Source organism: Saccopteryx bilineata, chromosome 11, assembly GCF_036850765.1.
Source record: "Saccopteryx bilineata isolate mSacBil1 chromosome 11, mSacBil1_pri_phased_curated, whole genome shotgun sequence".
Lineage (NCBI taxonomy): Eukaryota > Metazoa > Chordata > Mammalia > Chiroptera > Emballonuridae > Saccopteryx > Saccopteryx bilineata.
The window spans coordinates 62,935,252-63,075,026 of NC_089500.1; the positions used below are offsets into that span (position 1 = coordinate 62,935,252).

The 139,775-nt window shown below is 40.4% G+C and overlaps 1 protein-coding gene across 3 annotated transcripts; it reads right to left on the reverse strand.

Moving 5' to 3' along the window:
• Nucleotides 1-1,879: 1,879 nt before the first annotated feature.
• On the reverse strand, nucleotides 1,880-108,372 carry KBTBD12 (kelch repeat and BTB domain containing 12). Of its 3 annotated transcripts, XM_066247270.1 has the most exons (8): nucleotides 108,308-108,372; nucleotides 80,999-82,176; nucleotides 76,890-77,160; nucleotides 74,723-74,873; nucleotides 33,575-33,772; nucleotides 17,468-17,503; nucleotides 7,579-7,761; nucleotides 1,880-2,739 (listed from the first exon to the last, which is right to left on the reverse strand). In XM_066247270.1, the coding sequence occupies exons 2-7, from the start codon at nucleotides 82,066-82,068 to the stop codon at nucleotides 7,580-7,582; spliced, it is 1,908 nt and encodes a 635-aa protein (XP_066103367.1). In that variant the 5' UTR covers nucleotides 82,069-82,176; nucleotides 108,308-108,372; the 3' UTR covers nucleotides 1,880-2,739; nucleotide 7,579. The 3 variants fall into 3 exon arrangements, with proteins under 3 accessions (XP_066103367.1, XP_066103369.1, XP_066103370.1); XM_066247272.1 differs by lacking the exon at nucleotides 17,468-17,503; XM_066247273.1 differs by lacking the exons at nucleotides 1,880-2,739; nucleotides 7,579-7,761; nucleotides 17,468-17,503 and adding an exon at nucleotides 26,562-26,684.
• Nucleotides 108,373-139,775: the final 31,403 nt, after the last annotated feature.

A 139,775-nucleotide genomic window follows, 5' to 3' on the forward strand; every position in this document is an offset into this window, starting at 1 on the left:
TAAGTACAGGCAGCCTGAGCACTAGGGATATTTATTGAAACAATTAGCATCTAGCAAGAAGTCCCAGGGCTGGTTCATTCCATGGCTCAACCACATATCTAGTACCCGGGTCTTCTCCATATGTGGGTCAACTGCAGCAGTCTCCATCCAGGCTATCATTACTGCAGGGCAGTTACTACCATTCCAGGGGGTAGGCAGGCTTGAAAAGACTCAGCAGCAAAAGAGTCCATCTCTTCCTCTACACCTTTTTAAAAGAGAAAACCTTGGCCCTGGCCGGTTGGCTCAGTGGTAGAGTGTTGGCCTGGCATGCAGGAGTCCCGGGTTCGATTCCTGGCCAGGGCACACAGGAGAAGCACCCATCTGCTTCTTCACCCCTCCCCCTCTCCTTCCTCTCTGTCTCTCTCTTTCCCTCCTGCAGCCAAGGCTCCACTGGAGCAAAGTTGGCCCGGGTGCTGAGGATGGCTCTATGGCCTCTGCCTCAGGCACTAGAATGGCCCTGGTTGCAACAGAGCAACGCCCCAGATGGGCAGAGCATCGCCCCCTGGTAGGCATGCCAGGTGGATCCTGGTCGGGCGCATGCGGGAGTCTATCTGACTGCCTCCCGTTTCCTACTTCAGAAAATACAAAAAAAAAAAAAAAAAAAGAAAGAAAAAAAAAAAAAGAAAACCTTTTCCAAAGCCTCTCTGTAGATATCCCTCTATGTCTCCTTGGCCACGGTTGTGCCATATGACTATTACTCTAACCATGGGAAAGAAAAATGGGATTGCTACAATGGTTTATTTAAGGCAGTATCTACCAATGAGTTGGGGCAGGGCCCTAGTCACTGTGTATAAGAATAGGAGAATGTCTATAGGGACCCAGGGTCTGCTTCTCTGTTTCTGGCTGCAGTGGACTCTCGTGGTTCCTGCTACAACCGGGCTAAGTCGGCTTCTGTGACGAGGGCTTCTACGATGCCTCCTGCCTGTCTGCCCGTGTCAGCTCTCACCCTACTCATCTGCACGGGGGGGTAGAAGGGTGTTGCTAAAGGGCTCTTTCCTGAAGCCATGTGGCTGAGGTATAAAGACCAGCTCCTTGGTGTGGCATCTAAGGGCTTCTGTGATTGGCCTCATCTCCTCTTGTCATCACCCTGTGCTTCAACCAGCCTGCAGATGGGACCACTTCCTGTGCCCCCACTTGCCTCCTACAGCCTGGCCTCTGGGCCTTGCTCCTGATGATCTGTCTGGTCATCTCCCCACTCTGGTGATGCTCGCTCAGCACTTCCTGGGCCGTTCTTCAAATGAAATTGACATCGAATTGCAATGTGACAATCAAGATAAAAGTGATCTTTTATTAGTAAGTTTTTATTTTATAAATTCAAATTTAAAGCATTTGCTTGTTAGAAAGTCAGTGAGAATGATGATGCACTCTTGAAGAACATAAACTGAACCGGGGTCCGTCTGACAGCTGCACTGTTCTATCAGCCGCAGCATCCAAATCACTTCCCTTCTGTGTTCCGGTGCCCAGTGTCAAACTGTCCTGATTCACAAAGAGAGGAATTAGCCAACAGAGTTTTATGAGTCCTCCATGGGATATTGGCACAGCAATTAATTAAAGTGAGAAAAGACTCGATAGGAAAATATCCTCTCAAAACTGAGTCTCTAACAATATGTATCAGTAAGAGGGCAAAAGTATGTAGTTTTGAATTAAAAATGTGAAAGTCAGTCAAGAGGCACCAGGGCTTAAAAAACACTAAAGCAAATTATTGCTTATTTCAGCACATCAGCTGGAGGAGCCAAGAGGCTGGTTTGGGAAATTAAGAGCTATCTGGAACTATATACACATCTCTCCCCAGAATCCCAAGATACTGCACTCAAGCAGTGGGTTGTTTTGGACAGTATGCTTTGGGAATGCTGAGTGCAATAGCAATACTAATAATGGCAGCTAATAAATGTTTACTGTTTTAGGGTCTTACAGATACTTCAGTCAACATTTTCTTAGTCCTCATACCAATTCTATAAAGCATTTTTCTTCCCATTCTGTGTATGAAGAAAATAAAGATTGGCCCTGGCTGGTTGGCTTAGTGGTAGAGCGTCGGCCTGATGTGTGGATGTCCTGGGTTTGATTCCTGGCCAGGGCACACAGAGAAGTACCCATCTGCTTCTCCACCCTTCCCCCTCTCCTTTTCTCTCTCTCTCTCTCTCTCTCTCTCTCTCTCTTTCTCTCTTTCTCTTCCTCTCCTGCAGCCAAGGCTCCATTGGAGCAAAGTTGGCCCGGGTGCTGAGGATGGCTCCATGGCCTCTGCCTCAGGCGCTAGAATGACTTTGGTTGCAATGGAGCAATGCCCCAGATGGGCAGAGAATCGCCCCCTAGTGGGTATGCCAGGTGTATCTCGGTCAGGCACATGTGGGAGTCTGTCTCTCTGCCTCCCTGCTCCTCACTTCAGAAAAATACAAAAAAAAAAAAAAAGAAACAAAAAGAAAGAAAATAAAGCTTTAGAAAGGTTATCTTGCCCAAGACCACAAAGCTACCTAAGTAGCAGAGCTGGCACTAAAGCCTAGATATGAAACCCAGTGCATTTAGAAATGTGTCATGACACAACAGCAAGGCCTTCTTGATCCAGGGAAATGTGACAGCTTCTTTGTTCAAGTAGGTGGAGCAGGTGCAGGAGTTCCATTAAAAGGAAATCAGGCAAGCGGAGACCTGTGGTGGCTCTTAACTGTGGACACTGCTCACCAGTACAGGCCTCTGGGAGGAAGTGCTCTGCAGCAAGGGAAAGAATCCACAGATTAGGACCCTCTACCAAGGAGAAGAATTAACTCATTTTAACTCAGATTCCTGTACATGCTCAGAGAGCAAGCCCTCAGACTGAGAAATGATACTCTGTGCTGGCCACCCAAAGACCCATATGTGCTAGGTACTGCAGGGGGCACTTGGGTACAGCTGTAGACAGACAGCTATGGCCCCTGCCCTGTCTAGCCTTCTAGGGGACAACTTACCTTGGGTCTAACTGGATCCCCCTTCATAGTGACTGAAAGCAGGTTTCCAGTTGGCTTGTTTCCATGGACATGTCTCTACTGCCTGGGTTAGTAGCTGGAACCTCAGGGCATGGAGTAGTGGTCACACAGTCACACAACTCTATACCAAGGAACAGCTGTCTCAATCTAGGAATGTCTCCCTCTGGTAAAATTCAAGGGAACTAAGCACTACAGGCACACTTTAAGAAGCTAGAAAAAGCTCAAATAAACAACTTAACCCTGCATCTAAAAGAACTGAAAAAGAACAGCAAGTAAAGCCTAAATGTAGTAGAAGGAAGGAAATAATAAAGATCAGAGCAGAAATAAATGACATAGAGACTAAAGAAACAATACAGAGGATCAATGAAACTAGGAGCTGGTTTTTTGAAAAGGTAAACAAGATTGATGAACCTTTAACTAGACTCACCAAGAAAAAGAGAGAGAGGACTCAAATAAATAAAATTAAAAATGAGAGGGGAGAAATAACAACTGATACAACAGAAATACAAAGGATTGTAAGAAAATACTATGAAGAACTGTATGCCAAAAAACTAGACAACCTAGATGAAATGGACAAATTCCTTGAAACATACAATCTTCCAAAAATCAGTCTGGAAGAATCAGAAAACCTAAACAGACCGATTACACCAAATGAGATAAAAACAGTTATCAAAAAACTCTCAACAAAGAAAAGTCCTGGGCCAGATGGCTTCACAAGTGAATTCTACCAACTATTCAAAGAAGAACTAACTCCTATCCTTCTTAAGCTATTTCAAAAAATTCAAGAGGAAGGAAGACTTCCAAGCTCCTTTTATGAGGCGAGCATAATTCTGATTCCAAAACCAGGCAAAGACAACACAAAGAAAGAAAATTATAGGCCAATATCCCTGATGAATATAGATGCTAAAATCCTCAACAAAATATTAGCAAACCGGATCCAACAATATATGGAAAATATCATACACCATGATCAAGTGGGATTTATTCTGGGGAGGCAAGGCTGGTACAATATTTGCAAATCTATCAATGTTATTCATCACATAAATGAAAGGAAGGAGAAAAACCACATGATAATTTCAATAGATGCAGAAAAGCATTTGATAAAATCCAGCACCCATTCATGATCAAAACTCTCAGCAAAGTGGGAATACAGGGAACATATCTCAACATGATAAAAGCCATCTATGAGAAACCCACAGCCAACATCATACTCAATGGGCAAAAATTAAAAGCAATCCCCTTAAGATCAGGAACAAGGCAGGGGTGCCCCCTTTCACCACTCTTATTCAACATAGTCCTGGAAGTCCTAGCCACAGCAATCAGACAAGAAGAAGAAATACAAGGCATTCAAGTTGGAAAAGAAGAAGTAAAGCTATCATTATTTGCAGATGATATGATATTGTATATAGAAAATCCTAAAGTCTCAGTCAAAAAACTACTGGACCTGATAAATGAATTCAGCAAGGTGGCAGGATATAAAATTAATACTCAGAAATCAGAGGCATTTTTATACACCAACAATGAACAATCAGAAAGAGAAATTAAGGAAACAATCCCCTTTACTATTGCAACCAAAAAAATAAAGTACCTAGGAGTACATTTAACCAAGGAGACTAAAGACGTACTTGTACTCGGAAAATTATAAAACATTGATAAAAGAAATCAAGGAAGATACAAACAAGTGGAAGCATATACCATGCTCATGGTTAGGAAGAATAAACATCATTAAAATGTCTATATTACCCAAAGTAATTTATAAATTCAATGCAATACCAATTAAAATACCAGTGACATACTTTAAAGATATAGATAACATATTCCAAAAATTTCTATGGAACCAAAAGAGAACACGAATAGCCTCAGCAATCTTAAAAAAGAAGAATAAAGGGGGAGGTATCACACTTCCTGATATCAAGCTATACTACTAGGCCGTTGTACTCAAAACAGCCTGGTACTGGCATAAGAACAGGCACATAGATCAATGGAACAAAACAGAGAACCCAGAAATAAACCCACAGTGCTATGGGCAATTGATATTTGACAAAGGAAGCAAGGAAATACAATGGAGTAAAGACAGCCTCTTCAACAAATGGTGTTGGGAAAATTGGACAACAACCTGCAAAAAAATGAAACTAGACCACCAACTTACACCACTCACAAAAATAAACTCAAAATGGATAAAAGACTTAAATGTAAGGCGTGAAACCATAAGCATCTTAGAAGAAAACATAGGCAGTAAGCTCTCTGACATCTCTCGCAGCGATATATTTGCTGATTTATCTCCACGGGGAAGTGAAATAAAAGACAGAATAAACAAATGGGACTATATCAAATTAAAAAGCTTTTGCATGGCCAAAGACAATAAGAACAGAATAAAAAGACAAACTACACAATGGGAGAACATATTTGACAGTATGTCTGATAAGGGGTTAATAACCAAAATTTATAAAGAACTTGTAAATCTCAACACCAGAAAGACAAACAATCCAATCAAAAAATGGGCAAAAGAAATGAATAGACACTTCTCCAAAGAGGATATACAGATGGCCAATAGGCATATGAAAAAATGCTCAACATCATTAATCATTAGAGAAATGCAAATTAAAACCACGAGATATCACCTCACACTGGTTAGAATGGCGCTCATCAACAAAACAACACAGAATAAGTGCTGGCGAGGATGTGGAGAAAAGGGAACCCTCCTGCATTGCTGGTGGGAATGCAGACTGGTGCAGCCTCTGTGGAAAATAGTATGGAGATTCCTCAAAAAATTGAAAATCGAACTGCCTTTTGACCCAGCCATCCCACTTTTAGGAATATACCCCAAGGACACCATAGAATGGTTCCAGAAGGAGAAATGCACCCCCATGTTTATAGCAGCATTGTTCACAATAGCAAAGATCTAGAAACAGCCCAAGTGTCCGTCAGAGGACGAGTGGATTAAAAAGCTTTGGTACATATATACTATGGAATACTACTCAGCCATAAGAAATGATGACATCGGATCATTTACAATAACATGGATAGACCTTGATAACATTATATGGAGCGAAATAAGTAAATTAGAAAAAAACTAAGAACTATATGAACCAATGCATAGATGGGACATAAAAATGAGACTTAGAGACATGGACAAGAATGTGATGGTAACAGGGCATGGGGTGGAGGGGTGGGGAAGGGGCGAGGAAGGAGAGGGAGGGAGTGGGGGGAGGGTAGGGGCACAAAGAAAACCAGATAGAAGGTGACGGAGGACGATTTGACTTTGAGTGAGGGGTATGCAGCATAATCAAAGGTCAAAATAATCTGGAGATGTTTTCTCGGAACATATGTACCCTGATTTATCAATGTCACTGCATTAAAATGAATAAAAACAAGATTTAAAAAAAATTCAAGGGAACTTACTGACCACTCCTGCTTCAAAGAGAGCCTTGTGTAAGGTGAAACTCTTGAGAAGTGGTTCAAGATCAGCTGTCAAAATGCATTCTTTGAATCCACTGTGCTTCCAGAAGTATAGATGGTAAATAAAAGTAAATAGATAGGTTTCCTAGGTGTTGTTTAAATGTCACCCCTAAAATATATTTTGGGAATGGCTGTTTTCTGTTCATGCTCAGCTGTGGGCTGGAGCAGGATTCCATCCTTCCCCTTCAACTTTGGAGAAGATCCTGCAAGGGCAGCCCACCACCCAAAGGGTGTGCTTCCTGTCTCCTTTATTCCAGGCTTGTTTGTGCCTGCGTTGGGTGGTGTAGGCCAGTTGTGCTCAGCTAGGGCCAGCCTATAGAAAGTTATGTGTGTCTGAGAGCTAGTCGAGGGCAGCTTGGGTAAATTTAATCCAAGACCCTCTGTACCAACCCAAGAGTGAACCCCACTTTTCCTTTACTGACACAGACCTGGGCCCGGGCAGAATTCCTCTGCTCACTGTGGTTGCGCTTGAGTGCCTCAGCTGTTATGAATTTGTAGTTCACTGCTAGCCCTGTTCTGGATAATGCTGCTGCAGCACAAAAGTATTCTGCATGAGGAGAGACAGTCTTTGTAAGACTGGAGCCAGAACAGAGCACAAAGATAAATCTTCCTTTGTACCTTTCTGGGATCATTCCCCTGCATATAGACTAGGTCTAAAGTCCTTGGTCTTCTAAATGTTGGTCATTTAGTTATAACCTACTTTTCTAACTTATAGAAAAGGCAATGGCCCAGGCAATCTGGCCCAGGCAATCTGGTCCACTTCTAGCCTTCATGCAGCCATTTTTGTGAGCTCACTGCTTCCTCCTCCTCCTAGAGGCTCTGATAGAAGGCCTGCTTCTTGGCATTGCTGTCCCCGAGTCCCAGCAGTGTGAGATTGCTCCATTCCCTGCACTCCTTTGGCACTCATCCTGTACTCTGTGCCATCAGCACAGTGGGCCTTGTAGTGTCTTGTCCACCCTAACTAAGTGAAGGTCCCTGAGGGCGGACTTTGCACACTCTTCCTTTTTATGCTGTTTTGCACATGGGCCGCCACACATGCAAAGCACATGTATGGATGCCCATGAGCTCTCTTCACTCTCAACACCTCCTTTGCAGACACAACAGGAGGTTCTATAGCAATGCAGACCTCAGTACGCCTTGTTGCCTTCCATCAGATCTGAAGGTGGGGGGATGAGGTCTCGAGGGTTCATCCTGGCCACCAGGCAGACATCATAGCTGTCATGCATGAGGACGTTAACGGCCACAACATTCCACTGATTTTCCCATGGGTCCAACTCCAATATTTCTTTAGAGATAATCTCATGGCGGTCTGGAAAACAGCAAAGTAGGAAGACAAAATATCATATGGTTATTAAATTCAAAGGTCATAATCACTGTATTAAATTTCTTTCTCTAAAAGACCAAAAATGATTAAAAAAAAACAAATTAAGGTTCTTTAAATGGAAGACAGAGTATTCCTGGCATTTAAGAAACTAACAAAGGCCACGATACAGCTCACATTAAAAATGTATTCACAATACTATTGGCTAAAATTCAAAGGATGTCCCAGTGTTAGGTTAATCATTTATTAATAATGTGGGCAAGAGAAGAAGCTGTTCTATTGCTATACCCGTGAGAAGAAGTCATGTGACTTGTGGGAGTCTTTGGCCTCCCTGAGCTTATGGTTTCTTAAATGTAGACAGAGATGCTAATACACACCCAATATTCTTGCAGGAAATATGGCACACTAACTGGGTAATTTGAAGAGTTTAGCAAATGGACTGTTGAAAAGATGTGGGCAAGGTATAGGAAGATCCACAAAGGATGGCACAGTACCTCAGGACTAAGAACAGCAAAGGCCATTACCACCTGAGAGGCAGCAGGGAATGAATGGATACTGGAATTTATCCATTCCAGCTGTCTAGAGCAGGGATGCCCAAACTTTTTACACAGGGGGCCAGTTCACTGTCCCTCAGACCGTTGGAGGGCCGGACTATAAAAAAAAACAACTATGAACAAGTCCCTATGCACACTGCACATATCTTATTTTAAAATAAAAAAACAAAACGGGATCAAATACAATATTTAAAATAAAGAACAAGTAAATTTAAATCAACAAACTGAACAGTATTTCAATGGGAACTATGCTCCTCTCACTGACCACCAATGAAAGAGGTGCCCCTGCCGGAAGTGCGGCAGGGGCCGGATAAATGGCCTCAGGGGGCCGCATGCAGCCTGCAAGCCGTAGTTTGGGGACCCCCGGTCTAGAGAGTGCTGTTTGGCAGAAGCAGACTTAGGCAGGGAAAGATGGCTACGGTCTTCCTCAGGAACCCTGCAGGGAGGGGGCAGGGAAAGTAAATAAAAAGAATCTACCTTCCTTTCACTCAACAATTTCTGCTCTTAACTCCAATTGGGTGAACCTAACTTGAAGCCAGAGGAGAAGGAAGCGGTGAATGCAAACTGTATATAGGTTAGCTTTGCAGGACACAGAGCATGATAGAGAATGGACAGGTAAGTCTGGAGGGGCAAATGAAATATTTTTAGCCCAGCTGTGTTTTTCACAATTGTGGAGTTTTGTTTTGTTATTTTTTTACATTTATATTTTTGGTATTTTACTGAAGTGAGAAACAGGGAGGCAGAGAGACAGACTCCTGCATGTGCCTGACCGGGATCCACCCGGAAAGCCCATTAGGGGGCAATGCTCTGTTCATCTGAGGCATTGCTCCATTGCAACTGGAGCCATTCTAATGCCTGAGGCGGAGGCCATGAGCCATTCTCAGTGCCCTGCCCAACTTTGCTCCAATGGAACCTTGGCTGCAGGAGGGGAAGAGAGAGACAGAGAGGAAGGAGAGGGGGAAGGGTGGAGAAGCAGATGGGCACTTCTCCTGTGTGCCCTGGCCAGGAATCACAATTATATTTTGAGAAGAGGAGATAATGTATGTAAAGTGCCCAGTACTGGCATATAAAAATCAATATTTGAAAATGGCTTATATATGCTTGTAAAGGATGTGTATTTTGTAATAGTTGAGTGCACTATTCTACATATATATGTTAATTAGGTCATGTTATCAAACCCTTCTACATATTCATTGATTTTTGTGGGCTGCTTTAGCCAGTTACTGAGAGAACTGTGTTAAAACATCCCACTAAGATTATGGATTTGTCTTTGTCTTCTTTAGTTCTGTCAATTTTTAGTGTATATACATTTTGAGTCTGTTATTAAGCAAATATGTTTTATTATTTATAAAGTGATCAGGGATTCAAGATGGCAGCAAAGTAGGTGGAAGTTACTCATCTCCTCCCAGTAACAAACAGAAATTACAATATTTCCCCATGTATAAGATGCTCCCATGTATAAGATGCACCTTAATTTTGGGACCCAAAATTTGAAAAAAAAAGTATTACATAATAGTTATTGAACTCAAGTTTTATTCATTATAAAATTCATACAACTCCTAATCACTGTCAAAACTCCCATCCATTAGCTTGTTCTCATCTGTGTCTGATGACAAATCACTGCCTTCATAGATTGCCTTGTCCTCAGTTCCATCTATGGCATTTGAAACTCCACAAACACTGTATAAGACACAACCAGTTTTTAGACCCGAAATTTTTCAAAAAAAGGTGCATCTTTTACATGGGGAAATAAGGTACAATTAAATTATAGAACAATCAACCTGAATAAGCAACTGAAGACTAGCTGAACAGAAGTCTCATCACCAAGGATTTATAGGAAAAACCACATTGAAACTGATAGGAAGGACAGAGATGTGAAAAGGGCTGGCCCTGCCCACGGGTGTGGTGGTTGAGAATCCAGAGGAATATCTCAGCTGCAAACATCACTAGAGAGCTCATACCAGGCTCCCAAGCCAGGAGCACCAGAGCCTGAAAGTGGAGGCCACGTAATATCTGGCTGGGCAAATCAGTGGGGGTTCTGTTGGCCAATGTGAGATCACAGTCCACTAGAAACCAAGGTGCCCACTTAAAAGGCCAGTACACAAAATCTTGTTTGCAGCCACTCATCCTGGGCTCCAATGGAGGGACAGTGGCTCAGAGTGGACTGGAGTCATGTGAGGAAAGACTGGGTTGTGTAGCTCTGGGAAGAGAGCTGAAGGGAAACCGCCAGGATCCCTGTGCTGGGTCTCTCCCACACTGCCTAAAGACACCGTCTTTCCTGGGTCAAGCATTTCCTTCCACAGGCATCAGTCTAAGAAAATGTACTAGCTCTACCCTCCTGACTCCCTGACGCCCTGCCTGCTGAGCTCACACCTTGCATAGGAGTCATGGCAGTGGGCAGCCTGGACTCACAATGCAGACATTTTTATTAAAAAAATTTTTTTATTTATAACAAATTTAATGGGGTGGCACTGATCAATAAGAGTACATAAGTTTCAGGTAAACATTTCTATAACATTTGAACTGTTGACTGTGGCGTATGCCCATCACTCAAAGTCAAATCTTTTTCTGTCACCAAGTATTTGTTCCCCTTTACTTCCCTCTCTACACCACTCTCCCACTGGTAAACTACTTCAGTTTTATCTATGTCCGTGAGTCTCAGTTTTATATTCCACCTATGTGTGAAATTATATAATTCTTAGCTTTTTCTGATTTACTTATTTCAGTTAGTATAATGTTCTCAAGATCCATCCATGTTGTCATAAATGGCAATATGTCATCATTTCTTATGGCTGGGTAGTATTCCATTGTAAATATGTGTAGCACATCCTCTTTATCCAATCCTCTATTGAGGGACACTTTGGTAGTTTCCATGTCTTGGCCACTGTGAACAATGCTGTGATGAACTTGGAGGTGCATGTGTCTTTGTGTAGTAATTTGTGTTGTCAAGTGTTTCAGGTCGATACCCAGTAGGGGGATTGCTGAGTCATACGGTAGCTCTATTAATTTTTGAGGAACTGCTATACTGCCTTCCATCATGGCTGAACCAGATTACATTCCCAGAGCAGTGAATGAGGTGTGAGGTGATATCTTATTGCAGTTTTGATTTGCATTTCTCTAATAGCTAGTGAAGATGAGCATCGTTTTGTATATCTATTTATTGTTTGTATGTCTTCATGAGAGAAGTGTCCGTTTAAATCCCATCCCCGTCGCCTGACCAGGCAGTGGCACAGTGGATAGAGCGTCGGACTGGGATGCAGAAGGACCCAGGTTTGAGACCCTGAGGTCGCCATCTTGAGTGTGGGCTCATCTGGTTTGAGCAAAAGCTCACCAGCTTGGACCGAAGGTCGCTGGCTTGAGCAAGGGGTTACTCAGTCTGCTGAAGGCCCGTGGTCAAGGCACATATGAGAAAGCAATCAATGAACAACTAAGGTGTCGCAACAAAAGACTGATGATTGATGCTTCTTATCTCTTTCCGTTCCTGTCTGTCTATCCCTATCTATCCCTCTCTCTGACTCTCTCCCTCTGTAAAAAAAAAAAAATATATATATATATATATATATATATATATATATATTTTTTTTTTTTTTTTTTTTTTTTTGGAATTTTTGTTCTAGATCTGTGAAGTATGCCATTGGTATTTTCATAGGAATTGTACTGAATTGAAAGATTGCTTTGGATAGTATAGACATTTTAGTGATGTTAATTTTTTCCTATTCATGAACATGGGATATGCTTTCACTTTTTTGTATCTTCCTTGATTTCTTTTTCAATGTCTTATAATTTTCTGAGCACAAGTCTTTTACATCTTTGGTTAAATTTAATCCTAAGTACTTCATTTTTTTGCTGCAATAGTAAATGGAATTGTTTCCTTAAATTCTCTCTGACAGTTTATGGGTTTATTAAAATGCAATTGATTTCTGAATATTAATTTTATAATCTTCTCATCTTGCTGACTTAATTTATCAGGTCTAGTAGATTTTTGGCTGAGACTTTAGGGGATTCTGTGTACAGTATCATGTCAGCATATAATGAGTTTAATTCTTTTCCAATTTAAATACCTTTTATTTTTTTCCTCTTGTCAAATTGCTGTGGCTAGGACTTCCAGTACTACGCTGAATGAAAATGGTAAAAGGGACACCCTCGTGTTGTTCCTGATCTTAAGCAGATTGCTTTTAACTTCTGAATATGGTGTTGGCTGTCATTTTCTCATATATGGCCTTTGCTATGTTGAGGTATGTTCCCTGTATTCCCACTTTGCTGAGAGTTTTGATCATAAATGGGTGCTGGATTTTATCAAATGCTTTTTCTGCATCTGTTGAGATAATTATGTGATTTTAATCCTTCATTTAGTTTATGTGCTGAATCACGTTTATTGATTTGCAAATATTGTACCCGCCTTGACTCTCCAGAATAAATCCCAGTTGATCATGATATATTATCTTTTTAATGTATTGCTGGATCTGGTTGGCTAACATTTTGTTTAGAATTTTAGAATCTATGTTCATCAGGGATATTGGCCTATAGTTTCTTTGTAGTGTCTTTACCTGCTTTTGGAATTAGGATAATGCTTGCCTCATAAAATGAGCTTGGAAGTCTTCCCTCCTCTTGAAATTCTTGGAATAGCTTGAGAAGGATAGAATTAGTTCTTCTTCGAATGTTTGGTAATATTCACCTGTGAAGCCTTCTCATCCAAGACTTTTGTTTGCTGAAAGTTGGTTGATATTCATTTGTTGTAATTGGTCTGCTCAGGTTTTCTGATTCTTCCAGATTGAGTTTTGGAAGATTGTATGTTTTTAGAAATTTATCCATTTCACCCAGCTTGTCTAATTTTTTGGCATATGGTTCTTCACATCAGTTGTTACTTCTCCTCTTTCATTTCTAATTTTATTTAATTGGATCCACTCTCTTTTTTACTTGATGAGTCTGGTTAAAGGTTTATCAATCTTGTTTACTTTTTCAAAGAACCAGCTCTTGGTTTTATTGATCTTTTGTATAATTTTTTTAGCTTATATGTCATTTATTTCTACTTTGATCTTGTTATTTCTTCCTTATACTTCTTCTGGACTTTATTTGTTGTTCTTTTCCTAGTTCTTTTAGGTGAAGGGTTAGATTGTTTATTTGAGATTTTCCTTGGCCCTTAAGGTATGCCTGCAATGCTATGAACTACCCTCTCAGGAGTGCTTGCACTGTAACCCATAGATTTAGGGTTGTTGTATGTTCATTTCTATTTGTTTCAAGGAAATGTTTGATTATTCCTTGATTTCATTGTTAACCCATTTTTTATTTAATAACTTGCTATTTAGCCTTCAAATAAATGTTTTTCAGATTTCCTATTGTAGTTGATTTCTAGTTTCATGGTCATTGTGGTCATAGAAGATGCTTGATATGATTTAAACCTTTTTAAATTTATTGAGACTTGTTTTATGTTCTAACATGTGGTCTACCCTAGAAAATGTACCATAAGCACTTGAAAAGAATGTGTATTCTGAGATGACATTAGCGTAATGGTGGTTTGAGAGATATCTTTTATTTCTCCCCTTAAAATTTTAAGAAACTGAACAGGTATAACTCAGTGAATAAACCCCTGCTGACCTCACAGATGTGCCTGAAAGATCTACCCATTGAATCGACCAAATGTGGGAAGGGTAAAAAGATGGGGGGTGGGGTGGGAGATAAGAAGTATTTGTGGTCAGGCTCCAGAGAGGGGAGAAACCCAAAGTGACTGGATCTCCTTCTGCCTGGAGGAGTGGAGAGATTGGGGGAAATTTGGTGTGATACTGAATCAAAGCAGCAGAGCATAGGGTCACTGCCAAAGTATGCCTGCAGCCTGCCCTAAAACAGAGACATAAAAATACAAAGTGTGCCCCCCCAAGCCTCCCAGATACCGTCTCCCTCTATTTGCAGGTGTAGAGAGTGGCAGTGACATAGGTGCACTATATCTGGTACCCTGCTCCATTGGGACACAGGGTGGAGCATTCAGAGGCCTGAGACTGCCATTGCTAAAGTGGTAAAGCCCTCACAAGTCCCACCCATCATCATGACTGCAGCCCCACCTCCACCTCCACCTTTGTGACAACAGCTTCTCAGCAGAGTTCATAGAGAGCTGAAAATTATAATTCATGTGCCACCTACCTGAAAAAAAAACCCAGAAAAATCTCTTGGAAAATTTTTCTTCTAATTTTCTGCTCTTTAGTTTTTGTTGTTCTATTGGTTTTTGATTATAGTTTTTTAGTATTTTTTTTGTCTTTTGTGCTTTTTCTCTTTAATTTAATTTTATTTTTAAATTCATTTTTATCTTTACTTGTTAGTTTTTTCTTGATTTATTAACAATACCACTCTCAAATGCCCTCAAGGCAGAATAAGAGGAATACCATGACTACCCAAGAAAGAGACACAGTTCAGAAAGAAAATGAAAAATCTCCAGAAAGCAGCCTCAATCACATGGATACCTTGGAAATAGATAGAATTTTGAAAATTGAAGTTCTGATAATACTCAGTGAGATGTGAGAGAACATCAATAGGACACTTAATGAGCTCAGAAAACAAAATGAATACCTCACCAAGGAGATTAAAACTTAAAACAGAGATGACGAACTCAATACGTGAATTAAAAATGAACTAGCAAGTTTAGCTAATAGAATAGGCCAGATAGAGGACAGAATTGTGACATCAAAAACAGACAACTAGAGATGATACACAAGGAAGGAGAGAGACTCAAGAAGAAAAAAAATGAGAGCTTTACAAGAATTGTCTGACTTCATCAGAAAGGGCAATATAAGAATAATGGGTATATCAGAAGAAGAAAAGGAAAAGAGACTAGAGAGCTTATTTAAACAAATAATTGATTAGAAATTTCTAAAGCTAAGGAAAGAGATAGACCTTCAAATCCAGGAAGAAAACAGAACACCTTGCTACCTCAACCCAAACAGGCCTTCTTCAAGTCACATTGTAATAAAACTATCAAAGATCAATGACAAAGAAAGAACCCCCAGAGAAATCAGGGAAAAGAAGAACTTCACATATAAAGGGAGGCCCATCAGGTTATCATCAAACTTCTCAGTAGAAACTCTAAAAAGACAGAAGGTAGTGAACATAAACTTTCAAAGAAATTAAAGAGAAAAAGTATAAGTGAAGAATACTAAATTCAGAAAAGTTGTCCTTTAAATATGGAGAAATAAAAATTTTTCTAGACATATAGAAGTTGAGAGAATTTACATCAGAAAGACCCACTGCAGGAAATACTCAAGGGGGTTATTCTACCAGATACAAAGAACAAAACTACAAGTAAAAACTTCAAAAAGTTTACAATATAAATAAGGATAATCCTTGACAAAAAAAACATAAAAGGGGAGGGGATAAAGGTATAAAATAGCAAAAGAGAATGAAATGAAGAAGCACTCATAAGACAAAGGACTTTTCTATATATGAATCTTTTTTCCCTTCAATAACTTAATGGTAACCAACCATGAGAAAAACAAAACTGAAATACATAGCTAAAAAAGAAGAAAATAGAGGAAAGAAGCATGGAATGCTTCACCAAAAAACAAAACAAAAACAAAAACAAAAAACAACAAACAAACAAACAAAAACAACTGACAGAAAATTAAAAGAAAAGAACTAAAGAAGGCACAGAGCTACCAGAAAAGAAAAAAAAAGGTTACAGGAAATCCTCAAGCATCAATAATTACCCTAAATATAAATGACTGATCTCACCAATAAAGAAGCACAGAGTAGTAGATTGGATCAAAATAAAAATCCAAGCATATGCTGCCTTGAAGAGGCACATTTAAGCTGCAAGGACAAAGGCAGACTCAAAGTGAAAGATTGGAAAATGATTCTCCAAGCAAATAATACCCAAAGAAAAGCACATGTAGCCATACTAATATCTGATAATGCTGACTCAAGACAACAAAAGTAACAAGAAGCAAAGATGGACATTTTATAATGATAGAGGGGACATTGTGTCAAGAAGACATAAAGCATTAATAAGCATGCACTGAATCAGGGAACACCAAAATATATATGGCATCTATTAATATCTAAAAATAGAAAGAGACAAAAATGCAATCATAGCTGGAGATCTCAACACACCATCAATGGCATTAGATAGATCATGCAAACAGAAAATCAATAAAGAAATATTGGCCTTAAGTGACACATTAAACAAGATGGACATATTATAGATATTTATAGAACATTTTATCCGAGAACATCAAAGTATACATTCTTTTCCAGTGTGTATGGACATTCTCAAGTACAGACCATATATTGGGCCACAAGTCTAACCACAACAGACTCAAGAAGGTTGAAATGATACCAAGCATATTCTCTGACATAAGGTTCTGAAATTAGAATTCAACTGCAGGAAAAAAGTAAAGATACCCAAAAAATGTGGAAATTAAACAACATACTTCTAAGAAATGACTGGGTCAAAGAATAACTAAAAGAAGACATTAAAAGATATATATAAATGAAATTGACAACATGACATATGAAAACTTCCAAGATGCACCTGAACAGTTGATGAAGCAGTGGGTAAAGCATCAGCCTGGGATGCTGAGGACCCAGGAACAAAAAACCCTGAGGTTGTCAGCTTGAATGTGGGCTCATGAGCTTGAGTGAAGGCTCACTATTTTGGGCATGGGATTATAGATATGAAGCCATGGTTACTGGCTTGAAGCCCAAGGTAGCTGGCTCGAGCAAAGGGTCACTGGCTTGGCTAGAGCCTTTTGGTCAAGGCACATATAAGAAAGCAATCAATTAACAAACAAGGTGCTGCAATTATGAGTTGATGCTTTTCCACTTTCTCTCTTCCTGTCTGTCTCTCTCTGGCATGCAAAAACCAACCAAACAAACAAACAGAAACTTTTGGGAGTTAGCAAAAGCAGTAATAAGAGGAAGTTCTATCATTACAGGCTTATATAAAGAAACGAGAGATCCCAAGTAAATGACCTACCATTGCATATGAAACTACTAGAAAAAAAAGAACAAAGGAAATCGAAAGTCAGCAGATCAAAGGAAATAATAAAAATTTGAGCAGAACTAAATTAAATAAACAAAAAAAATGATAAAAAATACAACAAAAAGCTGGTTCTTTGAAAAGGCCAATACAATTGAAAACTCCTGGCTAGACTTACCAAGGAAAAAAGAGAAACGACTCCTATAAACAAAATCTGAAATGAAAGAGGAGAAATACATTATAAATATACAAATGATCATAATAGAATATTATGAAAAATTATATGCCACCAAATTCAACAATCTAGAAGAAATGAATGTTTTGAGAACCAATCTTCCTAGCCTGAGTCACAAAAAAAGTGGAAAACCTAAACAGACTAATAAGCAGGGAGTAAATAGAAACAGCTATCAAAAACTTACCCAAAAATAAAAGTCCAGGATAAGATTGCTACACTAGTAATTTTTCCAAACTTTCAAAGATTTGGTACCTATCCTTCTCAAAATCTTCCAAAATATATAAGATGAAGCAATGCTCCCTGACACATTTGATGAGGCCAATATAACCTTGATACCAAAACCTGGCAAGGACAATACAAAAAAGAAAACTATAGATCAATATCTCTAATGAATACAGATTCAAACATCTTAAACAAAACATTAGCAAAATGAGTACAACAATACATTAAAAAATAATACATCATGATTAAGTGGAATTCATTCTAGGAGCACAAGGATGGTTCAACATATGCAAATTGATCAACATAATACACCATATCAACAAAACAAAGAAGGAAAATCATATGATTCTGTCAATAGATTCAGAAAAGGCATTTGATAAGATATACCATCCATTTATGTTAAAAATACTCAATAAAATGGGTATAGAAGGAAAGTACCTTAACATAATAAAGGCCATTTAAGATAAACCATCAGCCAATATAATACAAAATGGAGAAAACCTGAAAGCTTTTTCTTTACAATCAGGAACAAGACAAGGCTTCCCACACTCTCCATTCTTATTAAACATAGTTCTGGAAGTTTTAGCCAGAGAAATCAGGCAAGAGAAAGAAATAAAGGCATCCATATGGGAAAGAAGAGGTAAAGGTATCACTTTTTGCAGATGACAGGATCCTGTATATAGAAAACCCCAAAGATTCCACTGAAGAATTATTAGAAACAATAAACAAATACAGTAATGTCATGGGTTACAAAATTAATATACACAAGTCTAAGGCTATCTTATATACCAACAATGAAATTTCAGAAAATAAATTAAAAAAATACAATTTGTTTAAATATTGCAACAACAAAAAAATACCTGAGGACAAACTTAATAAGGATGTGAAAAGGACCTATATACTGAAGAGTAGAAAGCATTATTAAAGAAATTGAAAAAACCTGACCAGGCGGTGGCGCAGTGGATAGATCGTCGGACTGGGATGCAGAAGGACCCAGGTTCGAGACCCTGAGGTCACCAGCTTGTGCGCAGGCTCATCTGGTTTGAGCAAAGCTCACCAGCTTGGACCCAAGGTTGCTGGCTCAAGCAAGGGGTTACTCGGTCTGCTGAAGGCCCGCGGTCAAGGCACATATGAGAAAGCAATCAATGAACAACTAAGGTGTCACAACGAAAAACTGATGATTGATGCTTCTCATCTCTCTCCGTTCCTTTCTGTCTGTCCCTATCTATCCCTCTCTCAGACTCTCTGTCTCTGTGAAAAAAAAAAAAAAAGAAATTGAAAAAGATAATGAAATAGAATAATATTCCATGCTCATTGATTAGAGGAATAAACATAATTAAAATAGCCATATTACCCAAAGCAATATAAAATCTAATGCAATCACCATTAGATTTCCAATGTAATTTTTAAAAGAAATAGAGCAAAAGTTCATCAGATCTTATGAAGCCACAAAAGACTCTGAATACCCAAAGCAATTTTGAGAAAAAGAAATGGAGCTGGATGTATCACACAACCTGATTTCACATTATAGTTCAGAGTCATGATAATCAAAACAGCATCATATTGGAACAAAAACAGACAAATGAACCATTGGAACAGAATGAAGATCACAGAAATAAAACCACATGTATATGGATGAATGATCTTTGACGAAGGAGCCTAAGTCACACAATGAAGAAAATAATGCTTCTTCAATAAATGGTGCTTGGAAAATTGGAAAGCCACATGCAAAGGAATGAAACTTGACTACAGTTTGTTCTCATGCACAATAATTAATTCAAAATGGATCAAAGACCTGAACATAAGACCCGAAACAATAAATTACATAAAAGAAAACACCGGCACTAAATTTATGGACGTTGGCCATAGAAAACGTTTTATGAATAAGACTCAAAGGCAAGGGAAGTAAAGGCAACAATAAATGAATGGGACTAAATCAAATAAAAAGCTTCTTCACAGCAAAATAAACCTACAACAAAACAAAAAATCAGCCAAACAAATGGGAGTTGATATTCAGAATCAAAAGCTCCAATAAAGGGTTGATATCCAAAATATATAATAAACACAGAAAACAACAAACAAGTAAACAATCCAATTAAAAATGGTGAAAGGGCCTGACCAGGCAGTTGCACAGTGGATAGAGCGTCGGTCTGGGATGTGGAGGACCCAGGTTCGAGACACTGAGGTCGCCAGCTTGAGTGCGGGCTCATCTGGCTTAAGCAAAAAGCTCACCAGCTTGGACCCAAGGTCAATGGCTCGAGCAAGGGGTTACTCAGTCTGCTGAAGGCCCACAGTCAAGGCACATATGAGAAAGCAATCAATGAACAACTAAGTGTTGCAACGAAAAACTGATGATTGATGCTTCTCATCTCTTCGTTCCTGTCTGTCTGTCCCTATCTATCCCTCTCTCTGACTCTCTCTCTGTCCCTGAAAAAAAAAAAAAGAAGTAAAAATGGTGAAAGGAACTGAACAGACACTTCTCCCAAAAGGACATACAAATGACCAACAGGTATATGAAAAGATGCTCATCTTTGCCAGCCATTAGAGATATGCAAATCAAAACTACAATGAAATGTCACCTTACACCTGTTAGATGGGCTGTTATCAACAAGACAAGTAAAAACAAGTGTTGGGAAGACTATGGAGAAGAACTTTCATTCCTGCTGGTAGGAATGTAAACTGGTACAACCAGTTGACCCGGGTTCAATTCCCAGCCAGGGCACATAGGAGAAGCGCCCATTTGCTTCTCCACCCCTCCCCCTCTCCTTCCTCTCTGTCTCTCTCTTCCCCTCCTGCAGCCAAGGCTCCATTGGAGCAAAGATGGCCTGGGCGCTGGGGATGGCTCCTTGGCCTCTGCCCCAGGCACTAGAGTGGCTCTGGTCGCAACAGAACGACGCCCCGGAGGGGCAGAGCATCGCCCCCTGGTGGGCAGAGCGTCGCCCCCTGGTGGGCGTGCCGGGTGGATCCCGGTCGGGTGCATGCGGGAGCCTGTCTGACTGTCTCTCCCTGTTTCCAGCTTCAGAAAAATACAAAAATAAATAAATAAATAATAAAATTGAAGGACAGATGAAGAGTTTCCCAGACAAAAAATGGCTCAAGGGGTTTATAACCACCAAATCAGTACTGCAGGAAGTGTTAAACGGCCTGCTATAAAGAAAGCAAAGTTAAAAAAAAAAGAAATCTAGAGAATGAGGATTGTAGGTTTAAAGAATAAAATGGTGGCCTGACCTGTGGTGGCGCAGTGGATAAAGCGTCGACCTGGAAATGCTGAGGTTGCCGGTTCAAAACCCTGGGCTTGCCTGGTCAAGGCACATATGGGAGTTGATGCTTCCAGCTCCTCCCCCCTTCTCTCTCTCTGTCTCTCCTCTCTCTCTGTCTCTCCCTCTCCTCTCTAAAAATGAATAAATAAAATAAGAAATTAAAGAATAAAATGGCAATAAAGTATATATCAATAATTACCTTAACTGTAAGTGGATTAAGTGCTCCAATCAAAAGACATAGGGTAGCTGCATGGATAAGAAAGCAAGACCCATATATATGCTGTCTACAAGAGACCCACCTCAAAAGATACACATGAACTGAAAGTGAAGAGATGAAATTATATTTCATGCAAATGGATATGATATAAAAGCTGGGGTAGCAATACTTATATCTGACAAAATAGCCTTTAAAACAAAGGCTATAGTAAGAGACAAAGAAAGTCACTAAATAATGATAAAGTGAGCAATCCAACAAGAGGATATAACCATTGTAAATATTTATGCACCCAATATAGGAGCACCTAAATGTATAAAGCAGATTTTGATGAAGCGAGATTAACAGCAATATTATAATAGTAGAGGATTTTCATACCCCACTAACATCAATGAATAGATCCTGCAGTCAGAAAATTGACAAAGAAATAGTGGCCTTAAATGGCACACTAGATCAACTGGACTTAATTGATATCTTCAGAACATTTCACACCAAAGCAGCAGAATATACATTCTTTTCAAATGCTCATGGTACATTTTCTTTTCTTTTTTTTTAAAGCTTAATTTTTTTTAAAAATTATTTTTATTTATTTATTTTAGGGGGGGGAGAGAGAGAGAGAGAGAGAGAGAGAGAGAGAGAAGGGGGAGGAGCAGGAAACTTCAACTCCCATATGTGCCTTGACCAGGCAAGCCCAGGGTTTTGAACCGGCAACCTCAGTATTCCAGGTCGACGCTTTATCCACTGCGCCACCACAGGTCAGGCCTCATGGTACATTTTCTAGAAATTTTTAGACCACATGTTAGAACACAAAACAAATCTCAATAAATTTAAGAAGATTTAAAGAATATCAAGCATCTTCTCTCAACACAGTGGCATGTAACTAGAAATCAACTACAAAAGAAAAACTGAAAAACATTCAAACTCTTTGTAGGCTAAATAGCATGTTATTAAATAATGAATGGGTTAACAATGATATCAAGGAATAAATCAATCATTTTCTTGAAACAAATGGGAATGAACATACAACAACCTGATAGGATCAATCGGAGTCTGAAAGACCAGTGTAACAGGCTTTACTGAGAGAAAACCTGCCAGGCTGTCTCGTAAGGGAGAGCAGCCTGGTTTATGGTTGGTTCAGTAATTTTAAAGACATTTAGGGGAGCATGGAAGATATGGGGTGGCCTATCCTTGGTAGGAATAGTTAGGCAGTTATGCGGAAGTTTTACCTTAGTACAGATTATTGTCTTATATAGAAGTAGATGTCAAAAGGTGATTGAGTAGAACAAATTGGAATATACAAAATGGCGGGGAAAGATAAATCGAAACTTAAAGAAACGAAACTTATGTTTGTAGCCTGAAGAACTGAAACCTATTAAACCCCAAATCTATGGGGCACAGTGCAAGCAGTCTTGAGAGGGAAGCTTATAGCATTACAGGCATACCTTCAGAAGCAAGAATAAACTCAATGAAACAATCTAACTCTTCACCTAAAAGATCTAGAAAAGGAACAACAACAACAAAAATGTCCAGAGGAAGTAGAAGGAAGGAAATAAGAAAGATCTGTGGAAAAATAAATGACATAGAGAAAATGCAAAAGATCAATGAAACCAAGAACTGGATCTTTGAAATGCTAAACAAGACTGATGACCCTTTAACCAGACTCATCTAGAAAAAAAGAGAGAGGTCCCAAATAAAAGAAATTAGAAATGAAAGAGGAGAAGTAACTGTAGGGAATCACCCACCTAACTTTGAACCCTCTATGACAGGGGTCAGGAACCTTTTTGGTTGAGAGAGCCATGAATGCCATATATTTTAAAATGTAATTTTGCGAGAGCCATACAATATGTTTAACACTAAATACAAGTAAATGTGTGCATTTTAAGTAAGACCAACACTTTTAAAGTACAATAAGTCTCTGAATTCTTTTTAATAACATTGTTATGCTGTTGCTAACCACTGATAAAGTACTTCTTACCATTAATGCGACTTCTGGTGCTCCGTGGTTTTGCTGATGGCTTTGTAGTCTGGTTGATACGTGGTGAGGTTAAGCTTCATGCAGGCGTTGAGACTTCCATCTGTTAAACGTGATCATATGTTGGTCTTAATGTTCTTTAGATGTGAGAAAGACTGCTCATATGCATACGTAGAGCCAAACATTGTCAGTACAGCAATACTCACACGCTGCAGTGTGTGGTATGTGACGGGAAGCACATTCCAAGTTGTGACAATCAGCTGGTCCGCAGGTTGAAGTTTCTTCATTTCTCCCCACTTGTGTTTGCTTGCCAACTCTGCTTGCTGTCATGCAAGTCTTTCTAAATTTTCATTCAGGCCCTGGCCAGTTGGCTCAGTGGTAAAGCATCGACCTGGTGTGCAGGAGTCCCGAGTTCAATTCCTGGCCAGGGCACACAGGAGAGGCATCCATCTGCTTCTCCACCCCTCCCTCCTTCCTCTCTGTCTCTCTCTTCCCCTCCTGCAGCCAAGGCTCCATTGGAGCAAAGTTAGCCCGGGTGCTGAGGATGGCTCTATGGCCTCTGCCTCAGGTGCTAGAATGGCTCTGGTTGCAACAGAGCGGTGCCCCAGATGGGCGGAGCATCGCCCCCTGGTGGGCATGCCGGGTGGATCCCGGTCAGGCACATGCGGGAGTCTGTCTGACTGCCTACCTGTTCCCAACTTCAGAAAAATACCAAAAAAATAAAAAAATTAAAAAATAAAAATAAATAAATCTTCATTCAGTGACTTGAACTTATTCACCCACAAGTCTGAGGCCTTCAGATCAGCAGCTTGTAGCTCGAAATCTCTGACGGAGATACCGGGGATGTAACTCAGGTTGGCGCTGTCCACTGCACCTCGTGTGGATGGGTGATGAACTTAAAAAGATGAGTGCACTCACGAAATTCTCCAAAGTGTGCTTTGAATGACTGCAGGAGATTAGATGGGGAGCCCACTAGCTGCTGGAGATCAAGATGTTGAGCAGGGTCACTTGCTGTGCATGCATCTTTAAACTCTCCCAGTTTTTCAAAGTGTAGTAAATGGCCTGTTTCAATGTAGGTGATGAAGAGTTCCAGCTTGTTTTCAAATGCAAACACTGTTTGTTGAAAGGATAAGACTGTATTTCCAACACGTTGCATTTTCACATTGAGCTGGTTCAGATGTTCAGTCATGTCCACGAGATAGAACTTCAGGAGCCACTCAGTGTTAGCTAACTCAGGATGCTCGACATTTTTCATTTCAAGAAAAGTCTGGATTTTACTCAGACAAGCCGCAAAATGACTGAGCACCTTCCCTCTTGACAACCAACACACATTGCTGTGCAGAAGCAGACCAGGATAATTATTCCCAACTTCATCCAGCAGTGTTTTAAACTGGTGATCATTTAAAGCTCGGGCAACAATAAAGTTGACCACCTGAATGACCAGTGACATCACCTCACCAAGCTGCTCGCCTCACATCTGAGCACAAAGCGCTTCCTGATGTAGGATGCAGTGAAAACTTAGAATGGGTCTCTTTTCATGTTCACCAAGAAGCGCTATAAATCCTCTGTTTTTCCCCACCATGCATGGAGTACCATCAGTACACACCGAAATAAGTTTATCCATTGGTAGATTTTTTTTCTTTAGTGAACTCAGTGAAAGACTTGAATAAATCCTCCCTTCTCGTTGTCTCTTTCATAGGCAAAACAGCAAGACTTTCCTCACATAGTGTGTCACCGACAGCATACCTTGCAATCACGCTGAACTGGGATAAATGGCTTATGTCTGTTGAATATTCGAAGTGAGAGAAAAGAATGGTGCTGCATTTATGTCCTTCACTTGTGTTGCCTCAATTTGATTTGCCATCATGATGGTATGATCGTGAACAGTTCTTGCTGACAGAGGCCTGTCTTTTATTCATTTGATTATCTTGTCTTTATCTGAAAAGTCGGCAACATCAAGCATGAATGTTTTGGCATACTCCCCATCTGTGAATGGCTTTCCATTTCTCATAATTGCTAAAGCACCAGCAAAGCTAGCCGAATTCCAGTCACCTTGTTGGGTCCAAACACGGAGTTGCTGCTGACTAGCTTGCACTCTGCACAGTAGCTCTTGACATGCTTCTTCCTGCTGTCCCCTGCTGGATATTTCAATGCAAATGTAGTATGGCGTGTGTCGAAGTGCCGCTTTATATTTGACCGTTTCATCGATGCAATTTTATCATTGCATATTAGACACACTGCAGAACCTGCTCTCTCCACAAAGGCGAATTCCTCTGTCCATTCCTGCTGAAAAGTACGATACTCTTCATCTTTTTTTCTTTTAGCTATCTTCTTCGTCAAAAGGCTTTCTGCAATTAGCTAGCTGACTACTTGATTAAAAGGAAGGAAGTTTACTTCCTGACCTCACAACTACCCGTGTACATTACGCATTATCCAATAAAAATTTGGTGTTGTCCTGGAGGACAACTGTGATTGGCTTCAGCGACCTACAAGTATGAACATGAGCGGTAGGAAATGAATGGATTGTAATACATGAGAATGTTTTATATATATATTTTATATATATATTTATATATATATATTTTTACAGAGACAGAGAGAGAGTCAGAGAGAGGGATAGACAGGGACAGACAGACAGGAACGGAGAGATGAGAAGCATCAATCATTAGTTTTTCGTTGCGCACTGAGACACTTTAGTTGTTCATTGATTGCTTTCTCATATGTGCCTTGACTGCAGGCCTCCTGCAGACCAAGTAACCCCTTGCTCGAGTAAGCGACCTTGGGTCCAAGCTGGTGAGCTTTTGCTCAAACCAGATGAGCCCATGCTCAAGCTGGCAACCTCGGGGTCTCGAACCTGGGTCCTCGGCATCCCAGTCTGACGCTCTATCCACTGTGTCACTGCCTGGTCAGGCAAGAATGTTTTATATTTTTAACATTATTATTTTTTAATTAAAGATTTGTCTGCAAGCCAGATGCAGCTGTCAAAAGATTCACATCTGGCTTGCGAGCCATAGGTTCCTGAATCCAAGCTCTATGACTTGGATTGGGAAACTTTAGTTAAAGACCCTGAGTGAATGTCTCTTGAATGAAAACACCTAGAAGTTGTGTGAGTGAGTGACCTTTGTGCAAACACAAAGGAATGCATGTGAATGGGCTTTAGAAAATTAGCCTAGAGGTTCTAGAGATTGCCCCTCCATTTGTGATTGTTAATTAGCAAAAGAAAAAGAATGTACTAACCCAAATTAGCCCTTTCTCTAGGTAAGCAAAAAGTCTATTATTCTTTCCCCTTATCACAAGATCTCCCTCCTTTGTAATCCTGTTACCTTTGTTCTGCTTCTGATCAATAAAAGCTGTGGGAAAGGAACATTCAGGTCTTCTTTGCCTCTCTTAGCAGACCTCTGCCTCTTCCTCTTGACATCAGTTTGTGTCTTGAGTAGGTTTATTCCATGGGACACTGGTAGTTCCCAGCAGACTGGAGGACTACAGTAACAACTGATATCACAGAAATACAGAGGAGTGTAAGAAAATATTATAAAGATATAAATGCCAAAGAATTGGACAAACTAGGCAATATGCATAAATTCCTAGCAACATACTATCTTCCAAAACTGAATCTGGAAAAATCATAAAACCTAATCAGACTGATTACAACAAAGGCTATGATAATAGAGAAAGATATTTCATAATGATAAAGGGATAAATCCAATAAGAAGACATAACCCTTGTAAACATTTACGTAGCCACCATAGGATTACCTAAATATTATATATATATATGGTAAATATTAGCAGACATAAAAGGAGAGATTGACAATAATATAGTCATAGTAGGGGTTTTCAACACCCCATTGACAGCAATGGATACATCATCTAGACAGAAAATGCACAAAGAAACAGTGGCTTTAAGTCACACAGCAGACAAGATGAATTAATTGATATTTTTAGAATTTTTTATCCCAAAGCAGCAGAATATACATTCTTTTCAGGGGCACATAGAACATGTATCAGGCTACAAAACAAATCTCAATAAATTTATAGATTGGAACCATATGGAGAATAATCTAAGAACACAATAGTATGAAACTGGGTATCAATTACAAGAAAAAAACACAAAAAAAATGCACAAAAATGTAGAGGTTAAATAAAATGCTACTAAGCAATGAGTGTGTTATCGTTAAGATCAAGAAAGTAATGAAAAAAATACCTTGAGACAAATGAAAATGAAAACACAATATAATGGACACAGAGAAAGAAATCCTAAGAGGGAAATTTATAGCATTACAAGGCTACCTAAAAAAGAACAATCTCAAATAAACAACTAACTTTACACCTAAAGAAGCTAGAAGAACAAAAATAAAGATCAAAGTGAGTAGAAAAAACGAAATAATAAAACTCAGAGTGAGGGGGAGGTGGAGGGGCACAAAGAAAACTAGATAGAAGGTGACAGAGGACAATCTGACTTTGGGTGATGGGTATGCAACATAATTGATTGACAAGATAACCTGGACATGTTTTCTTTGAACATATGTACTCTGCTTTATTGATGTCACTCCATTAAAATTACTAAAAATTTATTTATAAAAAAACAAAACTTAGAATGAAAATAAATAAAATAATGTTAAAAAATCCAAAAGTCCAATGAAAGCTGAGCTGGGTCTTTGAAAACATAAACAAGTTTGATACAAACCTTTAGCCAGACTCATAAAGAGAAAAACAGAGGACCCAAATAAGTAAGATTGAAGTGAAGGAGGAGAAGTGAGAATGATGTCACAGAAACACAAAGAGTTATAAGAAGATACAGTGAAATGGATGACCTGGAAGAAATGGATAAATTCCTGTAAAGAAATGGATAAATTCAGTCTTCCAAGACTGAATCAAGAAAAATAGAAAACCTGAACAACAAAAATTGCTACCAGTGAAATATGATCAGTAATAATAATAATAAACCTCCTAATAAACAAAAGTCATGGACCAGATGGCTTTATAGGTGAACTTTACAAAACATTTAAAATTAACATGTATTCTTCTCAAACTATTCCAAATTTTCAAGAAGAGTGAAGACTCCCAAGCTCATTTTACAAGGCCATTATTATTCTGAATACAAAAGCAGAGAGACATTACAAAAAGGAAAATTATAGGCCAATATCCCAGATGAACATGATCAAGTAGGATTTATTTCTGGAATGCAAGGTTGGTTCAATATCCACAATCAATTGACATTATATACAACATAAACAAGATAAAGGATAAAAATTGCATGATCATATCAACTGATGCATAAAAACCATTTGACAAAATTCAGCATCCATTTATAGCAAAAAGTCTCAGCATGGGAATAGAAGAAACATACCTCAACATAATAAAGGCCATACCTGGCAAACTCACAGCTATCATTATAGTCAATAGGTAAAAGCTAAAAACATTTTCCTTAAGATAAAAAATGAGACAAGGATGTCCACTTTTACCACTTTTCATCAACGTAGTATTCAGACAAGAATAAATATAAAAGTTCTCCAAAATGGAAAAAGGTAAAACCATTATTACAGTGGTACCTTGAGATATGAGTTTAATTCATTCTGTAACCGAGCTCATAAGTCAGTCAACTCGTATATCAAACAAATTTTCCCATTTAAAATAACTGAAATAGATTTAATCCATTCCAGCCCTGTGAAACATCCCCAAACCATCCTAAATTATGAAAAAATACATGTTTTTAATTAAGAAACACACACGTATACTTTACCAATGCATAACAAAATATATGAAATAAAAGAAAAAATGTGTTATTTAGTACTGTATTCTTACCTTGGAAACAGACGAGTGTGGCTAATGGAGGAGAATGGTGGAGGAAGAGGGAGGGAAGAAGGGATGCAGGCACTGTAGACACGAAAACTAAAACTTCACTTTCTTAACACTAAATGTAAACTAAAACTGCATTTTCTTTAAACAAAATGAAAACTGCACATTCTTTACTTAAAATGAAACCACAAAAATTTAATTGTAAAAAATGCACTTTTTAAACTTTAAACTTAACCTAAGCTTAACATTACACATTTTTCATTTAATCATCACCTGTTTTTGCCTTTTTGGCTGCACTTTTGGCACTTTCACTTGCAGGACTTTTGAATAAAAATCTATCCAAAGAGGTTTGCTTTTGTCTGCTTTTTAAAATGTTATGGAAATGTGACAAACAAGTGTCATTAAAAAGTGCTGAAGCACAACCAGTTAAAACTTTTTCTGGGTGTTTCTTTTCAATAAAACTTGGAAGCTTCTCCCACATTGCCAGCATGTCTTTAATTTCACTTGTAGAAATCACTTCCTCCGATTCTACCTCCTCCTCACTACTAATCTCTTGTAGAAGCTCCATATGTTGCGTCATCTGTAGCTCCTTCAACTCCTCAGTTGAGAGTTCCTCCTCATGTTCCTTGACGAGCTTGTTTATGTCACCCTCATCTACCTCCAGACCCATCGACTTTCTGAGGGACACAGTCTCCTCCAACGCTTCTACCTTGGTCTCGGTCTCTGGTTCAAATCCTTCAAAGTCCCTGTCTGCAACAACTGCCACAACTTTTTCCATGCTGAGTTCAAGGTTCTTCTTGTAACTTCTTGCCATGCCAAGTCAATAATGCATAAACATATCACAATGTTATAGTGATCTTTCCAAAACTTTCGAAGGGTTAGAATTGTATTCTCAGTCACCTCAAAGCAGCGGAGGAACAAGTGCTTTGTGTAAAGCTTTTTAAAGTTGAAAATGACCTGCTGATCCATAGGTTGCAAGATTGAAGTTATGTTGGGTGGGAGGTAGAGGACTTTCACAAATTTGAACTCATCGAGAATATCATCTTTAAGATCAGGTGGGTGGGCTGGAGCATTATCAAGGATTAGTAATGCTTTCATCAGGAGTTTATTTTCTTGAAGATATTTCTTCACTGCAGTACCAAAGATGAGATTTACCCATTCAATAAAAAACTGCTGCGTAACCCATGCCCTAGCATTGGTGTGCCACATAACCTGCAGTTTTTCTCTAAGAATCTTGTGAGTCTTAAAGTCACAAGGATTTTCAGAATGATACACTAGCAGTGGCTTTACTTTATAGTCACTGCTAGCATTTGCACAAAATGCAGGGTCAGACGGTCCTTTATGGGTTTATGGCCTGGCAGTTTCTTCTCCTCTGCAGTGATGAAAGTCCACCGGGGCATTTTTTTCCAAAACCATCCTGTTTCATCACAGTTGAACACTTGGGGGATGTAGCCTGCCTTTGTGATAAGCGCAGCAAAATGTGTGATGTACTCCTCAGCTGCCTTAACATCAGCACTCGCAGCTTCACCATGCCTCACCACTGAGTGGATGCCAGATCTCTTCTTGAAATTTTCAAACCAGCTGTGACTTGCCTTAAACGTATCTTCTGCTGCCTCTTTTGAGGTTGATGGTTCTTTCTTCTTCAAGTTGCTGTAAATAATACATGCCTTTTCACGTATTTCAGTCTCCATCACTGTATCTCCTGCCAGCTCTTTCTCTTTTACCCACACTAGCAGAAGCTTCTCCCTTTCTTCATGGATATTTGTCCTTAACTGGGACAGAATTGTAGTTCCTTTTGCTGGATTTGCACTTTTGATGGCATCCTTTTGTTTAAGGATGGTACAAATTGTAGATGTATTGCGGTTGTACAGCTTTGCCAGTTCAATCACTTGTACACCATGCTCATGTTTTTTTTTATTATTTCTTGCTTTACTTCTATTGACATCATTCTCTTCTTCTTCTCACCAGTGTCCTTTACACTCACTTTCTTCAGCCCCATGACAGAACACAAAAAAAGTTAGTAAAAAATGCAAAAATGATGCAAGAATGAGTACAGCACACAAGTTTCAACTTGATTCTGTGGGTAACATGTGAGAAAGAATGAGATGCTGATGTTGTGCTGCCAATACTGGACCCATGCGCCAATGCATCAACTAGCGGCAGCTTCCTGAATCAAGATTTGTATCTTAAAATTTTGCTCGGATCTTGAACAAAAGTATGGACTGAGTCGTAGCTCATATCTTAAAAAATTTGTATGTTTGTCTGCTCATATCTCAAGGTACCACTGTATTTGCAGATGACATATACCACCAATAAAACTATCAGAACTGATAAATTCAGTAAAAATGTTGACACAAAATTAATATTGAGAAATCAATTGCATTTTTATGTAACAATAAAAAAACTATCAGAAATTAAGCAAACCATCTCATTTACAATTGCAAAGAATACCTAGGAATAATTTAATGAAATAGGTAAGAGGCCTATACTACAAAAATGAGAAAACATTAAAGAAAGAAATTGAAGAAGATACAAATAAATGGAAATGTATTTTATGCTCATGGATAGAAAAAGAAATTAACATTGTTAAAATGTCCATACTACCCAAGGCAAGAATAACCATAGATTCGATGCAATCCTTATGAAAATGACAATGACACATTTCACAGAACTGGAACAAATAATTTTAAAATTTATATGAAATCACAAATGATCCTAAATAGCCATAGGAATATTGAGAAAGAAGAACAAAGTTGGAGGTATTATGTTACCTAATATCAAGCTATATGAAGGTATAGTAATGAAAATACCATGATACTGGCATAAAAACAGACACATAGAATAATGAAACAGAATAGAGAGCCCAGAAAGAAACCCATATCTATATGGTCACAAAGAAGGCAAGAATGGACAATGAAGTAAAAACAGTCGATTCAATAAATGGTGTTGGAAAAGTTGGACAGATACACACAAAAATAAAATTAGACTTCTTATACAATACACAAGAATAAGCTAAAAATAGATTAATGACTTAAATGTAAGACTCAAAACCATAAAACTCCTAGAAGAAAACATAGGTAGTAAACTCTTTGACATTGCTCTTAGTAATATGTGTGTGTGTGTGTGTGTGTATTTGCAAGGGAAACAAAAGAAAAAATAAATAGGACTACATCAAACTAAAGAATTTTTGCATAGGAAAGGAAACCATCAACTAAACAAAAGAACAACCTATCAATTGGGTGAAGGTATTTGCCAATGATACATCAGATAAGAGGTTAATATCCAAAATTTATTAAGAAGTCATATAACTAAAACTTCCCAAAACAAACAATCCAATAAAAAAATGGGCAGAGGACCTGAATAGACATTTTCCCAAAAAAGAAAATACAAATGGCCAATAGACATAAATATATAGATGCTCAATATCACTAATTAAAGAAATGAGGTATCACCTCTCACCTGTCAGAATGGCTCTCATCAATAAATCTACCAACAACAAGTGTTGGTGAGGATGTGGAGAAAAGGGAACTTTTGTGCAAATTGGCACAACCACTATGAAAAACAGTATGGAGGTTTCTCAAAATGTTAACAATGGTACTACCTTATGACCAGCAATTCCACTTCTAGGTATTTATCCAAAGAAATACAAAATACTAATTAGAAAAGACATATGCACCCCCTATGTTTAATGCAGTGTTATTTACAATAGCCAAGATATGGAAGCCACTTAAGTAGCCATCAATAGATGATATGATAAATACAGTACATATATACAATGTACATATATACAATGGACTATTAATTGGCCATAAAAAGTGATCATTTGCAACAAAATAGATGGAGCTAGTATTAAATGTCAATTGTAATTAAAAATAAAAATATTTTTTTATTTAGTCCTACAAGCAGGCATTCGCATTCCCTTTCCCATTTTCCTTATATTTACATTATAAACTAGACTTTACTTTTTTCTTATGGTATAGTTTAGAGTAAGTAGCTCCATTTTGTACATGTGAAAACTGAAGTTCAAAGGTTCACTGAGTTGCTCAAGGTTATTGAACACTAAAATTGGTGCTTTTTTTTTTGTATTTTTCTGAAGCTGGAAATGGGGAGAGACAGTCAGACTCCCGCATGCGCCCGACCGGGATCCACCCGGCATGCCCACCAGGGGCGACGCTCTGCCCACCAGGGGGCGATGCTCTGCCCCTCTGGAGCGTCGCTCTATCCTGACCAGAGCAACTCTAGCGCCTGGGGCAGAGGCCAAGGAGCCATCCCCAGCGCCCGGGCCATCTTTGCTCCAATGGAGCCTTGGCTGCGGGAGGAGAAGAGAGAGATAGAGAGGAAGGAGGGGGGGCGGGGGTGGAGAAGCAAATGGGCGCTTCTCCTATGTGCCCTGGCCGGGAATTGAATCCGGGTCCCCCGCACGCCAGGCCAACGCTCTACCGCTGAGCCAACCGGTCAGGGCAAATTGGTGCTTTTGCCAGTGTTCATGCTGTTTTCAGGATTATTCTTTGGTGACTGGGTCAGTTAAGGGAAATGAAATCAACACCAAAGGAGGTTATAAAACATTTAAAAACAGATCAATACCTGCTCCATGGAATCCCCCGCAGACATATAGCTTCCCGTCCACTGCTCCTGCATTGGTAGAATTGGTTCGAAGAGAGAGCAGGGAACTTGGCATAACTGGACCCTCTCTCCAAAAGTCCCCATCAGCGTTATAGATCTCCACCACATCAAGGCACTTTCGGATCTGGCCTTTGTCTCGGCCTAAGCAGCCAATTCCACCTATAGAAAATGATACACAGAAATGAGATGACTAACAAACACTTCATTGTGAATAGCACCTTCTTCCTGCTCTGATTGTATAAGAGGTTTGTGGACCTTTGACCTTTCTCTTTCTTGCCTGGTACTAATTCTAAGCAATAGTGATGCCCACTAGTTAGTTACTCCACAGTCAAATTTAATGTCATCTTTATTCAGTGTTCCATTTGCTTGTTCTTATGTGAGAGGCTGATTCCATTGCGGGCTTTATATTCTACACCAGTGGTCCCCAACCTTTTTTGGGCCACAGATTGGTTTAATGTCAGAAAATATTTTCACGGACCGGCCTTTAGGGTGGGATGGATAAATGCACAAAATAAAATTATGCGACCGGCGTAAAAACTGTGGTTTTTTTTTTGTTGTTGTTGTTTTGTATTTTTCTGAAGCTGGAAACGGGGAGAGACAGTCAGACAGACTCCCGCATGTGCCCGACCGGGATCCACCCGGCACGCCCACCAGAGGGCGATGCTCTGCCCACCGGGGGGCGATGCTCTTTGCATTTGTGGAGTATTGATTGGTGTTTGGCTGTGTTGCTTAAAGCAATATCAAAACTAAAGGTGCCCTGGCTAGATGGCTCAATTGGTTAAAACACTGTCCCCATACACCAAGGTTGCATGTTGGATCTCAGTCAGGTCATATTCAAGAATCAACCAATGAATACAGAAATAAGTGAAACCACTTGTTCAAAAGTTACAAAAATATAAAGTGGAAAAAAAAATAAGTGAAACATCTCTCTCTCTCTCTCTCTCTCTCTCCTTTCCTTTCTCTAAAATAAAAAAATTAAAATAGGCCCTGGCTGGTTGGCTCAGCGGTAGAGCGTCGGCCTGGCGTGCGGGGGACCCGGGTTCGATTCCCAGCCAGGGCACACAGGAGAAGCGCCCATTTGCTTCTCCACCCCTCCCCCTCTCCTTCCTCTCTGTATCTCTCTTCCCCTCCCGCAGCCAAGGCTCCATTGGAGCAAAGATGGCCCGGGCGCTGGGGATGGCTCCTTGGCCTCTGCCCCAGGCGCTAGAGTGGCTCTGGTCGTGACAGAGCGACGCCCCGGAGGGGCAGAGCATCGCCCCCTGATGGGCAGAGCGTCTCCCCCTGGTGGGCAAAGCGTTGCCCCTGGTGGGCGTGCCGGGTGGATCCCGGTCGGGCGCATGCGGGAGTCTGTCTGACTGTCTCTCCCCGTTTCCAGCTTCAGAAAAATACAAAAAAAAAAAAAAAATTAAAATAAAAAAAAAGGAAAATGAACCCCAAACTAAACTGCGCTGATCTCATGTCATCACTGTGACTAAACACCTTTACCCATCATTGCACTAGTTAGATGGCATGTGCATCATCACCTGTTTTCTAATCTTTTCTCAGTACTGCATCCTCAGTACCTGCTACTGTGCCTGACACCTGTGTGCCTGGAATGAATGGAAGAATGAACCCAAGACTGATGGGAACAGCTATGTTCACCATGGTTGGGACTTATGCCAGGCATAAGGATGTGGAGCAAGAATTTTTTTTCTCTTTGCTGATGGAGTCTGTCCTGTTTCTATTTCAGTATGAATCTAGGTACAAGGCTATCAACTCAGGCAGTTTTAGCTACTTTTTCTCTTATGTGGCTGGATAAATAATTCAGCCCCTTAGAGTGCCAAGTCTGAGCTGCACTGTTTCCAAGGAGGGGACATGCTTGCCTCTGTTAACTGTAGAACTCTGCTGTTGATTGGGCCCGCTTTCTTTCTTTTCTTTCTTTTCTTTTTTTTTTTTTACAATTTTTATCTTAAAATTTTTTTTAAATAAGAAAATTAAATTTAACGGGGTGACATTGATCAAGGAGTACATAGGTTTCAGGTAAACATTTCTATAGCATTTGAAATATTGACTATGTTGTATACCCATCACCCAAAGTCAAATCATTTTCCATCACCTAATATTTTCCATCTTTACACTATTCCCCCCACACCCTTCCCCTATCCCCATCCCCTAGATCCCCCTCCCCCAGTAACCATTTCACTTTTATCTATGTCCATGAGTCTCATATTATATCATGGGCCCTCATTCAGTGTGGTACTCTGCTAGCTAGAAGTTCCTTAGTCAAAAAACAGTGGTGCATCATGGCCGTAAAGAAGATAATTTTTCTGTAGCAGTTAAACATGGCGACCACTAATCAGGTAAGAATGAGATGATTTAGTTACCTGTTCTGCAAGACCAAGGAGAGCTACTATTAGGCTTGTTTATATTATACCACTGTATAGAAGTATAAGCAAACAGGTTAAATGAAAGTTACTGGGAGTCAGGCCAGAAAACATCAAGCAACCAACATTCTGAATGTAATTCAGAAGTTTCACATAAAAGCCCATTAGAACAGCATTCCCAACGTAAAGCATATAAGAAATGGGTATTAATCTCTTGGTTTATGGATAATTAGAATGCTTGTCATTTTTGTTTCTCTGTTACTAAGTGTATTTAATTATAATGTCAGCCCTTACTCTACAGAACCAACCTTTTAAATATGTACCCTCTTTTTTGGTTGGCAGATGCTTCATATGTTTCGTTCAAGGGCTTCCTGGGATTGCAGGGCATTCTGTCTTTGTTCTGATTACTAACATCTGGACATGTTCTCTGTCTCAGTAGGATAAAATTCCACAATTAAGTACACTTTCAGCATGATTAATAACAGCAGACTTAATGAGCTTAAACTGGAGGTGAATCCTGGGTAGATAAATAATCAGATAAAAGCATGATCTTTACTAATAATTGTTAAAGGTGGAATTAAGCAAGACTTGTGGAGACAAAATATCTTGGCAAGGCAACTTTAATTTCTGCAGAAGGGCATGCTGCTGTTATTGAAAGCCAGCAAGCACATGGGTGGAAGGCAAATTCTGTTTTTATCTCTAACGCAGGCCCTAGGTTGCTGGGTCTTGCTTTACTGCAGGGGTCCTGTTGGGCAGATAAAACATATTATGCTCACTTTGTTAAAAATGGCGCTGCCCACATGTTTTCCATAATGGCTATACTGGTTTACATACCCACCAGCAGTAAATAAGGGTTCCTGTTTTTCCACAGCCTCTCCAACACTTGTTATTACCTGTCCTATTGATAATAGCTAATCTAACAGGTGTAAGATGGTATCTGATTGTAGTTTTGATTTGTATTTTTCTAATAGCTAGTGAAGAAGGGCATCTTTTCATGTATCTGTTGGCCATTTGTATGTCCTCTGGGGAGAAGTGTCTGTTCAGGTCCTCTCTCTATGTTTTAATTGGATTGTTTGCTTGTTTGTTGTTAAACTTTGTGAGTTCTTTATATATTCTGGACATTAACCCCTTATCAGAGCTGTTGTTTGTGAATATTATCTCCCATTTGGTTGGCTGCTTTTTTTGTTTCTTTGCCTGTGCAGAAGCTCTTTATAGTCTCATCAGTTATTTTTGTTTTTACTTCCCTTGCTTTTGGGGTTAAATTCGTAAATTGTTCTCTATAGCCAATGTCCATAAGTTTAGTACCTATGTTTCCTATGTAATTTATTGTTTCAGATCTTATATTTAGTCTTGGATCCATTTTGATAAATTTTTGTGCAAGGAGACAAACTGTAGTCAAGTTTTACTCTTTTGCATGTGGCTTTCCAATTTTCCCAGCACCATTTATTGAAGAAGCTTTCTTCTCTCCATTGTGTGGTTTTGGAACCTTTGACATAGATTATTTGTCTATATATATGAGTTGCTTTTTTTCCTGAGTGCTCGATTTTGTTCTATTGGTGTATATGTGTTTTCTTGCCAATACCCTGCTGTTTTGCTTATTGTGGCTCTATAGTAGAATTTGAAGTTATATAGTGTGATACATCTGGCTCCATTATTTATTCTCAGAATTGCTTTGCCTATTCAGGGTCTTTTATGGCTGCATACAAATATGGTAAATTTTTTGTTGTATTTCTTCAAAAAATGACATTGGGATTTTAATGGGGATTGCACTGAATTTGTTATGGCTTTGGGTTAATATGGCCATTTTAACTATGTGATTCTTCCAATCCATAAACATAAAATTTTTTTTCATTTCATTGTATCTTTTTCAATTTAGCAAAAAAACAAAAACCATATGATCCTATCAGTAGATGCAGAAAAGGCATTCAATATAATACAACATTATTTTATGTTCAAAACACTCAATAAAATGGGAATAGAAGAAAAATATCTCAACATAATAAAGGCCATATATGACAAAACATCAGCTAACATCATACAAAATGGTAAAAAACTAAAAAAAAATTTCTCTAAAATTAGGAACAATACAAGGCTGCCCACTCTTTCTCTCCACTCCTATTCAACATAGTCCTGGAAGTTCTAGCCAGAGCAATCAGACAAGAAATAAAAGGCATTCATATTGAAAAAAGAAAAAGTAAAGGTTTCACCTTTTGCAGATGACATGATCCTGTACAAAGAAAATCCAAGACTCCACAGAAAGACTCTTAGAAACAATCAACCAATACAATAAGGTTGCAGGATACAAAATTAATATACAGAAATTGATTACTTTCATATATGTCAACAATGAAACTTTGGATAATGAACTCAAAAAAATAATCCCTTTACAGTTGTAACACAAAAACCTAGGAATAAACATAGCAAAGAATGTAAAGGACCTATATACTGAGAACTACAAAGCATTATTAAATAAAATCAAAGAAGACAAAATGAAATGCAAAAATACCCCATGTTCTTGGATAGGAAGAATAAATATAGTTAAAATGGCCATATTACCCAAAGCAATATACAAATTTAATGCAATTCTCATCAAAATTCCAATGTTATTTTTTAAAGAAATGGAACAAAAAACCATCAGGTTTGTATGAAACCATATAAAATACCCTGAATAACCAAAGTAATCTTGAGGGAAAAACAAAAACAAAGAAACGAAGCTGGAGTATTACAATACCTGACTTCAACTTACACTACAGAGCCACAATAATCAAAATAGCGTGGAATTGGCAGAAAAATACACACAGACCAATGGAACAGAGAGCCCAGAAATAAAACCACATATATATGGGCAAATCATCTTTGATAAAGGAGCCAAAAACACACAATGGATAAATGAAAGCCTCTTCAATAAATGGTGCTGGGAAAACTGGAAAGCCACATGCAAAAGAGTAAAACTTGACTACAGTTTGTCACCTGGCACAAAAATAAATTCAAAATGGATCAAAGACCTAAATATAAGACCTCAAACAATAAATTACATAGAAGAAAACAGGTACTAAACTCATGGACCTTGGCTGTAGAGAACATTTTATGAATCTGGCCCCAAAGGCAAGGGAAGTGAAGGCAAAAATAAATGAATGAGACTACATCAAACTAGGAAGCTTCTGCACAGCAAAAGAAATGGACAACAAAACAGACAGCTAACTAAATGGGAGATGATATTTTCAAACAACAGCTCAGATAAGGGGTTAATATCCAAAATATATAAAGAACTCACAAAGCTCAGCAACAAACAAGCAAGCAAGCAAACAAACAAACAATCTAATAAAAAATGGGGAGAGGACATGAATAGACATTTCTCCCAGGAAGAAATACAAATGACCAATAGATATATGAAAAGATGCTCGTCTTCACTAGCTATTAGAGAAATGCAAATCAAAACTATGATTAGATACCACCTCATACCTGTTAGATTAGCCATCGTCAACAAGACAGGTAATAACAAGTGTTGGAGAAGCTGTGGAGAAAAAGAAACTCTCATTCACTGTTGGTGGGAATATAAATTAGTACAGCCATTATGGAATAAAGTATGGTGGTTCCTAAAAAAATTAGGAATAGAGCTACCATATGACCCAGCAATCCCTCTACTGGGTATATACCCCCAAAACTCAAAAACATGGGTATGTAAAGACACATGCACCCCTATGTTCATCACAGCATTATTCACAGTGGCCAATACATGGAAGCAACCGAAGTGCCCTTCAACAGAGAATTGGATAAAGAAGATGTGGTACATATATACTATGGAATACTGCTCAGTCGTAAGAAATGATGACATAGGATCATTTATGACAACATGGATGGACCTTGATAACATTATACTGAGTGAAATAAGTAAATCAGAAGTAAATCAGAAAAAGCTAAAAACTATGAATCCATACATAAGTGGGACACAAAATTAAGACTCATGGACAGAAATAGGAGTGCAGTGGTTACCAGGGGGAGGGGGAAGAAGGAGGAGGAGGGACATACACAGGGACAAATATAAATGTGACTGAGGATGATTCGATTTTGGGTGATGGGTACACAACATAATTGACTGTCCAAATGATATGGAGATGTTTGCCCAAAATCTATGTACTCTAGTTGACTAATGTCATCCTGTTAGATTTAATCGACTAAATAAAAAAAAAATGCTTTGTAGTTTTCAGTATATAGGTCTTTCCCATCCTTTGTTAAGTTTATTCCTCTATATTGTATATTTTTTGTTGTTGCAATTGTAAAAGGAATTGTTTTTTTCATTTTCTAAAGTTTCATTGTTGTCATATAGAAAAAGAGAAGACTTTTGTATATTGATTTTATATCTTGTGGATTTATTGTATTTGATTTTTGTTTCTAATAGTTTTTCAGTGGAGTCTTCCAAGTTTTCTATACACAGAATCATGTCATCTTCAAAAAGTGATATCATTACTTCTTTTTTTCCCAACATGGATGCCTTTTATTTCTTTCTCTTGCTTGATTATTCTGATTAAAACTTTCAGAACTATGTTGAATAAGAGAGAGTGGACATCTTTGTCTTGTTCCTGATTTTAAGGGAAAAGTTTCCAGTTTTCCACCATTTAGTGTAATATTGTCTGATGGTTTGTTAAACATGGCCTTTATTATGTTGAGGTCATTTCTTTCTATGCTCATTTAATTGAGTGTTTTAAACATAAATGGCTGTTGTATCTTATTAAATTCCTTTTCTGTAACTATTGATAGAATCATATAATTTTCCTTGTTGATGCGGTGCATTACATTGATTTGCATATGTTAAACCATTCTTGTGCTCATGTAATAAATCCCACTTGATCGTGATGTATTTTATTTTATTTTATTTTTTTCCTTTTCACAGAAACAGAGAGAGTCAGAGAGAGGGATAAACAGGGACAGATAGGAACGAAGAGAGATGAGAAGCATCAATCAGTCCTTCATTGCAACACCCTAGCCGTCCACTGACTGATCTCCCACATGTGTCCTGACCGTGGGCCCTCAGCAGACCGAGCAACCCCTTGCTCGAGCCAGTGACCCTGGGTCCAAGCTGGTAAGCTTTTTTTTTCTTTTTTTTTTTGCTCAAACCAGATGAGCCTGCGTTCAAGCTGGTGACCTCGGGGTCTTGAACCTGGGTCTTCCGCATCCCAGTCCTACGCTTTTTCCACTGCGCCACCACCTGGTCAGGCGACACCTTAGTTGTTCATTGATTGCTTTCTCACATGTGCCTTGACCGTGGGCCTTCAGCAGACCGAGTAACCCCTTGCTTGAGCCAGTGACCTTGGGTCCAAGCTGGTGAGCTTTTTGCTCAAACCAGATGAGCCCACGCTCAAGCTGGCGACCTCAGGGTCTCGAACCTGGGTACTCTGCATCCCAGTCCGATGCTCCATTTACTGCGCCACCGCCTGGTCAGGCTGATCGTGATGTATTTTAATGTATTGTTGTATTCGATTTGCTAGTATTTTGTTTAGGATTTTTGCATCTGTATTTACTAGAAATATTGGTCTGTAGTTTTCTTTTTTGTATTGTTCTTGCCAGGTTTTAGTATCAGGATTATGTTGGTCTCATAAGGTGTGTTAGGAAGTATTGCTTCTTCTACTACTTTTTGGAAGACTTTGAGAAGAATGGGTACCAAATCTTCTTTGAATATTTGGTAGAATTTACTAGTGTAGCAATCTGGTCCTGGACTTTTATTTTTGAAGAGGTTTTTGATAGTTGCTTCTTATTTCCTCCCTGCTTATAGGTCTATTTAGGTTTTCCACTTCTTCGTGATTTGGGCTAGAAAAATTGTATGGTTCTAGGAATTTATCCATTTCTTCTGGACTGTTAAATTTGGTGATAAATAATCTTTCATAGTATTCCAGTATGATCCTTTGTATATCTATGATATCTGTGGTAAGTTCTCCTCTTTCATTTCAGATTTTGTTTATATGAGTCTTTTCTCTTTTTTCCTTAGTAAGTTTAGCCAGGGTTTTGCCAATTTTATTGATCTTTTCCAAGAATCAGATTTTTTATTTTTGTTGTATTTTTTTGTATAGTTTTTGTTTTCTATTTCATTTAGTTCTGCTCTAATTTTTACTAATTTCCTTTTTTCTGTTGACTTTGTTTTTCTTCTAGTTCTTCAAGGTGCAATGCTAGGTTGTTTATTTGGTATTGCTCTTGTTTCTTGATATAAGCCAGTAATGACATAAATGTCTCACTTATTACTGCTTTCGCTGAGTTCCAGAAATTTTGATATGTTGTGTTTCATTCTCATTTGTCTGTATATATCTTTTGATCTCTGCTTTTATTTCTATAACCCAGTTATTTTTTAGAATGTTGTGTAATTTCCACATTTTTTAAAACTTTATTTTTGTAGTTAAATTCTAATTTAAGAGGCTTATGGTCATAGAATACGCTTGGTATAATTTCAATCTTCTTCAATTTGTTGAGGTTGGTTTTATGGCCCAACATATGATCGATCCTTGAGAATGATCCATGCACACTGGAAAAGAATGTATAATCTGATGGGCTGGGATTAAATGTTCTATTATGTTCATTTGGTCTAGTGTGTAATTTAAGGCTAATATTTCTTTATTGATTTTCTGTTTGGATGGTCTATCTAAAGCTGTCAATTATGTGTTAAGATCTTCAAATATGATTGTGTTTTTGTCTATCTCTCCTTTTTGTTCTGTTAGTAGATGTCTTATATAGTTTGGTGTTTCCTCATTTTGTGCATATATGATATATTAAGAAGTTGATGACTTCTTGATATAGTATTCCCTTTACCATTATGAATTGTCCATCTTAGTCTCTTGTTAACTTTGTTGTCTTAAAGTCAGTATTGTCAGATATAAGTTTAGCTACACTTGCTTTTCTTTAGTTATTATTTGCTTAGAGAATCATCTTCTAACTTTTTACTTTGAGTCTATTTTCCCCCCTGCAAATTAAATGTTTCCTGAAGGCAGCATATGGTTGGAGTTTGCTTTTTTTTTTTTTTTTTTTGTATTTTTCTAAAGTTGGAGATGGGGAGGCAGTCAGACAGACTCCCGCATGCGCCCGACCGGGATCCACCCGGCATGCCCACCAGGGGGCGATGCTATACCCATCTGGGGCGTTGCTCTCTTGCGACCAGAGCCATTCTAGCACCTGAGGCAGAGGCCATGGAGCCGTCCCCAGCGCCCGGGCCAACTTTGCTCCAGTGGAGACTCGGCTGTGAGAGGGGAAGAGAGAGACAGAGAGGAAGGAGAGGGGGAGGGGTGGAGAAGCAGATGGGCACTTCTCCTGTGTGCCCTGGCTGGGAATTGAACCCGGGACTTCTGCATGCCAGGCCGACGCTCTACCACTGAGCCAACCGGCCAGGGCGGGGTTTGCTTTTTTATCCAATCTGATAATTTGTGCCTCTTTATTGGTGATTTCAGTCCATTTAAATTTAGGATAATTATTGACATATGAGGATTTTTTAGAGCCATTTTGTTTTGTTTTCTGGTAGCTCTGTATCTCCTTTTACTGTTTTCTTTGGGTTTCTATCTGTCATTTTTGGTAGTATTCTACACTTCTTTCTTCTATTTCTTCTTATATCAAGCTATGTATTTCAGGATTGTTTCCTTCTTGGTTTGTTACTCTTAGGTTATTGAGAAAAAAGGTTTCATATATACAAGAGTTTTTTTGTCTTATGAGTGCTTCTTCACTCCATCCTTTTTTGCTACTTTAGACCTTTATCCTCTCCCACTTTATGTTTTTGTTGTCAGAGATTATCCTCATTTACATTGTAACCTTGTTGGAGCTTTTACTTGTCGTTTTGTTCTTTGTATCTGGTAGAAGATCCTTTTGAGTATTTCTTGTTGTGCTGTTTTCTGGTGATATATTCCTTCAGCTTCTGTATGTCTGGAAAAGTTTTTATTTCTCCTTCATAATTGTAGGATAACTTTGATAAATATAGCATTCTTGACTGGTAATTCCTTTCTTTCAGTACTTAGCTTATTTGGGTCTACTCCCTTCTGGATTGTAGTTTTTCTGCTGAGGAGTCTGATGATAATATGCTGAGCCTTCTTTTATATAAATGTTATGTTTTTCTTTTACCTAGCTGCCTTGTGGATTATTTCTTTGTCATTGATTTTTTTTATAGATTTATTTCAATGTGCTTTGGAAAAGGCCTATTTGGATTGAGGTAACTAGGCATTCTGTTGCTTCTTGGATTTGAGAATATAACTCTTTCCATAGGTTTGGGGAGTTCTCATCAGTTATTTGTTTGACTAGGCTCTCCATTCCCTTTTCCCTCTCTTTTTCTTCTGATCTACCCATTATTTTTATATTGCTTTTTCTGATGGAGTCAGACAATTATTGTGGAGCTCTCTCATTTAAAAATATTTTTGCCCTGGCCGGTTGGCTCAATGGTAGAGCGTCGGCCTGGCATGCAGAAATCCCGGGTTTGATTCCCAGCCAGGGCACACAGGAGAAGTGCCCATCTGCTTCTCCAACCCTCCCCCTCTCCTTCCTCTCTGTCTCTCTCTTCCCCTCCCGCAGCCGAGGCTCCACTGGAGCAAAGATGGCCCGGGCACTGGGGATGGCTCCTCAGCCTCTGCCCCAGGCGCTAGAGTGGCTCTTGTCGCAACAGAGCTACGTCCCGGAGGGGCAGAGCATCGCCCCTTGGTGGGCAGAGCGTTGCCCCCTGGTGGGCGTGCCGGGTGGATCCCAGTGGGGCGTATGCGGGAGTCTGTCTGACTGTCTCTCCCCATTTCCGGCTTCAGAAAAATACAGAAAAAAAATATTTTTGAGTCCCCCCTTCCCTATTTATTAGCTCTAGTTGCCTCTCATCAGTGTCACTGATTCTGTCCTCTATCTGGCCTGTTCTGTTAGCTAAACTTGCTATCTCATTTTTTAATTTATGCATTGAGTTCTTCATCTCTGTTTTTAAAGTTTCAGTCTCCTTGGTGAAGTACTCATTTTGTTTTTGTTTTCTGAGCTCATTAAGTTCCCTTCAGTGTTTTCCTGCCTCTTGTTGAGTATTTTTAGAACTTCAACTTAGAATTTTCTATTGTTTAACTTCATGGTTTTCATGAGATTGACATCGCTTTCTGGAGATTTTTTTATTTTCTTTCTGAATTATGTCTCTTTCCTGGGTAGCCATGGTATTTGTTTTTATCTTCCTTGATGGTGTGTGAGTTTTGTATTATTAAAAAATCAAGAAAAAAAGGAAATAAATAAATAAAATAAAATAAAAATACAGAAATAAAAATAACACAAAATAACAAAGCACAGAGGAGAAAAAGATGGCAGCAGAGTAGGCGGATGCACAGACGCCCAGTTCTCACCACCAAACTGGAATACAAATCAATTTAGGAAAAATCAGCATGAAAGACCAACTCTGAACTGCAAGAACGGCTCTCAAAAACCAAGGAGCAAAGAGGAAATCACAGAAATCCTGGTAGGGAGCCCCTGAACCTCCTCTGCTTGCCGGAACGGGGGTGGGGTGGGGCTGAGAGCCCAGAGAAAATCTTGGAGGGAGGGGAGCAGAAACTACTGCTCACAGCCACTTGCCTGGCGACCAGGGAGCGAGGTGCATTGAAAGGACCAGCTTATCTCCCAGGTGGAGAGGACAGGGAGAGGGACAGACTGTGAGGGGATAAGGAATGCAGGAGAGGAGCTAAAAGGGCTGACTCATCGTGCTGGAGGCGGCCATAGCTGGGGGAGGGACTGAACCTTTCACAAAACAGAGCTGAAGTGCTTCTGGATCAGAGACCTCCGGACATCTCTCCAGTTCCAATCAGCGCAACAAGACACAGCTGAAAACAAGAAGTGGGGAGGAGGGGCAGTAACTCAGGTCTCCATGGAGATCTGAGATACACCTCCCCCTACTGAAGCTGAGAAAACACCCTGCCCCCAGAGAGTCTAGCTGGCTAAAGAGGCCTTCAGAGTCTCAGGTTACACCCACCGCATTCCTGGATACAGTTTCAAGGAAGCCCCCTGCTGAGATCAGTAAACAAGACTATCACCTGTTAAGAAAACAAACAAATCAAGACTTCAAAGCTGCCCAAATCTGAAAGTGCATTACAGATAACAGCTGATACCAACCCAAGAAGACCTAGAAATAACAACTGAAAACTGGAGGCAGACAACACCAAGCCTAGACTCAACCAACTCTACAAATAAAACAAACAAAAAAAAAGAGGATGAGAAGACAAAGGAGTGCAATCCAAATGAAACCACAAGAGACACCTTCGAGAGATGAACTGAGTGATATGGAAATAATCAAACTTCCAGATGTGGAGTTCAAAATAATGATTGTAAGGATGCTTAGGGATCTTAGAACAACAATGGAGGGGCAGTTTGAAAACCTAAATAAAGAAATAGCAAGTATAAAAAAGAATCAGATGGAGACGACAAATACAATATCAGAAATAAAGACCACAATGGAAGGAATTAAAAACAGGATAGAAAGAGCAGAGGATCGAATCAGCGAGTTAGAGGACAACTGGAATGAAGGCATGAAAGCAGAGAAGAAAAGAGAAAAAAGACTCAAAAAGTCAGAGGAAACTCTTAGAGAGCTCTGTGACAACATGAAGAGAAATAACATCCGCATCATAGGGGTTCCTGAAGAAGAAGAAGAAAAAGAACAAGGGATAGAGACTTTGTTCAATCATATCATAGCTGAAAACTTCCCTAAATTAATGCAAGAGAAACTCTCACAAATCCAAGAAGCACAGAGGACTCCATTAAAGAGAAACCCAAAGAAACCTACACCAAGACACATCATAATTGAAATACCAAAGCTAAGCGATAAAGAGAAAATATTAAAAGCTGCAAGAGAAAAAAAAGTTATCACCTACAAAGGAGCCCCCATAAGGATGACATCTGACTTCTCAACAGAAACACTTGAGGCCAGAAGGAAATGGCAAGAAATATTCAAAGTAATGCAGAACAAGAACCTACAACCAAGACTACTTTATCCAGCAAGGCTATCGTTTAAAATCGAAGGAGAAATAAAAAGCTTCCCAGACAAAAAACTCAAGGAATTCATTACAACCAAACCAATGTTGCAGGAAATAGTAAGGGGCCTGGTGTAAACAGATCAAAGTGGGAAAAGAATACAGCAAAAAAAAAAAAAAAAAAAAAAAAAAAGGAATACACCTTTAAAGAAGAAAATGGCAATAAACAACTACATATCAATAATAACCTTAAATGTAAATGGATTAAATGATCCAATCAAAAGACATAGGGTAGCTGCGTGGATAAGAAAACAGGATCCATACATATGTTGTCTACAAGAAACACACCTTAGAACAAAAGACACACATAGATTGAAGGTAAAAGGATGGAAAAAAACGTTTCATGCAAACGGAAATGAAAAAAAAGCTGGGGTAGCAATACTTATATCAGACAAATTGGACTTTAAAACAAAGGATATAGTAAGAGATAAAGAAGGCCACTACATAATGATAAAGGGAGTAATCCAACAGGAAGATATAACTATTATAAATATCTATGCACCTAATATAGGAGCACCTAAATATATAAAGCAGACTTTGATGGATTTAAAGGGCGAGATCAACAGCAATACTATAATAGTAGGGGATTTCAATACCCCACTAACATCATTAGATAGATCCTCAAGAAAGAAAACTAACAAAGAAACAGCAGACTTATTGGAAACACTAGATCAACTCGATTTAATAGATATCTTCAGAACCTTTCACCCTAAAGCAGCAGAATATACATTCTTTTCAAGTGCTCATGGTACATTCTCTAGGACAGACCACATGTTAGGGCACAAAAGTGCTCTCAACAAATTTAAGAAGACTGAAATCATATCAAGCACTTTCTCCGATCACAACGGCATGAAACTAGAAATGAATCACAGCAGAAAAGCTCAAAAATTCTCAAACACATGGAAACTAAATAGCAGGTTGCTAAATAATGAATGGATTAAGAATGAGATCAAAGAAGAAATAAAAAAATTCCTAGAAACGAATGACAATGAGCATACAACAACTCAAAATTTATGGGACACAGCGAAAGCAGTGCTGAGAGGGAAGTTCATAGCACTACAGGCACACTTTCAGAAGCTAGAAAAAGCTCAAATAAACAACTTAACCCTGCATGTAAAAGAATTAGAGAAAGAACAGCAAGTAAAGCCCAAATGTAGTAGAAGGAAGGAAATAATAAAGATCAGAGCAGAAATAAATGACATAGAGGCTAAAGAAACAATACAGAAGATCAATGAAACTAGGAGCTGGTTCTTTGAAAAGGTAAACAAGATTGATGAACCTTTAACTAGACTCACCAAGAAAAAGAGAGGACTCAAATAAATAAAATTAGAAATGAGAGAGGAGAAATAACAACTGATATAACAGAAATACAAAATATTATAAGAAAATACTATGAAGAACTCTATGCCAAAAAACTAGACAACCTAGATGAAATGGACAAATTCCTTGAAACATACAATCTTCCAAAAATCAATCTGGAAGAATCAGAAAACCTAAACAGACTGATTACAACAAAGGAGATCGAAACAGTTATCAAAAAACTCCCAACAAAGAAAAGTCCAGGGCCCGATGGCTTCATAACAGAATTCTACCAAATATTCAAAGAAGAACTAACTCCTATCCTTCTCAAACTATTTCAAAAAATTCAAGAGGAAGGAAGACTTCCAAACTCCTTTTATGAGGCGAGCATAATTCTGATTCTAAAACCAGGCAAAGACAACACAAAGAAAGAAAATTATAGGCCAATATCTCTGATGAATATAGATGCTAAAATCTTCAACAAAATATTAGCAAACCAGATCCAACAATATATGGAAAAAATCATACACCATGATCAAGTGGGATTTATTCTGGGGAGGCAAGGATGGTACAATATTCGTAAATCAATCAATGTGATTCATCACATAAACAAAAAGAAGGAGAAAAACCATATGATAATTTCAATAGATGCAGAAAAAGCATTTGATAAAATCCAGCACCCATTCATAATCAAAATCTCAGCAAAGTGGGAATACAGGGAACATACCTCAACATGATAAAGGCCATCTATGAGAAACCCACAGCCAACATCATACTCAATGGGCAAAAATTAAAAGCAATACCCTTAAGATCAGGAACAAGGCAGGGGTGCCCCCTTTCACCACTCTTATTTAACATGGTCCTGGAAGTCCTAGCCACAGCTATCAGACAAGAAGAAGAAATAAAAGGAATTCAAGTGGGAAAAGAAGAAGTAAAACTATCATTATTTGCAGATGATATGATATTGTATATAGAAAACCCTAAAGTCTCAGTCAAAAAGCTACTGGACCTGATAAGTGAATTCAGCAAGGTGGCAGGATATAAAATCAATACTCAGAAATCAGAGGCATTTTTATACACCAACAATGAACAGTCAGAAAGAGAAATTAAGGAAACAATCCCCTTCACAATTACAACCAAAAAAATAAAGTACCTAGGAATAAACTTAACCAAGGAGACTAAAGACTTGTACTTGGAAAATTACAAAGCATTGATAAAAGAAATCAAGGAAGATACAAACAAGTGGAAGCATATACCGTGCTCATGGTTAGGAAGAATAAACATCATTAAAATGTCTATATTACCCAAAGCAATCTATAAATTCAATGTAATACCAATTAAAATACCAATGACATACTTCAAAGATATAGAACACATATTCCAAAAATTTCTATGGAACCAAAAGAGAACACGAATAGCCTCAGCAATCTTAAAAAAGAAGAATAACGTGGGAGGTATCACACTTCCTGATATCAAGTTATACTACAAGGCCATTGTACTCAAAACAGCCTGGTACTGGCATAAGAACAGGCATATAGATCAATGGAACAGAACAGAGAACCCAAAAATAAACCCACAGTTCTATGGACAACTGATATTTGACAAAGGAGGCAAAGAAATACAATGGAGTAAAGACAGCCTTTTTAACAAATGGTCTTGGGAAAATTGGACAGCTACCTGCAAAAAAATGAAACTAGATCACCAGCTTACGCCACTCACAAAAATAAACTCAAAATGGATAAAAGACTTAAATGTAGGCCGTGAAACCATAAGCATCTTAGAAGAAAACATAGGCAGTAAGCTCTCCGACATCTCTCGGAGCAATATATTTGATGATTTATCTCCATGGGGAAGTGAAATAAAAGACAGGATAAACAAATGGGACTATATCAAACTAAAAAGCTTTTGCACAGCTAAAGACAAGAAGAACAGAATAAAAAGACAAACTACACAATGGGAGAACATATTTGACAATACGTCTGATAAGGGGTTAATAACCAAAATTTATAATGAACTCGTAAATCTCAACACCAGGAAGACAAACAATCCAATCAAAAAATGGGCAAAAGAGATGAATAGACACTTCTCCAAAGAGGACATACAGATGGCCAATAGGCATATGAAAAAATGCTCAACATCACTAATCATTAGAGAAATGCAAATTAAAACCACAATGAGATATCACCTCACACCAGTCAGAATGGCGCTCATCAACAAAACAACACAGAATAAGTGCTGGCGAGGATGTGGAGAAAAGGGAACCCTCCTGCACTGCTGGTGGGAATGCAGACTGGTGCAGCCACTGTGGAAAACAGTATGGAGATTTCTCAAAAAACTGAAAATCGAACTGCCTTTTGACCCAGCTATCCTACTTTTAGGAATATACCCCAAGGACACCATAGAATGGTTCCAGAAGGAGAAATGCACCCCCATGTTTATAGCAGCATTGTTCACAATAGCGAAGATCTGGAAACAACCCAAGTGTCCGTCAGAGGACAAGTGGATTAAAAAGCTTTGGTACATATATACTATGGAATACTACTCAGCCATAAGAAATGATGACATCGGATCCTTTACAATAACATGGATGGACCTTGATAACATTATACGGAGTGAAATAAGTAAATCAGAAAAAAAACTAAGAACTACATAAATCCATACATAGAAGGGACATAAAAATCAGACTCAGAGACATGAACAAGAATGTGATGGCAACAGGGATGGGGGGTGGGGGTTGGGGGGAGGGGGGATGGGGTGAAGAAGGAGAGAGGGGTTGGAGGAGGGGAGGGGCACAAATAAAACCAGATAGAAGGTGACAGAAGACAATTTAACTTTGGGGGAGGGGTATACAGCACAATCAAATGTCAAAATAATCTAGAGATGTTTTATCTCAACATATGTACCCTGATTTATCAATGTCACTGCATTAAATTTAATAAATGAATTTTAAAAAAAAACAAAACAAAAAACAAAGCACAAAACCAAAGAACAATAATCAATAATAAACAAAACAGCCTGACCAGGTGATGATGCAGTGGATAGAGTGTTGGATTGGGACACAGAGGACCCAGCTTCTAAACTTTAAGGTCACTGGCTTGAGTGCAGGCTCATCTGGTTTGAGCAAGGCTCACCAGCTTGAGCCCAAGATTGCTCACTTGAGCAAGGGGTCACTTGCTCTGCTGTAGCCCCCCAGTCAAGGCACATATAAGAAAGCTATCAAGAACAACTAAGGTTCCACAATGAAGAATTGATGCTTCTCATCTCTCCCTTCCTTTCTGTCCCTACCTGTTCTCTCTCTCTCTCTCTCTCTCTCTCTCTCTCTCTCTCACACACACACACACATACACACACACACACACACACACACACACAAAACCAAAACAAAACAGTAAAGAAAAACTAAAGTAAAAAAAAAAGAAGAAAAATCTCCTCCAAACATCAAGCTAAAAGAGGCTTTTGTATTTTTTCCAGTAGGTGGCGCTGGACTACAAGTGTTAGCTCTGAAATTGCCAGGCTGGTCTCCACTGAGAAGCTGATGTCAGTATGATGCGTGGGGCATGCTGTGAGGTTCATGGTTTTAGCAATGGCTAGCTCAGGCGTCTGGGTGCTCCTACTTGCATCTCAGCAAACCAGGGGACAAGACACAGACCACCTCTGCTGTTCAGGGGAAAACATGGTCCTTTAAAACAAGCTGTATGTCTCTGGCATTCTCCATACCTGCAAGGGGAGTAATATGGGATCTGGGAAGCTGATGGAACTACACTTTGTATTTTTGTGTCCACAGACAGTGCAAATAATGGCAGTGACCCACATTCTGCTGCTTTGGTTCAGCATCACACCAAATTTTCTGCAATCTCTCTGCTCTTCCCAGTGGAAAAAGATCCAGTCACTCCAGTTTCTCTGCTCTCTGGAGCCCCAGTGGACAAAAACCCAGACAGTTAAGGCCTCTCTCCTTTCTGGAGCTGACTGTGAGTACATGCTATCTTCTACTCTCCTTCTCAGACTTTCCCACCTTTAGTCCATTCGATGCATGAATCTTTCAGGCAAGATTAGGAGCCCCGCTGAGGTTTCTTTGCTCAGTTATAGCTTTTCAATGTGTTGAAATTTCAAGGGGAGAGATCAGGAGTATCTCTCACACCACTGTTACTCTGACGTCTCCAAAGTAATAACTTTAAAGTAAACCTCTACAGAACTAAATTATATTAAAGACAATACAGAAAACAAAGGCAATTTCCTCCCTATACCAACTAGTGAGAATAAAATTATAACAATTTTTAGTTTAACAAGGAATCTGTCAGAAAACAAAGTTAACTGTTAGCGGGACTATCGTTTGCTTAAAAGACTAGTGTGCAACCAGAAGGAGTTAAAATTCCTTTTAAAGGCCTTCCACAGGACAGTTGGAGATGGATGTTAAGTAAGTAGGTTTCCACAAAAAGAATAGGGACTTAAGGGGAGCCCACAAGGTGCTGGGCTGGGATTAAGGGTTACACAGTAAGGCTAGCTAATTCTGGAAACCCATGTTTGATAGGGGCTACTCTTACCAGATGGTATACAAAACCTGGGAAGAGAAACAGGGGATGCCCAATCTCTCCCATGACCTCTTCTATTCTCTTTCAGATGGGATATCATGACTCATTACCACAAGGCATGCCTCTGGGATGCATCCTTAAGAATTGGAATAAATTGGACCTACAAACATTAAAAAACAGGATTAATATTCTTCTATAATAGAGCATAGCCTCAATATAGATTAGGAGATGGGAAATTTGACCTAAAAATGGTAGTTTATATTATAACACTATCTTACAACTAGATCTATTTTGTAAAAGACAAGAAAAATGGACTAAGGTGTCATATATATAGGCCTTTATGGCATTGAGAAATAATCTTAGATTATATAAAAATTGTAAAACAGATCTTGCTTTTTTTATAGCAATTATGAATAAAAAGAAACCTCACCCTGGGAATATAGAAAAAAATCCTGTGCTCCCATCTACTGTGCCCTAGGAGCTGGCAGTTCCCCTCAGCCTGGAGCCATTATCACTATGTACTAACCTTAGGGTACATAGAGCAACCGAGACTAAAGCTAAATATAAACCACCACCTAGAGCAGCACCCCCGTAGCTCTTTCCCCTATGGGAAGCCATGCTGTCATTCTGGATAATAAGAGTTCACATCCCTTTCAACCTACAGGTCCTAATAAACATTAGAGATACACTGGGTAACTTCACAAGTGATCCAGAAAATTTATAGATGAATGCAGAAAAATGACCTTAAGCTTTGATCTGTCCTGGAAGGACATTACTCTAGTTCTCTAGGAGGCTGGAACAACTTCTGAAGGTGAAACCATGACGGGAAAGGCAAGAGCTTATGCCAGTGAGTCACACCTGCAAAGTGATAATTACCTGCTGGGAACTGAGGCAGTGCCCAATACAGAAATTAATTAAAATTATAACACAAAAAAAATAGAAAACGGTCAAGGGACCACATACTTTTCTGTACCTTACAGGGAATAAAAAATTCTCAAAACAAGGCCCTGGCCGGTTGGCTCAACAGTAGAGTGTCGGCCTGGCGTGCAGGAGTCCTGGGTTCGATTCCTGGCCAGGGCACACAGAAGAAGTGCCCATCTGCTTCTCCACCCCTCCCCCTCTCCTTCTTCTCTGTCTCTCTCTTCCCCTCCCACAGCCGAGGCTCCATTGGAGCAAGGATGGCCCGGGCACTGGGGATGGCTCTGTGGCCTCTGCCTCAGGCACTAGAATGGCTCTGATCGCGACAGAGCGACGCCCCAGATGGGCAGAACATTGCCCCCTGGTGGGCGTGCGGGGTGGATCCCGGTCGGGCGCATGCGGGAGTCTGACTGCCTCCCCGTTTCCAGCTTCGGAAAAATGAAAAAAAAAAAAAAAGAAAAAAAAAAGAAAAAAAAATTCTCAAAACAAAACAAAAATCCCAAAACAGTTAATTATAATAAACTAGCAGCCACTAAGGGTCTCAGAAAAACCTGACAGCCTTTGTAGAAAGGCTGTGGGAGGCTGTAATCTAGCATACTAACCTAGCTCCTAAGGATCCTACAGGAAAAAGAATACTAAAAGACAAATTCATGACAGTTGGCCCAGATATTACAAGGAAATTACAAAAATGGGACCTTGCAACTCCTCTGGAGGCTATGCTAAGGGCAGCCTCCTCAGTGTTCTATGACAGAGATCAAGAAGAAAAGGAGAGGGTCCCAGAAAAGAAAAAACACAAGGAGAAAAGGCAGGCTAAATAAATAGCTTCTCTACACAGGCAATGGTCCACAGAAGGGAAACTCAAGGGCACTCACCCGGGCAATTGTCATAAATGTAGAAAGCCTCACCACTAGAAGTGAGAATGCCCCAGGACACCATACCTCTTGTGCCAAAAGTCTGGCCACTGAAAGAGAGTCTTCCCTGCAAGCTAAAGGGACCCCAGGCCAATACCCTAGGGTGCCATGGACTTGAACTAATAGGGCTCTACACTCCGGTGGGCTCCCACTAGGAACACCTTCATAGAAGAAACAGAGCCAAGGGGAACCCTTGAAGTGGCAGGAAGGCCTTTTAATTTTCTTTTAGACATGAGAGCCACCTTCTCTGTGTTAGTCTTCTACCAGGGACCCTCTCTTTTGATCGCACTGTCATACAAGGAGTAGGTGGCACAACCTGGGCAAAGTATTTTATTCGACTCATAAACTGCTTCTGGGTAGAGCCACATCTGCACACTGAATTTCAGTTATGGCAGAGTGCTCCACTCTATTGTTAGAGATGTTTTAAGTAAAGTGAGAACTCATGTAATTTTCTTCATAGACACTGAGGAACCTGTCACTATAATGGCATTATTCATTAAAAATGAATCATTTAAAACTAATATAGATGAGAAACAAGAACTTGAGTCTCAAGTTTGGGCAATAGGAATTCCTGATCGGACTCTTAAAGCCAAACCAGTTAGGATCAAATTAAAGGATCCAATCAATTTTCCCAATACCCCATAAATTTAGAGGCCAGGGAAGGGCTGCAGAGAATCATTACTATATTCCTTGGTTGTGGGTTACTAGTATCTTATAATTCTCCATGTAATACTCTCATCTTGTTGCAGGAAAAATGACACCCAAACAGAGGATAATAGACGTCCAGACAACTTAATAGAGGAAGAAGAATTTATTAGTAGTTGGCAGAGCACATGAGACTAGTAGCACCAAAGCACAAGCTCCCCGAACTAAGATTTCTTACATCTTATACACCTTTTACAGGGTCCATGCAGGTGGCATTTGATTCCTTTGAGGTCCTACATGCACCTTGTGGCTCAAGGTGGGGCGGGGGCGTTTTGACAGGGCAGCAAAGGGGAAGGGGTTTCTGGATCCCTGTTCCTATCTATTTACAGATCCTGTTTTTCTTGTGAATGTTGTAAGAGTCTCCAGGAGGTCAGTTAGAGATCTATAGCAGAGGTCCCCAAACTATGGCCCCCGGGCTGCATGCGGCCCCCTGAGGCCATTTATCCAGCCCCCACCTCACTTCCGGAAGGGGCACCTCTTTCATTGATGGTCAGTGAGAGGAGCATAGTTCCCATTAAAATACTGGTCAGTTTGTTGATTTAAATTTACTTGTTCTTTATTTTAAATATTGTATTTGTTTCCGTTTTGTCTTTTTACTTTAAAATAAGATATGTGCAGTGTGCATAGGGATTTGTTCATAGTTTTTTTTATAGTCTGGCCCTCCAACGGTCTGAGGGACAGTGAACTGGCCCCTTGTGTAAAAAGTTTGGAGACCCCTGATCTATAGGATGTGGATAATCTTTAACAGGCTGAGTCAGTCATTCCTGCAGACTCCTTCTCCTGCATTCTTCTGGCTTCTCTCCTCTCAATCTTACACAGTATAAAAAAGTATGGGACTTATAAATTAGTTCAAGATTTAAGAACAATCAATAAAGCTGGTATTTCTATACATGCTATAGTACTAAACTCTTTTACTATTTTAGGGCAAATTCTTCCCCAAACCACATGATTCTCTGTACTAGACTTAAAAGATGGATTCTTCTGTATCCCACTAGATCCAGCTTGCCAATTTTTATTTGCTTTTGAATGGATAGATTCACAAGGACATAAGCAACAACTAACCTGGACTGTCTTCCCTCAGGGATTCAGAAATAGTTTACATTATTTGAACAAACATTGGCAGAGTACTTAAGGGACCTATCACTTGAGGGGGCAGTAAATTAATTTAATATATAGATGACTTACTTATCTATTCTCCTACTGAGGAGCCAAGATGCAGACATGTAATAGATCCTAAATTTCCTAGCAGATAGGAGATGTAAAATACTGAAAAATAAGGCATAAATATTACAACAAAAAGTAGAATATTTAGGCCTTACCTTAACTGCTAAAAGAGAACATTATCCTCAAATAGAATACAGGACATTTTTGGCCTTCCTGGGCCCACCACCCAGAAACAGCTCTGAGCATTTTTAGGATTAACAGAATATTCCAGATTATAGATTTTAAGATATGAGAAGAAAGCCAGATTCCCCTGTAGGGCTTTAAAGAAAGGCAATCAATAAGGGTCAATTAGTTCATATGAGGAAGGAGAGAAACAAAGGACTTTCAAACAACTAAAAGAAACTCTTACACAGGCACCAGCCCTAAGTTTACCAAATTTAGAAAAGCCCTTTCAATTATATATTACTGAAAAACAGAATAGCATTACGGGTCCTGACTCAGGCCTGGGATCCATCAAAGGCCAATAGGCTATTTTTCAAAAGAACTAGTTACAGTAGCTAAAGGCTGGCCTCACTGCCTCGGGGTAATTGCAGCAGCAGCCTTGCTTTTAGAAAAAGCACTGTAAGGCCTGACCAGGAGGTGGCACTTCAGATTGGGACACAGAGGGCCAGGTTTCGAAACCCTGAGGTAGTTGGCTTGAGCATGGGCTCATCTAACTTGAGTATAGGCTCACCAGCTTGAGCTTGGGGTCACTGGCTTGAGCGTGGGATCATAGACATGATCCCATGGTCGCTGACTTGAGCCCAAAGATTGCTGGCTTGAAGCCCAAGGTTGCTGGCTTGAGCCCAAGGTTGCTGGCTTGAGCAAGGGGTCACTGGCTCAGCTAGAGAAAGCAATCAAGAAACAATCTAGGGAGCTGCAAAAAAAAATTGATGCTTCTCATCTCTCTTCCTGTCTGTCTGTCCCTATCTGTCCCTCTCTTTGTCTCTCTCTCTCTCTCTCTCTCTCTCTGTCATACACACACAAAAAAGAAAAAACACTGTAAGATATGGACAAAATATAACTCTATATACTTCTTATCAAATTGGCCCATTGTTTAATACTGTCAATTAAAAAAAAAGAAACTTCCAAACCTGTAAGAATTTTTATGAGTTTATTTGAGCCAAACTGTCGACAATAGCGGGAAGCAAAGTCTCAATAAATTGAGAAAGTGCTCTGGAAAATGGCAGTTCCACCACTCATTTTATGGAATACATCAGAATCAAAAGGGAAGATGTAAGGGGTTTACATGACATTGATTGGTGATAGATTAGGGAGGCGGGGGAAAGCAAAGTGGGGAAATCTCTGGGATTGGATAAAAGTGAAAATGTGTGTTGTTGAAAGGTTTACATAGACAGGAACAGGATAGTTCGCAGTAAATGGTTCATAAACAGTAACAATGAGGGATCTATTGACTTCTGCTCTGGTGGGAGGTCTGGCCTGATGGAGAAGGAAGATGACCCTTACACTCCAAAGGCGTCTATGTCATCAGGTGCATTATTATATATGCGAAAGACAGCAGACAGGCTTGAGTAAAAGCAAGCACTGACCTTTGCTAAGAGCAGGGGTCCCCAAACTTTTTACACAGGGGGCCAGTTCACTGTCCCTCAGAACGTTGGAGGGCTGGACTTTAAAAAAAACTATGAACAAATCCCTATGCACACTGCACATATCTTATTTTAAAGTAAAAAAAAGAAAACCAAACAAACGGGAACAAATGCAATATTTAAAATAAAGAACAAGTAAATTTAAATCAACAAACTGACCAGTATTTTAATGGGAACTATGCTCCTCTCACTGACCACCAATGAAAGAGGTGCCCTTCCAGAAGTGCGGTGGGGGCTGGATACATGGCTTCAGGGGGCCGCATGTGGTCCCCGGGCTGTAGTTTGGGGACCCCTGGCTTAGATAAAGTTCCTCCCTAGGACATAACTATGCACCATAAACTGCTTTTAGTTAGGAAGCTTTGATTAGTCCGTCCTGTGTTTACCTCAGTTCCCTGAGTTCACAAGGCCACTGTGCAGGCTTTCCCTGAGCTTGTCAGGGTCAGTTTGTGGTCACATCTTAACTTAAAAAAATCTTTTTTTGTCTACAATACAAAGGAAGCTCACTGGCTTACCAATAATTGCAGGTTGAGATATCAGGTTATCCTAATAGAAAATCCACAGTTAAAGATTGAGAGCTGCTCTGTCTTGAATGCAGCTACTTTAATGCCTACCCCCCACACGGAGGCTATACATAACTGCTGTGAGGTGACCGATCAAGTTTATGCCAACTGACCAGACTTAAAAGACTAACCACTCCAAAATCCAGAAAAGGTTTGGTTCTCAGATGGAAGCAGTTTTGTAAGGCAAGAGTATGTTATGTTGGATATGTGGTAGTGCCCCAGTGTTGGGCAGATAAAATATATGATGCTCACTTTGTTAAAGATGACGCTGCCCACGTGGAGGCCGTTGTCCAGGTGATATTAATGTGTGTTGGGGGTGGGCTAAAGGCAGGCAGAATCCTTGTAGCCTGGGGCTTGGTTTTGGGATTAAGCCTTTTTCACCCTTTTTGATGTGGGGTGGTACAATCCAATCATGCCTTAGAGAAGTGACTTTGTATTAGAGACTTCCCTATTTTGTATATTGGATTAAAGGTTTTGAATCTACACTATAAAATGGGGGCAGAACAGGAGCTTGCTCTTGGTTCCTGAGATTATCATTAGCATGAGAGAGCAGAGGGAGCAGAGCAGAGAGCAGAAAGAGGCCATGTGGCCAGGAGAAGCAGCCAAGATGGCGGAGTATTGAGTGAGAGGCCAGTTTATGCAGTTTGACGCTGGAGAAGGAAGGAGATGGGGAACAGAGGTGAATAAGTCTGGTGAGCTAGAAACCTTTGATTCTAGGAAACTTGGATAAGTCAGTAGCTTTGTGAGCACTGAATGTGAGTGGGTTTTGGAGCCCAGTGTATGTTTTTACTTGCCCGCTGGGTGCAAGCTAGAATTAAAGACTATGGCCCAGCAGTTTGTGGCTCTGTTGTTTCTTTACTGACTGTCCGAATCCAATGCGAACCTGCATGGGCTGGGCGGCTGTGATGGTAGCCCTGCCTTCTGGCTTTACACCCAGCATGCTGTCATAGAGGCTCAAGCTTTGCCCCCAGGAACCTCAGCACAATTAGCAGAGCTAATAGCCCTCACAAGAGTCCTAAAATTAGGAAAAGATAAAACATTAAATATATACACTGACCCTAAGTATGCATCTAATACTACATGTTAGTGCAGCTATTTAGAAAAAGGAAGAACATCTAAACACAAAACAGGGACCAATAAAATGTGGACCTTACATTTTATAGCTCCTAGAGCAGTGGTTCTCAACCTTTCTAATGCCGTGACCCCGCAATACAGTTCCTCATGTTGCGGTGACCCCAAGCCAAAAAATAATTTTGGTGGCTACTTCATAACTGTAATTCTGCTACAGTTATGATTCGGAATGTAAATACCTGATATGCATTATGTATTTTCTGATGGCTTTAGGTGACCCCGCCAGGGTCGCGACCCACAGGTTGAGAACCGCTGTCCTAGAGGCTATTAAATTGCCTCAAGAAATAGCAGTAATTCAGATTCTAAGATGACTACAGAGTAGGTGGACGTTCCAACTATTACCTCCCAGGACCAATTTGGATGACAACAAATTTAAGAATAATCATCCTAAAAACTATTTTCAGACTAAATGAAGAGAAATCCATAACCAAGGAGTCACAGAAGCCACACTGAGGAAGGGAGGAGATGCAGGAAGGGCTGCTTTGCTCCCAGGAGCAAGTGGCCATGGAGGGTCCAAAGAGACTCTCACTGCAGGGAGGTTTGCCCTGAGAGGGGAAGGTACTAAGTGCCAGGCTGGGTGCCCCAGCTTAGAGCCCCAGAGCCTAGAAGAGGCACCCACATAGCGTTTAGCAATGAAAGAGGCCAGGCTTCTATCTGTGAGAAAGAGACAGAAGCCTCTTGGAGATGCAGGCTCCATCTTAAAGGGCCAGTGCAGGAAATTTCATTCACAGCCACTTACCCAGGGTTTCAGCAGAGGGAGGGCTGAGAGAACTAGAGTTGTGTAAGAAGAATGTGAAATTAGTGGCCCAGGGAGAGACACTGTAGGGGATGGCCATCAGAAACCCTGTGCTGAGTCATTCTTTAATACTGCAATTACCATCTTTCTTGGGTGGAGCGGTCTCCTCTGTGCGGCAACAGTCTAAGGGAAAGCAACTGCCCCACCCTCGGCAATCCCTCCTGTTGGGTTGTTCTGAGAAGCCAGAAAGCAGGGGGCAGGTCACTGACTCAGTTTTCTAGCCTTGAGGCTGGAGTTTTCCCCACATGCTCCTGAGTCAATGACTGGTGCTTCTGCCTTTTGGGAGATTCAGTGAAAAATGCCTGGACTGCGGAGAGATCACAACTCTGGGTGTCAGAAGCCACACTCACTGGACTCCTGGGGCCACACCCTACTGAGGTCTGTGAAAAAGTCTGGACAGACTGACATCTGGGCCAAGGGGTGGAGCCACACCCACCACCCATCTTAATCTCTGAATTGCCCCCAGGTGCTAGACTCTACCAGAGGTTTTATATCAGTGATGAAGCTCAACAAGCAGCCAGCAGTCAGAGGCTGCAGCTGGTGAAGCTCAGGGAACCTTGTCCTTATTTGGATCTTCCCACAGGCCCAGAGTGGGTAAAAGTCAGCCTAGGTGTGTGGCTTGGTAATTCCATGTGCGCTTGGGCTTAGCAAAGGCAGCCACATACTCTGGATTGCTTGTAGCTCCAAGAAGGGTGCTGAGGGCTAGTCACGGGCAGTGTCACCTACCAGTCCGTGTCAGGTTCCCTACAGGAAGTCTCAGGTCCGGGTCATCCAGTGGCCAGCTGCAGAGAGCATTGGTTCTGGACTTTGCTAGCAGCATGTCCTAAGGGAGAGCTCATCAGACACCAGGCTCAGCTGAGGTGAGTTCTGCTCTCTGTGGTCGATGCACAGTGGCTCATGCATACTGGACAGGGTGGAGCTTCATAGTCAGCTGGCCTGAGTGCTGGATATCCTCCCCCTTTGGGCTAGTGTAAGGCCAGGAGCCGCCATCGTGGCCATTCACATGCAGGTTCCCATTGGATTCGGGCAGACGATAAAGAAATGGCGGAGTCAGAGGATGGGGGGCCATCCTATTTATTGGTGTCTCACCAAGACAGGCAAACCACAAAAGAAGACAAGGGAAAAGCAGAAAACCAGCTCTTCCCATGAAGGGCCAGGGATCAGGGAAGCCCCTGCAATTGTGATAGCAGGAACTGTGTGTCCAAGCTCCTGGTCTGTCCCACTTTATAGTGTAGAAAACCAACATCCCTTAATCCAATATACAAACAAGGAAGTCTCTGATACAAAGTCACTTATCCAAGACATAATTGGATTCCTCATGAGAGTGCACCACCCAGATCATACAATCAGTCAAGGGTGTGGGGAAAAGCTTAGTCCCAAAACCAAACCTTAGGCTACAACGACCTGGCCTGCTTACAGCCTGTCCCCCACACCCAATATAAGTCACAAGCGAGCAAACATATATATCATATGTACAAACTTATTTTGACCAACAGCTAGATTCCACAGGGGGAAGGGAGAGAGGCTTGGAGCATGAACATTTAAAGTGTGAGTCCCTATGAGCCTATTGTTGGGTCCAGTCGAGGGCCATAACCACTTTCTGAGGGGGTGGGATGGAGCACAGTCAGCCCCAGGGGAGGATTCTCAGTCTTCCTCCCTGAGACCAGGGGCTTACTAGCTGGAAGAACTTCTGCAGAGGGAACTGTCAGCCCCACTGAATCTGAACCTGCAGCTTATCTCAATGGGGAGAAGTAGAATTGGAGTATCCAGCAGTGTCTGAGGGATTAGGCTCTGGAGTAGGGGCTGCTTTCCCCATACTGAGCTCCTGACCAAGAGACCCCAGAAGTAGGGGGCCCCACTATTGTATTCCCAACACCAGCTGCCTATAGAGGGGTTGGTAGGGTGAAGCCAGTCTAATCCCACACCATAGTCTATACAGAAGACACTGTGGGAAGACCACGCAGCTGCAAGAGGAGGTGGAGCAGCAGAAAAGTGGAGGCAGAGTTTATGGAGCCTGGGGCTTTTATGGAGCTGCTGTCATTTTTAAGCAGAAGGAAGCTGATTTTTATACACAAGTTGGCTCCCCCCACACTATACAGGAACAGAAAATGCAGACACAAACAGAAAACAGAGCAGTATCTCCAGACAGGTGGCCTGCAGCAGGTTACAAACAATGGCTGATGCCAACCCAAAAAGACCCAGAACCAACACAACCAGTAGTGGATGGCAGACAGCACCACTGCTAGACTCAGCTAGCTACACAAGTAGCATGCTCAAATGAGGAGTCCAGCAGGCACCAGACACTGTGGAGAACAAATACATCCAACAGGAAAGACACTACACAGAGATTAATACACATAATCAAGGTTAAGCCTTAGAGCCAGCCAGCCTAAAGGGATAACTACAGTGATGAAAGGACAAACTGTGTTCAATACTCAAATACAACAAGAGGGTAAATACTACCCTCCAGAAGCATTCCTAGAGCAAGGAACTCAGATGGCCTGTAGGTCAGTAACACTGAGCACAACTTTCTCATAAAGACGCCACAACAAATTTCAAAGTCAGACAGCGCTACTCAATTCACAGACAAAATGAGCAAAGAAATGTGACACAAATGATAACAAGAGAAATCCTCAAAAAAAGAACTAAATGAAACATAAGTAACCAAACTACCAGGCACAGAGTTTAAAGTAATGATTTTTAGGATGATCAAAGAGATTAGGGCAAAAATGGATGACCACAATGAGAACTTAAAGATATAGCAAGCATCAAAAAGGACATTGAAATCATAAGAAAGAAAGTCAGAAATAACAAATACAGTATCAGAAATAAAGACTGCACTAGAAGGATTCAAAAGCAAAATGGATGAAGCGAAGGATTGAAACAGCAATGTAGAAGACAAAATAAACACAAGCACAGAGGCAGAGCAGCAAAAAGAAAAGAGGCTCGCTTGACCAGGCGGTGGCGCAGTGGATAGAGCATCGGATTGAGATGTGGAGGACCCAGGTTCGAGACCCCAAGGTGGCCAGCTTGAGTGTAGGCTCACCTGGTTTGAGCAAGGCTCACCAGCTTGAGCCCAAGGTCGCTGGCTCGAGCAAGGGGTCACTCGGTCTGCTGTATCCCCACGGTCAAGGCACATATGGGAAAGCAATCAATGAACAACTAAAGTGCTGCAACAAAAAATTGATGCTTCTCATCTTTCTTCCTTCTTGTCTCTCTGTCCCTATCTATCCCTCTCTCTGACTCTCTCTGTCTCTGTCAAAAAAAAAGTAATAACCTTAAATGTAAATGGATTAAGTGCTCCAATCAAAAGACATAAGGTAGCTGCATGAATAAGAAAATAGGACCTGTATATATGCTGTTTACAAGAGATCCACTTCAGAACAACAGATACACGTAGACTGAAAGTAAAGGGATGAAAAAAAAATTTCATGCAAATGCAAATAAAAAAAAAGCTGGGGTAGCAGTACTTTTATCTGACAAAATAGCCTTAAAAATAAAGACTATAGTAAGGGATAAAGAAGATCACTACATAATGATAAAGGGAGCAATCCAAAAGGAGGATATAACCATTATAAATATTTATGCACCTAATATAGGAGCATCTAGGTATATAAAGCAGGTTTTGAAGGACATAAAGGGTGAAATTGACAACAATACTATAATAGTAGAGGATTTTCATACCCCACTAACATCAGTGGTTAGATCCTCCAGAGAGAAAATGAACAAAGAAACAGCAGCCTTAAATGGCACACTAGATCAACTGGATTTAATTGATGTCTTCAGAACATTTCACACTGAAGCAACAGAATATACATTCTTTTCAAGTGCTCATGGTACATTTTCTAGGATAGACCACATATTAGGACATAAAGTAAGTCTCAATAAATTTAAGAAGATTGAAATCATATCAAGCATCTTCTCTGATCACAATGGCATGAAACTAGAAATCAACTACAGTAGTAAAGATGAAAAACATTCAAACACTTGGAGGCTAAATAGCATGTTATTAAGTAATGAATGGGTTAACAATGGGATCAAGGAAGAAATAAAAAATTTCCTTGAAACTAATAAAAATGAACATACAACAACACAAAATCTATGGGACACAGTAAAAGCAGCCCTTAGAGGGAAGTTCATAGCATTACAAGTATACCTTAAGAAGAAAAAGCTCAAATAAACACCTAATCCTGCACCTAATAGAAGTAGAGAAGGTAGAAAGAAGGAAATAATAAATATCAGAGTGGAAATAAATGGCATAGAGGCTTAAAAAAAGGCAATAAAACAATACAAAAGATCAATGAAACCAAGAGCTGGTTCTTTGAAAAGATTAATAAGATTGACAAACCTTTAACCAGACTTATCAGGAAAAGAGAGAGAGAACCCAAATAAATAAAATTAGAAGTTAAAGAAGAAAAGTAACAACTGATACCACAAAAATACAAAGGACTGTAAGAAAATACTATGAATATCTGCCAAAAAAATTGGACTACCTAGGCAAAATGGATAAATTCCTAGAATCATACAATCTTCCAAAACTCAATCTGGAATAATCAGAAAACTTAAAAAGAACAATTACAATAAATGTAATTGAAACAGTTAAAAAAAAAACCTCACAGCAAACAAAAATCCTGGACCAGGTGGCTTCACAGGCAAATTTTAGCAAACATTCAAAGAAGAACTAACACCTACATTTCTCAAGCTATTACAAAAAATTCAAGAGGAGAAAAGACTTCCAAACTCATTTTATTAGGCAAGCATTATCCTCATTCCAAAACCAGGTAAAGACATTACAAAGAAAGAAAACTATAGGCCAATATCTCTTTTGAACATAGATGCTAAAATTCTGAACAAAATAATGGATCCAGCAATATATTAAAGAGATCATGATCAAGTGAGATTTTTTTCAGAGAGGCAAGGCTGGTACAATATTTGCAAATCAATCAATGTGATTCATCACATAAACAAAATGAAGGATAAGAATCACATGATTATATAAACAGATGCAGAAAAAGTATTTGATAAAATCCAGCACCCATTAACCAGGCGGTGGCACAGTGGATAGAGCGTTGGACTGGGATGTGGAGGACCCAGGTTCGAGACCCAGAGGTCTCCAGCTTGAGCACAGGCTCATCTGGTTTGAGCAAAGCTCACCAGCTTGGACCCAAGGTTGCTGGCTTGAGCAAGGAGTTACTCGGTCTGCTGTAGCCCCACGGTCAAGGCACATATGAGAAAGCAATCAATGAACAACTAAGGTGTTGCAACAAAATCCAGCACCCATTTATGATCAAAACTCTCAGCAAAGTGTGAATAACATACCGCAACATAATAAAGGCCATCTATGACAAAATCAACTGCCAACATCATACTCAATGGGAAAAAATGAAAAGCAATCCCCTTAAAATCAGAAACAAGATAGGGGTGTCTCCTTTCATCACTCTTATTCATCATAGTTCTGGAAGTCCTAGTCACAGCAATCAGACAAGAAGAAGAAATAAAAGGCATCCAAAATGGAAAAGAAAAGTAGAACTGTCATTATTTGCTGATCACATGATCCTTTGCATAGAAAACCCTAAAGTCTCAGTCAAAAAACTACTAGACATTGTGGGACACAGGCTGTAAGCTGACAAAATCCTTACAGCCTAGGACTTAGTTTAAGACTAAGCTCTTCTCCAGCCTTCTAATACTAAGATCCACACACCCTCTTAAGAGTAAGATCTTCTCAACACCCTCCTAATACTAAGATCTTCCACATACCCTTATAATATTAAGATCTTCTCAACACCCTTCTTAAAACTAAGCTTTTCCCCACACCCTTGATTGTTGCATGATGTGGGGTTGTGTCTTCTTATGAGGAATCCCATTTATGCCTCAGATAAGTGGCTTTGTATCAGAGACTTCCTTATTTGTATATTGCCTTAAAGGTTTTGTCTACTCTATAAAATAAAGCAAAACCAGGGGCTCTTGCTCTGATCTTGCCATCAACATTGCAGAGGCCTCCCGATCCCATCCTTTTTTCTCAGTGAGTCTATTTTCTTAATTCTGCGCCATTCTCCCTCAGGACCTGGAATTACTAGCTGCACTGGTTCATGGCAAGCCCTGATAAATGAATTTGGCAAGGTGGCAGGATATAATATCAATAATCAGAAATCAGTTGCATTTTTATACATCAACAATAAGCTGTCAGAAAAAAACATTAAGGAAATAATCCTCTTCACTATTGCAACAACAACAAAAAATATATAAAGTACCTAGGAGTAAATTTAACCATGGAGATAAAAGACTTGTTACTCGGAAAATTATAAGGCATTGAAAAAATAAATTAAGAAAGATACAGTCAAGTGGAAGCATATACCATGTTCATGGATAGGAAGAAGAAACACCATTAAAATGTCTATACTACCCAAAGCAATCTATAGATTCAATGCAATTCCCATTAAAATACCAATGGCATACTTCACAGATCTAGAACAAATATTCCAAAAATTTTTATGGAACCAAAATCAAACAAACAAACAAAAACCCTACATAGCCTCAGCAATCTTGAAAATGAAGAACAAAGTGGAGATTTTGTGATCTCACTTTCTGATATCAAGTTAAACCACAAGGCCATTGTAATCAAAACAGCTTGGTACTGGCATAAGAATAGGCATACAGATCAATGGAACAGAACAGAGAACCCAGAAATAAACCCACACCTTTATGGTCAATTGATATTTGACAAGGAAGTAAGAGTGTACAATGGAGTAAAGATAGTCTCTTAAACAAATGGTGTTCGTAAAATTGGACTGGTACATGCAAAAAAAAAGAAACTAGACCATCAACTTACACCATTCACAAAAATAAACTCAAAATGGATAAAAAAACTTAAATATAAGCCACAAAACCATAAAAAACTTGGAAGAAAACATAAGCAGTAAACTGTCTGATATTTCTTTTTTATTTTATTTTTTTACAGAGACAGAGAGAGAGAGAGAGTCAGAGAGAGGGATAGACAGACAGGAACGGAAAGAGATAATAAGCCTCAATCATCAGTTTTTTGTTGCAACATCTTAGTTGTTCATTGATTGCTTTCTCATATGTGCCTTGACCGTGGGCCTTCAGCAGACTGAGTAACCCCTTGCTCGAGCCAGTGACCTTGGGTCCAAGCTGCTGAGCTTTGCTCAAACCAGATGAGCCGCACTCAATCTGGTGACCTCAGGGTCTCCAACCTGGATCCTTCCACATCCCAGTCCGACGCTCTATCCACTGCACCACCGCCTGGTCAGGCTCTGATATTTCTCATAGCAATATTTTTGCCAATATATCTCCATGGGAAAGTGAAATAAAAGAGAAAATGAACAAATGGGACTGTATCAAACTAAAAAGCTTTTGCACAGCAAAAGATACCACTAACAAAATAAAGCCTGACCTTTGGTGGTGCAGTGGATAAAGTGTCAACCTGGAATGCTGATGTCACCAGTTCAAAACCCTGGGCTTGCCTGGTCAAGGCACATATGGCAGTTTATGGTTCCTGCTCCTTCCTCTCCTTCTTTCTCTCTCTCTTTAAAATAAATAAATAAATAAACAAACAAACAAACAAATAAATAAATAAAGACAACCCGCACAATGGGAGACGTATTTGCTGATATGTCTGATAAGGGATTAATAACAAAAATTTATAAAGAACTTCTAAAACTCAACACCGGGAACCTAAACAATTCAATTAAAAAATGGGCAAAGGACCTGTATAGACACTTCTCCAAAGAGGATACACAGATAGCCAATATGCATATGAAAAAATGTTCAACATCACTAATCATCAGAGAAATGCAAATTAAAACCAAGACGAGATACCGCCTCACACCTGTCAGAATGGCACTCATTAACAAATCAACAAACAGCAAGCGCTGGCAAGGATGTAGAGAAAAGGGAATTCTCCTGTACTGGTGGTGGGAATACAGACTTGTGCAGTCACTGTGGAAAACAGTATTGTGTTTCTTCAAAAAATTAAAAATGGTTGCAGAGCTCCAGGGAAAAGCACCCTGGTCTCATCTCTCCAGGCAGAGGAGAACAGAAGCTCCATCTCCACACATGCTGCAGATGGCTTTTCCAGTCTACCTGAATCATTACCAGCTAGAAGCAGCGGTCATTGGGACTTGGACATGGGCTGCAAAGTATAGAATTGTGACAACAATTCCAGTGCCATGAGGACTTTTCCTTGATGTGGACTTTTTCTGGACTCCTGCTCCTTGTGATAGCTCCTAACGGACTGAACTGGGGTTGGGTTGCATTTGCAGGAATTTGGAATGGTGTTGGTGCCAACTTGGACTTGGTGAACACATTAAGGACACTACTCATTTATGGATTCTTGTTATATTGGCCAAGAGTTTGTTTAAAGGCTTTAATCACTGTAAAAAAAATATATAGAAGACTGGATAAAGAAGATGTGGCACATATACACTATGGTATACTACTCAGCCATAAGAAATGATGACATCGAATCATTTACAACAAAATGGTGGGATCTTGATAACATTATATGGAGTGAAATAAGTAAATCAGAAAAAACCAAGAACTGCATGATTCCATACATTGGTGGGACATAAAAATGAGACTAAGAGACATGGACAAGAGTGTGGTGGTTATGGGGGGGGGGGAGGGAAGGAGAGAGAGGGGAAGGGGGAGGGGGAGGGGCACAAAGAAAACTAGATAGAAGGTGACAGAGGATAATCTGACTTTGGGTGATGGGTATGCAACATAATTGAATGACAAGATAACCTGGACATATTTTTTTTGAATATATATACCCTGATTTATTGACATCACCCCATTAAAATTAATAAAAATTTATTTATAAAAAACATTAAAAATGGAATTTCCTTTTGACTCAGCTATTTCACTTTTAGGAATATACCCTAAGAATATCAAATTACTGATTCAAAAGAAGATATGTACCCCAATGTTTACTGCTGCATTATTTACAATAGCCAAAATCAGGAAACAGCCTGAGTGTCCATCAGTGGATGAGTGGATTACAAAGCTGTGGTACATATACACAATGGAATACTATGTGGCCATGAAAAAGAAGGAATTCTTTCCCTTTGCGATGGCATGGATGGACCTGGAGATTATTATGCTAACTGAAATAAGTTATGCAGAGAAAGAAAAATATCATATGTTCTCACTTATATGTGGTATCTAATGAACATGGTGAACTGAGGAATGGAATAGAGGCAGAGGCGGGGTCACAGGGAGTAGAGGGACAGCTGTCAGAGGGGAGAGGGATGAGGGGATGGGATCAGAGAAGGTGAAGGGATTAGTAAAATTACATATACATAACACATAGATACATATACCAGGAGAGCAAATCCCAGAGGGAAGTGAGGGAGGGATTTGGGGAGGAGGGAGGGTGATGTAATAGGGTGCACATTGTTGGGTGGTGAGGGTGTTATTTTGAGTGGGACATTAGAATCCATGTTAACATAATAAATTAAATAATTTATAAAAAGTAAATTGATGCACCTAAACAGACACACAAAAGAAAAAGAAAAAAAAGGAAATAGCAGTAATTCCTTATGGGGGCCTCTGGAAAAAAATAGATAATATTGCATAGAAAATAGTTTTTGCTGAGCACACTGCTAAAAAAAAAGCTACAAGAAGAAAACTAGTTCTCAGTGCTCTAATATTCACAACAAGCTTAAGTTAATTTATACCTCAATATTCAAGAAAAAAAAGTGAATGGGTTAGAGTGTAAATACACTAAAAATAGAGCAGAATGGTGTAAAATAAAATGACCTTATCTACCGCTCTAAAAATACACAATAAAAAGTAATCAAGAACCCACATAATTATTAGGCAAAAAAGCAAAACAAACAAACAATACCCTCTTGTGACAAGGTGCTAGGAAATTGCAAAACTATTAGCAAAAGTAAATGCTATTTCTTGTATTTTGTATGATTTTCTGTAACCCTCACTTGGAAAATTTTTGTTTCTGTGCAAACTTGCAAACTGAGTTGGAAACCACGAAATGTGTTAGCAGAAGGTGTCAACTGTTGAGAGAGCTTGCAAAGCAAAGATAATGTAACCTGATAAGTTAACCGCAAGTTTTGCTTCTGTGTAATAGCTTTTGCAAATGCTGTGGTCTTGGCTTATATAAACCCCTGGCTCTTGCCCCTCGAGGCTGCTGATTTGGGATTTATTAGCCCCAGCAGTTGAATTAGCTTGGAATAAACTCCTCAAATTCTTCTGTAGTACTGGTGTCTCCTTGGAACTCGCTGGTCACTTTACAGCACCCCAAGCTCAGAACAAACAGGGATAGAATTCCTAGTCCAGTGTCTAGTCATTGAGCTCTTGCCTGCTGCCCTTTCTAGTTCTACTACTAAACTTCTTCTTTTTCCTACTTCTTTTTGGACCTTGTATTCCCAAAGCCCTTGTCCCTTTTGTATCTTCCAGACTGGAAACAATTCACCTACAAATGGCCATCTGGCCAGAATATGTAAACATACCTCTCAACCCTCTAGATCAGACTACTGATAAATTCTATATAAAATCCTGACCCTTACCTCCCTAGACAGGGAACAAATGATCCATCCCAAACCAACTCTACATCCTCACTCAGCAGGAAGTAGATACAGAAGACTGACCATTGACCTTCAACACCCCAAAAGCATTTGGGTGGTATCACTTGAGAGGGATCACTTAAGTAGGATAGACAGTTACCAGGACAGGGTAAGGGTAGAGGAGAGAAAAAAATGGGGTTTATCTTACAAACTGAAGGAGGCAGTCAGCAGTCTTAAGGTCTGCCAGAACAAAATCACCAGATGTCCAGATGACCTTGAAACACTGCATGTTAGTCGCATTATCAAGGAAGAAGAGCCTTGAAATTCTATACATTAGACCAGGTAACAGGAAAACAAAGCCTTGAAGCTAAGAGTATGTAACTCCTAAGACCCCTACAGGCAGGGTGCTCAGGCTAGCTGAGTTGCCCACTTGTGCCAAGTGTATAGGTTTGCTTAATAAATTGATGGCTTGGCTTGAACTGTCTCTTGCCTGAATTCATTCTCATGAGCATGACAAGAACTGAGGAGGGAGAAGTCCCCTTGGACTTGGACTTTCTTGGTGACAAATCCATTATAGGTATTAGGAAGATGTCATATTATACTAATCGGCACTGACCCCAATCACAATTGGACACATACAGATTCTCAAAAGCAGACAGGGTTTTTGCTAAGGCAATTAACAAATGACTAAGGTAATTAATGAATTAATGTACCTGTGTGTCATTGAAATTGATAAGGTTTTAGGTTTCTATATAACATTTGCCCAAATTCCAATTGCCCAAATTCTACTACAATGAACAATTAAATCTGAACTAAGACTACCACAAAAACACCCAAACAACTGATCTTCATTCAATTTCAAGGCCAATAAATATATTTGGGGATTAAATAGCAAATGCTAGGGATGTTAACTCTTTTAGATTGAATCATTCAAGATGGTGAAATTTATTTGAGTTCCCAGTATACAGAAACTACATTCTAAGCTACTGAAAAAGCCTTTCTTCTTGGTTTTTCCACTCCCAGTTCCCTCCTATGTATATATTTTTTAACTGAAATACTGCCATTTATTAAAGTGCCAACTTTTATACTAGCAAATAAAACCTTACCAGTCCTTAGAATTAGAGCCACTGGAATTTTTTTCACCTTGGTCTGTTCTTTATACCCTCACATCATCAATCTTCCTGAGACATTCTTTAATCATCTTGCTTCACATTGTTTACTATTACCTCTTAGTTCTTTATCCATATAGGCCTATATAACCTGGTTCTCAATTTACCTATACAACTCTGTCTCTTACAGCAGTCTGCCACTGGTGGCACATTCACTCACTCTCCTTGGAACTTCTATACCTACCTCCACACCTCTGCTATGCCACTCTTCCCACTGTTCTTGCCTGCTCTTCATCAGGACCTCATTTCCTATAGCAGTGGTCCCCAACCTTTTTTGGGCCACGGACCGGTTTAATGTCAGAAAATATTTTCATGGACCTGCCTTTAGGGTGGGACGGATAAATGTATCATGTAACCGAGACAAGCGTCAAAAGTGAGTCTTAGACGGATGTAACAGAGGAAATCTGGTCATTTTTTAAAAATAAAACATCGTTCAGACTTAAATATAAATAAAACGGAAATAATGTAAGTTATTTATTCTTTCTCTGAGGACTGGTACCAAATGGCCCACGGACCGGTACCGGTTCATGTCCCGGGGGTTGGGGACCACTGTCCTAGAGCACACTCTTTTCTCCATTTTACCTACCCCAAACCTACAGGTCCTTTACAATCGACCTCCTTTCATTCATTCAGTGGACATTTGTTCATGCCATGAGAGATAAGCTCCAAAGGGTGTCTTTCCTCAAATGATTGACCAAAAAAGACATTATTATTTTTATTCCGCATCTAGCCTAGTTGTTACTCCACATCGGGAATCATCTAGCTTTAATATAATTAATAGATGAGTTTTTTACTCCCTTAAGTTATACATCTATCTTAGGCAATCTATCCTAGTTTAGATAGTGCCTTTTCTGGGCCTATGACACAGCATCTGGTTATAACAAAGTAATATATATATATATATATATATATATATATATATAGATATAGATATAGATAGATATCTATCTATATATATATAAAATCTCCAGAAGAAAAAATTATAATTACAGGTGAATCTCATAAAGGAGAAAGTTATAAATTATGTTGCACAATATATTCATTCTTAAAATTATAAAGTTATTAATATTTGAGTATATTAATTATTTTGCTTCACACTGTGCAGGCATCCAAAAGAAATAATGGCTTCTCTTTAGTAAACAAAATAATGAACAAAAAAACAAAACTACTCAAATGCTTGGTTTGTTTTCATCCCATATTTCATGTTTTTTTTTCCTTTGTCATCTTTTTGCCACTTAGTCATCAGTGCAAACAGAATGAAATAAAGAGTTGGTATAATTATGACTTACCAGTCAGCCTTCCTATACTTATAGGGGAAGAGAGAGAAGGTGCTAGAGGATGATGTTAGGGAAATGGAATGTGCAGAAGAACAAAGGACTTCATAATAAATGAGGCTAAAACAAGAATAAAGAATAGAAGAGGCCCTGGCCGGTTGGCTCAGCGGTAGAGCGTCGGCCTGGCATGCGGGGGACCCAGGTTCGATTCCCGGCCAGGGCACATAGGAGAAGCGCCCATTTGCTTCTCCACCCCCACCCCCTCCTTCCTCTCTGTCTCTCTCTTCCCCTCCCGCAGCCAAGGCTCCATTGGAGCAAAGATGGCCCGGGCGCTGGGGATGGCTCCTTGGCCTCTGCCCCAGGCGCTAGAGTGGCTCTGGTCGCGGCAGAGCGACCCCTCGGAGGGGCAGAGCATCGCCCCCTGGTGGGCAGAGCTTCGCCCCTGGTGGGCGTGCCGGGTGGATCCCAGTCGGGCGCATGCGGGAGTCTGTCTGACTGTCTCTCCCCGTTTCCAGCTTCAGGAAAAAAAAAAAAAAAAGAATAGAAGAAATATATTGATGTTCCAGGATTATTGTTGGGAATGAAATACTTTTTCACCAACCCCTACTGGCTAGTGTAAGACCACACATATTCAAGCAATATGAAAAAAATGCATTCAGATAAAAATTATTTGATAACATCTCTGCAGAAATTAGGGGGGTGAGGCAAAATGAAGAGGATTGGCATGATCTGTGGCGTTGTCTTACCTATGATGAATCTCTCTTTTATTAGCACAGATAATCACATTGGGTTGCAAAAGCCCACATTTCATTGACTAAAAGTAGCCAAAGTCTTATTCCCATTTCAAAATATTTTTCTTCGTCGTATGTATAAGGATGTATCTTACTGTTCTTATATTCCAAGGGACTTCAAATTTCTATAAAAATAATTTTGCCTTCTACAAGTCAATGGATTTTCATTTAGTATTATCTAACAAGAAATAAAAGAAAAAAATTTGGCTAGTTATGTATACATTTGGACTGGAATAAAAGGGAAGAGGGAATATTTTGTTTTTACTGAGGCAAACTACTGAGAATAAAAGATTTTTTCAGCAATCTGCTTCTTCTTACCCAAAACATAAATCTCACTGTTGACCACAGCTGTACTGAATCGGTACTTAGAATACTTCATGGGTGCCCGCTCTGTCCATTGATCTTGACGGGGGTCATACTGCAACAATCTGTTGCTTAACCGATCAGGTTCTTCATCAGGAAGATCCACCTGCATTAAACAAGACAACCAGCATAATAATACACCATTTAAAGATCTCTGTGAGTACATAAAAGCAATTAATCAAAGCAGATAGCCAAGGAGATAGAGGTTAATTGTAGTGACTCAAACTCACAAACACACAAATCGCATGACTTGGCGTTGTAAGTGCACTGTCAATATCAGAAAAAATTTATATTCTGTAATAATTGGCTAAAGTGTTGGGTTACAGCAAACAATCTGTGATTTTAGCAGTAAAACAAACAGCATTAAAAAAAAATGAAGCAGCTGCAATGCCTTAAAAATGAAACAAAGCTTTCTGGAACAATATTTAAAGTATAATTTCATTTTGTCAAACTTTGTAGAGGTGGATTTTAATATTTGTGAGAGACTAATTTTAATAATTTGTAAGGCATTCTTATTTATAATAATTTTCTAATTAAAATGGAACAAATAACAAAATAAATTATAGTGTCCTAGTAATTATTTTTATCCCATAATTATGACCTACATAGGAATGGTCTGAATTCAATTTTCTAAATTGTTGGATTAACATAAATTATTTTATGTATTTATTTTATTTACAAATATTTTTAATGACTAGAGAGAGTACAAAGTGAATGTTTATTTTTACACAGATGTATATGGAATCTCCCACTCATCAACTTCGGGTGAAATACTTTTGTAAGGATACTTATGTCTTTTGTATTGGTTGTTCAACACAGAAATAATTGCTATATTAATGAAAGTTGTGTGCAATTAATTTTAGTTAATTACTTTAAATGCATCGAGTTATGATCACCATTGGTTGCAATCACAACCCCATGTTACCTTGCAATTAAATGTATAGTATTAGGTACAGACTAACAAAAGCTTTGTTATGCAGTAAATATAGAAGTTAATAAATACTAACTTTGTCTTAATTTACTTTCTAATGTAAGTATATATTTTCTTCTGATGTAAGTATTTAATATCCAATATCGTGAAAGTAGAGTAGAAAAAAACTTTCAAGTTGTCTGGAGCTTATTTATGCAAAATTAATTATGTAATGAATAGTTGTGAAAAAGTTTAATTACAAATAAAGTGTCAAGTATTAGCTACTAGCTGCGATTAAATCTATACTTCTTTTTGATACATAGCACAACATTTAAAATGTATTAAATTGTGAAGTTTAAGTTTTTTTAAATGGCTAAGTTCAAGTTTATGAAATAAATGCAAAAGCATCAGTTTTATCATGTAGCAAATATGAAGAAACAAGAAAGTATACAGGCAAAAATAAATTTGCTTTATGTCATGTGGGTGGACAAGAAGGTAGTAAGATTAATTTCTATGAGAAAGACTAGTTGTCCAGGGCAAAGGGCAGTTGGAATGATGTGATGCTACTGTGAGCGCTCCCAGGCACTGGGAGGAATACCCAAGAGAAGATAAAGACCACTGTGGCCACATTCTAATGACTTTTTAATTTTGGCTTGTCAATATTTCACAGGGCTTCAATACAAACAGTATTCTGATCTATCTGCTGATGGCCAACAAGACAGAAAGTGTTTAAAATAAAAATATACTTTTGTGGAAATGATTGTACCAACACAGGATGAGTATTCTCATTTCCCACTGAGAGTAAGAATTTTAAATGTGGGAGAGACCTAAGAGTTACTTGCCTCATGTCACACATCTATTATCCAAAGAGTACTGGGATGAGAACCCAACTTCTCTGCCTCCTCCTTAGATGCTCCCCACAGATAATCCCTCAGCATAAGTGTCTTTCATAAATAGCAAGATAGGAAGAATGATGAAGAATACAGCATGAATACTGAATGAAGTCTTATCTGTGAATAACAGACTTTAAATATTCATTCTTCTAAATTGCTTTAACACTTTAAATATTAAGTTTAATATTCTATAAAATAAAACATATTTTACCAAAACGTAAGTCATACTCTTTTAGTATTTTACAACTACAACATTTTTCAATATAGCAGCCAGACTCAGCATAGCCATGCCAGTTAGGTACACAGAAAATTTCTTAACCTGAGGGGTCCATCCTCCAATCACATATAGTTTATTATTCATTGTCACTACAGCATGACACGCCAATTGTAGTGGAAGGGGAGACACCCTTTTCCATTTGTCCTTTTCTACAGAGTACTTATCAACACAGTTTGTAATAAGATACTGGTTTTTAATTTTCATCTGTCCTCCAATAACATAGAGGTCATTATGGACAGTGCCCAGAGCATAGAGCTCTCGAAATTCAGTTGTACATAACTTTTCCCAAAACTGGTTTCCTCTATCATGATACCTGTAAATTAACAGACAGAGAATTCAGAATTAGAGATAACATGAAAACAACTTATCCAAGAAACACACCTAAATTTATTTTCCAACTAAAATCAATAAGATTTGGTTCTTCTAATTGGAGAGGGGAAAAAAATCAATATAAGATAATAGTGATACAGTTTTGCAGGGTTTTTTTTTTCAAGAACTGATAACAAAATATAACATGCATATAAACAACCACACCTACTTGCAGAATTTTACAAAAAAATAATATATTGAAAAAGTATAGTTTATCCAGGTCTGGTCTTCATTTCTTAATTCTGGGGAATAAAATCAAAAATAGGAATTTTTTTCCAGCAAATTATTTGTAATTTTATCATAAGAGAATAATAATTAATAATAAAGAAAAAAAAGTCTCATTCTGTGGACTAGAAGTTTCACTTTAATGCTACATTAAAGAAATAAGCTTTTGAGTAGAGCATCTGATCTCAATTCAGAGACTTCTAATGGGATAATATATAGGATGTGTAGACTCTGAAGGATTATTCATGTAGTTCTAACTGGCTTAGAACAGCTTCAAGAGCACCTGCAGATGTATAAAAAACCACCTGCAGGTGTCTGTTGGGCATTTAACATCTCTATTTTAATCCCCTAGATATGGTAAATTCAGTAATTTCTTCCATGAATAATTATGTCAGCTTAAGAATTTTGGGAAGTAGGGACACCAGGATATATAATATGATTTCTCAATACCTCCACAAGTCCAACACATTAACTGATTATCTGTCTGTGTGTGTAGCATCATATAGTCACTAAATATATGAATTTGTGGCTATCCTTTGCCTTGATTTTTTTTTTATTTTAATTTTTTTTATATTTTTTTATTTATTCATTTTAGAGAGGGGGGGAGAGAGAGAGAGAGAGAGAGGAGAGAGAGACAGGGGGGAGGAGCTGGAAGCATCAACTCCCATATGTGCCTTGACCAGGCAAGCCCAGGGTTTCGAACCGGCGACCTCAGCATTTCCAGGTTGACGCTTTATCCACTGCGCCACCACAGGTCAGGCTGCCTTGATTTTTGATAGTGGTTAAGTCAATCATATTTTGGGACATAGTCTAAGAAGGACTATGTCCCAATGTACATGGGGACAATGGGATAAAAGATGAGATATTAGATATGTCCTAGAAAATCCAGAATGTATACCAGAAATTCAAAACTAAAAACAAAACAAAAAAAACCGCCCAGCAATATATGGAAAATAAGAAAAAAATTCTGTTTGGAAACAAATGAAGAAATTATATGGGTGTGTTCTATACAGAGTATAATTTTAAAGTATAGACTGGGTATTTTTCATCAACCATTGACATTTGATCATATTTACAGGAGTTTTTTTTCTCAATTGTTTAGGTCAGCTTTTTCATTCTTCCTCAAAGATAACTTTTTACTTAAAAAATTTTTGTTTTAACATTTTAAAATGAAAACAGAGAGGAAAAAAATGTCCAGATAAAACAGTAAAATTTGGGAGCATTTGAGATCTTGCTTCCCGGCAACTGTTTTAGTTTTGACTCAAATAAACTCTAATAAAAAAATTTTTTTTTTCTAAATCCTGTAAAATTTATTAAGAAAAATGGGTATGACATAGAAAATAATAGTGACAAAAGCATTCAAAATTCTCAGAGGTTGACAATTTATAAAGAACATATATCCTCAGCTGTTTGTATATCAAAGTAGGGAGGGTAAGTAAAGGAGATGAAAGGTGTATCTTTTTGAAAAGAAATGACTGACTAGAATATTAGCCTACTTCCTCTTTTAAGTCAAAAAGAAATATATTTGCCTGAAAAATATTATGAACTGTAGAGTAGAAACAAACTGGAGAGTATCAGGACAAAAAGAAAAGGGATTAGAAACAGAAATAACATAGTAGGACTGACTATACCACAAGATGATTTCTACACATATCACAAAACTGGCACTAAACTAACCTTCAGCAGTGCTGTAACCAGGCAGACGTCTGCTGGAAATTTCATTTAAGCCAAAGAAATGCTTTTGATAATTTCATCATTTGCCTTGCTGACAATTTCATTATAGGAGGAAATGAGGAGGGCAACTGATACTTTTACCCTAATTCCGCCCAATGTGAAAGAGCTGGTGGTGGGTGATTGGAACCTGGATGAGTTCAAGATCGATAAGGGTATAAAGTCAGACATAAGCCATAGGACAGGGAAGCAGTCTTTCCAAAAAAAAAAAAAAAAAAAAAAGAGGAGAGATATTTGGGGATCAAAACAGAAACCCATTTTGACAGGATTGAACATTTATTAAAAATAAATTCCGATGGCAGTGTTGTGGACTATCTTGATCAGGAAGAAAAAGAGCTCCTTAAAGAACCTGAGGTACTTGTAACAAAAGGCTCTCAAATGGAAAGAAGGTCATCTAACTGAGACCAAATAAAACAAGTAGCATGGACCTATGAGAACCATGTCGGGAAAGCCAAAGCTTCCTCTTCTTGAAGAATTTATATCCTGGTTCTTTAGTCTTTACCTGGCAGTTTTGAAGAAGGCTGCTGCTTGTGCTTAGTTACACGCTCTGGCACAGTCCAGGTCACTTATCCAGGGCCCTGCATTCCTTCCCCTCTCTCTACTAGGGAAGATGAAACATGTTTCTAAAGGATGAATGTGAAAAAGGGACTCTTTTTGTCCTAACTTCACTGTCCAGAAGAATTACTTTTTCTTTTTCTTTTTATTTTTTTCTGAAGTTGGAAATGGGGGGGGGGGCAGTCAGACTCCCGCATGCACCCAACCGGGATCCACCCGGCATGCCCACCAGGGGGCGATGCTCTGCCCATCTTGGGGCGTCGCTCTGCCGCAATCAGAGCCATTCTAGCACCTGAGGCAGAGGCCATAGAGCCATCCTCAGCGCCCGGACAAACTTTGCTCCAATGGAGCCTCGGCTGCGGGAGGGGAAGAGAGAGACACAGGAAGGAGAGGGGGAGGGGTGGAGAAGCAGAAGGGCACTTCTCCTGTGTGCCCTGGCGGGGAATCGAACCCGGGACTCCTGCACGCCAGGCTGACGCTCTACCGCTGAGCCAACCGGCCAGGGCTAGAAGAATTACTTTTTGACTGAAACATCTTCACAAACCCTGCTAAAGGAAACCAAGAGGAGAAGAATATTGAAAGAGAGCTTACTATCTAGTATATATTCTGTGTGCCTATTTATTATTTACCCAGTTAGAGTTAAGAGCTGAATACTCCCTGAATACTTGCCAAATGAATAGTAAACAAATATATGTGTTCTCACATACAAGACCCAGGTGATATGTTACTTCTTAGCAGACACCTTGTTACTCCTACAATTTTAGGACTGAAGCATTCCTACAGAGGTTGCAAAGATTTCATACTATTGGAGATTTGGGAGGAAACCACAAATTAAAGATACTAAATGAAAAGTGACAAATAATTAGTAATTTTTGTTTGAGAAAAATTAGTTACTACTCTGAAATGAGAACTAAAATAAATCAGTTCAAAGGAGTCGGTGATGATAAATTTTTCTTCTGGTTAAACAGTATTATATCAAGCTCTTCAAAAACAAAGCATATCGATAAATAAGGAAAGAATGAAAATACAGAATGGAATCACAACATACATACGTTTAACTAATGCAGATTCAACTATATGTTCTTAACAAAGGGAGAGAACAATGTTTTTGTGAATTTTCTGTATATGTAATATGTGTAATTAGAGTATAATTTTGACTACATGTAATTTAATATGTGATCACTTTTTCAGCAGTATTTTCTTTTACTGTTGCTAACGTCAAAGTCAAAGCAAGATAATTAAAACAAACCAATATAGTGCTAGATACAAACCTATAGATTTCAACGTTCTTGTTCTTTTGTCTGGAGAGTCTAGAGGCACTTGCTTCTCCAGCCACAATGATAGCGTTGTTTTCCATAACAACACCAGTACACACAGTTCCTAACCCCTCCCCATACTTGGGAGATGAGATAAAGTAGGTCTTCTGTGATGCAGGATCATAGCAAAAACTGGCATCCCCATAGTTCTTATGTCTTGACCTGATTCCTGAAGAATTATTGCCAATGCAAAGCAAAAGACTAGTTGTCTCCATGCCGTAACGAAGATTCAGGGGTTGTTGTTGGGGTGTCTTGAATGCTTTGAATGTGTTTTGAATTATGTCGATGCAATTTGCATCACATAGAAGCATTGTGTTTCTTTTTAGGGCTTGTCTTAAAAAAGAAGGGTTGATAAGTTCCAATCTAACTTGCTTCAAAAGTTCAACGAGATGCTCTTGGCGCAATTCTTGGCTATGATTCACCCATCTCAGAACTAGGTCCAGAATGCTCTCCTCTCTGGATATGTTAAGGTCATCTGATTTAATAAGTGTCAGAAACTGGTGCACTTCAATTTCTAGTATTTCTTCATGTAAGCTCACCTCAGCAAAATGCTGATATAAATATTTCTTGGCTTGATCAGCTAAATCTTCAGCTCCAATCTGCTTTGCAAAATAATAGATACCAACACAGTTGTAGGCATCCATGTGGTCCATCATATATTTTTGACACACACTGAAGACTTCTTCCATCTGCATAAAATAGGCAGCCATCGCTACAGTCTGCACATTGGCATTATTGATTTCCAAAGCTGCGCTGTACATGTAATTTAATATAACTGACACACTTTCTGCTGTGATATCATAAAGTACAACTTCTCTTTGAGTACATTCAAGCAGTCCACAGGTGAACATAGCTTTGAAATAAGGACTAAAAGCAGCCAGGACCAGTCTGTGGCAAGGAAATTTCTCCCCTTCTGCTATGAGTACTACATCGATCATTTCTGCTGATTCTTTCATGTTCTTAATTTTATTCAGTAAATTCAAGCTATGTTGGTATTTTTCTTTCCCTTCAATTTTGCACTCCATGATACACTCTCCAATGTTTCTAAGTCGTCTTTAAATTTAGTTTGATTCTTGAGGGGCTATTTGCATGTCTGATTACTCACAGAGCAATAGAGATGTCTTATAACATTCCTGAGGGAAAGAAAAGAAGCAGTTTTTCTCTGAAAAAAATTTCTCTATAATATTTAAAATGCAGCATTAGTTCTAAGAAGTAACTATAAATAAATATTATTCATCCCAAACAGAATAGTTTAACATTAAGATAACTAACCACTTTTTCGTATCTAAAAATAATGTCAATTGTATAACAGTAAATTTTTATATTTCTAATCAGCTGCAGAGATATTTCTAGGGAGGCAGAAAGTCCGCCCTCCCATGGTGAATAATGACAGAAATAATAAGATGGGTACATTTTGCAATTCCACTTCCAGTTACCAAACACAGCTTCCCTGCAGGCAGAGGATACAGAAGCATTAGGTAACGTTCTCTCTGACGAGATGCAACATCACCTAAAAACATATGTGCACCTCCCAAAAAACACACCCAAATGTTGAAATGGTCAGTTCACAAAATCACAACCTGTGGTTTGTCTTATAAAGAAAATCAAACATGTAGTATAGCTAAAAAAAATTACAATATGGAGTATAACTGAAAAAAAAAATAGTCTCCTAAAATTCTGGTCAAAATTTGAATTCAAAACAGTGGCTTTGGAAAGTTGACTTGAGACTTCATAATACTTGAAACTTACAGCTAAATCATCTTACACTTAGAAAATGACAAAAGTTATTCAGTCTCTCTCTCCTCCCTCCTTACCTAGTCTTCTCATTTTCCTTGCAGAGTAGCAGAAACTGCATCACTTCTTGACTTAAAAAGCACTAGTTTAGGCCCTGGCCAGTTGGCTCAGTGGTAGAGTGTCGGCCTGGCGTGCAGGAGTCCTGGGTTTGATTCCCGGCCAGGGCACACAGAAGAAGCGCCCATCTGCTTCTCCACCCCTCCCCCTCTCCTTCCTCTCTGTGTCTCTTTTCCCCTCTCGCAGCCGAGGCTCCATTGGAGCAAAGATGGCCCAGGCGCTGAGGATGGCTCTGAGGCCTCTGCCTCAGGCGCTAGGATGGCTCTGGATGCAACACAGCAACGCCCCAGAGGAGCAGAGCATCGCTCCCTGGTGGGCGTGCCAGGTGGATCCAGGTTGGGCGCATGTGGGAGTCTATCTGACTGCCTCTCCGTTTCCAGCTTCAGAAAAATGAAAAAAAAAAAAGTACTAGTTTAATTATTAAAAGTCTCTTTAAGCTAGTTAGCTCATCTTCATTTTCCATAGAGAAATAAAAATAGGCTGATTCAAGGAAATTAGCTGTTTTGATTTAATAAAGCACATTCCTAGAGTCAGAAACTTAATGTGAGGAAGGGCAATCTCAAGTCTCTGTCACCCCTTCTAGTTTGTACTTGGCTGTAAATTGCATAAAATAAGAGTAAACATTAATGGTAGAAAAGTCAGAACTAGGAGGGTAAAAAAAAAGAAGAAACCTGATAATTTCAACAAGGTGAAAACAAAATTTGTCAGTTTTAAAGGTTATATATTTTCCAAATCTCTGTGATCCTGTAAAGCATTAGAAATCTAATGTCTCAATAAGGAATGGCATTTTTTTTTCAGTGCTAAATGGAAGTTCTTTTCAGGAAACAAGTGTTAAGCATGATAGACATGTTTAATTACATAATGGCATACATGTAATACCTACAAAAAAGGAATTATAACAACTAGTCAATCTTAGAACTTGTATACTTGAAATACAAATAAAACCCTTCTTGACAGATTTTCTGGCATTAATAGCTCAGTTTTATTTCAATAAAAGCTTAAGACTTTCTTTAAAAGGGTTTGCAGATTAAAAGTGAAACTTTGCTTTTTTTTTTTAGAATTTATTTTTTACAGAGAATCCAATTACAGGCTAAGAGTTTATTATGTTGCTGAACTCTTCTACATACCTTATGACCATCTCAAATCATATGTAGGGTTACATTATATGTAAACACATCTATCAACTTTACAGATGATAGTTGTTATGAGGAAGGAAGGGCAGGGTCCCTCTTCCCTGAAAAGGAGGAAAGAGCAGAATGCAGGGCGGAGCCAGCAGGAGTAACTGAGTCAGCCAGTGATAGATTAACTGCATCTCATAGTTCTGTAAATGGGTGCTTAGAGCTGCTTGCAATACAAAACAAAAATAGCAGGGATCTGTATGTAACTATGACCAGTGATCTGGAAACCTCTTCCCCCTGCTGATCCCACTGAAACTTTCCCTCTCCTCTGAGTCCTGGGAAAACTTGAACACAGGAATCATGTGCCCATTGCTTAGATACTGTAAAGGTTATATAACCTGTAAGAAAATCAACTTCGAGGAGCCTGTATTTTGGAGCTACAAGCCCCACGTGCTCTGCCAGCTTTAATAAATTCTCTTCCTTCATTGATTAAGTTATCTGAGTGTCTGACCTCCATCGGGTCACTTCCTGCTACAGATTTTGGTGAATTGGCTGGGAAGCAAGCAGGAAAGACATCCACGTTTGGCAGACTTTGGGTACCCCACTGGGGAGCCCCCAAACTGTCCAGTATAAGCGCCCGCTGAGTGTGCAACCAAGAATTTTCCCATGTGGACACCTCACAGGGCAGAAAGGGGAACTCCCATCTGTTGGTCCTAGCAAGATTTAGATAAAGAAAGAATGGGAACAAGGGTGCATCTGAAGCACGGTAAGGCATACCTGGCCAGAGTGAAATCCTGTCCTACTGGGAAGAAGGGAGAACTGATCATCCTCCAGAGAGTCACTAATCGCCCTCCAGCTCTCCATAGAAAGACACTGGGAGAAGGATCCAGCTCTCTCCCACAGGGTCAAAGCGAGTGTTGGGTCCACGGTTCCATAGGGCGCCTCATATGGCTAAGAGGCAGAATTGCATGCTGATGGTTTATATCAGCCCGCCATAAGCCAAGAGGGCCTGCCATTCCCATGAGGGGAGTGGCCAGTGATGGACTGAAGCGAGGGGCATCCCTCCAAGTTTCCCCTACCCTTCCCCAAGTCCTTTGTGTGGCGTGACTGTTGTCTGTCATGGGAGGTATGGGAGGTTCACAGGAAAAACCCACTCCCCTTTAGCCACGACGGTCAAGAATTTTAAGAAAGGGTTCTCAGGGGATTAAGAGGTTACTATGTCCCTAGGGAAATGGAGGACCTTGTCTGAAGTAGAGTGGCCAACTTTTGGGGTAGAATGGCCAGCAGAAGGACAAGTCTGTTGAACAGAAGGTGTGGCAGGTAGTCACTAGAGACCCAGGCCACCCAAACCAGTTTCCCTACATAGACACTTGGCTCACACTAGTTCTGCACCCGCCCACACGGCTTAGAGGTCAGGCTTCTAGAGTATTTATAGCAAAGTGTTCCACCAGACCCAGAGAGCCACTGAAGCAGCCAAAGCCAGAAATTTTAACCCCTAGTGAGCCAGAAAAAGCAGAAACTCTGGCTCCTCCACCTTACTTGCCAGTAAGGCTCTCCTGTCCATGCCCAACTCTCTGTCCATCCCAGAGACTGCCACTGACTCAGCCCATCTTCATCAGATTTATCAAGTCCCAGGATAAGCTCGCCTGAGCCCAAGCTGGAGGTGACTCCCACTGCTCTGCTAGACTCAGGCCCAGTCTCTCCTCCCCTGGATGGGAGATTATGCTCAAAAACAATGTCTGGTATGCAGATGCCTCTGAGAGAAGTAGGAAACACAGTGATAAATGAGCAGGGGAATATAGTAGAACAACGGGTGCTGGTATATCAACCTTTCACCACCGCCAACCTCCTCAATTGGAAGCACCACACTCCCTCTTATACAGAAAAGCCTCAGGCCCTAATAGATCTCATGCAATCCATATTCCAGACCCACAGTCCTACATGGGCAGATTGCCATCAATTGCTCCTCACTCTGTTCAACACAGAAGAAAGATGCCAGATAATGCAGGTGGCAACTAAATGGCTAGAGGAGAATGCTCCTGAGGAACACCAGAATGTTCAGGAATTTGCAAGGGTCCAGATGCCAGGAGAGGATCCTAAGTGGGACAGGAATGAAGAAGAGGACTTGAGATGGCTCAGGAAATATACAGAGGCTCTCCTCCAAAGCCAATGGAAGGGAGGCCAGAAGGCCAATATCAATAAGGTGGCAGAGGCTTTGCAGAGGAAGGATGAAAATCCAGGTGACTTTTATGAGAGATTGTGTGAGACCTACAGAATCAATATCCCTTTTGATCCAGAGAGTCAAGAGAACCAAAGAATGGTTAACATGAGCTTTGTCAGCCAGAGTGCAGGAGATATAAAAGAGAAGCTCCAGAAATTTGAAGGCTTTGCAGAAATGAACACATCTCAACTCCTAGAAGTAGCCAATAAAGTCTATGTGAGTAGGGAGACTGCAAGCAGAAAGGAAGATGAGCGCCAAATGCAGAAAGAGGCAGAGTTCATAGCTGCTGCCCTCCAGCAGAAGGGCAAAGGAAAATCTCCCTTATTTGAAAACGGATAGAAGACAGGGAAGGGCAAGAAAGGGAAGTCAGGTAGGACTCCCTTGCGATGTGATCAGTGTGCCATCTGTCGGGGAACCTGTCATTGGAAAAATGTATGTCCCAACCGGGACAAGAGGGAGGGGTGCTTGCCAGTCGCCTCCTAAGGGGAAGATACCTCGTTCACTATAGCTGGGGAGTCCCTCTTGGACTGAGGGCGACCCGACTCAGGGGTCCCCATTGAGTCTATAGTCCATGTGGAGGTAGGGGGCCAGCAGATGGACTTTCTGATTGATACAGGGGCTGAACACTCAGGGGTGACCTGGCTGGTGGCACCACTCTCCACCCGTAGAGTGGACATTATAGGAGCTACAGGAACACAGGCCGAACAGGTGTTCTGTCTGCCCAGACCCCATAAATGTACAATAAGAGGTTATCAAGTTATGTATCAGTTTTTATACAAGCTTGACTGTCCAGTGCTCTTGTTGGGACACGATCTGCTGAGCAAATTAAGTGCTACTACAGCTAGCGCTCGACTTGCGACCATGATTGGTTCCGACAGACCGGTCGTAACACGATTTGGTTGTAAGTTGAGTAGGCTATATGTACAGTACTGTGATATGATGTTATAAAAATCTTTAAGTCACATTTTATCATAATTTTCTTTCATTATTGTTATATATCATCATTATCTTTGTTCATTTTATGGCATTTGTGTCATTTCTATGCTATTTTGTTTCTTATTTTTACATTTGTCAGGTTTAAGTAAAACACTGCATTACCAGTACAACTGGTTTAATATTTGCAAAGACAATTTCCTCTTGGTAGACATCTTGGGAGGGGTTTGATGAAAAATATCCAAGACCACAAAATACAAATTGCTGTACTGAGTCTGAGATAACAGTTGAAATGGTGCACGCAGAGATGGTAGTGCTGCCGGAAGCTGGTCCACACTGTTGTATGCTCAGCTGGGCAACGCTTGTGCTGCCAGACACAGAGCAGTTGTGGCTAGTGATTGTGGTCATAAAGTCGAATGGTCATAAGTTGCATAGGTCGTAAGTCAATCAATATTTGTATACCTTTTGCTGACAGTGGCTGGTTGGACTTACAGGTGCCTAAGCCTAGGCTTGTTCTAACTATAACCAACCCCAGAAGGAGGAGTGGAAGATTTTTGCTACCAAATCTGAAAAGCTGCCAAGCCAAAAACTAATTCAAAAATACCCCAAAGTCTGGGCTAAAAAAACTCCCCAGGGCTGGTAATAAACCAAGTGCCAGTATGGATAGAGTTAAAGCCTGGGGCACTGCCTGTCAGCTGGAAACAATACCTGATTTCTAGGGAGGCCTTAGAGGGAATCCAGGTGCATTTATGAAGGCTTAAGGAGCATGGCATTTTTATCCTGTGCCAGTCACCCTGAAATACTCCTTTTCTCCCTGTCAGAAAACCGGGAACCAATGATTATCGGCCAGTACAGGACTTGAGGGTCAGAAATGAGGCAGCAGTGACTCTGCACCCAACAGTATCAAATCCTTACACACTCCTAAGCTTCCTCCCTGCTCAAGTCTTATGGTTCACTTGCTTGGACTTAAAAGATGCCTTCTTTAGTATAAGACTGGCTCCTGAAAGCCAGGAACTGTTTGCCTTCCAACGGGAGGACCCGGCTACAGGGGCAAAGGTGCAGTACACCTGGACTAGGCTCCCACAAGGGTTCAAGAATTCTCCCATCATCCTTGAGGAAGCCCTCACTTGGGACCTCCAGAGGTTTCTGGCACAGGACATTGGATGTGTCCTCCTTCAGTACGTCAATGACCTGTTGCTAGGTTATGAAACTCTCCAAAGATGTGCTCAAGGAATGGATGAGCTTCTATGTCATCTAGAGAAGAATGGATGCAAGGTCTCGAAGAAGAAGGCTCAGATCTGCCAAAGGCAAGTAAAATACTTGGGTTTCAACCTTCAACAGGGGGAAAGGAGGCTAGGAATAGAATGGAAACAACCCAGTTATGTTATTCAGAACATCCCAGTCCCCACCATGAGGAGACAAGTTAGAGAGTTTCTGGGCACAGCAGGATTCTGCCATTTGTGGATCTCCAACTTTGCAGTACTGTCCAAACCCCTCTATGAAGTCACAAAGAGGGGAGAAAAAGAGCCCATGGACTGGGGGCTGGAACAGGACTGTGCCTTTCAGACTCTTAAAAAGGAATTACAAGTTGCCCCAGTGCTAGCTCTTCCTAACCTAGCAAAACCTTTTGTGCTGTATGTCTCAGAGAGGAGAAAGACAGCAGTGGGTATATTAACCCAGGATTTGGGGTCATGGCCTAGACCAATAGCCTACCTCTCCAAGCAACTAGACGAGGTTGCAAAAAGCTGGCCACGATGTTTAAGAGCCTTAGCAGCCACTGCCATGCTGGTACAAGAGGCTGACAAACTAACTTTAGGACAAGACCTAAAAGTGCAGGTGGCACATGCAGTAGTGACTCTGCTGAACGCCAAAGGACATCACTAGCTCACTAATGCGTGCCTCACTAAGTACCAGAGTTTATTATGTGAAAACCCAAGACTAGTAATAGAGATGTGTACCACTCTAAATCCAGCAACACTGCTCCTAGTGAATGGGAAAAGCCATAGCTCAATTGCATAGAAGTGCTTGATGCACTAATCTCCGGCCAGCTGGACTTGCTAGATCAGCCCCTAAGGGAGCCCGACTGGGAGCTGTATGTGGATGGAAGCAGTTCAGTCAACTCAAGGGGAGAAAGGCAGGCGGGGTATGCAGTAGTGACTCTAACAGAGACTACAGAGGTGCAGCCTCTACCTCAAGACAGTTCTGCTCAGAGGTCAGAACTGATTGCCCTGACTGGAACCTTAGAGCTCAGTGAAAGAAAAAGAGTGAATATTTACAGATTCCCGTTTTGCCTTTCTCAGTCTCCAAGTATATGGGGCAATTTACAGAGAGAGAGAGGACTCTCAACTGCTGGGGGAAAAGATCTTAAATATCCAGGAGAAAGTCTCCAGCTGCTGGAAGCAGTCTGGAAGCCAAAACAAGTAGCAGTGATCCACTGCCGGGGACACCAGAAGGGAGGAACAGTAGAAGCCCAGGGAACTGCCAGAGCAGATGAGAGGCGAAGAGGGCTGCTACCCTGCCCTACCACAAGGGTGCTATAGCCCCTCTCATCCCGTGGGCCCCGGTACTTGCACCCAGATATTCTGAGGGAGAGAAAAGGTGGACAGAGAGAGAAGGGGCCAAATAATTAAAGGACGGCTGGATGCAACTGCCAGATGGTAGAATTGTCATCCCCTACCTGCCGGGGGCAACAATAGTCCAGGCTTTGCATCTGGGACAAGAAAAGACAGAAAAACTGCTAGGGAGATATTTCTATAGCCCTCTCTTGGCAACCTTAGCCAAGAAAATCAGTCTGCTCTGCTCAACCTGATGTCAGGATAATGCGAAACAAGGACCTTCAGTGCCCTCCTCCCCGCCCCCAGTATTCAGTCCTACAGGTCAGCCCCCTTTGAGGCACCAAGGTGCCCAAAAGTCAAGGTTACCAGTACCTGTTGGTGTTAGAATGCATGTACTCCGGATATGTAGAAGCTTACCCCACCCGGACTGAAAAAGCTAGAGAAGTAACAAGGACGTTACTCAGAGAAGTTTTCCAAGGTTTGGACTGCCACTTTGGATAGGCTCCGACAATGGCTTAGCCTTTGTGGCTAAGGTAGTACAAGGAACAGCTTAAGCATTAGACATCACCTGGAAGCTTCATGCAGCAAACAGTCCTCTGGCTCGAGAAAGGTAGAATGCATGAATAGGGCTCTGAAGATAAGGCTTAGCAAATTATGTCAGGAAACAGGTCTCAAATAGGTACAGGCTTTGCCTCTAATATTGTTTAAGGTTCAGTGCACCCCTTCCAAGAACACCAGGTATTCACCTTATAAGATATTATACAATAGGCCTCCCCCAATATTATGTAGTTTTCCAGGGACACCTCAAGAATTAGGAGAAACAGAACTACATAGGCAATTAGAAGCTTTAGGCAAGGTGGCCGGCACCATATCTAACTGGGTACTAGACAGGGCTACGATCAGTTTACCCCTGTCCATTCTTTTTCCCCAGGAAACCAGGTGTGGGTCAAAGATTAGAATTGAGCTTTCCTCCGACCCACGTGGAAGGGACTTTACACTGTGATCCTGACCACTCCCACTGCTGCCAAGTAGAAGGCATACCTGCCTGGATTCATCACAGATGGCTGAAGCCTGCAGCCCAGTGGTGATGCCCTCAGGGACAGCAGTGACTGACCCTGCCAATCCTTTTAAGTTGACTCTGAGAAGGACAACATGCCCTGTTCCAGCCACAAACCGGGAGCTGACTGGTCCATGTATTACCGAAGCCTAAGGAACCTCGCTGTGGGGTTCCTTATAATTGGACTCTAGAGAGGAAGAAGAACCAGGGCAGAAGACTGTGAACTGTGTAACCATATCACCAAGGAAGGCCTAAAGGTCTCCACCACCTTGCTTTTCTGTAGCTTCTATGAATGTAAGGGAACTCAGAAGGGGACCTGTACCTATAATCAGACTCAATATTCATTGTGTGACCCAGGGGATAACCAGCCCAATATCTGTTATGATCCCACAGATCCTCCTACTCCAACAATATTTGAAGTAAAAATAGCAGCAGGAGGATGGGGGAAATGGACTGACAACAGCCCAGACCAAAGTTAAAGGAAACCCAGTCAAGTTACACTGAGGTTTGATGCATGTGCGGCCATAAGCCAGGCACCATGTGATGAAGGCAGGACCCGTGGGTTCTCAGCTGGGAGAGAAGCTACAGGGTAGAGGAAAAGTATATATGCTCACCCAGTTTCACCTGTGAAACCAGCTGTGTATATTGGTCATGTGTCTTATGGGCAACCTGGGAAAAAGATAGTTCCAAGAAAAAGGAAGTATACCTGAGAAAAGGAACAACCCTGTCAAACTGCACTAGCCATGGGCGCAATCCCTTAGAGCTAGTTATAAGCAATCTTCTGGATCCCTGCTGGAGGAAAAATGAGGCATTAACCCTTGGCATTACTGGACCTGGCCTAGACCCCTATGCTTAGCTCATCATCCAAGGCTAGATACAGGACCACCGGTTTGAGCCTTCCAAGTATCTAAGTCTTTTTATGAAGAAGTAATTAGACCCCTACCACCACTCTCACCAACGACTAAGAACCTGTTCCTCAGGATGGCTGAGGGAATGTCCCATTCCCTAAATGTCACCTCTTGCTACATATGTGGGAAACTCTAGCGGGGGACAGATGGCTGCAGGAAGCAAAGGAACTGGTTCCCACTGAGGCTAGGCCAAATGTAATGACCCCCCCGCCCCTCTGATGACAGCCAATGGGTTTTAAAACACGCTATCATAGGGCAATACTGCTTAGCCAGAGGAGGAGGAGATCTGACTGAATGAGTTGGGGAACTGACTTGCCTTGGGCAACGGTATTATAAGGCCACCTCCAAGCAAAGTATGTGGTGGGGAAACCTGATGGAGAGAAATCCGTTGGCCAAATTTCCCGAGCTGACTAGAGCCTGGCAGGACCCAGGCAAGGCCAGGGGCTGGATAGCACCACGTGGAGTTTACCAGATCTGTGGAAACAGGGCTTCTACCCGTCTTCCCAAGAACTGGGAAGGAAGCTGTATAATAGGTACGATAAAGCCTTTCTTTTTCCTCTTGCCTCTAAAAACAGGGGAACTGCTTGCCTACCCAGCTCCACAGCCCTCACAATGGGTAAGAAGAGAACTCTAGATTGGAGACTGGAAAGATGATGAGTGGCCCCCAGAGTGAATAATCCAATACTATGGACATGCCACCTGGGCAGATGATGGATCTTGGGGGTACCACACCCCCATTTATATATTGAACCAGATTATCCAATCGCAGGCAGTTTTAGAAATCATTACCAATGAGACTAGGAGATCCTTAATCCTCCTTGCACATCAGCAAACTCAGATGAGAGACACCATCTACCAAAACAGATTGGCACTAGACTATCTGTTAGCAGCAGAAGGAGGGGTGTGTGGGAAATTCAATCTCATTAATTGTTGCCTGCAAACAGATGAACAGGGCCAGGCAGTTGAAGACCTTGTCAAGAAGATAACAAAATGGGCACACGTGCCCATGGAAGTCTGGCATGGATGGAACCCCAGTAGCCTTCTGGGGGGATGGTTCTCAGCCTTCGGTGGGTTTAAAACCCTAAGAGGAGCAGTCTTACTACTCTTAGGAATGAGTCTGATAGGTCCGTGTCTGTTGTTACTGTTAATGAACAGCATAAGGAACATGATAGAGGTCACAGTACAGCCACGAACCACAGCCTATGTATACTTTACCCACCATTATCAGACCTTTCCCCAGGGGTCAGATGAAGAATGTGAGACTCCAGCATAAAAGAAATTCTGAAGTCTCAAACGGGGAAATGAGAAAGGAGGGGCAGGCCCCCTCTTCCCTGAAAAGAAGGAAATAAGAAGAATGCAGGGGAGGGGAGCCAGTGGGAGTAATTGGAGTCAGCCAGTGATAGATTAACTGCATCTCATAGTTCTGTAAATGGGTACTTACAGCCCCTTGCAATACAAAACAAAAATAGCAGGATCTGTATGTAACTATGACCAGTGATCTGGAAACCCCTTCCCCCTGCTGATCCCACTGAAACTTTCCCTCCCCTCTCCTTGAGTCCTGGGAAACCTTGAACAGAGGAATCATGTGCGCATTGCTTAGATACTGTAAAGGTATATAACTTGTAAGAAAATCAACTTCGGGGAGCCCGTGTTTAGGAGCTACAAACTCCATGTGCTCCACCAGCTTTAAAAAATTCTCGCCCTGGCCGGTTGGCTCAGCGGTAGAGCGTTGGCCTGGTGTGCAGGAGTTCTAGGTTCAACTCCTGGCCAGGGCACACAGGAGAAGCGCCCATCTCCACCCCTCCCCCTCTCCTTCCTCTCTGTCTCTCTCTTCCCCTCCCGCAGCCAAGGCTCTATTGGAGCAAAGTTTGCCCGGGCGCTGAGGATGGTTCTATGGCCTCTGCCTCAGGTGCTAGAATGGCTCTGGTTGTGGCAGAGCAACGCCCCAGATGGGCAGAGCATCGCCCTCTGGTGGGCATGCCGGGTGGATCCCGGTCGGGCACATGCAGGAGTCTGTCTGACTGCCTCCCTGTTTCCAGCTTCGGAAAAATGGGGGAAAAAAAATTCTCCTTCATCATTAAGCTATTTGAGAGTCTTACCTCCATTGGGTCGCTTCCTGCTACAGTTACTTGAAGTTGAAAAGCGTAAAAGCTTTCTTATAAGGAAATAAATGTTTAAACATTTTTAATATTGTACTGTTATATACAAATTCCTCAAATGATATCAATTTTAGTAATGTTGGAAGGCTTCCAGATACAATCACTAGATTTAACATGCTGCGGATAATTCACTCATTAGTTCAAATGTCGATCTTGATGTTGGTAGAACAGAAATGAGATGCTGAGGATCCAAACGTTATGACCAAAATTCTAGTATTTCATACCCTTAAGGCAGTGGTGATTCAAATAATTTAACAACCAGTTCTCTGCCCTAATGACTGTTTTAAGTATACAAAAATAATATACTAAAAGGTAGTTTATTATTTCATGCATTCAATACTTAAATAAGAATAAAAAAGGTACACCAAACTAGATTATGTTATAAGAAATATTTTAAAAATATTAACAATAAAAATATTAAATAACACCTGACAAAAAACAATAAAACTGTTATTTAAAATATTTCCATATTGCTTCTCTATTGACGTCCTCACTTGCAATTATTTTCACCTATGGACGGAATGAACATTACTATTATTGCAGGAATCAAAGGAGGAGAAAAACATCCAGACAACTTGAGGAAGGAAGTAGGATTTAGTTAGCTGGCAGAGCTGCGTGACCCTAACAGAGTCAACAAAACACAAGCTCCCCAAAGTTAAAGATTTCTCACATCTTATATTCTTTTACAGCTTTAGCTTTCACATGACAAATGCCTGATTTTTATGACTTCTTTGTTTGCAGGCCTACGTGACTTTCGTGTCTCCAGTTGGGGAAGGGGAGAGGAGGCTCGAGGGTCTGTCGTTGACTTATTACTTATTCTTCTCTCTGGAGCTGCAAGTTCATTTCAAGGAACTGATAACAAGCAAGGTCTACAGCAGTGATCTGTTATTTTTCAAACATTTTATCTGCCTTTGCTCCTCAGTCCTGAGCACTGACTGAGGTCACGGGCTGGAGCGTGAGACCCTAGACATTGCAGGCCCCCTCTCCTCTGTATTCTTCTGGTTTCTCCTCCCTCATTCCCCCCCCCCTTTTGAGGCCTCCAGAACTTTTTATTATACTGGAGTCTCACCTTATTATTATTTTTTTCTGAACAAACCTCCTTTAACCTGCACACATTTTCTGTAACTTACACAAATCTTTAACTTTTATGAAGTTTCTTTACTATTTTTATATAACTAGCTTTTACAAAAACTTACTTTTTTCTTTACCTTGTAAAATTACTTCTATACCTTATATCTCCTATTATTAACACTATACAATTCCTCTCTAATTAATCAGAATTCTTCATTTCTAAAAACCTTAACCTTCAGTGAGGACTAAGTTAGTAATAAGCAATCCTCTTTTAAAATATACTTCTTTTTGGAGATGTCCTTTTCCTAAGTAGCCTATCGAACACATGATCAATATTCACAGGTTATTCTACAGTGGTAGCTATGAGCACATACATACTTTTCATTTACTATGTATCTTCTCTCTTAGCTGAGGAACCTAAACCCCTTTCTGTATTACTCATAGAAGTATATGTATTAAACCCTAAGATGACTTGTTCTGGCTTTCCTTTGACCCTAGTTTCCCTCCCTCCCCAAAGTCTAATTATAAGGGGCACCACGGCGAGGTTCCTCAGGCTTTGGTCATACGTGGACCAGTCAGCTTCTGGTTATAGCTGGAGCAGGGCATGTTGTCCTTCTCAGGGTCAACTTACAATGATTGGTAGGGTCAGTCTCTGCTGTCTATGAAGGTGTCCCCGCTGGGGCTGCAGGTTTCAACCAGCTGTGGTGAATCCAGGCGGGTATGCCTTCTATCTTGGCAACAGTGGGAGTGGTCAAGATCACAGTGTAGGGTCTCTTCTACCTGGGTCAGAGGGGACCTGGATTCTAATCCTTGACTTATACTTGGTTTCTTTGAGAAAAAAAAATGGACAGGGGCAAACTAACTGACCGTAGCCCTATCTAACAATCACTTGGATATGGCACCCATCATCTTGCCTAAAGCTTCTAATTGCCTATGTAGTTCTGTTTCTCCTAATTCTTGAGAAGTCCCTGGAAAACTGCATACTATTGGGAGAGGCTTATTGTATAATACCTTATAAGGTGAAAGCCTTAACTTTAGAGTCCTATTTATATGTTCTACCTTTCCTAAACTCTGTGGTCTCTATGCTGTATGAAGCTTTCAGGTGATGCCCAATGCTTGAGCTGTTCTTGGTACTACCTTAGCTACAAAGGCTGGGCCATTGTCAGAGCCTATTTGAAGTGGCAGTCCAAACCTTGAAATGACTTCTCTGAGTGGTGCCTTTGTTACTTCTCTGGCTTTTTCAGTCTGGGTGGGATAGGCTTCTACCTATCCTGCCTTCTGGTGTCCTTGGCAGTGGATTACTGCTATCTGTTTTAGCTTCTAGACTGCTTCCAGCAGCTGGAGAATTTTTCATGGATATTTGAGGTCCTTTCCCCTGGCTGTTAGAAGCCCTCTTTCCTTATATATGGCTCTATAGACTTGCAAAGTAAGAAAGGCAAAGCAGGAATCAGTAAAAAACATTCACTTTATTTCCTTTACTGAGCCCTAGGGCCCGAGTCAGAGTAATCAGTTCTACCCACTGAGCAGAAGTTCCTTGGGACAGAGGCCATGCCAACGCTGTCTCTGTAAAGTCACTACTGCATACCCTGCTTGCCTTTCCCCTCATGAGTTGACAGAGCTGCTTCTATCTACATAGAGCTCCTAATCTAGGTCTCTTATGGGTTGATCTATTCTAACAGGTCTGGCTGGCTGGCTCTCCCTCCTCTACTGGAGGCACTGTTTCCAGGTTTAAAGTGGTACACACCTCTATTGCTAGCCTTGGGTTTTTACAGAGTAAACTCTGGTAGTTGGTGAGACAGGCATCCGTGAGCCAATGATGCTCTCCTGTACTCAAAACAAAGCTACTACTGTATGAGGCACCTGTACCTCTAAGCCCTGTCCCACAGTCAACCAGTCTGCCTCTTGTGCCAACACCGTTGCAGCTGTCAAGGCCCCAAGGATGGTTTCTAGCCCCCAGCAACTCCATCCAGCTGTCTGGAGAGGCAAGCCACCAAGTCCAGACCACGACCTCAGGTCCTGGGTTAATACACCCACTGCTGACTTGCTCCTCTCTGAGACATACAGCACAAAATGTTTCGCTAGGTTAGGAAGACCTAGTGCTGGGGCCACTTGTAATTCCTTTTCAAGAGTCTGAAAAGCACAGTCCTGTTCTGGCCCCCAGTCCATGGGCTCTTTCCCCTTTTGAGACTTCAAGGAGGGGTTTGGCTAACACTGTAAAGTTGGGTATTCACAGATGACAGAATCCTACTGTACCTAGGAACTCCTCACTTCCTCTCTCCCTGCTGCAGAATAAATTTTAAGTATTTTACTTGCCTTTTGCAGACCTGGGCCTTCTTCTTCAATACCTTGTCGCAATAGCTCATCCATTCCTTGGGCACATCCTCGGAGAGTCTCATGACCCAGCAACAGGTCATCTACGTACCGAAGGAGGACACACCCAATGTCCTGTGTAGGAAACCTCTGGAGGTCTAGAGTGAGGGCCTCCCCAAAGATGACAGGGGAGTTCTTGGACCCTTGCGGGAGCCTAGTCTAAGTGTACTGTCCCTTTGCCCCTGTAGCCAGGTCCTCCTAGTGAAAGGCAAACAGCTCCCAGCCTCTAGGATTCAGTCTTGTACTAAAAAGGCATCTGTACTTCAGGCCCTGTCTTTGAGCACAGCCTCCCAGGTCGGGGAGGAAGCCTGCACCTGTTCCAGCGGGGCGGTGAGAGGTGCCTCCCGCCTAGGTGAGCGTATGCTGAGGTTTGACAGACCTGGCGATGACGGGCCTGAGTGAGTAGCAGACGCTGGAGTGGACAGGGAGCCGGGTGTGGAAGGGTGGGAGAGAGCCGGCGTGAAAGTGGGAGAGTCAGAGCTTCTGCTTCTTCTGGTTCACTAGGAGTTAAAATTTCTGGCTTCAGCTGCTGCAGGCTCTCTGGGTCTGTTGGAATGCTTCCTTGCCTTCGCTATTAATACTGTAAAGGCCTGACCTCTAAGCTAAGTAGGAGGGTGCAAAACTAGTGTAAGACCAGCGTGTATGTAGGGAAACTGATTGGGGTGGCCTGGATCTCTAGTGACGACCTGCTACGCTTTCTCTTTCCCTGCTAACACGGCTTCTTTCTAGCACTCTGCATTCGCTCCCTATCTCTTTCTCTTCTCAAAACTTTCTGGCACGAAAACCTCTCCCCTAATGCAAACCACGAGCAAGGAAACACAAAAAATCATATCCTACAAACCTACTTGACTAACGTTCCACCCCTTCTGCTCGCTTTGCTGTCTACACTACAGGCATTCCTGTGCAAGGAATGAGGTACATTATACAAACAAATTACAGTAACAGTACAAATGATACAATTTTAACAGTTACAATGGTGCCCTTTACAATGTCTCTCTAAGCAGTTTGCCCACAGCGCACAATGTCCTTGGAGCTTCTCTCCAACTGGATGAAAAGCTTCCGGGTGCAGGGGGCTTCTAACAGAGCCCCCCCATCCCCGCCCCATCTGCACACCTTCTGTACAACAGACTTTACTTAAGCTTCCTTCTGCTGGCTATCTTATCCCAAAAGTGGGCTATTCTAGTTCACCCAAGGTCCTTAACTTCCCTGGGGACATAGTAACCCTGTAATCAATCCCCTGAGAACCCTTTCTTACAATTCCTGACCATCGTGGCTAAGGGAGTGGGTTTCCCGCGAACTTCCTATGCCTCCTGTGACAGACAACAATCATGCCACACAAATGAATTGGGGAAGGATAGGGGAAATTTGGAGGGGATGCTACTCACTTCGGCCCTGTGGGAGAGAGTCGGAACCCTCTCCTGGTGTCCGTCTTATTTACTCCGCACTTACTCTTTTTCACACAATTTCCCACACACCAGTGGAGGGTGATGAGTCACCACTCCTAACCCGAGCCCATGGGGCCTGTTCCCCACACCTGTGGAAGGGGATGCAGTCACCACTCCTAACCTGAACCCATGGGGCCCAATGGGCTGGAGTGTGAGACCCTACCAAGGGTCCCCAAACTTTTACACAGGGAGCCAGTTCACTGTCCCTCAGACCGTTGGAGGGCCGCCACATACAGTGCTCCTCTCACTGACCACCAATGAAAGAGGTGCCCCTTCCGAAGTGCAGCGGGGGCGGATAAATGGCCTCAGGGGGCCCGCATGCGGGCTGCGGGCTGTAGTTTGGAGACGCCTGCTTGCAGGCCCCCTCTCCTCTGTATTCTTCTGGTTTCCCCTCCCTCATTATGGGCACTTAGAGTAGGCTGTTGCACTGATGCATGTTAAAAATGAGTAAGAAATGTAAATTTGCGATTTCTATGTTGGGCAGCTGCCCAGGCACCCACCGTAGAGAGGACCCTGATTACCAATGCCACTTTAACAACCGGTTCACTGAACTCAACAAAAAATTAGGTATCCGTTCTGCTGAACCAGCGTGAACCAACTGAATCCCACCACTGCCTTAAGGCAGGAATCAAACCATCCTTGTCAAACTTTTTGGAATAGGGTTATTTTATTAAAAACACAGGTGGCATTAATTTCAAAGAACAGTTAAGAATAAAATAATAGCTATCACATTTTGGGTTTGTTTTCTTTTTTTTTTTTTTTTAGCTAGAAATGGGGAGAGACAGTCAGACAGACTCCCGCATGTGCCCGACCGGGATCCATCCAGCACGCCCACCAGGGGCGAAGCTCTGCCCACCAGGGGGCGATGCTCTGCCCCTCCGGGGCGTCGCTCTGCCGCAACCAGAGCCACTCTAGCGCCTGGGGCAGAGGCCAAGGAGCCATCTCCAGCGCCCGGGCCATCTTTTTGCTCCAATGGAGCCTTGGCTGCAGGAGGGGAAGAGAGAGACAGAGAGGAAGGAGGGGGGGTGGTGGAGAGGCAAATGGGTGCTTCTCCTATGTGCCCTGGCCGGGAATCGAACCCGGGTCCCCTGCACGCCAGGCCGACGCTCTACTGCTGAGCCAACCGGCCAGGGCTTGTGTTTGTTTTCTTATAAACACATTGTATATAATATCTCATAAACAACTTTATAATGGACAGTGTTGGGTTTCCCCCAGCATCCAACCTGCCTTCACTTGGTAAAATTGGGTGGGATTGCCTCCAATTGCCCTCCCTCACGACTATGACTGGTTCAGGGAGGGGTGTGAGATCCGAGACTGACCTAATCAGAGTGAAGCTCAGGTCTCTAGCACAATGATTGGTGATGCCCATGTGTTATACAGATGAAAGGTCTGGGACTGCTGCAGGCGTGTTGCCATAAGACAGAATGAGGGCAATATGGAAAAGCAGCAGAGAATGCAGAGCAATGGAGTTTGAAATGTTCCTATTATCAGTATTTTTCAGTTTTGAGGGACAAAACATACCTTTGTTGTTTAAGCTCGTTTGAATTGAGATTGCTGGTATTGGCACTCAACAGTCCTTATGAGTATATGTAGCATATGTAAAAATATTAAGAAAAGGTTGCCTAAAGCAATTACATATTTTATAAAATTTTACTTCTGTAATGTTATATTTCCTATTATTAAACTGTCAAGTAAAAGAACCATAGAAACTGCTACTTATCCTCATTTCTCCTTGATAGAAGGCAACAATCAATAAAACATTCTTCTGAATTTACCTCTTCCACATCTGCCATTGTAATGCAGAATAGCCATAGACAGTAAACAAACAAACGAGTGTGACTGTATGCCAACAAAATGTTTTATGGATATTGAAACTTGAATGTCAGATATTTTCACACCATGAAAAAATTTTTTTTCATAAAAAAACATTTAAAATTATAAAATTCTTTCCTAGTTCATGAAATATATACAAAATAGGCAGCAGGTCAATGACTCCTGCTCTACTGCTAGAAATAAATCCATTTTCTAGATTATGAGTAAGACAATATCCTACCCAGGTATCTAATCTCCACTTTTCTACTTAAATCCAACTAAAGAGTTTTGAGAAGGAGACCAGTTAGGTATCTATTTTAAAAAGATCATCTGGGCCCTGGCTGGTTGGCTCAGTGGGAGAGTGTTGGCTCGGCATGTGAATGTCCTGGCTTCGATTCCCGGCCAGGGCACACAGGAGAAGAGCCCATCTGCTTCTCCACCCTTCCCTATCTCCCTTCTCTCTGTCTCTCTCTTCTCTTCCTGCAGCTAAGGCTCCATTGGAGCAAAGTTGGCCCGTGTGCTGAGGATGCCTCCATGGCCTCTGCCTCAGGCACTAGAATGGCTCTGGTTACAGCAGAGTGGCACCCCAGATGGGCAGAGTATCACCCCCTAGTGGGCATGCTGGGTGAATCCCAGTCAGGCACATGAGAAAGTCTGTCTCTCTGCCTTCCCCGCTTCTCACTTCAGAAAAATACACACAAAAAAATCATCTGGTGTCTCCATGGTTTCCAAATATATCAATTTCTTGAAATAATGCTTTATTTGAAGGCAGCTTCTCTACTCTGAACATTGGCTCCAACAACAACAAAACGCTTTAAAAAAAATAATTGTTTCAAACATTCCAAGAAAACATTTATGAATTTTTAAGAATTGTTAAGTATCCCTTTCTTCCAACTGCCTTTATACAACTCCTGAAGGCTATTCTCATTGTTATGAGTTGATAGGCAAAATAAATTTACTGATGAAAATCCTGAAAAATACTTAGGTGGTTAAATTAGCCACCATTACTTCAAAACACATTTTCAGTATTGTACTTTGTGCAGATAAGGTGCAGAGGAGATACTGACATGCACATGGGGGCTTAAACATGAGATTGTCCTGGGTTTGACTCTCAGTTTAGTCACTTGCTATAGTCCTAAAATCATTTAACCTTTATAATCCTTGTTTCTTCATCTGCAAAGTGAGAATAATGCACATAAATAATGAGACTGAGCATCCAACAGAAATTATTGTTAGTTTGCAGTGGTGCAGCATAGTGTAGCTCAGAGGTTAGAACAGAGGCTTTGGCTTGGGTTACTGAGGCCTACGTTTGAATCTTTGTGGTAACATGAGCAAGTTTCTTAGCATCTTTGATTTTTCTCAACTGAGATTAGTTTTGAGAATTAGATAAGAAGAGATGGGATAATTAAATAAGGCCATGCATGTACACAACATGTAATATTCTTGGTAAAATTTGTAAAGCTGAGGCAGGATACCTGTTCAAATCATTTTCAAAGAACAATAATGTTTGGGTTCATATACAAACTGCCTGTAGGTACAGATTCAGCTCATAAATGAAAGAGACGACAGCAACACTTCTTTAATGACGGCATAAAGGGCATTCTCCATTCATCAGCAAAACAAAATTGTACAAATGTTTTCAATGATATCAATAGAATGTTATTCTCTGCTCCAATTTATTGAAGACTGAACTGGTGCATTTATAGTAATAATCCCATAATAATGGAAAAAAAAAACCAAGTAGCAAAGATAAATACAAATCACAAGAATAAAGCCTAATTACTTTGCAAATCCAAAATGCAGTTATACTTACGTCTAGTATAGTTATCTCTGAGAAATGGACTGCTATACATTTTAATGTGGCATAAAAATGTTAATGTACTTAAACTGCCAATGTTTTGCTTTTGCAATGTTTAATTTTATAATCTTTACATTACCTTTACAGTTGCTACTTTTTCTAAAACACAATTAACATGAATATGTCTCCATGTTTTGCTCAAGTTAAAAGTAGTTTAAATTCATAGTAGCACTTTTCTGTAAACTTGAAATATCAAAATGAAAAGTTAAAAAATTATATATTCTTTAAGGATACATACAACTACCGTGAGACATAAAGAAATGAAGGGTAATTATAAACGTCAAATTAAGGATAGTGGTTGCCTATCAGGAGGCAAGACAGGATGGGATGTAATTGCAGAAGGGTTGGTTGACAAGGAGTTTCAACTGTATACTCAGTTTTAACTTCATCAGCTGTATGACAGGTACACTATACATAATTATTCTTTATGCCTTTTCATGTCTTAAATATTGCATAAACTAAGTTTAAAATAAAAATTGTACTAAGTAACATACCTTTTGAAAAATCTAACCTACACTGTAAACCATGTCCGTGTGTCATAGAGAGAGATACGTATTAAATTTTCTTTTTAAATTGTCAAGGTGTATTCAGCTCAACTTATATGATTGGAAAATACAAAAGCTAACAACCTACTTATCCAGTCTGAATGAGAACTGCTTTGGAGGAAGGGCAGAAACAATTTTTCCAACTTCTGTTTTGGTGGGAAAAGAAATTACTGGATTCCTGAATAAGCATGTATTTTTTTTCTATAGAAATGTTCAGGATAGTGAATAGGTTATAATATAAAATGATAGTTGAGCAACAGCAAAGCCTTGAATTTTATCAATAAAAAAACTGAAGATTCAAGGGAATAACTTGGACAGGGTCATAAAATCTAGTTTGTTGGCAAGCTGAGGAATGTCAACATGATATCAGAAAATGACGTCCCAGTTCCACTGTTTAAAACAAAATCGTTTTGTAAGTTGGTGACTATTGTAAACTCTGAGAAAGATGAAACCTACTAAGAAGGGCTCCTAGTGGCTAATTGGTTATGTATAAACTAACTAACTAACTAACTAACTAAATAAATAAATAAATGGAGCCTAGCTGCCATTTCTAGACAAACCATACTATGGGGGGTGCGGATGGGTGCTGCACTGAAATACCTATCTAGCTTGTATTTCTGCCATCTGAGCCAGCCCTTATAAAGGAGTTCCTAGAATCCTATTTCAACCAGTAGGAGTGAGGCTTCAGCCAATTGGAGCTGCATAGTTCTGACCAACCAGAGCTGCTCAACTTTGACCAATTAGGACAGTGTCTTTGGGACCAATCAAACTGTGAGAATTTGGAGACCTAATTCGTGGGAAGACAGACCAATCAGGGACTGGGATTGGAGACTTCTGTCCTTATAAGTCAGCTCCCTATAAGAGAGCTTATTTTCCCTTTCTACTGAGGACTTATTTCTCTGGCTGAGCTGAAACAACAAAGACTTCCCCGCGGAGCAGAGCGGAGCAGACCAGAGCACTTGTTGGACAGGGGCCTAGAGCCAGGGCTGCCTCCCAGCTGTGCTGTGTTCAGTTATGCTCTATCACAATTAAGCTGTTTTGCACTGAATAAAGTTTCCTTCTTCACTGTACCACAATTTGGGATTCCTGTAGGTTAGTATTGAATCAGAGCCAAAAACCATTATTTGACATTATTAAGTATAAAATCACTACCCCGTATTTAAAAAAATTATCCTGAGCCTATTTTCAGCAACACTACACCTCATTCAGGCATTAGGAGGCCCATCACAATCTAGCACCTCCTAACCTCTCCTGCCCTGTCTCCTTACTTTCCTTCCTTACATTTTTCAATCTTTTATTTCTTTCTTTTTTCTCTAGTGAGAGGAGGGGAGGTAGAGACAGGCTCCCACATGCACCCCGAAAGGAATCCACCTGGCAAACCCACTAGGGGGCGATGCTCTGCTCATCTGGGGCGTTGCTCTGTTGCAACCGGAGCCATTTTTTAGCACCTGAGGCAGAGGCCATGGAGCCATTCTCAGCACCCAGGGCCAACTCATTGAGCCATGGCTGCAGGAGAGGAGGAGAAGAGAGAGAGAGAGATAAAGAGAAATGTGAGAGGGGGAGGGGTGAAGAAGCAGATGGGAGCTTCTTCTGTGTGCCCTGACCAGGAATCAAACCCAGGACTTCCACACGCCAGGCCAACCCTCCACCACTGAGCCAACCAGCCAGGGCTCAATCTTTTCTTAGTACTGAACCACTAATAATGCACACATGCCTCTATACCTGAAAAAGTGCTTTTGGCTCTTCAAATTCATCTCAGACATCACTTCCTCAGTGAAATTTCTGCCTTTCATGGCTTGTACTTTGACTATAGTGGTTGCATAGTTGCAATTTATTTGTGCATAGCTCCCAGGGGTGGGATTCAGCTGGTTTACGCCAGTTCAGAAGAACTGATACCGATTTTTTTTGTTGATTTCAGCAAACCAATTGTTAAAATGGCACGTTTAATCAGGGTTCTCTCTAAGGTGGGTGCCTGGGCAGCTGCCCAATGTGGAAATCACAAATTTACATTTCTTACTCTTTTTAAACATTCATCTGCACAACAGCATATTTTAAGTGCCCGTAGTAATGTTCATTCTGTCCATAGGTTAAAAAAATTTGACAGAACTATGTTTGTAATATTTATTCATTTCATTAAAATCATTATACCTTTGATGAAATACTACATTTTAACGCCCTTGTGTTTGTTACTTCAGACATATAAAAAGTGCTGAACAACCAGGGGTGACAAGCTGTCATTTGTTTCAGCTCTGTGTTATGCCCCAAATTCCCCCAAGACATTATGAGTATTAGTGAATATTTTTTTGTTAATATTTTAAAACCTTTTCTTTTTTCTTATTCAGTGAGAGGAAGAGAGACAGAGACAGACTCCTCACATGTACCCTGACTGGGATCCACCCAGCAAGCCCACTAGGGGGTGATGCTCTGCCCATCTGCGGTGTTGCTCTGTTGCTCAGCAACTGAGCTCTTCTTAGCACCTGAGGCGGAGGCCATGAAGCCATCCTCAGTGCTTGAGGCCAACTTGCTCCAATAGAGCCATGGCTGCAGGAGAGGAAAAGAGAGAAAAGTGAGAGGGGGAAGGGATAGAGAAGCAGATGGTTGCTTCTCCTATGAATCCTGACCAGGAAAGGTATTGAAACCAGGACAGCCACATGCCAGGCTAACACTTACCCCACTGACCCAACTGGCCAGGGCTAAAATTCTTTCTTATAATCTATTTTTGTGTACCTATTTTTTTTTTTTTAGAAAGACAGAGAGAGGGACAGATAGGGGCAGACAGACAAGAAAGGAGAGATATGAGAAACATCAGTTCTTCACTGGGGCATGTTAGTTGTTTATTAATTGCTTTCTCATATGTGCCTTGACCAGGGGGATTCCAGCTGAGCCAGTGACTCCTTGCTCAAGCTAGCAATCTTGGGCTTCAAGCCAGTGACCTTCAGGTTTAAACTAGCAACCCCACGTTCAAGCTAGTGTCATGTCTATGATCCCATGCTCAAGCTAGCAACCCTGCGTTCAAGCTAGTGAGCTCACGCTCAAGCCATATAAGCCTGTACTCAAGCCGGCAAACTCGGGGTTTTGAACCTGGGTCCTCTGCATCCCAGGCTGATGATCTATCCACTGTGCCACCACCTGGTCAGGCTGTGTACCTTTTTTATTGTTCTTATTTAAGTATTAAATGCATGAAATAATAAACTACCTTTCGATATATCGTTTTGTTTTGTTATACTTTAAATGGTCATTAGGGTAAAGAACAGGTTGTTAAATTATTTGGATCCCACCACTGGTGCCTCCCCTTTCAATGATGAGCACATTGAGGGTAGGGGCTCATGTCTAAATCATTCCTGCACTCTTAACACATGTCTGACGATGCTTGGAATGAGAGTTGCTCAGTATGGTTTCTGCAATTAAATAGATGTTTTGCTTAGTCCTAAATGACAAGTTCAGGATAACCTTTTTTTTTTTTTTTTTTTTTTTTTACATTTTATACATGTTAATAAACTACCATCTTGAAGATTTTTTCTACATATAGAAGTTGTGCTTGATTCTTCAAGTTGCTCTCTTTTTTGGTCCAAGTTAAATAAATGACCCAGAATCATGAACTTGATTTCCTTAACTATAACATTGTGACACCCACTTCTCACTCCTACTCTCAAAATTAATTCCCAGTCACCATGTGCTCCCAGCAATTCTGCTCTTTTTTTTTTTTTTAATTTTATTTATTCATTTTAGGGAGGAGAGAGAAAGGGAGAGAGAGAGACAGAGAGGGAGAGAGGAGAGAGAGAAGGTGGGGAGGAGCTGGAAGCATCAACTCCCATATGTGCCTTGATCAGGGAAGCCCAGGGTTTTGAACTGGCGACCTCAGCATTTCCAGGTCAACGCCTTATCCACTGCGCCACCACAGGTCAGGCAATTCTGCTCTTTTTTTTTGAGAATAACTGAAGCGAGAGGTCATAAATTGGCGGCTCACAGACCTTTCTTTTCCTATTTTTTTTTGTAAATTAATTGCCAACAAGCCAAGTTGAAAATTCCAGCATCTATTGAAAATAATGGATGCTATGGCAACAGTGAGCCCTTAGTTCCTCTGATGACAACGACGTGCAGGACGCGAGTAGCCAGCTGCCACCTCTCAGATGGCACATCTACTTTATATCCCCAGCCCCTTTATCTCCTGTTGAGACCTGGGGATCAGTTATCACTTATCAGCACTTCCTGTGCTGTGGCTTTTCTCACCCCTGCCCCTTTAGTGATCCTAGGCCATTTAAGTTTGGGAACCCTGGTTGTTACCATTACATACTCATACTCTAATTTGTTTCAGTATTACCATCTTGTGCAAACACTGGTAGAAGGTGCGTTAGAACACATGCACAACCCTAAATGCGCTCTGAGTCTCCCACCAGTATGGACAAATGCCTGATCCATTTAATAGTAATAATCGTCCCTACATGCTAGGTGTTTATCATGGCCAGGCAGCTAGACCGGGTGGTGGCGCAGTAGATAGAGCACCAGCCTGGGATGCAGAGGACTCAGGTTCGAATCCCCGAGGTTGCCGGCTTGAGCATGGGTTCACCAGCTTGAGCGCGGGGTTGCTGGCTTGAGCGTGGAATCATAGACATGACCTCATGGTTGCTGGCTTGAGCCCAAAGGTCACTGGCTTGAGCAGAGGGCCACTCTCTCTGCTGTAGCACCCTCCTCCGCCCCCCAACTCAAAGTACCTATGAGAAAGCAATCAATGAACAACTAAGGTGCCCCAATGAAGAACTGATGCTTCTTATCTCTCTCCCTTCCTGTCTGTCTGGCTCTATCTGGCCCTCTCTCTGTCTCTCTCTCTGTCCCTGTCCCTCTTGCTAAAAAAAAAAAAAAAAAAAAAAAAAAAAAAGAGAGAGAGAAAAGCCAGGCATTAGGATGATAAAGCTAAATAAGACAGGCTTCTTTTTTCCTTCCTTTGAGGCATTTACAATGTTTTGCATTCTCACCATGCTTCACACTTTTCAAAGAACTATTAAGATGCATTCTAGCTCATTAGTTCCGTTTAAGAAGCATTTGTGTGGAGGGGGAGGGGAATGTAGGGCAATTATATTCCGGATTTTAAAGAGCGTTGGGGGGGGGGGGTTGTCGATGTTTATTGAAGCTTTTTAAAGTGCCAGGCACTATTCAGGGTTCTAGTAAGACAACCTGGCCCAGAGAGGCCGTGCGCCCACCTTTCTGGAGCTAACAGTCCAGTAAAAGAAGCAAAAGACCACCTAGTTCGTTCAGAAACGGACAGCACGATTAATGCTTCAAGACTGAGCGATGTGACAGAAGGGGGAGCAGCGCCGGGTGAGCCTGCTGATAAGACCCGCGGTCCCGCGCGCGGTTACTTACTGAGTGCTGCCAGCTGGAGGTCCAAGGGCCGCCGCGCTGCGGCTCAGACGCCGGGTCTGGCGGGCGCAGAGAGGAGGCGCCCGACTAATCCGCACTGCCCAATATGGACCTGTGCTGCCCAGCGCTATAGATAGCCATGGGGAAGTCCCGGGGGACGGAGCGCGGACAGGACCCGAGGGGGCAGGGCGGGCGCAGGCCCGCCTTCGGGTGCCGGTAGCGCCGTGCCCACCAGGGCTGCCGGGGACCCGCCCGACTCGCCCCAAGGTCGACCAGGAAGGGGCGAGGACACATTTTTAAAGAGACTCTGGAAATTGGATTTTAAAAAAAATCTATGCGTTAAATCTTTAAAAAATGCAAAACAACCAAAGATCTGTCAGAAGTCCCATTGATGTGGTCCAGGAATAGGGCTTGCTGGTAAAGTACCAATGTCAGTTACATGTAAATTTAGGGTAAAGAACCAATGATTTTTTTTAGTACATGTCCCAAATACTGCATAGTCAATGTACATTTAACTGGCTGTGGGTCTTTTGTTTGTTTTGGGTTCTGTATTTTCATTTACTACATCTGAAAACTCTATTTGGGAGCCTTCAGCTCCATGACCTTTGTCTACAGTGGTTCTCAAAGTGTGCGCCAGGGTGCACTGGTGTGCCCTAGAAGATTTCCAGGTGCACCCTATAGTATTCCAGAGAAATATGTGTCTGTTGGGGACCAAAAAACCAACAGGGTTTTTGGAGTTTAGATTTTGGGGGGACAGAGGTGGGGAGTTGGCTGTAAGCTAACAGTCTGCCCAACTGCTCACCTCACTTGCCTGATTAGGTTGCAAAAGGCTGTTAAGCTGTGGTGCTGGATTGTTTACACTACCCCCCCCCCCCCCCAGCCCCATGTTCCTGGGAAAGACTGGAGGCAAGTTTCTTCTATCCTTTGGTGTATTTAAGGTTAAGATGATATGTATGGTGGGGGTTTTCTGCACTCAACACAATTAAGAGTATAAAGAGAGGAATTCTTCAATATGTTGATGAGGAAATGAGAGTTTGCCTTTCAAATATATGCCCAAACATTGAAGAAATGGCTAGGACACATCAGGCTCATGTTTCTCATAAACACAAGAATGAAAAAACTTAACACATTCACGCCAGGACCTGCCAAATTTACTAAATCTTACTAAGAATGTATCTATATATAAAAAGATAACTTTTTTGTCATTTTTTTATTTTTTAACTCCTCTCTTTTATGAATTCTAAAAAGCATAACTCAAACAATGTAACATAAATTTTTTTTTTTTTTGTATTTTTCTGAAGCTGGAAACAGGGAGAGACAGTCAGACAGATTCCCGCATGCGCCCGACCGGGATCCACCTGGCACGCCCACCAGGGGGCCATGCTCTGCCCCTCCGGGGCGTTGCTCTGCCACCACCAGAGTCACTCTAGCGCCTGGGGCAGAGGCCAAGAAGCCATCCCCAGCGCCCGGGCCATCTTTGCTCCAATGGAGCCTCGGCTGCGGGAGGGGAAGAGAGAGACGGAGAGGAAGGAGGGGGGTGGGGTGGAGAAGCAAATGGGCGCTTCTCCTATATGCCCTGGCCAGGAATCGAACCTGGGTCCCCCGCACGCCAGGCCGACGTTCTACTGCTGAGCCAACCGGCCAGGACCATAAAAATGTTTTTTAATGTCAGAATAAATTTAATTTTGTCATATTTATTTTGTTTAATTACCATAAAAGCACGCTTGGACTTTATATTTTTTTCTTTAATATTTGACTTAATTATTATAACATATTTCTTAGAAATTTATATATAGTGCACCTACAATTATTTATAGGATTTTAAATGCACCTCAACTTCAAAAAGTTTGAGGACCACTGCATTGAGGTGTGTGGGAGGAATGTTCTACAAGAATCAACACAGAGGGCTCTTCCTGGGGCAACATAGTCAGTAGAAATGCTCCAGTCACATGCTACTCTGCTCCCGTGTGGGGATGAGACTTCAGCAACTTCCACAACTGCCTCAGACAATCTCATCACAGAGCTTGCTGGAGGACCTTAACTCACTTCCAGGTGACTTTACTCACCTCCATATTCAGGTATCCTAGGGGTGTCTCTGATTGACAAGAAGCCAGGTAACACAGTTGCACCTGGTCTTTAAGAAAGTCTAGGACATGGATCTTTAAGAAAAAGATTTATTACCTTCTCAAGCTCCTACAGTTGGAGGTTTAGAATGCATATTGCTATACTTACCTTCTCTTTCTGAAGTTTGTGAGTTGTGAGAAACTAAATAACTACCACCTGAAAGAGTCAAAGGTAAATGGCATTCTGAAAAGAGTTGGGGTGGCTAAGTGGGGGACAGTACCAGAAAGCACAGAGGACATGATTGAGAGGTGAAAGAGTAGTGGAGAATTGGGTTAAGAATAAGCACAGTAAGTGAGAACAATGAATGGTGATGGTGTAGTGGAGAATGGGTCTGGGGCTAGGATGCTTGAATGCTGACTTCCAAAATAAGAATGGCAGGCCTGGTGTGTTTAGTTTCAAACCCTGTTCTGTGGGTGTATTGACATATAGAAAAGAAAGGCTCTTAGCATGAGTAATTTTTTACAGAACTTACTTTCTCTAAAACCAAGAGACTTTTAGCAGAACTAACTTTTTCTAAAAAAAACTCCCTACCCCTGGCAATGAGATTGGTTTCCCAGGCTGTGGCTTTGGATAGTTCTGCAAGGTTGCAACTGTTCCCAGAATGTTTCTCCCTGAATTAATCTTATAGATAAACAGTGTACGAGAGCTTGTTTCACTGCTTTGTTTTACTGCTTGCTTCTCCTCCTCTCCATTCTCCATACAGTATGTATTTTTGTCTTTAAAAGCTAGCCCTAAACTGTGTTTGAGGCTGCATGATTTGGACGACTTAGGACTCTGTGTGATCACTGGCTTTAAATAAAGACACCTTAATTTGGCAACTTAATTGTGTGGTAAAAACATCTGTTTCTCACAGTTCCAGTTACAACATTTTGGAGGCCCCAGCAAGATTGTGTCCTCCGGACACATTTAGTTTATGACACACATGGGCAACTGGTCTACTCGGCCTGATTGCTGGGAACAGAACAGAAACCTAGCAGGGGAGGCACCACCTGAGATGTTCCAGGGCCCTGCTGGCCTTTGCTGTCTGGCCAACAGTCAGCCGTGGAAAATCAGCATGCCCATCCACCCATTTGGAGTCATCAGGAAAGCCTCTGGAGGTAAGTAGAGCAAATTTGCAATTTGCCCAATCTTTAATCTGTCTGTGGCTAGCCAGTCTGAACTATTGTGATCAAGGATCGGACGCAATCATGCACTCACACAATAGGCTCTCCAGGGCCAAGACATTGGTGGAAAGTAATCTGAAGTCTGTTTTGCTAGAAGAGTCCCGGGACACATTTGGATTTTCTCTCTCATATGTTTACCCTCTGCTTGTTTTGTCACTTTTGTTTATTTTTACAAGCTGTCCTAGAGGATCTTTATTTTCAAGGGTCCCTCTCTGATTTTGCTCCTGCCAAGATATTGTTCTTTGCCTTTACTTTGTTATTCTGTCTCTACACTGAAAACCCCTGAGTGAATAATGTCTGAATGAGGAGCTCAGGTGCCTGCGCCAGAGTTTCCAGTTTGTGGCTCCTCACAGGGTATCTCCTTCCCTTGTACATCAAACTTTGTCTGAAAGCTCTCTGTCCTTTGGTTCTCCAGGGTACAACCCAGCAGGGGACATTATAGCAAATTGGCACCAACCTCCGTTCTTGATCCCTTTCGTGATCTTAGGAAGCTCAATTGTGCTAATATTGTTTGTAACAATAGGGGAAAGGCAAAGTAAGAGTCAAATTCCTCTTGAGTATATGCATAAGAATTTCAGAATTAGATTTTCTGATAATTATAATGTAAAAATTATCTAAAGGTACATTGAAAACTCTCCATGAATTAAAGTGGCCAACTTTTAGAGCAGACTGGTCATGTCAAGAATTGCTAGACCCAGAGAAAGCTCGGGCAGTCTAGAACAGTATCACTGGGCCATTGTCCCTGCAGCCTGCACACACCTACCTGCGGGGGTGGGGAGCAAGCTGCAGCAGAGCATGAGCAGCAGCAGCAGTGGTGGTGCTGCCTCCATGGTGTTCGGGGCCTGCCGGGCTGCGCTGCACTTACTTAGGCTCCATAGCATGGCTTGGTATAGTGGCTCCTCACACAGCTCTGGGCACCTGCCACCTCCCCATTGGACAACAGGAATCCCGGGAGCCCCGACCCCGACCAATTCCCCTATATTGACCAGTGGCACGCTCTAATAAAGAACCTTTCTTCTTGGCTCAAGGGCTGCACCAGGTAATTGAGACACAAGGTTTTAGTGGCATGGTCAGCCAGGGGCATTTGCATTTTCAAACAGCCTCCTGTTTTGTAAATCACCCCAGAGGAATTTGGGCTGCCACCCCCTTGTTACAGTCCCTCTTGCCTCCTTTGCTTTGGCTCCTGGGAATAATCAGGAAGCCACTTTTTCACTGCCTCATGCCTAGAGCCAGACCTGAAGGAAAGTCTTAGAGCAGGGGTCCCCAAACTACAGCCTGCAGGCCACATGCAGCCCCCGCCACACTTCCGGAAAGGGCACCTCTTTCATTGGTGGTCAGTGAGAGGAGCATAGTTCCCATTGAAATACTGGTCAGTTTGTTGATTTAAATTTACTTGTTCTTTATTTTAAATATTGTATTTGTTCCCGTTTTGTTTTTTTACTTTAAAATAAGATATGTGCAGTGTGCATAGGGATTTGTTCATAGTTTTTTTTATAGTCTGGCCCTCCAAAGGTCTGAAGGACAGTGAACTGGCCCTCTGTGTAAAAAGTTTGGGGACCCCTGTCTTAGAGAATCCTGCCTCTTCTGAACCCATTTTGCCCCTGAGGGAAGCCCTGCCTGCTGATAGGTTGCTGCAGGGGAGGCAACCCTTCATAGTTTATGTCTCCTTTTTCTCAAGCAACCTATAGAATTAGAAAACTCATAATTCCCCTTTCTTGGAGAAGCCTCAGGCCCTAACAGGACTGTTAGAATCTGTGCTGTATACACACCGCCCACTTGGGATGATTGCCAGCAGCTTTTAGTCACCTTGTTCACTACTGAGGAGAGAGAAAGAATCATATCAGAGACAAGAAAAGCTGTCATACTAGGGAGAAATGGCTCTGATGAGAATGATTGGGACCACCTTGAGAAGGTGTTCCCTATTTTCCAGCCTAAATGGGACCCCAAAATCACAGCGGGATGGGAAGCTTTGAACACTTTTCACCAGTTTCTGTTAGCCAGGATTAGGGGAGGTGCGAAGAAACCCGTGAAATTTTTTTTTTTTTTTTTACAGAGACAGAAGAGAGAGTCAGAGAGAGAGAGAGAGAGAGAGAGAGAGAGAGAGAGAGAGATAGGGGCAGATAGACAGGAACAGAGAGAGATGAGAAGCATCAATCATCAGTTTTTCGTTGTGACACCTTAGTTGTTCATTGATTGTTTTCTCATATGTGCCTTGACCGTGGGCCTTCAGCAGACCTAGTGACCCCTTGCTTGAGCCAGCAACCTTGGGTCCATGCTAGTGAGCTTTTTGCTCAAACCAGATGAGCCTGCACTCAAATTGGCAACCTCGGGGTCTCAAACCTGGGTCTTTCCGCATCCCAGTCTGACGCTCTATCCACTGTGCCACCACCTGGTCAGGCAAAACCCATGAATTTGTCTAAGGTGTCAGAAATTATTCAGGGTCCTCAGGACACTCCCACAGCTCTCTTGGAGAGACTGCAGGAAGCTTGCAGAGCCTATACACCTCTAGACCCAGAGGCGCCAGAAAATTCTAGGGCAGTTAACTTGGCTTTTGTGCCCCGTCAGCTCCAGATATTAGGAGGAAGCTACAAAAAGTAGAAGGCTTCCCAGGGATAGTAATTTTCCAGTTGTTAGAAGTAGCCCAGAGAGTTTATAATAATAGAGACCCCCTCGAGGAGAAACAGACTAAGAAGATGACTAAGGTAGTTGTAGCTGTTTTAGAACACCAGAATAAAAAGAAAGGGAACCAAAAAGGAGAAAAACCTGAGTTAAGAAAAAAAAAAAATTAGTGTGCTTATTGTAAAGAAGAAGAACATTAGAGAAAAGACTGTCCAAAAATAAAAGGAAAGTCACGGCAGACCCTAAGAGTCCTTGATTTACAAGAGGACTGACGGGGCCAGGGCTCCATACCCATTAGCCCCCAAGAGTCCAAGGTAACTTTACAAGTAAGGGGCTACCCAGTAGATTTCCTCATTGACACTAGAGCTTCTCACTCTGTTATCGCTGTTCTTCTCGGACTGCTCTCAGGGGAGCAAGTACTTACATTAAGAGACTGTTAGAAGCTGGTATTCTTGTTCCTTGTCAATCCCAATGGAATACCCCTTTACGGCCTGTTCATTAGCCAGGCACTAAAGACTATCATCCACAGTCCAGGATTTACGGGAAGTAAATAAATGGATTGAAAAAATACACCCAACTGTGCCTAACACCTACACTCTTAAGCCTGTTGTCACTGGACTTGGAATTTTACACAGTTTTAGATTTAAAAGATGCTTTCTTCAGTATTTCCCTGGCCCCTATAAGTTAGCTCATCTTCGCCTTTGAGTAGAACAACCCAGAGGCAGGCATTTCAGGACAACTAACCTGGACCAGATTGCCAGAGGGCTTCAAGAATTCACCGACCCTCTTTGATGAGGCACTGCAGCAGGACCTGCTCGCCTTCCGCCAGGAACATCCAGAACGCACGCTGCTGCAGTATGTAGCTGATTTTCTCCTAGCTGCAGAAGTAGAGGTAAGCTGCTGGACAGCCACCGAGGGACTTGTACAAACACTGCAGACTCTGAGGAACCGAGTATCAGCTAAACAAGCACAACCCTGCACCTCTAAGGTGAGCTATCTAAGCTACCACATTGAGGTGGGGAAGCGTACTCTCTCCTCCAGTCGTATAGAGGCAATCCTTCAGATCCCAACCCCCTCTAACAAGAGACAAGTACGAGAATTTCTTGGGGTAGTTGGATACTGCAGGTTATGGATTCCCTAGACTTGCAGAGATACCCAAGCCTTCATACTCCTGTATAGCAGAAACCCAAGAGTTAATTTGGGCAGATAAGGAACAAGAAGCTTTTGAATTCTCTCAGAACCATAGCGGCCACTGCCATATTCATTAGAGAGGCAGATAAATTGACTGTGGGACAAGAACTGTTCCTGATGGCCCCACATGCAGTAAAAATTTTGCTTAGAGGAACTCCAGAAAGGTAGATGTCTAATGCTGGAATCACACAGTATCAGGCTCTACTCATAGATCAGCCTCACATCAAGTTTGTCCAGATGCAGGCTATCAACCCAGCAAGCCTGATACCTGATGAGGATCCAAGAATCCCCTTGCATGACTGCTCTGAGGTGCTGGACTTTGTTCAAACTGCAAGGCCAGGCCTTACTGATGTACCCCTACCTAATGTGGAAGAAGAGCTATTCACTGATAGCACCAGTTTTGTCCTAGATGGGGTTGGGCATGCTGGAGCAGCTGTAGTGACTCCTAATAAGACCCTGTGGGCCCAAGTCTTGCCCCATGGGACCTCGGCTCAGCGGGCAGAACTTATCACTCTCACTCAGGCACTGGGGTGGGCCAAAAGGAAGGTCAACATTTACACTGACAGTAGGTATGCTTTAGCTCAGGGGTCCCTAAACTTTTTACACAGGGGGCCAGTTCACTGTCCCTCAGACCATTGGAGGGCCAGACTATAAAAAAAAAACTTATGAACAAATTTCTATGCACACTGCACATATCTTATTTTAAAGTAAAAAAACAAAATGGGAACAAATACAATATTTAAAATAAAGAACAAGTAAATTTAAATCAACAAAATGACCAGTATTTCAATGGGAAATATGGGCCTGCTTTTGGCTAATGAGATGGTCAATGTGCTCCTCTCACTGACCACCAATGAAAGAGGTGCCCCTTCCAGAAGTGCGGTGGGGGCCAGATAAATGGCCTCAGGGGGCCACATGCAGCCTGTGGGCCATAGTTTGGGGACCCCTGCTTTAGCTACTGCCCATGTGCATGCAGCAATCTATAAGGAGAGAAGATTTCTGATGTCTCCTGGTAAGGACATTAAAAACAAAGAAGAAATTTTAGCCTTACTAGAAGCCATTTGGTTGCCAGAGACTGTAGCCCATATTCATTGCCCAGGTCACCAGAAAGGGGACTGAATAGAGGCAAAAGGAAATCAGGCAGCTGATCAAGCAGACAAAGAAGTAGCCCTAAAACCAGTAGGGTCTTTAGAAATTCTAGTGACTTTATCAGAACCCTTGTTGCCAGAGGCTCCTTTTTATAACCAATTAGAGGAAGATTTTGCCAATAGAAGAGGGATGTCCAGAAATAAAGAAGGATGGTTAGAGTTGCCAGACAAAAGACCCTTCTTACCTGAAGTCCTAGGCAGAGAGATTATCAGTCAGCTACATCAAGCTACTCATCTAGGCCAAACTAAGCTAAGAGAATTATTTAAGAAAAATTACTATTTTCCAGGCTTAGAATCTGTTGTAGACAGCGTAGTGTCCAAGTGTTTAGCCTGTGCTCAGGTAAACACTAAACAAAATAGGGAAGTCATAAAGAGAAATAGGGACAGAGGAGCGTTCCCAGGTGAACATTGGGAAATGGATTTTTTTTTTCATTTTTCTGAAGGTGGAAACGGGGAGAGACAGTCAGACAGACTCCCGCATGCGCCCGACTGGGATCCACCCGGCACGCCCACCATGGGGCTAAGCTCTGCCCACCAGGGGGTGATGCTCTGCCCCTCCTGGCGTCGCCATGTTGCGACCAGAGCCACTCTAGCGCCTGAGGCAGAGGCCACAGAGCCATCCCCAGCGCCCGGGCCATCTTTGCTCCGGAGCCTTGGCTGCGGGAGGGGAAGAGAGAGACAGAGAGGAAAGCACGGCGGAGGGGTGGAGAAGCAAATGGGCGCTTCTCCTGTGTGCCCTAGCTGGGAATCGAACCCGGGTTCTCTGCACGCCAGGCCGACGCTCTACCACTGAGCCAACCGGCCAGGGCGGGAAATGGATTTTGCTGAAGTAAAGCCACCAGCACAGGGATATAAGTACTTATTAGTTGTCATTGACACCTTTTCAGGATAGGTAGAAGCTTTTCCTACTAGAAATGAGACTGCAGTAACAGTTGTTAAGAAATTGCTGTATGAAATGATTCCCAGATTTGGCTTGCCCATTAATATTGTGTCTGATAATGGGCTTGTGTTTGTGTCTAAGGTCTCACAGCTAGTAGAAAAGGCACTCAACATTAACTGGAAGTTGCATTGTGCTTACAGGCCTCAGAGTTTGGGTCAAGTCAAAAGAATGAACCAAACTCTGAAAGAAGCCCTGACTAAATTCATCTTAGAGATGGGTAAAAACTGGGTCAATCTTCTTTCCTTTGCTATTTGAAAACACAGTGCACCCCCTACTGGGCAGGATTCACGTCATATAAAATTGTATTAGGCAGTGGCAATATCCCTTCTCCATAAGCTCCTTTGGAGACTCCCTCTGGGACAGTGCAGACGGATCCCACCAACCCCTGTAAGTTGACCCTAAGAAGTACAACATGCCCTGCTCCAGCCACAAACTGGGAGCTGGCTGGTCTACACACTACAGAAGCCCAAGGAACCTTGCTGTGGGACTCCTTATAATTGAACTTTAGAAAGGGGGGGAAGCTCAGCTTGGGGGAAGGCCAGAGCTAGTCATCTTAAGGTTTGATGCATGTGCCACTGTGGGTCATGCAGAAGGGGGGTATAGGTCCCTTCACTAGGAGAGGAGCTACAAGGTGAATAAAAAGTATATGTGTGCTCATAGCTACTCCTGTAGAGTAACCTGTGAATATTTTCATGTGTCTGATGGAATGCTTGGGGAGAGGACACCTTCAAAACAAAGTATATTTTGAAAAAGAATTGCTTGTTGCTAGCTTGGTTGTCACTGAAGGTTGAGGTTTTTAGAAATTAAGAGTTCTGATTAGTTAGAAAGGAATTATTTAGTTTTAATAATGAAAGATATAAGGTATAGAAATGCTTTTTAAAGAGAAAAAGAAGAAAGTAAGTTTTTATGAAAGCTAGTCATTTCTAAATAGTAAAGAGGGCTTATGTAAGTTGCAGAAGGTTTGTGCAGGTTGTAGGAAGTTTGTACAAAAGATTTAGAGAACAGAATAAGCCTTTTTTTTGTATATTCTAGTATATGTTATGCCTCAAGTTTATTTGTATAAAGAAAATGAAGGAAGGCTGTTAATGCAATTATCTAGTATGTTATCTCATTGGAAATGAGTCCCAGTTCTTGTCCCCTTAGTAGTAGGATTGGGATTGAGAGGAACAGCAGCAATTGGGACTACAGCCTTAGTAAAAGGAGAAATTCAAATAAGGCAATTAAGCAGTTCAATCAATGATGATTTAGAAAATTTAGAGCAATCTATCTCCAAGTTAGAAGCCCAAGTAGATTCCTTAGCTGAAATGGTTTTACAAAACAGAAGAGTCTTAGACCTACTTTTCCTCCAACAAGGTGGCTCATGTGTGGCATTAGGAGAAACTTGTTTCTATACTAATAATTCTGGTGTAATTAAAGAAAGTCTATCTTTAGTTAGAACAAACATAGAAAAAAGAAGAAAAGAATTTGAACAATTGGTGAATTAGTTTCAGAGAATGTTTAATTGGTCACCATGGCTCACTACACCGTTGTCTGCTGCAATCGGTCCTCTTACTTTCAGTTTATCCTGTCTGATAGTAGGACCATGTTTAATCAATTTTATAACAAGGTTTGTTCAAGAAGGGATAAACTCTATCAATTAATGGTAATCAGAAGTCAATATATACCTATACAAGAAGATAGCAACAAAAATAATGATTTGATTAAAATTTAATTAAAACCAGTAGGGAATGAAATATAGAAAAGGAAGGCTCTTAGCATGAATAATTTTTGGCAGAACTTAGTTTCTCTAAAACCAAGAGACTTTTAGCAGAACTTACTTTTTCTAAAAAAAAAAACACCTCCCTACCCCTGGCATTGAGGTTGGTTTCCCGGGCTGTGACCTTGGATAGTTCTACAAGGTTGCAGATGTTTCCGGAATGTTTCTCCCTGAATTAATCTTATAGATAAACATTGTTTTTAAAAAAGCTTGCTTCACTGCTTTGTTTTACTGCTTGTTTCTCCTCCTCTCCATTTTCCAATCAGTATGTAATTTATTTTTATTTTTATTTTTTATTTTTTACAGAGACAGAGTGAGAGAGAGGGATAGATAGGGACAGACAGATAGGAATGGAGAGAGATGAGAAGCATCAATCATCAGTTTTTCGTTGCAACACCTTAGTTGTTCATTGATTGCTTTCTCATATGTGCCTTGACTGCGGGCCTTCAGCAGACCAAGTAACCCCTTGCTCAAGCCAGAGACCTTGGGTCCAAGCTGGTGAGCTTTGCTCAAACCAGATGAGCCTACGCTCAAGCTGGTGACCTCGGGGTCTCGAACCTGGGTCCTCCGCATCCCAGTCCAACACTCTATCCACTGCGCCACCTCCTGGTCAGGCTCAGTATGTAATTTTGTCTTTATAAGATAGCCCTAAACTGTGTTCAGGGTTGCATAATTTGGACGACTTAGGTCTCTGTGCAGTTGCTGGCTTTAAATAAAGACTCCTTAATTTGGCAACTTAATTGTGTGGCAAAAACGTCTGTTTCTTGCTGTTTCAATATAATAGTGTGTGTGTGTGTGTGTGTATTTGCGGGAAAGGCAGGGTATTTGTGCCTGTGGCTTCAGGTACAGCACCTACAGATGTGTGAAGGCAGAGGTTCCAGCTGTTGCAACACCTTTATTTTTTTTCCCTACTGGCTGTTCTGGTCTGAAGGAGACAGAACATTATTGCCTGTTTCTGTCACCCTACAGGCTACATAGAGGCCAGATGCTCTGTACTGTCTACCTTTGTGGCCCACTTACATGTCTAGCCCAGGCCCTATTGGGAAATGTTCAGCAATTTGGGTGAGCGAGGGAAAAAGCTGCTAAGTGACAAGGAAAGTGGTTCTGGGGATGGTGCACCAGGCATCCTAATTCGGTTCTGCTCCTGAAGGTCTCATGCGCTTATGTAAGTAACTCGAATTCTTTGGGTATAATACCCAAAATGGTAGTGCATCTGCCTCGCGCACAAGTTATTAAGATAAATAAGTAAAAGAGCTAATAGATGTGAAAGTACTTTGATAAACTATAAAGTATCTTTAAGTCATTTCCCCTGATGAGGCATGTGTTTGTAAGTGAAAACTCCTTTCCCAAAGATCTTGAAAATGGGACAGGAAGCCATCTCTTACTGATACTAGTTATTATATCCTGTCTTGAGACAGAGATAGGGACCATACTGCTTGTGCAGGTTCTTCCATTTTAATAATCCATCACAAGAAAACATGGGGAAAAGAGTTATCTGTCTACTAAGCCATGCTTCCTTACTTTTGAGATATAAACCATGTTCAGTCAGCCTCTGGGTAGTTGAGGCTGACTAGAACCTAATCTAACAGATTTGAGGTTTCTGAAAGATTGTGAACTTTCTGACCTTTCCCCCATTTTTTTTTTAAATTTACACATTGATGAACCCTTTGAAAGCCAAATTTCTTTCTATATTCCAAGGTTATTTTCTTTTCCCCAGCAATAAAATAATTAAGCCTTGAGTATATGACTAATCAAATCCTGTTTTAGGCAGAGTTCAAGTACTTTCTTAACACAGACATAACTAATTATTATTGTTTGTTACATTAAGCAATGATCAGTATCTTATACACTGTGTAAATTAAAATATATAGGTTGAGCTGCTCTAATAAAGCATTTGAATTTTAACAAAGAGTTCCCTAAAGAGATAGTTAATTTTTCTTTTACACATAATTACCAGGAATAAAGAAAAAATGATGTGTTATGGGGGTTAGACTGCAGTAATCACAAGCCTGAACATTTTATGGCTTAACATAACAGAAGTATATCTCTGGCTTATGCAATAGCCCATGGCAGGTAGTTCGATCAGCAAGTAGTTCTCCTCCATTTCACTGTTCAGGGACCTGGCTGATGAAGGCTCTGCCAAGGTTCCCTGTGTGCTGATCTCCTGGTCATCCAGAAGAGGGAAGATGTGGGAAAGGGTGCATGGGAGGTTTGTGGGTCAGGCCTGAAGAGGCAAAACTCACACCTGCTCACATCACATTGGAAAGAATGAGACATGTGGTCACATCTAGTTGCAAGAAAGGTTGGGAAATGGAGCCTAGCTCTGTGTCAAAGAAGAAGGAAAAAAAGGCTTTGTGGACAAATAGCCACCTCTGACATAGACCTATTGGAAGTGGTGATACTAGATTCAGACCAACCCTTGTGGAAGCTAAACATCAGTTCTTCAAGATGTTTGGCAAATAGAGTTCAAAGTGAGAGTAATTTTGGAAATGCTGCATCCCATATTCCTTTTTAGAAAATCAGAATGAAAGATTGATAAATCTTGCAGTAAATATCAAAATATTTACTAAATGCACCTTGTTTTTAGGACATCTGGATCTATGATGTGAATAGGGTCTAGCTATGATGAATACTAAGTAAAGCCCTGTGGGACACACCTGGGAAACACTGATTGAGCAGAAGAGGACCTCAGGGTAAATTAAGGATATGTTAAGACAGAAGCTTTAAGTCTGTATAGAGGCACAAATAAAAAAACTAATGGAAAGGGGGATATTCCACATGTTAGAGGAGAGAGAAGATGGTAGAATCTAACCTGGACAAGTAGGCTAGATTCACCAGCAGAAACCAAAGTAGAGGCAGCAGAAACACCAGCAGCCTTTACTGGTATACACAGAAATCAACTCCTTTCCTGTAACAAAGTGTGAAATTAAAAGAAATGAAGGGGGGTTGCAATGACCCCTTTGGTTGATCAAAGAGGTGAGATGCAATTGGAGATCCCAGAAGAAGCTATCTAGAATGAAGCTGTGGAGAATCCTTTTTTTTTTTTAAAAAAAAACCCAATTGTTATTATTTAAATTTTTATTTTTAAATTACATTTCATATATAATATTGTATTAATTCAGGTATATAACCCAGTGATTAGACAGTATATAACTTACTAGGTGATCACTCCAATAAAACTAATACCCATCTAAAACTATACATAATTATTATAATATTATTGACTATATTCTTTAGACTACACTTTACATCCCCTTGCTTTTTCTATAGCTACCAATTTTTACTTTTAAATCCCTTCATCTTTCTCATTCATCCCCCCAACTGCTCTTCCATCTGGCAATCATCAAGAGGTTCTCTGTATCTATGAGTCTGTTTCAATTCTGCTTGTTTGCTTATTTTGTTTTTTAGATTCTACATATAAGTGAAATTGTATAGCATTTGTCTTTATCTGCCTTATTTCACTCAACACAATACCCTCTAGGTCTATCCATATTGTTGCAGATGGCAAGATTTAATATTTTTTATAGCTGTGTCATAATTTCATTGTATATATGCACAACTTCTTCATCCATTCATCTACTGACAGACACTTCAAGTTGCTTCCATATATTGGCTTTTGTAAATAATACTGTAGTAAATATAAAGATGTACCTGTCTTTTCGATTTAGTGTTTTGGGTTTCTTCAGACAAATACCTTAAAGTTGATTTGTTGGGTCCTACTTTTCTCTTATTAGATAGCCTTTGTTGTAAAGTCTATTTTGTTTGGTGTAAGTATTCCTATCCCAATGTTGTTGTTGTATTTTTTCATTTTTATGAAATATCTTTTTCCATTTCTTTACTTTCAGTCTCTGTGGGGTTTTTTTTGCTCTGAAGTGAGCCTTTTGTAGACAACATACGTAAGAGTCTTGTTTTGTTATCCATTCATCTTCTATATATCTTTTGATTGGAGCATTTAATTCACTTGTGTTTAAAGTAATTGTTGAGAGAGAGAGATGATATTTGAGTAATGTCATGAGAGATACCCTTGATCTCTCCCCTTGAAATTTCAACAAATTAAACAGCTATAACTTAGAGGAGGAATCCCAGCTGGGCTTGCAGTCTTGCCTGAAAGATCTGTGCACTCAACTGACTAAAAGTTGGAAGGATAAATAAAGTGGAAGCTGAAGATAAGACATACTTGAAGTTGGCTCGGGAGAGGGGAAAGGCCCATACTGGTCTGATTTTCAACCACTGGGGCTTTAGTGAGTGGAGAAACCTGTAGTGACTGGGTCTTCTTCCACCAGGAGGAGTAGAGAGTTTGGGGGGAATTTGATGTGATGTGTAACCAAAGTGGCAGGTGTGGGGGTCATTGCCAGTGTTCCTATGGTCAGCCTGCAGTCCACACTCAGACAGAGACACAAAAATACAAAGTGTGGTCTCCCAGCCTCCCAGATACATCCTCTCTCCCCTTACAGGTATGGAGAGTGGCAGAGACATATCACACAGCTGAAAAACAGAGGTGCTCTGTGCCTGGCCCCCAGATCTTTTTGGATGCAAGAAGGAGCACCTGGAGGCCTGAGATCCCCATTGCTAAAGCCATAAAGCCCTCATAGTTTCATTTATCATTGCAACAGCTGCCCCTCCTCCACCACTGTGACAGTAACTTAGCAGAGTTCAATCTGGGATTTTATAGAGCTAAAACTTGTAATACAGCACCACCTATTGGACAAAGATAGTCTCAGAAATATTTTCTATTTTTTTGTTTTTCTTTTGTTCTTTTTGTGGTTGTTGTATCATTTGTGTTTGATTATTTTTTTTAGGTTATTTGGTTTTACAATCCTTTTATTTAATTTTAAATTTACTTTTATTTTTGTATTTTTTTGTTGTTATTCTTTCCCTGATTTTTAACAATACCTAATCAAATGCCCTCAAGGCAGAAAGGAAGAAATACCATGACTACCCAAGAAAGAGACATAGTTCAAAGAGAAAATGAAAAATCTTCAAAGCAATTTTCATTATGTGGAGATTGGAGTTAAACAATAGAAAATTCAAAATTGAAGTTTTAAAAATACTCAACAAGATGCAAGAAAACATCAGTAGGCAACTTAATAAACTCAGAAAACAAAACTAACACCTCACCAATGAGATTGAAACTTTAAAAACAGAGATGAAGAACCCAATACATGAATAGAACAGGCCAGAGAGAGGACAGAATCAGTGACATTGAAGACAGGCAACAAAACATGATACAAAGGAAAGAAGAGGGAGACTCAAGAATTTAAAAAATGAGAAATCTCTACAAGAATTGTCTGACTCCATAAGAAAGAGCTATATAAAGATAATTGGTATTTCAGAAGAAAAAGAGAGAGAGAAGAGAATGGAGAACCTATTCAAATAAATAATTAATGAGAACGTCCCAAGTCTATGGAAAGAGTTAGAACCTTGAATCCAAGAAGCAAACAGAACACCTAGTTACTTCAGCCCAAACAGGCCTTTTCCAAGGCACATTATAATAAAAATTTCAAAAATCAATGACAAAGGAAGAATCCTCAAAGCAGCTAGGGAAAAGAACTTACCATATAAGGGAAGGTCCATCAGGTTATCATCAGATATCTAAGCAGAAATTCTATAAGCCAGAAGAGAGCGGATCCAAACATTCAAAGTACTGAAAGAGAGGAATTACCAACCAAAAATATTATATTCATCACAGTTTTCCATCAAATATGATGGAGAAATAAAAACTTTTGCAGACATACAGAAGCTGAGAGAATTTATCATCAGAAAACTGCCACTGCAGGAAATACTCAAGGAGGTTATTTTACTGAACACAAAGAACAAAACAACACATAATTACAACTAAGTGCTCCAACAAGGTTACAATATAAACAAGGATAATCTGTGACAACAAAACATAAAATGAAAGAGGATAAAGGTATAGAGTAGCAAAGAAGGATGGAATGCAGAAGCACTCATAAGACAAAAGATTCTTGTACATATGAAACTTTTTTCTCAACAACCTAAAAGTAATCACCCATGAAAAAACTAAAACTGAAATATATAGCATAAAAAAAGAAGAAATAGAGGAAAGAACTATGGAATACCATCAAAGAAAAATAACTGACAGAAACACAAAATAAACAGGAAAAACAGAGCTACCAGAAAACAAAACATACAACAGCTATAGAAAATCCTCAAGTGTCAATAATTACCCTAAATGTAAATGAACTGAACTAATCAATAAAGAGACAGAGAGTAGAAGATTGGATCAAAAGGCAAAACCCAACCATATGCTGTCTTTTGCAGACACATCTAAGCTACAGGGCCAAAATGACACTCAAAGTAAAAGGTTGGAAAACAATTCTTCAAAAAAAATAGTAAAAAATGACTGGGTCAAAGAAGAAATAAAAGCAGAGATCAAAAGATATATATAGACAAATGAGAATGACAACATGACATAGCAAAACTTCTGGGATGCAGCAAAAGCAGTAATAAGACGGAAGTTGATATCATTACAGGCTTATATCAAGAACCAACTAATCAACTTAATATCACACCTGAAAGAATTAGAAAAAGAAGAACAAAGGCAGCCCAAAAGTCAGCAGCAGAAGAAAATAGTAAAAATTAGAGCAGAACTAAATGAAATAGAGAATAAAAAAAAAATCAATGAAAAAGATGATACAGGCCCTGGTCGGTTGGCTCAGTGGTAGAGCGTCGGCCTGGCATGCAGAAGTCCTGGGTTCGATTCCCGGCCAGGGCACACAGGAGAAGTGCCCATCTGCTTCTCCACCCCTCCCCCTCTCCTTCCTCTCTGTCTCTCTCTTTCCCTCCCACAGCAGAGGCTCCATTGGAGCAAAGATGGCCCGGGTGCTGGGGATGGCTTCTCGGCCTCTGCCCCAGGCACTAGAGTGGCTCTGGTCGCAACAGAGCAACGCTCCGGAGGGGCAGAGCATCGCCCCCTGGTGGGCAAAGCGTTGCCCCTTGGTGGGCATGCCGGGTGGATCCCGGTCGGGCACATGCGGGAGTCTGTCTGACTGTCTCTCCCCATTTCCAGCTTCAGAAAAATACAGAAAAAAAGAAGAAAAAGAAGAAAAAAAAGATGATACAACAAAGAGCTGGTTTTTGGAAAAGATCAATAAAAGTGACAAACTACTGGCTAGACTTACTAAGAAAAAAGTAGAAGGACTCATATAAACAAAATCCAAAATGAAAGATGAGAAATTATCATAGATGCCATAGATATACAAAGAATCATATTAGAATACTATAAAAGATTATGTACCACCAAATTCAACAATTTAGAAGAAATGGATAAATTGCTAGAACTATACAATCTTTCTAGACTGAATCATGAATAACTGAAAACCTAAATAGACCTTTAACAAAGAGGAAATAGAAACAGCAATCAAAACCTCCTCAAAAATAAAAGTCCAAGACCAGATTGCTACACTAGTGAATTCTACCAAACATTCCAGGAACAAGGAATGGTTCAACATATGCAAATTGATCAATATAATACACCACATCAACAAAACAGAGTACAAAAATTATATGATTCTCTCAATAGATGCAGAAAAAGCATTTGATAAGATACAATATTCATTTATGTTTAAATTACTCAATAAAATGGGTATAGAAGGAAAATACTTGAACAAAATAAAGGCCATATATGACAAACCATCAGAAAATATTACACTAAATGGTGGAAAACTAAAGGCTTCTCCTCTGAAATCAGACACAAGACAAGGCTGCCCACTCTCTTCACTCTTATTCAACATATACTGGAAGTCTTAGCCAGAGCAGTTAGGCAAGAGAAAGAAATAAAAGGCATTCATACTGGGGAAAAAAGAAGTAAAGGTATCACTTTTTGCAGATGACATGATCTTGTATACAGAAAACCTCAGATGCCAGTGTAAATTTATTAGAAAGAAAAAACAAATGTAATAAAGCCACAGAATTCAAAATCAATATGCAAAAGTCTACAGCTTTCCTATATGCCAATAGTAAAACTTCAGAAAATGAGTTGAATAATATAATTCCCTTTACAGTTGTAACAACAACAAAAATACAATATGGTGGAATAAACTTAAAGGATTTGAAGGACCTATATGCTAAAAACTACAAAGCATTTTGAAAGAAATTGAAAAAGACACAATAAAATGGAAAAATATTCCATGTTGATGGATTGGAAGAATCAATATAGTGAAAATGACCATATTACCCAAAGCCATATACAAATTTAATGCAATCTCCATTAAAATTCCAATGTCATTTTTTTAAAGAATAGAGCAAAATTCACCAAATTTGTTTGATGGTTCCTCAAAAACTTAAGAATATAATTACTATATGACCCAGCTATTGTGCTACTGGGTATCTATCTAAAAAACTCAAAAGCATTGGTACACAAAGACACATGCATCCACATGTTGCTTGCAGTGTTATACACGGGGCCAGAACATGGAAATAATCAAAGTGTCCCATGATAGAGGATTGAACAAAGAAGACGTGGCACATATATACAATGGAATAATACCCAACTATAAGAAATGGTGACATAGTGACACTTACAACAACACAGATGGACCTTGAGAACATTATATTAAGTGAAATAAGCAAATCAGAAAAAAAACTAAGAACTATATGATTCAGACATAGGTGGGATATAAAACTGAGACTCAAGGACATAAATAAATATAAAATATTTACCTGGGATAGAGGTTGGGAGGGAAAAAAGAAGGACAAATATATAGTGATGGAAAATGATTTGATTTTGGGTGATGGGCATGCAGCACAGTCAGCAGCTTAAAGGCTATAGAGATGTCCACTGAAACCCTATGTACTCTTGTTGATCAATGTCATCCCATTAAATTTAACTGTAATAAATAAAATAAAAAATTTAAAAAATAAAGTAATTGTTGAGGAGTGACGCCAGAGGAATAAGACAGCCCCTTGGTATCTCCTCTTAAAGTTTTGATTATTTGAACTCCGCAAAGGATTTTCTGATCAACACAAAGCACACCTAAGAGATCCACACATTGAAATATCTAAGGTGGAAAAGTGAAAACAAAAGAGAGAAGAAAGAGGAGAGAAGAGCTGAGACACAGCCCTGCATTTTCCAGGGAGGGGAAGCAATCTGATTGTGCCTGGCACTTCTTTCAGCCACGAGTACCAAAGAGACTTGGTGGGTATTCTTGCTTATGTGAGCAGTACAAGTTTCAGGTGAGCACAGACCTGGCAAGTACACACACAGGAGTGCTTCCAAGTTCTTGTTGGGTCAGCATTCCAGGCAAAGAAACAAAGCCATAGAGCCCTGCCAACCTATAGCTTCCCAGAGCTTGCCTTAGTGTCAGGTTGCAGAGCATATTGTCTGCAAACCCGAGAACTGGTATTACAGAATCTCTTTTACCCCCTTTAATAAAAGGTGCACTCTGGGATCAGTCTGTGGGTCAGGGTGCAGTTGGGGTCCCTGAAAGTCTGAGGTCACCATTAGCTGGAGGGTAAAACAACAATGAAACTGGCATGTTCCTCCAGCCAACTCCACCCTACCCAATGGATTATGGTTATACCAATGTCAGTGTCTAGCTGTGGGGGGACAGCATTTGGATTTCACAGAGCTAAAAACTTGTAATTCAGCACCAACTACTGGAAAATAAGAGAAGAGCCTTTTGTATTAATCTGCTAAAGATGTGCCACTCATACATAGATGCTTAAACAGAGAAAGAATCCATTAAATACTATTAACAATTAAAGTAACAAGGAAGCTCAGAAAGAGAATAAAAAAAGCCTGACCAGGAAGTGGCACAGTGGATAGAGGGTCAGACTGGGATGCAGAGGATCTAGGTTTGAAGCCCTGAGGTTGCTGGCTTGAGCATGGGTTTATCCAGCTTAAGCTCAGGCTCACCAGATTGAGCACAGGGTCATTGACTTGAGCGTGGGATCATAGACATGTCCCCAAGGTTGCTGGCTTGAGCAAGGGGTCACTCGCTCTGCTATAGTTCTCCAGTGAAGGCACATATGAGAAAGCAATCAAAGAACAACTAAGAAGACTAAGGAGCCACAACAAAGAATTGATGTTTCTCATCTCTCCCCCTTCCTGCCTGTCTGTCCCTATCTGTTCCTCCCTTTGTCTCTTTCTCTGTCTCTGTCACATAAGAAAAAAAAAAGAGAATGAAAAATATCCATAAAGCAAATGTAAAGTCATGGAAATATGTAATACAAATGACAGAGAATTTAAGATTGTTGTTCTAAAAATACTCAATGAGATGCAAGTAAATACAGATAAGCAATTTAATATGCTTAGAAAACAAATAAATGAACAAAATGAACACTTTACCAAAGAGATTGAAATTTTAAAAAAGAATAAAACAGAAGTTCTGGAGATGAAAAACTCAATAAAAAAGATCAAGAATCAACTAACAAGCATAAAATAGAGCAGATAAAAGAAAGGTTTGGTGATATCAAAGATATAAATCTAGAAGTGATGCAAAGGGAAGCAGAATGAGACTTGAACATAAAAAGAAATAAAACTCTACAAAAACTCTCTGACTTCATGAGTAAGATCAATATAAGAATATTAAGCATACTAGAAGAAGAGAGGGAGAAATGAATGGAGAGCACATTTAAACAAATAATTGATAAGAAATTCCCAAACCTATGAAAAGAGTTTGATTCTCAAATTCAAGAAGTAAACAGAACATCTAGTTACCTCAATCCAAAGAGGCCTTCTCCAAGGCACATTTTATTAAAATTGTCAAAAATTAATGACAAAGAAAGAATTCTGAAGGTAGTCAGGGAAAATAAGAAAGTAACCAATAAATAAAGTTGATTAAGTTGTCATCAAACTTATTAGCAAAAAACATTACAAGGCAAAAGAGAGTGGAATCAAATATTCAAACTACTGAGAGAAATTACCAGCAAAACTGTCTTTTAAATATGAAGTAGAAATATATCATTTCCAGACATAGAGAAGCTGAGGAAACTTATCACCATAAAATCTCCATTGTAGAAAATACTCAAGGAGGTAACTCTACCTGTAACAAAGAATGAAAGATCACAAAACTATGAGTAAGATAAACAACACATATACAGAATAGACAGGGATAAATTGTGACAACAAAAGCATAAGAAGGGTGAGGGTAAAGGTATGAATTTGCAGAGGAGGATGGAGATTAGATCCACTCAAGAAAAAGAACTACTGTTATAGAAAACTTTCTTTTGCATAACCTAATTGTAACCCCCCACACACACACACACACAAAGACCAAACTGAGACACATAGCTTAAAAAAAGAGAAAAGAGAGGACAGAAGTATGGAATATTACTAAACAAAAACAACTGAATAAACCTAAGGGAAAAGAAACAATGGAGGCATAGAGAAGCTACTAGAAAGTAAAAGATAAAATATCTGTAGGAGCAAGAGACAAGATGGCCAAAGGTGGACACTCCAACTTCTATTTCCCAGAACCAAGGTGGATTACAACTTAATTCTGAGAACACTCATCTTGGAAAGACCAACTTTGGACTAAACTAACAGGATTCTATAGCCAAGGACCACCAAAGAAGCCACACTAAGACTGGTAGAAAAGGTGGAGATGTGAAAAGGGCTGCCCCACTCCCAGGAGTGAGCAGCGGCCAGAAGGGACTCTCATGAAGGGGAGGGTTGCCCAGTGAGTTGTGGATCCTCAGCCCGAAAACTGGAATCCCAGCCTAGAGCCCTGGGGCCTAGAAGGGGCTTAAGGACTATGCCTAGACACTGTTTGAGAGAGGGAGGCAGAACTCTCAGACACAGGCTCTGTATTAAAGGGACAGCGCAGAGAGCTGCATTCACAGCAACTTTCCCAGAGCTCCAGGAGAGGGGAGAGCTGGGAGGACTGGAGTTGCCAGGGAAGAGAGTGGTCTCGGAGGCACAGGGGGAGACACTTTGAGGATGGACACCCTAACCCCTGGTCTGAGTCACTCCCCAATCTAAAGTGAACATTTTTTCTGGGAACAGCATCACCAACAAAGGGAAGAAATTACCCCTTCCACCAGAGACTCTCCTGCCCCAGTTAGAACAAAGAGGGACTTAGAGGCAAGCAGCACATTAGGGACACAAATAGTGAGTGCAGAAGTCTAAGCTGCATCACCCCCTGTACTGCTGAGTGCTTGCCAGGGTGGTCATGCCAGAGGCAGCAGGGCATGGCTGCGGAGGCCAGGGCAGTCTGAGTGAGCATGCAAGGGTTGGCCCATGGAGGTGGGAGTCTTGGTGGCTGCAGAGGAGGAGTGAGCCGGTGCACAAAACCCCTGGAGACACGGACCCTCCCTCGGCAGCCCCGGAAGCAGTCTGAGCAGGCATGCGCAGGCCCACCTGCAAAGGCAGAAGCTGTGGCAGACACTGCAGAGGCCCAAGCCCATGCACAAACTTGCCCACGGTGCAAGCCCACCCAGGGTAGTGAAGGTTACAGTGGCCATGGAGGCAGACTGACTGGCACCAACAGCACCTAAACCTAAACACCCCAGGCAGCAACAGCAGTGATGGGCCGGTGGACAAACCACACAATGGGAGCACAGGGTCCACACCTGCTGGATCACTGTGACTACACACTACTGAGTGCTGAAAAAAAAGAAAAATACAAAACAAAACAAACAAACAAATAAATAAATAAAAAGTCTGGATAGAATGACACCTGAGGCTAAGGGGCAGGCCACATCCAATACCATACCTAATCACTGAATTACAGTACTGAGCCCAACAAGTAGCCAGAAATAATAGGTGGCAGAAAGTGAATCTCAGGGTAACTTGGACCTTTAAAGGAACTTCCCCCAGGCCAACAGTAAATAAAAGGGAGCCTAGGAGTGCAGCTGATATTTACAATGGCACCTGGACCCAGCAGAGGCAGCCACAAGATCTGGATCACCTGTAGCTCCAAAAAGGTTGATAAGAGCCAGTCATAGGCAGTGACCCCCACTGATCTGCACCAGACCCCGGACAGGGAGGACCAGGGCAGGCACATTCAGCAGCCAGATACAGAAAGTATCAGTTCAAGACCTAACAACCCTTGTTAGAATGGAAGCTTAAGAAAGGGCTCTTCACACCTGAACCAGCTAAGATATGGAAAACGCTGACACAAACAGCAAGAAGAACAGTGATAGCAGATAAGTAGCCCACAACGGATTACAAACAACATCTGATGCTAACCCAAAAAGACCTAAAAAGAAAACAACTGAAAATTTGAGGCAGACAACGCCAAACCTAAACTTAGATAGCTTCGCAAACAACACACCCAAACGAGGAATATATACACAGACAAAATGGGAAGACAGAGAAATGCAATCCAAATGAATTAACAAAGAGAAATCCCCAGAAAGAGAACTGAGTGAGATGGAAATAACCAAACTACTGGATGCAGAGTTTAAAATAATGATTATTAGAATGCTCAAAGATCTTAGAGCAACAATGGATGGACACAATGAGCACCTAAATAAAGAAATAACAAGCATCAAAAAGGACATTAAAATAATAAAAGAAGAATCAGTCAGAAATAATAAATACAATATCAGAAATGAGGACTACACTAGAAGGAATTAAAAGCAGGCTGGATGAAGCAGAGGATCGAATCAGCAATTTAGAAGACAAGATAAACAAAAGCATGAAAGTGGAGCAGCAAAAAGAAAAAAGGCTCAAAAAGTCTGAGGAAACTCTAAGAGAGCTCTGTGGCAACATAAAGAGAAACAACATCTGCATCATAGGGGTTCCTGAAGAAGAAGAAGAAGAAAAAAAACAAGGGATAGAGAGCCTGTTTGAAGAAATCATAGCTGAAAACTTTTCTAAATTGATGCAGGAAAAAGCCACACAAGTTCAAGAAGCACAGAGAATTCATTAAAGAGAAACCCCAAAAAACCTATTCTAAGACACATCATAATTAAAACACCAAAGCTAAAAGATAAAGAAAAAATACTAAAACTGCAAGAGAAAAGAGGCAATCTCCTACAAAGGAGCCCCCATAAGGATGACATCTGACTTCTAAACAGAATCACTTGATGCCAGAAGAGAATGGCAAGAAATATTCAAAATAATGCAGAACAAGAGCCTACAACCATGACTTCTTTATCCAGCAAGGCTATCGTTTAAAATAGAAGGAGAAATAAAAAGCTTCCCAGACAAAAAAAAAAAACCCTCAAGAAATTCATTACAACCAAACCAATGCTGCAAGAAATATTAAGGGGACTGTTGTAAACAGAACAAAGGGAGAGAAAATATATTTATAGTAAAAGGGGAATGTAGATTTAAAGAATAAAATGGCAATAAACAATGACATATCAATAATAACCTTAAATGTAGAGGAATTAAATGATCCAATCAAAGACATAGGGTAGCTGTGTGGAGGAGAAAACAGGATCCATACATGCTGTCTACAAGAGACCCACCTCAAAACAAAAGATATATATATAGGCTAAAAGTGAAAGGAGGGAAAAATGTTTTATGCAAAGGGAAATGAATAAAAGCTGTGGTAGCAATACTTATGTCTGACAAAATAGACTTAAAACAAAGGCTATAGTAAGGAATAAAGAAGGTTACTACATAATGATAAAGGGAGCAATCCAACAGGAAGATATAACCATTATAAATATCTATGCACCTAATATAGGAGCACCTAAATATATAAAGCAGACTTTGATAATCGTAAAGGGAAAGATCAACAGCAATAGTATAATAGTAGGGGATTTCAAATCCGCTAACATCACTGGATAGATCCTCAAGAAAAAAATTAACAAAGAAACAGCAGATATAAAAGAAACACTAGATCAACTGAATTTAATAGTTATCTTGAGAACCTTTCACCCTAAAGCAGCAGAACATACATTCTTTTCAAGGGCTTATGGTATATTCTCTAAGATAGACCACATCTTAGGGCACAAAACAGATCTCAACAAATTTAAAAAGATTAAAATCATATCAAGCATCTTCTCTTTTCACAATGGCATGAAACTAGAAATCAACTACAACAGAAACACTGAAAAATACTTAAACACTTGGAAAGTAAATAGCATGTTATTAATAACAAAAGGGTTAACAATGAGATCAAAAAAGAAATAAAATATTCCTGGAAACGAATGATAATGAGCATACAACACTCAAAATTTATGGGAAACAGCAAAAGCAGTACTGAGAGGGAAGTTCATAGCATTACAACATATCTCAAGAAGCTAAAGAAAGCTCAAATAAACAACTTGACCCTGTATCTAAAAGAACTAGAAAAAGAACAGCAAGTAAATTCCAGAGGAAGTAGAAGGAAGAAAATAATAAAAATCAGAAAATGACATATAGGCTAAAAAAATAATAGAGGATCAATGAAACCAAAAGCTGGTTCTTTGAAAAGGTAAAAAAGATCAATGAACCTTTAACCAGACTCACAAAGGAAAATAGACAGAAGATTCGAATAAATAAAATTAGAAATGAGAGTGGAGAAATAACAACTGACACAACAGAAATACAAAGGATTTTAAGAAAATACTATGAAGACCTGTATGCCAAAAAATTAGACAACCTAGGTGAAATGGACAAATTTCTTGAAACATATAATCTTTCAAAAATCAAACTGGAAGAATCAGAAAACCTCAACAGACTGATTACAATAAATGAGATCGAAACAGTTATCAAAAAACTTCCAACAAAAGCCCTGGGCCAGATGGCTTTATAGGTGAATTCTACCAAATATTCAAAGAACTAACTCCTATTCTTCTCAAGCTATTTCAAAAAATTCAAGAGGAGGGAAGACTTCCAAGCTGCTTTAATGAGGTGAGCATAATTCTGATTTCAAAACCAGGCAAAGATAACACAAAGAAAGAAAACTATAGACCAATATCCCTGATGAATTTAGATGATAAAATTCTCAACAAAATATTAGCAAACTGGATCCAGCAATACATGAAAATAATCATACATCATGATCAAATGGAATTTATTCTGGAGAGGTAAGGCTGGTACAACATTTGCAAATTAATCAATGTGCTTCATTACATAAACAAAAAGAAGGAGAAAAACCACAGAATAATATCAATAGATACAGAAAAAGCATTTGATAAAATCCAGCATCCATTTAGAATCAAAATTCTCAGCAAAGTGGGAATACAGGGAACATACCTCAACATGATAAAGGCCATCTATGACAAACCCACAGCCAACATCATACTCAATGGGCAAAAAATTAAAAGCAATCCCTTTAAGATCAGGAACAAGGCAGGGATGCCCCCTTTTACCACTCTTATTCAGCATAGTTCTGGAAGTCCTAGCCACAGCAATCAGACAAGAAAAAATAAATAAAATGCATGTAAGTTGGAAAAGAAGAAGTAAAACTATCATTATTTGCAGATGATATGATACTGTTTATAGAAAACTCTAAAGTCTCAGTCAAAAAACTACTAGACATGATAAATGAATTCAGCAAGATGACAGAATATAAAATTAATACTCAGAAATCAGAGGCATTTTTATACACCAAAAATGATCTATCTGAAAGAGAAATTAAGAAAACAATCTCTTTCACTATTGCAACAACAAAAAAGTACCTAGGAGTAAATTTAACTAAGGAGGTTAAAGACTTGTACTTGGAAAATTATAAAACATTGATAAAATAAATCAAGAAAGATACAAACAAGGGGAAGCATATACCGTGTTCATGGATAGAAAAAAAATCATTAAAATGTCTATATTACCCAAACAATCTATAAATTCAATGCAATTTTCATTAAAATGCCAGTGACATACTTCAAAGATATAAAACAAATATTTCAAAAATTTATATGGAACCAAAAGAGAACATGAATAGCCTCAGAAATCTTGAAAACGATAAATAAAATGGGTGGTATCACACTTCCTGATATCAAGTTATACTACAAGGCCATTGTACTCAAAACAGCTTGGTACTGGTATAAGAACAGTCATATAGATCAATGGAACAGAACAGAGATCCCAGTAATACACCCATAGCTTTATGGAAAATTAATATTTGACAAAGGAGGTAAGAGCGTACAATGTAGTAAAGACAGTCTCTTTATTAAATGGCATTGGGAAAATTGGACAGCTACCGGCAATAAAATAAAACTAGACCGCCAACTTACACCATTCACAAAAATAAACTCAAAATGGTTAAGAGACTTAAATATAAGCTGTGAAACCATAAGCATCTTAGAAGAAAACATAGACAGTAAGCTCTTCGATATCTCTCACAGGAATATATTTGCTGATTTATCTCCATAGGCAAGTGAAATAAAAGACAGGATAAAAAAATGGGATTATATCAAAATAAAAAGCTTTTGCACAGCTAAAGACAATATGAACAGAATAAAAAGACAAACCACAAAATGGGAGAACATATTTGACAATACCTATGATAAGGGGTTAATAACCAAAATTTATAAAGAGCTTGTAAACTCAATACCAGGAAGATAAATAATTCAATCAAAAAATGGACAAAAGAAATGAATAGACACTTCTGCAAAGAGGACATACAGATGGCCAATAGGCATATGAAAAAATGCTCAACATTACTAATCATTAGAGAAATGCAAATTAAAACCATAACGAGATATCACCTCACACCAGTCAGAATGGCACTCATTAACAAAACAACACATAATAAGTGCTGTTGAGGATGTGGAGAAAAGGGAACCTTCCTGCACTGCTGGTAGGAATGCAGACTGGTACAGCCATTGTGGAAAACAGTATGGAGATTCCTCAAAAAATTGAAAATCGAACTGCCTTTTGACCCAGCCATCCCACTTTTAGGAATATATCCCAAGAAAACCATATCACTGATTCCAAAGAAGAAATGCACCCCCATGTTTATGGCAGCATTGTTTACAATAACCAAGATTTGGAAACAGCCCAAGTGTCTGTCAGTGGATGAATGGATTAAAAAGACATGGTACATGTATACAATGGAATACCACAGGGCCATGAAAAAGAAAGAAATATTACCTTTTGCAACAACATGGATGGACCTGGAAACTATTATGTTAAGTGAAATAAGCCAGGCAGAGAAAGAAAAATATGATATGACCTCACTCATTTGAGGAATCCAATGAACAATGTGAACTGAAGAACAGAATTGAGACAAAGGAGGAATCAAAGGAACCAGAAGAAAAGAAGAAAGGGGATGACAGGATGGGATAATCCTGAAGGGAAGGGGGGTGGGCACTGTGGGAAAGGGGGGCAAGGAAGATGTTGAGGGGAATACGTGGGAGGGGGATGCATTCAAGGCAACACTAAAATCTATGTAAACACAATAAATTAAAATCAATAAAAAAAAAAGAAAAAGTGCTGTTGCACAGATGAACATTAAAAAAATATCTGTAGGAAACACATAGAAAATTATCCTAAATGTAAATAGACTGAATTAACAACAATAACAAAAAAGGCACAGAGTAGCAAGTTGGATCAAACCCAACCACTTGAAACCATGTGAACACAATAAATAAATAAAAAAGCAAAACAGAAAAACTAAAACCCAATCACATGCTGCTTTCAGGAGACACATCTAAGCTATAAATAAAAAGTTAGACTAAAAGTTAAAGTGTGGAAAATTATTCTCCAAGCAAGTATAATTTACAGAAAGCAGGTATAGCCATATCTATAGCTGACAAAACAGATTTCAAGATAACAAAGCTAACAAGAAACAAAGATGGACATTTTATAATGATACAGGGACACTACATTAGGAAGACATGAGCCTGACCAGGTGGTGGCACAGTGGATACAGCATCATATTGGGACGTGGAGGACCCATGTTTCAAGCCCCGAGGTCACCAGCTTAAGCGCAGGCCCATCTGATTTGAGCAAAGCTTACCAGCTTGAACCTAGGGTTGCTGGCTTGAGCAAGGGGTCACTTGGTCTGCTGTAGCCCCCAGTCAAGGCATGTATGAGAAAGCAATCAATGAGACAACTAAGGTGCCTCAATGAAGAGCAGATGCTTCTCATCTCTCTCCCTTCATGTCTGTCTGTCCCTATCTGTCCCTCTCTCTGTCCCTCTCTGTCTCTATCACATACACACACACAAAAGAAGACACTACACTTTTTAATATATATGCACTCAATCAGGGAGCACCAAAATATATAAAGCAACAACTAATAAAACTAAAGGATGAAACTGAAATAAAATACAGTGATAGTAGAGGACATAAATATCCCACTGATAGATATGGATAGATCATCCAAATAAAAAAATCAATTAAAAATAGCCTTAAATAATGCAGTAGACCAAATGGACATATCTGACATTTACAGAGCCTTTCATACTAGAACACCAGATTATACAGTCTTCGCTAGTGCACATGGAATATTCTCAAGGATAGACAAAATTATTTGTGACAAATTTAAGGAAGTTAAATCATAACAAGTACATTCTTTAACCATAATGCTTTGAAATTAGAAGTCAACTGCAAAAAGGAAGCAGAAAAAAAACAAAAACATGTGGAAGTTAAACAATATGCTATTAAAACACAATTGGGCCAAATACTAAATAAAAGCAAATATCAAAAGATATATACAGATAAATGAGAATGGCAATGCAACATAGCCATTCTGGGGAGCAGCAAAGGCTGTAACAAGAAGGAACTTTATATTACTGTAGGCCTATCTCAAAAAACAAGAAAATCTCAAGTAAACAACATAGCATTACATCTGTAAGAACTAGAAAAAGAAGAAAAAAGCAACCCAAAGTCAGCAGAAACAAAAGGAAATAAAAATAGAGAAGAATTAAATGAAATAGAGAACAAAAAGATTATACAAAAATTAAATGCAAGAAAGAGATGGTCCTTTGAAAAGATTAATAAAGCTGACAAACCCCTGGCTAGACAGACTAAGGAAAAAGGGAAAAGACTCATATAAACAAAATAAAGATTGAAAGAGGAGAAGTTTCCACAGACATCACAGACATACAAAGGATCATACTAGAATACTAGAAAAGACTATATACCACAAAATTTAATAACCTAGAAGAAAAAGATAAGTTCCTAAAAATATATAACTTCCTAGATTGAATTATGAATAATTAGAAAATCTAAATAGACTGATAAAAAGTGAAAAAATTGAAACAAAGATCAAAAACCTTCCAAAAACTAAAAGCCTAGGACTAGAGGGCTACACTAGTAAATTCTACAAAACATTCAAAGGTTTGATACCTATTCTTCACAAACTCATCCAAAAATTGAAGAAGAGGGAAGATTTTCTAACACACTTTAATTAGGCCAGTGTAACCCTGATACCAAAATCTGGAAAGGATAATACCAAAAAAAGAAAGAAAAGAAAATTAGCTTGACCAGGCAGTGGCTCAACATATAGAGTGTTAAACTGGGATGCAGAGGACCCAGATTTGAAACCCCAAGGTTGCTGGCTTGAGCACCGGCTCATCTGGCTTGAGCACAGGCTCACTGGCTTGAGTGGGCGATCATAGACATGACCCCATGGTCGCTGGCTTGAACCCAAAGGTTGCTGGTTTGAACCCAAGATCGCTGCCTTGAGCAAGGGGCTACTTGCTCTGCTGTAGCCCCCGTTTTCTCATATGCAGCACACATG

Excerpts from the sequence above, each read along its gene's own strand:
- KBTBD12 (XM_066247270.1), bottom strand. The coding sequence starts at position 82,068 with ATGGAGTGCAAAATTGAAGGGAAAGAAAAATACCAACATAGCTTGAAT. Across the intron at positions 77,161-80,998 it reads AAGAACGTTGAAATCTATAG|GTATCATGATAGAGGAAACC; the intron begins GTTTGTATCTAG and ends GTTAATTTACAG. Across the intron at positions 33,773-74,722 it reads CAGTGAGATTTATGTTTTGG|GTGGAATTGGCTGCTTAGGC; the intron begins GTAAGAAGAAGC and ends CATTTTCTATAG.